General features: G+C 48.8%; 4 protein-coding genes across 5 annotated transcripts; 1 reads left to right on the top strand and 3 right to left on the bottom strand.

The window, feature by feature from the left end:
• Nucleotides 1-17,159: 17,159 nt before the first annotated feature.
• On the bottom strand, nucleotides 17,160-30,755 carry WNT10A (Wnt family member 10A). The gene is made up of 4 exons (XM_012740124.2): nucleotides 30,177-30,755; nucleotides 28,846-29,105; nucleotides 21,029-21,408; nucleotides 17,160-18,698 (listed from the first exon to the last, which is right to left on the bottom strand). The coding sequence occupies exons 1-4, from the start codon at nucleotides 30,287-30,289 to the stop codon at nucleotides 18,201-18,203; spliced, it is 1,251 nt and encodes a 416-aa protein (XP_012595578.1). The 5' UTR covers nucleotides 30,290-30,755; the 3' UTR covers nucleotides 17,160-18,200.
• A 5,958-nt stretch (nucleotides 30,756-36,713) lies between these two features.
• Nucleotides 36,714-49,884, bottom strand: WNT6 (Wnt family member 6). Its single transcript, XM_012740310.2, has 4 exons — nucleotides 49,568-49,884; nucleotides 39,700-39,920; nucleotides 39,123-39,457; nucleotides 36,714-37,540 (listed from the first exon to the last, which is right to left on the bottom strand). Exons 1-4 carry the CDS (start codon nucleotides 49,645-49,647, stop codon nucleotides 37,079-37,081), a joined length of 1,098 nt encoding a protein of 365 aa, XP_012595764.2. The 5' UTR covers nucleotides 49,648-49,884; the 3' UTR covers nucleotides 36,714-37,078.
• Nucleotides 49,885-67,587: 17,703 nt separating this feature from the next.
• PRKAG3 (protein kinase AMP-activated non-catalytic subunit gamma 3) lies at nucleotides 67,588-75,669 on the top strand. Of its 2 annotated transcripts, none has more exons than XM_012740284.2 (14): nucleotides 67,588-67,701; nucleotides 67,986-68,025; nucleotides 68,511-68,666; nucleotides 69,121-69,386; nucleotides 70,506-70,587; nucleotides 71,091-71,149; nucleotides 71,271-71,316; nucleotides 71,529-71,583; nucleotides 71,784-71,910; nucleotides 72,053-72,218; nucleotides 73,574-73,611; nucleotides 73,793-73,939; nucleotides 74,287-74,517; nucleotides 75,083-75,669. In XM_012740284.2, exons 1-13 carry the CDS (start codon nucleotides 67,669-67,671, stop codon nucleotides 74,401-74,403), a joined length of 1,332 nt encoding a protein of 443 aa, XP_012595738.2. In that variant the 5' UTR covers nucleotides 67,588-67,668; the 3' UTR covers nucleotides 74,404-74,517; nucleotides 75,083-75,669. The 2 variants fall into 2 exon arrangements, with proteins under 2 accessions (XP_012595738.2, XP_012595735.2); XM_012740281.2 differs by having other exon boundaries at nucleotides 68,983-69,386.
• A 6,190-nt stretch (nucleotides 75,670-81,859) lies between these two features.
• On the bottom strand, nucleotides 81,860-119,839 carry CYP27A1 (cytochrome P450 family 27 subfamily A member 1). The gene is made up of 9 exons (XM_012740285.3): nucleotides 119,039-119,839; nucleotides 88,133-88,323; nucleotides 84,389-84,588; nucleotides 84,068-84,265; nucleotides 83,723-83,895; nucleotides 82,951-83,117; nucleotides 82,685-82,766; nucleotides 82,386-82,598; nucleotides 81,860-82,239 (listed from the first exon to the last, which is right to left on the bottom strand). Exons 1-9 carry the CDS (start codon nucleotides 119,300-119,302, stop codon nucleotides 82,120-82,122), a joined length of 1,608 nt encoding a protein of 535 aa, XP_012595739.2. The 5' UTR covers nucleotides 119,303-119,839; the 3' UTR covers nucleotides 81,860-82,119.
• Nucleotides 119,840-141,858: the final 22,019 nt, after the last annotated feature.

Here is a 141,858-nt window from a genome sequence, read left to right as displayed (position 1 = left end):
GACACAGACAGGATTCTGTGTGTCTTTGGAGTGGCATGTGCCGTGGAAATCAGGTGCATGGACAATGTTTGGGGGGCAGAGGAGACAGAAGCTCAGGGGTGCTACAAAAATTTATGGCCAAATTTGGAATGAAGGCGAGAAGAGTGTGTGGAGAGTGTTGAAGCCACTGGCCTGACAGCTCATGCTGAATTCACTGGCCTAGAATTTCACAGCTGAGTGAAAGGACACCAGCCACTGTCCGTCCACCTCTGGCTCTGAACTGAGTTCCAAGGTCAGTGGAGAAGGGTAGGGCTTGGGCTGTGCTGACCCGAGGGGTGCTCTGGCCTTGGGGAGAACTGAGCAGGGCTGGGACTGGAGCCCCGCTCAGCGGTGGAGTCAGTCCACTGCTTGAGGCCCTGAAGGGCCACACTCGGGGGTGTCACCTCCCAAGGCCGGGTTAGACCCACATGCAGAAGCTCCCTGTTCTTGTCTCTCCAGAGCACTGCCGCCCCCCTGGCTCCTGCCACAGTGCGGCAGTTCCCACTGCCCTTGTGGGCTCCACCCCACCATCGAGGGCCTCTCTGTGTGTGGGTTAGGACCACAGCTCTTGCAGACACACATTTGTCGCAGGTCAGGTCGTGGGGAGACGCTGGGCCCGACCTGCAGCTGGCTTCATCACAGGCTGCTCAGAGGACGCAGGCAGAGGCACCTCGGGGGAGCCCATGGTCCTGGGCTTTCCTGGGTCCCTCTGATGGCGTGGGTGCTCTCCTGTGGCTGCGGCCTAAGGGGCTCCCTGATCCCTGGGCTGTGCATACAGGGCGGGGGACTCGGCTGCTGTCATCTCCATACAGCGGCAGTGGTGCTCAGGAGGGCTTGGGGCAAAGGGAGCAGGCAGAGGACAGGGGCCGCTGAGACGTCCACTTGGAAACAATATGCAGGAAACACTTTCTGTTCACTTTATCCCAGACTCTGTATTTCCTGTCAAAGGAGTTTGATTCTCTAGGCTGCTTTCATGGCAGAGGTTGTGTCCTTGTCCATGGTATAACACAGACTGCAAAAATAATACCAAAACTTATGCTGGAAATCAGCAACACAGCCCCAAAGTGCTTTCAATATATTATCTTAAAAAAAGAACAAAATATGCACACGTGCGGTTGTCCCTGGAGCTGCAAGAGTCACACACTTCATGGGCTCGCACCTGGATATGCAGGTCGCTGGGAGCCTGCTTCTTTCTGCAGAGGATATTTAGGAAACGTCACCAATTGAGGCAATTATGGAAATAATGTACCAGAATTTCTGGTGTGTAAAGGCACTCGGCTTTATAAAGCAAAAATATTTCTTTCATGAGCCATTTAGCAAACAGGACTGTCAGGCAATATCCTCTGGCTGGAAGTTGATAGAGAGGGGCGTGGGAGAAAGAGAGAGAGAGTGAGGGAGAGGGAGAGGGAGGGAGAGGGAGAGAGGTGTCCACATTGGGTGTGCATGAGAGGCTGTGTGCATGCGTGTGTGCATGCGTGTGTGCATGTGTGTGTGTGTGTGTGTGTGTATCTGTGTGTGGCAGCTGCCCTGGCCCTTAGGGACGAGGTGCTGAGCCGTCCAAGGGCACTGCACCCTGGCGAGCCCTCCCACCCTGCACCCCAGCCTCCTTACCTTCACCTGAACTTGCAGCCTCCTTCCTATAATACTTCTGGTTGTTCAAAGTTCACTCCCTTGTCTGTGCCTCAAAACTGAATGACATTTATTATTTTCCTGATTCTAAAGTTAGGCATGCTCATTCTAGAGAATTTCCAAACACAGAAGTATAACCCTCTGCCCTGCTGTGTCTGCTGGCAACGTTCTGTGGACGGATTGTCCCGTCCTCTCCAGACAGCAGTTGTGGATACCCAGCTGTGGGCAGGTGGAGAGAGCGTGCTCCATGTGCCGCCTGTTTTTTATAAAGTGACACATGTAACACATACTCTTGGTCCTCCCCGCCATGGTGCCCTCTGGCCTCTACCCTCTGCCTTTTCCCACTGCTAGGTCTCAGCACCCTCCTGGAAGCCTGAGTGACTTCATCCTTGCAAGCCTCAGGGCCTCGTGACCTCCTGCCATCCTGGCCCTGCCACATTGTTCAGTCTTAACTAGCCGGCAGCTCCTGCCCTGGCGCTCCCTCAAAGGCCAGGAGACTCCTCCTCTCGCTCCTGCAGGGTGTTCTCACGTCTCTGCTCTGCCACCTGGCTCCAAGGCTGTGGTCTCCGGAAGCCCTGGCTCCACTGCTATGGTCTCCCAACATCCTGGGTCCATGGCTGTGGTCTCTGGAAGCCCTGACGCCATGGCTGTGGTCGTTTGAAGTGATAGGTCCATGGCTGTGGTCTCCGGAAGTCCTGGCTCTATGGCTGTGATATGTTGAAGTCCTGCCCCAAAGCTATGCTCTCCGGAAGTCCTGCCTCCACTGCTATGGTCTCCGGAAGCCCTGGCTCAACTGCTATGGTCTCCCAAAATCCTGGCTCCACTGCTGTGGTGTCTGGAAGTCACGGCTACATGGCTAGGGCTCCAGACATTTTTGCTCCATGGCCATGGTCTGTTGAAGTCCTGGCTCCACTGCTATGGTCTATGGAAGTCCTGGCTCTATGGCTGTGGACTGTGGAATTTCTGGTTCCATGGTTGTGGTCTCCAGAAGTTCTTGCTCCATGGCTGTGGTCTGTTGAAGTCTTGCCCCCACTGCTATGCTCTCTGGACTCCTGGCTCCACTGCTATGGTCTCTGGAAGTCCTAGCTCTACTGCTCTGGTCTCCAGAAGGCCTGGCTCCATGGCTGTGGTCTGTGGAATTCTTGGCTCCATGACTGTGGTCTCCAGAAGTTCTGGCTCCACTGCTAAGGTCTTCAGAAGTCCTGGATACACTGCTATGGTCTCCAGACAGCCTGGCTGATTGGCTGTAGTCTGTTGACATCCTGGCTCCACTGCCATGGTCTCCAGACATCCTAACTCCATGGCTGTGGTCTCCGGAAGTTCTGGCTCCATAGCTAAGGTCTCTGAAAGTCCTGGATACACTGCTGTGGTCTTCAGACATCCTGGCTCAATGGCTGTGGTCTGTTGAAGTCCTGGCTCCACTGCTATAGTCTCTGGAAGACCTGGCTCTACTGCTGTGGTGTCCAGAAGTCCTGGCTCTACTGCTGTGGTCTACGGAAGTCCTGGCTCCATGGCTGTCGTCTGTTGACATCCTAGCTCCATGGCAGTGGTCTCTGAAAGTCTTGGCTCTAAGGCTGTGGACCCTGGAAGTCCTGGCTAAACTGCCATGGTCTCTGGACATCCTGGCTCCACAGGTGTTGTCTTCAGAAGTCCTGGCTCCACAGCTAAAGTCTCCGGAAGTTCTAGATACACTGCTATAGTCTCCAGACATCCTGGCTCCACAGCTGTGATCTGTTGAAATGCTGGCTCCACTACTATTTTTAGTAGAGATGGGTCTTGCTCTTGCTCAGGCTGGTCTTTTTGAACTCTTGAGCTCAAGCGATCCTCCTGCCTCAGCCTCCCAGATGCTAGGATTACAGGTGTGAGCCACCACACCCGGCCTCATGGCCTCTTTAACAACAATTTTATAACATTTTCTATGTAAAGAATAGGAAAATAATTCAGTCTTTCCTCTTTCGTGGTAGATTGAATCTTGTTCTTTATCATTGTTAGTTTGGAAAAGATTCGTTCCGTTTCTCAACTCCTTATTTTATGATGGTTGTCAAATTTGGGGAAATCTCTTATTAAGGTTCTTTCCCTATGAGCTATAAAAGATCAAGGAATTTCACATTGCCTTGTATAGTGACATATCTTTTCTATCAACTTTGCTGAAACCAGACATCCTAGGATCAAAGGACCTCTAGCACTTTCAGGTCACTACACTTGTAATTCAGTATATTGGGAGCTAAGGGTATTCCTAGAAGCCATTCCTACACTGGGAACGCTAGCAATAACTTAAGCATACACGCTAAATGTAAATATATCCCACTGAACTCAAATTCAGAGTATTCTCTATTCCAAAATGCTTAAAAATGCCCACGGCCACTTCAATGCCTCCAGATAGGGAAAGTCGCAGTGGAAAGAGTCCGTGATCTTAACAGACTTGACTTAAAACATCTTAGTTTTGTTAACTTTATTTTTAAAAACACGATCGTGTGAACACGTTGCTAAGACTTCTTCCTCAGCCATAGAAGTGGCCTGGGCAAGTGACAGCCCAGAAGATGAAGCTTCCTTAGCGTCAGGGCACGTCACATTTGTGGCCATCGAGGCCCTTTAAAAGGCGGAACAAAAGGGAGGTCGTGTTAATTCAGTTTGGAGGGAGGCTCGGGCGGAGCTCAGCCAGGTTTCTCCAGCCAGGGAGCTCTATGGAGGCCAGTCTGGCTCATGGCGTGTGGCCGGCCCACAGCAGCCCATGAATGAAGCTGTGGCTGCTCCTAGCCACACCCATGCAGAGGTCTTAGCTAACCCAACCCCGCCCTTCTGCAGCCGCAGCCCGATTCCCAGGGGGAAGGCGGCCTCCGAGGCACTCTTGCCCTTTGCAGGCATCCGTGTCAGGTTTCAAAAGGAGCGCGCTCCTCTGGGCCCGCCCCTCACTTCCGGCCTGGAAATCTTGGGTTCCCGTCAAATCTCGCGATAGCGCATGCTTTAGACCGCCGGTGCTGACCACAACTGCTTTGGGGCCGGGGTACTTCGCCTGCCCAGTCATGCAGCAGCGTGGACAGGGCTATAAAGGTCTACTGGCTCATTTAAGTGTACCCGGCCCTAAAGGTTCCTTCCGATCGGGAAGCGAGGGACGGGGAACCGCCTTCAACGCAGTGTCCATGCTTGACCGCGGCCCTGGGCGGGTTCTCATGCATACAGGTGACAAGGACTCAGAAATGATGACTGCCTGTTCTGAGCTCTCACTGGGTGCCGGACACCGGGCTCTACACACGTCGTCTCATTTAATCCCAACAATAACCCCGAGAGAAAGACGTGGTTTTTTACCCTCGTTCTACAGATGAGAAAACTGAGTTTCAGAAGAATGAAGGAATCTGAGAGTCACAGAAAATCGTGCAGTCAAAACTCTAACTCTTGCAGTCTGACTCCAGCTCTTAAGGTCTCATTACTGTGGTAGAGCAATTTGTCAACAGATCCTTCCGTCCCTAGGTTCCTAGGAGATGCTGTAGCTCAGTGAAAAGTACCCAGGGTTTGGGTCCATATAGATTCCGGTGCATTTGAAAATCCAGACACTTTGCTGTGTGACCTTGAGCAACTCGCTTAGCCTTCTTGAGACTCACATTCTTCAACTGATAGATGGAGATAATAATAAAACTTAAGATTATTGTGAGGGTTAAAATGTATGTTCAGTGCCAACTCCATAGTAAGCTCTCAATAAATGGAAACTACTGCCATTAATAATCTTTTTGTTCCCTGTGTATTGTGCAGTGTTCAATGTGTAGGAACTGCTTAGTAAACCATGAGTAAATGAATGGAGAAAGAAATGAAATAAGTCTGGCCAGACACCAGGTGGTCCTTGCCTCCAACCCACTAATCTCTTACCCACTTCTCTATGCGGTGCCACCTCTAAGGGCTTGAACTGGGTAATGACTGTTCTTCCTCCTTTTCCCAAAGCAGACGGTGTGTGTGTGTAACCTGTTATTGAAGTAACAGAGAAAAGTGCACGGATCTTAAGCACACTTGTTTCTGCCAAATGAACACAGTGTTGTAGTCATTCTCCTGAGGAATAAACAAAACATCACCAGCCTCCAGAATCCCCCCTTTGTTTCCATCACCTGAAAGGGTAACCACAGGCTGGTGCGGTGGCTCATGCCTGTAATCCTAGCACTCTGGGAGGCTGAGGCGGGAAGATTGCTCAAGGTCAGGAGTTCAAAACCAGCCTGAGCAAGAGTGAGACCCCTTCTCTACTATAAATAGAAATAAATTAATTGGCCAATTAAAAATATTAGAGAAAAAATTAGCCAGGCATGGTGGCGCATGCCTGTAGTCCTAGCTACTCAGGAGGCTGAGGCAGAAGAATTACTTGAGCCCAGGAGTTTGAGGTTGCTGTGAGCTAGGCTGATGCCAGGGCACTCTAGCCCAGGTGACAGAGTGAGACTCTGTGTCTCAAAAAAAAAAAAAGGGGGGGGGTGGTAACCACAATTCTGCCTTCTAACAGGATATATTAGTTTTGCCCTGGATGCAACTGGAATCATACAGCATATACTCTTCTGAAACTTCCAAGAACTCTGTGTGTCCTAACCCTCAATGGGAATCAGAGAAGAAGCCCCATGGAGTTGCCTCCCATGTGGTCAGCGCTACTGCCCAATGCTACCAAATCTTCTGCTGCCTCATAAAAGTTCCCACAACAGAGATGCCTGCCCCTGGTAACCCTGTCCTTGCCATATAACCCAGATCTTTCCTTCTCCACCAGGAAGGCCCTGAAAGAGTGGGGGATAGAGCAAACTGAGCCAGAAGATGGTCATACCCAGCCTCACAACATTCCAAACATAGTACTCTTCCCTCTGTTCTTTTCCATGTCCCCCTTCCCCTCCAGCAAAGCTTCTTTTTCACACAGGATGATGAACTGATGAGCTCTCTGGCCTCTGCTGCTCCTCCCTGTAGTCTGGCATCCACCAACCATGTCTGTTCATGCTGGAACCCCAATTGCAGCCATGATTTACTTCCTCTTTCAAAGGATTCCCAATGCCATGACAGTTAAAAGGACATGGCTCAAGGGTGTGGGCATTATGGGGTCAATATTGCCTAGCACCACTAGACAGCTCACCCAAGAAGCCCATGCTGTGCTCAGTGGCTTGAGCCTGTAGTCCCAGCTACTCTGAGGCTGAGATGTAAGGATTGCTTGAACCCAGGAGTTCAAGGCTGCAGTGAGCTATGATCATGCCACTGCACTCTAGCCTAGGAGACAGAGTGAGATCTCTTCTCAAAAGAAAAAAATAGCCCCATTATACACATATTGCCATCAAACCTATGTTGTATAAGAGGAAGGTAAGGCTCAGAGACATTTGAGGGATTTGTTCTAAACCATACAGTTCATAAATGATGAGAATTAGACTATGGGAGTGCCGTCTAATGCAGGTCTAGAAGGCTGGGTGTCTACTGAAGGCCACCATTCAATGAGACTAAAATGGGCCAGATGTATAGCTACTTTACATGTATTACATCTGCTCCTCAAAACAACTCCAAGAGACAGGTGTTTTTATTTCCATATAGCAGATGCAGAAACTGAGGTCCAGAGAAATTAATTAATTATTTTGCTTAAGGTCACAGGGATAGTGAGAGACTAAACTAAGATTCAGCCCCACTCCCACCCCACAGGCTGACCCCAAATCTGACTCTTACCTCTGCAGTATGCCACACTCATTGAAGGGATTTTGACAAATGCAGATGTGAGTGGACATGTGGCTAGGACAGGACAGTGGGGGAACATTCCAGGGAGAGTGAAACATGTACCACAGAGGGGCTGTTTCAGTTCCTTATTACTGAGTAACAAACCACTCCCAAATGTAGTGGCTAAAAATAACAATTTACTATTATTTTTCACAGTCCTATGGGTTGATTTCACTCAGCCAGGAAGATCACACTTGGGGTCTCTCAAGTAGTTGCAGTCAGATAGATAGTTTCTGGGGCCAGAGTCATCTGAAGGCTCAACTCGGCTGGAAGTCCAAGACGGCTTTTTAAATCTCATGTCTGGCACCTCGTCTGAATTGGCTGGAACAGATGGGGCCTGGCCAGGCACTGCTCTCTCCACACAGCCTTCCCATGTGACTTGCTCAAGTTTCCTCACAGCATGATGGTCTCAGGATAGACAGATTTCATATGGTGGCTGGCTTGCTCAGAAGTGAAAATTCCAAGAAATTGAGGCAGAAACGGCAAAGCTTCTTATGACTTCTCCTCAGCAGTCGTGCAGCATCGCTTCCCCAGCATGCTTTCAGTGAAAATGAATCACAGCACCAGCCCAGATTCAAGGGGAGGGGACAATATGTAGGTGTGAAGCATGGTTCAATGGGGACCATCTTTGGAGACCAGCTGTTACAGGCACCGAGGCAGGAAGGGGCAGCTCAGGGAACTGCATGCAGTCATGCTTCAGTGAAACATGTACGAGAGAGAAAAACTGGAGATTACAGTTTGTGGCAGATGGTGGGGGGCTTCAATGACATGCTGGGGACCTGCATGTAGTTATGCACTGGGTATTTAGTGGCCCAGCATCTGAGCCCCCTGCCTATGCTAGTGGAGCCTCCTTAGTGCAAATCTTAGTGAAAAGCCAGATACTTGTTCCCCTGACCCTTAGGAGAAAGGTCACAACCAAATCAATGCTCCCAGTTAGCAGTGGATCTTCAGTAAGTGACCCAAAGAGGCAGAGGATTATTTATAATTCATCCCAGAGGCAGCAGTAGCCAGTGCTCAAGGAGGTGGTAGCTGTGTGAGAGACAACTCTCAGAGCCCAGAGACTATAGCTCCTTAATCAGGCTGCTCTTGGGACAGGTCTTGACTGCCTAGCTTCTCTTGGCTCCTTCCTGCTTCCTGAGCCTGATTTTTGAGGCTTCCTCTCAATTCTGGGAGCTGCTTGATGTCATCCCTCTTCTACTTAAGTGAACCAGAGTCCATTTCTGTTGTATACAATTAAGAACCCTAATTGGTACAAAGACCCATTGAAAGCTGCAGTCAGAGGAAATGACATGATCAGAGCACTTTATGGGAGAGAAAAATAGAAAAATACAATGGAGATAGATTGAAGAGGGAGAAAGAGGAAAGAGAGAGGCCATTGGGAGGCTGTTGTGACGTTTGAAGTATGTGGTAAACTAGATATTGATCTAGGATATGGTCTGAATGGAGTGGAAAAATGGGCAGATTTTGGACACTGATTGAACATGGAAAAGAGAAGAGAGAGGGAGAGTCCACACTGGCAGCAGCTTTGAGACTCAGTGACTAGGAAACTGATTATGTTAAAAAGAGAAATAAGTCAGGGAAAACTCGTTTGGAGAGAAAAGTCATTCATTCATTTATTCAACAAATATCAAATAACCATTCTATGCCAGGCACCATGCTAGGCATTGAGAATATGGCAATGAACAAAACAGTCTCAGTCTTTAAATTAACAAATACATACATAAGATAATAAATCTGCATTAATAAAGCTTTAGTCTGGTTCCCACACACAGCAAAACATCTTCACCTGGCAATAGCACTTCAAAAAGATTCTAGGAAAGAAGGCTGGGCCTGAAGACAGAGACTGGTAGTCATTCCTATGGACATTCATTTATTTATTCATTCATTCACTTATATTTATTGAATGTATACTATGTACTCAATACCATTCTTCAAATTAGAAATACAGCAAAAAACAAGGCAGTCTCAGCTCTCATGGAGTTTCTAGTATAGAGTTGGGAGGCAGACAGTAAACAAATACACAAACACGTTAAATATGTGACACATACTAGGAAGAAAAATAAGGCAAGGTAAAAGCAAGAGGAAGTTTGCTATTTTATATAAGCTGTTCTGCCAAGGCCCCTCCTATAAGGAGATATTTAAGTGAAGTTCTGAATGAAGAGAGGCAACATCCATGTGGTTATCTGGAGAAACTTATTTCAGGCAGAGGGAATAAATGCAAAGGCCTTGAGGCAGAACAGTGTTTGGTTTGTTCAAAGAATTTCCAGGATGCCAATGTGGCTGAAACAAAATACAAGAGAGAGTAGTAGGAGATGAGATGAAGGAGGTAGCAGGGGGTCCATCCTGTAAGGACATATAAGACATTGTAAGTACTTTGGCTCTAGATCTGAGTGAGATAGAAGACTTTGGAGAATATCAAGCATAGGGGTCACACTACATGACAGACATTCTAAAGGGACCACTCAGGCTGCTGTGCATAGAATAGACTGGGGAGGGAGGTGAGGGCAGAAGCAGGGAGACCAGCTGGGAGGCAATTGTAGTCAATCAAGGCAAGAGGTAATGGTGGCCTGGACCAGGATGGCAATGATGGAGGAGGCGGTATGCGACCTGACTCTAGATATAAACTGATACACACCAACCAGATCTGCTGATGAATTGGACGTGAGTTATCAGAAAAATAAAGAATGACTCCAAGGTTTGGAGTGGGAATAGTTGAAAGAGCAGTTGTCATTTACTGAATAGGGAGGATTGAGAAGTATATCTAAAGCTCCAAAAGTGAGTGAAACTGTTTCCAGCCTGCCTGCCTGCTTTCTTTTTGAATAATTTCACTCAAAAGCCATGATGTGGGGGCCAAGCAAAATGAAGCATGCATGCAGGGGCAGAAGAGACACTGGGGCTGGCATTGGTTGCCAGAGCCAAGATGGAAGACGATGTCTGCAAGGGGCATGGAGAGAGTAGTAGGGGTGAGGAGAACCTGTTACTTACAAAGAGATTACTCCAATAAGAAAAGAGAAGGGGCCAGGCTCGGTGGCTCACGCCTGTAAGCCTAACACTCTGGGAGGCCAAGGCAGGTGGATTGCTCAAGGTCAGGAGTTCGAAACCAGCCTGAGCAAGAGCAAGATCCTGTCTCTACTACATATAGAAAGAAATTAATTGGCCAACTAATGCATATAGAAAAAATCAGCCGGGCATGGTGGTGTGTGCCTGTAGTCCCAGCTACTCGGGAGGCAGAAGGATTGCTTGAGCCCGGGAGTTTGAGGTTGCACTGAGCTAGGCTGACGCCACGGCACTCAATCTAGCCTGGGAAATAAAGCGAGGCTCTGTCTCAAAAAAAAAAAAAAAAAAAAGAAAAGAGAAGGAAGTTACAAAATGTAAAAAGAGAAAAATAAACCCTGTGGTATTGGATTGGAGTTGAAGATGAATTCATGTTTTCTACATAGGGAGATCAGTAGAAGATAGATAAATGATAGATAGATGTAAATATAGACATAGATATATATGTGTACATAATAATACATATATTTCTTGGCATTCTCCAGAGAGCAATGACACCCCAAGAACAATAAGCACATCTAGCACCCAGATCTTGGCTTCTACATATCATTCTTCATTAAAAGAAACGAGGGTCCCTTGGAGAAATGACTCATTCCAGGAATGGGCAGAGAAAGTACAAGATGAGCCCGGAATATCTTGCTGTGCCAGAAAGTAGAGAGGTACTCAAAGAATTATGGTGATAGAAGCCAGCTTGGCAGCTGGACCAAATCTGAGAAATTTTGAGCATCAAAATAAATGATGAGGCAATAAGGAAGACACTTAACATCTGTAATATTGCTGCCAAAGATGCATAACCCAAACCTAATCATGAGGACACAACAGATAAACCCAAATTGAGGCATTCTGCAATATAACTAGTCTGTGGTCTTCTAAATTGTCCTGGTCATGAAAGCAAAGGAAAGGCTTAGAATCATCTCAGAAGGAAGGAGACTGGAAAGACATGGCAACTAAATGCAATGAGCAATTATGGACTGCATCCTTTTGTTATAAAGAACACCATTAGGCCAACTGATGAAAGTTCAGTAAGGTCTGGGAGTTAGATAGTACTAATGTACCAATGTTAATTTCCTGATTGTGCCCACTGTATTAGGTTATGATGGAGAATGTCCTTATTTGTAGGAAATGCATACCAAAGTATTAGGGAGTAATGGGCCATCATGTAGGAAACTTATAAGTGGTTCAGGGAAGGGGGAAGTTCTTTGTACTCTCATTGTAAATTTTCTTTGCCTTTGAAATTATTTCAAAGAAAAAAGACCAGGAAAGAGTGAGTAGAATCCCTGAGGCAGTGGAGAGAGAGAAGAGGACCAAGCAATGCAACATCAGCCACTGACCATGAAGGGTTGCATATGTCTAAGGAGAGGGCAGTGAATGATTTGCAGTGTTGCAAAAAGACCGTAGAGAATGAAGAATGAGAAAAGGCTTTTGAACTATTTACAAATTTTTCGTGTCATTAATCATGGCAGCATCTTCAGTTATTTCATTCACAGACAACACTGGTTGTGCATATGAGGGAAACAACTAACAACTTCTAACAACTTCATGGCTTCCCTGAGCCCTGAGATGCAGAGGTTGGAAACCTGTTCTTACTACAAACCATTACACTTTTAAAAAGAAAATCCCAATGACATAATCATATTAGCTCTTTTCAAGAGGCCAGATTCCTAGTTTTAAAAGGGTTCTTTTTGAAATTTAATGTATTCTAGTATATAATTTGATGCTCACATTTTGAGTCAAAATATTCTGTATATGGAATTATTACTGTGCACAAGTAATACATGTTCATTACGGACAAATGAAAAATGCAGAGGACAAATTTTAAACCACCTATACTCCCACTATCCAAAAACAATTTGTTAACATTTTGATGACTATTTTAGACTTTTAAAATGCAAATCACATCTATAAATTTTCATTGCAGTAAAAAAGGAACCCTGCCCTGTGCTATTTTGTATCTTGCATATACCCTCCTCCCCCAATGTAGAGCAAACACTCAGTCTCAGTAACTAAATATACTTCAATTGCCTCATTTTTAAGGACGCGGTGAGGAATTCCATTGAGCACATGGGCGGTGACTTATGTAACCATGTTCCTATTTTAGGACTTTTACGTTGGGCGTGGTTGAGATTGTGCCGCAGAACCTGCGGACAACACTCAGACTACTAGAGAGACGGGAGGTCAGGGGACGGCTAGATCGCTGGGCACGGTTTTAAGCACACAGGGGGAGAGGAATGAGGTTCAGCAAGGCCGTGGCCAGCAGAGAACAAAGAGCCTGTGGAGTCGTATTTGGGACCCACGCCAAGCAGAGGGCGGGTAGTATCCAAGGGCAAGGGGCACCGGACGGGTAGAACCCGAGATCCACCCAGCTGGAGCGAGACCCCAGGCCTGAGGCAGCAGCGCGCAGTCCAGGCACCGGAGCTGGTGCGCCACCGCTTAGCACCAACAGAGGGCGCTGTGTCCTCAGCAGTTCGCGGTGGGCGGTTCACAGCTGCAGGCCAGATGTGGACAGCTGGACCGCGGGAGGCGCGAAGCTCTATCGAACCGCTGCAGACCGGCAGGCGGGTGGGGGAGAGGAAAAAAGGACGGCAGGGGGCAGGGTGGTGGCAAAACACTCCACCGTCGCTACTCTGCAGACTCCCGATTGCATCCCTTGTGGGGCAGAAAGGGGGAGCCTCCCACCCAGAGGGGGCGCCGTTTTCTGATTCCCAGAAAAGTGCAATATGGCCTGGCAGAGGCCCTGGGGCTGGCTCAGCAGGACAGAGAAGGGTCCACAGGGCGGGTGTGGGGCTCGGGGCCAGGAGAGACCCATTCGGCAGTCTGCGGTGGGAAAGTGAGCCGGCCTTTAGGACCTTGAACTTTTTTAGTACCCAGACCTTGACTCCAGGCGCTCCAGCACGTACGCACACACACACACACACACACACACACACACACACACACACGCACACACACACGCACGCACTCAGAGATCCTCCGGGTGCAGTGTGCGTTTAGGAGTGAGAAACTGAGGCACAGCAGGATAGAGCACTGAGTAGACTCCTTCTCCCCATATTGTCTGGAGCAGAGAAGTTGGGCTAGAAGGCCACAGTCCAAAGCTCCAATTAAGGACCCTGGGGCCAGGGACAACCTCAGGGCCCCCGCCCCCTTGACCTGCCTGCTGTCCCCCCACCCTCCAGCAGCTTCCCAGGCTCCGGCTCGGGCGTAATCAGCTGCTGCGCGCTGCTGTAATTGGCAGCCCAGACCAGGCCTGGCGGGGGACTCGCGGGCGGCGCAGGGGCGGGCGAGGGGCTTAATTGCAGGGCTTTGACCCACAGTCTGGCCTGCAGCTCCACTGGGGGGAAGGGACGGGCCTCTTAGCTCGGTAGACCCAGCTTTGGAGGAAGCCAAAAGGTCTTTGAGTTGGTAGTTGGGGATCCCTTCCCCGGAAACCAGTTTGGGGGAAGGTTGAACCCCAGCAAGAAGGCGGTGAGCGGGATGCCTCTGGAGAGCTCAGGGTGGTGGGGGGCAGATTCCAAACTCCCCACCCACACCCCAGAATCCCCGGTTCGTCTGGTCTGAGACTCCTCCCTCGTTCTGACCGCCCCCCCCTTCCCTTTTCTGCCGCCCCCGTCACTCCCCTTCTTGTATCCCCAGGTCGCTCCCACCCTGGGGAAGAATGTGCCCTCCTAGCGCACCCTTGCCATGGTAACGGCACACCCCCACCCCCGCGCACCGCAGCGGCCCGGCCGGCCCCGCGGGCGGCTAGAAAAGGGGGGCGGGCGCCTCCCAGGCCCGAGGACACACCTCGGCTGCCCTGGTTGCCACAGCAACCAGAGGCATTTCGAAGTGCGCAGCCGCGAAGTGGCAAAGGGCTCTCCTCAAGGTCCTTTACCCCTCTAACCAGCCCTGAGAGTCTCCAGGGAGAGAACCCTCCGCCCCGCCTCAACTTCAAGGACAGGTCCAGAGAGGAACCAGGGAGTGCCCCAGCTTCCGTGCACGGCGATACTAGGAAGCAATGGCAGCTGGACGGCCCCAGAGAACCCAGAGCCTGAAAAGAGATCCCCCTGTCGCCAGCCTGTCACCCTCCCCTAGCAGAGCCTGAGGAGGGCGCTGGCAGCAGGAAGCCGGGGAAGGGCCGGGAGGCGCTCAGGCCCCACAGCAGAGCGGTGATTACAGGGACCTGTCCCTCCCGCCCCCGGCTCCCACTCTCATTAAGTCATTTTTTCCCCTGTTGGAAAGTCCCCGTGCCTTGAGCGCAGGAGCTGGGGCGACCGCAGGCAGCTGCCGGCAACCACATTAGAAAGGGGGGTGCTAGGGGAGGAGGAAGCCACGACTAGGGCCTGGCCACGCTCCAACGCGGAAGGCCCCCTGCCAGGGGCTAGCTGGGGGCGCATAATTCGGGGAAAGATGGGGAGCTCCCCGATGGCCCTGACCTTGTCTCTCACCCGCCGGGACACTCTTACAACTCCAAGTCTGCCTTTGAAAGCCTCTCTCGTCCTCTCTTTCTGATCCTGGGACCTTGGGCAAGGATGCCTGTATTCTGATCCCACCTCAAACAGGCAGCTTCTCCCTGACCCTTAACCCCACCACTGCTTTCTGATCTGTCCACCACTCTCATTCTCTGTTAGTTCCCTCCCTCTTCCTACTTCTTCCTGCTGCAAGGATGTAACCTAGTGTCCATCAGATGAACGGTGTTGGAGATGGGGGAGGTCCTCCCGTCCCCTGAATGATCTCTGGCTATCTTCTGTTCCCATTTCCAAATCTCACCCTTGGTCCTTCCCAAGGTATTGGCAAGTTCTTCCTCCCATCTAAACTCCACCCCCTCCCCCCCGGCTTTATTTCAGCCCATATCCCCTATTTCCTTTTTTTTTTTCCTTTTGCAAGTCTTGCTTATATATCCCCTATTTCCAATGAGCATGATGATGCCTGCCTCACCCTTCAGCCCAGTACCTCTTTCGCCCCATTTTCCCACTCCTCATCACCTCCATGTCTCCCTAACTTAGGGCCTTCACCCAGTCCCACACACCCCTCTGCAATTATGGGGTCCAGCTTTGGTCCCATGACTCTAGTCAGCTTCTAGCCCAGAGAGAGGATGGGATGAGCAACACCCTATTTGCTCCTTGCCCAACTTTTCCTCCCCTCCTTTACAGGTCAGACTAGGATATAGCAGATCACCATGACTTGACTCACTAGAACATGTCCCCTCCCCTACAACTCAGTGTCCAGCCCCCTGCTCCTCCCTACCACCCACCCCTCCCTCTAGTGGCAACACGCTCTACAGTTGCTGCTCCTACCTTATTATCCCAACCCTGATCCTCTATCTCTCATCTTCATTCTTCCCTCCCCCAGCTCTGTCCTCCTTAAGCCTGGAAGGCAGAGGAGGGTGAGGCAAAGGCTGATGCTGCAGTGGACCCACTGCTGGGTGTGTGAGCACCCCCAACCAGGCCTCCAGTTCCCCCACTGCTCCTCTCCTTCTCCCTGAAAAGGGAGGGAGGAATGGGTGGAAAACCCAGCCCCCACAGCTCTCTCCTGGGTGAACAAGAGGAAAGGAATGAGGCAGGTGTGTCTGGCTGCTCCTGCCTACCCCTCCTCCTGGGGGACTCTCACCCGCCTGCCTGTGGGGCTGCCTTTTGGGGGATGGGGAGAGAAACCCTGTCCTCTGCAGAGGCAGCAGAGCTGAGCATTTGCAGGGGTCTGCTGTCTCAGACATGTCTGGGAGCTGTGGGATTTAAGCAACTGGAGAGGAGGGAGCTGAAGGCAAGCTAGTGGGGGCAAATCTCCCAGCTGGTGGGCTTATAGGGGTGTGTCACCATGAGAGCCTCCTTTCCTCCTCACCCCTACCCAGGGATAAGGAGACATGTGACAGGGGTATGGAAATATGAAGGGGGGGGCGATATGCAGGCCAGCATTTGGGGAAAGGAACAAGTCTTTGTCCTTGTCTGGTCATCAAGAGGGGTGTCATTTGGCCATAAACTGAGAGAGCCAGCAGGATCCCTAGGTGTGAGCTGCAGGAGGCTTAGAGGAAGCAGGTGAATTGTTCTTTCCCTGACACCCTGATCTCATGTCCCTCTCCACCACCCTTCTCCTTGAGGGTCTGTTCCAGAAAAACATCACATCTGAGAGTCAAGGAGAATACAATATTGGACCCAAACTGCCAACTCAGCAATGTCCTTATGAGGACATGAGGGTGGGGAGGGACTATTGGCCTGCCAAGGGGCACCCTGATATGGGGATCTGGGGCCACAAGAGGCCTAGGGAAGGATGTGTCTCCCCCGCCCCCAGACTGACTTACATACCCTGCCTCTCCTGCCTGTACTCAGAGAGACCAGAATCCAGACAGTGAGTCTCCGGGCCCTCCCCCGCCACCCTCTTCCCAGCCGCACCTCCTGGCCCCACCTGCTCCCTGGGGCGCTGGGCTGGGTTGAGCTGGGTCTTGCCCAGGATTACTCCTCTCAGAGTGCCTCCTGTCTCTGCCGACAGTTGCTGCTGGGCATGGCCACTCGTCCTGGCTTGTGGCAGAGGGCTCAGCCACAAGGTGGGCGGTTAGTGCTCTGGTACCAAGAGCTCCAGATCCAGCCCACTCTTGACATCCCTACTGCCTCCATCCAGTCCAGGCCCCATCTCTGGTTTGGAAGGTGGCTGTAGCCTCCTCAGTGGCCTTCCAGCTGTCACCTTGTCTCCTTCTTCAGCCAGTTCCCCATACAGCAATCCAGGTGGGAATCAGACCATGACACACCCTTGCTTACAACTCTCTTTACAAAAAAGTTCCCATTTTTTGTAAATAAAACCCCAACCCCTTACCTTGGCCTAAAAAGACATGTGGTGTGAACTTTGCCCTCCCTCTGAGCTCCTCTTCTGCTGATCTGCCCCTTGATTTCTTCACTCCAATCACAATGACCTCTTTGCTGTTCCTCCAACTGGCAGAGATCTTTCTCACTGCAGAGCTTTTGCATTCAAATGGCTTCTGCCTAGAAAGCCCTCACCCTCAATCTGCATGGCTCTCCTTCCCACAATGCAGGTCTCACCCTGAGTACAACTCAGAGGCCTTCCCTGACCAGTGGCTTTATCTGAGGGGCCCCACTCCCCACAAATCACTGTGCACCCAGCAGCCTGCTTTATTTTCTTCATAGCACATAGCATTGTCTGTGTCTGAAAGGACATTGTTTTTGCATTGACTTGTTTATTGTCCATCCCCCCTCCCCCAGCAAGAATGTAATCTCCAAGAGGGCAGGTGTTGTGTCTCTCTTATTCACATCTGTATCCCCAGTGCCTCTTCTCCCCCCAGAGTGCCACAAAGAGTGCAAAATAAATATTTGTTAAATGAATGATGAGGGACATGATAAGGGTAGAAGCCAGTAGGAGGGTGTCCAGGCCTTTATGGAATCACTTCAGCTCAATTATGTCCATTTCTTCCTTTAATCCTCCTCCTCCTCCTGCCCATCAGCTTCCATTCATTCCCCTCTCCACTCCAGGGGAAGGGAGAAAGGATGAAGGAGACAAGCTAAGGGGCTGCCTGGCTGACACTTGTCCCAAGGTGTGGGGCAATCCCCAGCCCACTGAGCCGTCTGCGCTGGGAGAAGGGAGGGGGAAGGCCACTAAGTCCTAGAGCCCACAGAGGTGAGCGGTAGAGCTCAGAAAGGCCTGGACTGTTCTGTGATTGCAGACCCTCGGAGCCAGGAGGGTCCTGTAAGATCCTGTGGTCCAACCTCCTCTCCCAGGAGCCAAGGTAATGCTACCTGGCCAAGATTTTCAGCCGCAGAGGGCCAGGCTCAAGGAGGGGAACCTTGCTCAGGGCCCAGGGGACCCCGAGCCGCTCACTTGCAGACGCTGACCCACTCGGTGATGCGGCACTCTTCGCAGACCACGAAGCAGCACCAGTGGAAGCGGCAGTGGCAGCGTTCGCTGCGCGTCTGGCGCAGGATGTTGTGGCCGCGGCCGCAGCACATGCTGCCGCAGCCATCCGGGCCCGCGCTGCTCTTGTTGCACAGGCGGCCTACGGTGCCTGCCGAGTCCAGGCGCGGCTCACGCTCGCAAAAGTCGGGCGACTTCTCGAAGTAGACCAGGTCCGCGGGGCTGGCCCGGCGGCGCGGCCCGGGAGCGCCCGGGGCGGGCGAGGGTGCCCCCGCGGGGCCGGGCTCCAGCTGGCCGCCGTTGCGGTTGTGCGGCCGGATGAGCGTGGCGCGCTGGAAGCGGCTGCGCAGCAGCGCCCCCACGGCGCGGAACTCGGGCGTCACCTGCCAGCACGTCTTGAGCTGGCAGCTCCCTGAAGTGCCATGGCACTTGCACTTCCGCCGCATGTTCTCCATCACCGCCTGCGGAGGGAGGCACCGTAAGGGGTGACGCCCGGGGCCAGCTTGCTGCCCTTCTCCCAACGCTGAGCCTGGCCTGCGAGAATGTCAGAGGCTTTTGAAACCTACTCCCATCGCGAAGCAGGGCACCCAGAGCCAGGCAGTCAGAACTCCTCCGCCTGCTCTGCTGTGGCTCCCACCCGCCTCCTACCGGGCCAGGCCCCGGGGTGGGGGGCTGGGGGGGAATTCCCTCCTTCTGGCTCCCCTCCTCCCCTGCCCCCCTTTCCAGCAGCTGCAGGGGGCCCTTGGAGCCGGAGCTCTTGCTTCCTGAGGGGGGATCCCAGATCATCAGGGAAATTCCCTCTCCTTCTATCGCTGGGGTAGGGTCCAGGAGCAGGTGGGTGCTGGCCCACCACATCCCAGCCCCAAAGTCTCTGGCCTCATTCCCGGCTGTCAGCGGGATTTGCAGAGAGTCTGAGAAAGCCCCTTTCTACGCACCCCCACCCGCCACCCAGCCCCTGGCCCTGCTGGCCTTTGTAGGGAGTCAAAGGAGAGGGGACAGGAGAGGGGACAGGAGCTGAAGGGACTGCCCCCCTCATAATGCCAGCTGGTGCTTAATTCTGCCCTGTGCTGGATGCCAGGGTTCCTCCTAGGAAGTGAGCACCACCAGGAGCCAAAGCTCTACCTGAATACAGCATGGGACCCAGAGAGAGCCAGGCTCTCTCAACCCGGTGACAGTGGACAAAATTCCCAGGCCTCCAAGGGAGGTGGTTATGGCAACACAGCTACCCACCACCCACCCAGCCTGAAACTTGCTCCTCCCAAAGAACCCCTTGGCATTATCCTCACCAGAGACCCCAGAAGAAGTTGGCCACATCCTCCTTTCCCTGACTCCACTGCAAAAACACACCCTGGGACAGGGAGAACAATGATCCAGGGCCCTTAAACCTGGGCAGTAGGACCCTAAGAGAGGGACCCTGCCCCTCCAGGTCTGCAGCTTGTATGTGCAGCCTGTGGTGTCAGCACCACGTGGGAACCAGCCCAATGCCTCCACAGGCCAACAGCTCCAGAACATCTGCTTCCCACAGGCAGCAGCCATTAATTAGCCAGTTTAACGAGGAGGAGAAGGAGGAGGAGGCACAGTTGGTACGGGCTGGGATGGCAGCAAAGCTTGGGAACAGAGCTGCATGGATACAGCAGGCTGGGTGGGAGCGGGACACCACCTGAGAGTGAGTGTGCCTCAGTTTACCCCACCTCCAAGTCAAGATCGGAATTGCTGAATCAGCGTAGAGACTTTGTGGAGGATGATGATGAAACAGGCATAGGCTCAGAGGCCAAGAAAAAGGGGAGTGAGATGGAGAAGGTGCCAGCCAGAGTGAGAGGAAGCCAGGAACAAGGCCTGAGCAGGCTGGGCAGGGTCAAGAGAAGGAATGAGGATGGATGCCCAGGAAAGGAGGGTGCTGAGCTACCATGAGGGCTAGCATCAAAGAGGAGACTGACTCAGTGGAACAAAAAAGAGCGAGCATAGGCTCAGAGCTCAAATGCCCGAGAATGAATCTTGCCTCTACCACTTTCTCACTAATTGTATCACCTTGGGCAAGCTTCTTGGTGGATCTGTGCCTCAGTTTCCGTATCTGAACATAAGGTTAATAATAGTGCCCACCTCATAGGTAGTTGTAAGGATTAAATGGACTAATATGTAGGAAACTGCTCAGGACACTGCCTAACACATAGCAAGCACTCAATAAATGCAGGCTATTATTGCTTTCCTTTCTTCTTCTCCTGTTTATTTATTTAACTTATTTTTAATGAATGACCTTTGAGGTAGTATAAGCATTTGAGGGCAGGGGAGAAAGAAGGCAAGGGTAACCATGTACACAGTGGCCCCTAGGAACCTCACTTAGCCCCCTCACTGCAGGGATCCTTCATTCTAGACTGCACTGAAGGGCTGGGAGAGATCACCCAGTCATGGAACATTAGAGTTGGGAATGCGTGATCAAGTTCAACCTTCTCGCTCTACAGAGGAGACAGGTGGCAGCACCAGGCCTAGAGTCCTGAGGTGCTGACTGCCACTTTCTTTGAGATCACCCTCTTACCAAAGGAAGTGGGAGGAGCAGGTTGCTCAGCAGGGGGTGTGCTCATCCTGGGCTGCAGGGACTGTTTCATCCCTTCCCCAGGCCTACCCCAGTACCTGGCACACAGTAGGTACTCATGAATGTTTGTTGACTAAATTAGGAGGGGCAGTAAGAAGGCTGCAGAGATGGAGGAACCGTCCCCAGAAGAGAGGTAGGCCTGGGGGAGGGCAAGCCCTAGGTACAGGGATTTTTGAGCCGCCCAGGGGGCGGGGCTCTTACCTGCCTCCCGACTCGGTTGTTGTGCAGCCTCATGCGCGCGTGGATGTCTCTGTGAGGCTCCCGGGAGTCCAGAAAGTCCTTAGAGAAGCGCTCCCCAAAGCCCACGTCGGGGCTGCAGCCGCCCCACTCCCAGGAGTCCTGCAGACCGGGGCTGGCTGGGGGCAGGGCTGGGTGTTCTGGGACCCCGTGGCTCAGGCCTTTACCACGCTGCAGCGCGTCCAGCTGCAGGCGGTGCAGCTTCCGACGGAAGGCCTCCTCGTCTCCACGCCTGGACGCATCGCAGCCGCAGGCCTGCAGTTTGCCCAGGGCGCAGGCGTTGGACACTGCGTGCACCACGCCGGCTGCCGCGATGGCGTAGGCGAAAGCGCTCTCTCGGAAACCTGCCGTCAGAAGCCCAGAAAACACGGACTCTGTAGGAGGCACCACATACCACTTCCCTGCCCACCCCGCCCAACCTTCTTTTCATACCAGGGAGAAACTGAGACCCAGTGTGGGGGAGGGTCTGGTACAAGGGTCCAGAGTCAAAGAAGGGCAGAAATCACACCGGAAGCGGCTGTTCTGCACACAGGGTCTGGGGAGGCGGGTCTCCCTGATAGCCCTCTTCCTTTTGCACTGCCCTCTCCTTTGCATTAGTGTCACCTTTAAAATTTGTGTTTTACACCTCAGAATTTGTGTTTACATCTCTCCTGTAGGGCAGAAAGTACCTGGTAAACATATTCTTTTTAAGATCTGGGACTTCATCTACTACCTCTCATGGTGATATCTGCAATTTTAAAATAAGCCTGCAGAAAGAAGGCAGAATTTAACCCAAAGAATAAATTGCCAGTGATGGAATGCTAGAACTTAGGCGATGTCGATGAGCAGAAGAGAAAGGAAGAAGAGACAGCTGGCTGCTAATGCTCCCTGCCCCAAGATTGTCTGTCTGGTGTGTGCCCACATTAGGCCCAGCACAGAACCCCAACCCCAATGGCCAGAGAAATGAATCCGCAGAGCTCCCCCTTCCTTGTCCACAGGACATCCCTGAAAGCCGCTCAAAAATGGACACCACCTGGCCACCATGCCTGTGTCTGTGTAGGCCAGCTAAAGGGGTTGTTTGAGGGATGCTAGAGGTAAGTCCAGGGTCCTACCCCGGGGCCAGCATACAGACGTGTTGGACATTGAGAGGCAAGGGCAAGCTGAGGCAGACACCTCCCACTAGATGCCCAGGAGGCACAAAGGCTGTCCCTAACCAAGCCACTCTCAGGGGCCATGGCTGAGCTGGCCTGGCCACTAACTTATCCACACTGCCTTCCTGCTTGGTGCTCCAGCTGGCCTTCTGGGAATGACCTGACTTGTCCACACTGCCTTCCTGCTTGGTGCTCCAGCTGGCCTTCTGAGAATGACCTGACTTGTCCACACTGCCTTCCTGCTTGGTGCTCCAGCTGGCCTTCTGGGAATGACCTGACTAGTCCACACTGACTTCCTGCTTGGTGCTCCAGCTGGCCTTCTGGGAATGACCTGGAACCGTGCCCGGGGGAAGCCTACTTACAGAGGAGGATCCAGTTTGGACCTTGGACCTTGCTTATTCTGTGTCTGAGAAGGGATCAGTTAGAAGCAAATTCTGGTACAAGTCTCTGACCAGCCTCTGGACACCAGAGACAGGACAGGCAGTGAAAAAAGCTGGTAGCAAGAATAGCCCCCACACAGAGAAAAGAATCCACGTGTGTTGTGGGCCCCTGTGAGAGAAGCCCAGAACCTGGCCAGGAGGCTGATGGCCTTGGAGAAATCTAGAGATTCAGAGGAAACAATAACTCTGTGTCCTTACACCATCAAAGACAGGGAAGACAAGTTCTCAGAGGCCTCACAGACCCCAGAGAGTCAACCAGGAATGGACAGAGGCCCTAGCCCTAATCCTTAACAGCCATCACCCCAGCATCATGGATCCCTGTCCTGCCCTCCCTGCCTAAGCCAAAAATAAAAGAAAAAGCTGCTTAGCAGCTAAGAATTGTATCATTGAAGCCAGATTGCCTAGGTTCAAATTTTGGCTCTTCCACTTACTAGCTGTTAATAGGTATGTGAACTTGGCCACATGACTTAAATTCCCTGTGCCTCAGTTTCCTCATCTGTAAAACAAGGTGGTTATCACCCCTGCCTCATTGTTCCAAGAATTAAATAAGTTAGTAAAAAATGTTTTTGAGACAGGGTCTCACTCTGTTGCCTGGGCTAGAGTGCAGTGGCATCATCATAGCTCACTGCAACCTCAAACTCCTGGGCTCACATGATCCTCCTTTCTCAGCCTTCCCAGTAGTTGGGACTATGGACATGTGCCACTACTCTTGGCTAATTTTTTTTTTCATAGACAGGGTCTTGCTACTTTCCCCAGGTTGGTCACTAACTCCTCACCTCAAGCAAACCTCCTTCCCCACATCCCAAAGTGCTAGGATTAGAGGCATCAGCCACTGTGCCCGACCAAGTTAGTAAATTCAAAGTGCTTAGAAGAATGCCTTACTCATAGTAAGTACTACATGAACATTAGCTATTATTACGTTCTTCCTGCTGTCTGACTTCACTCACTCCTGCTATGTTTCAGGCCATTGTTTTTTGTTTCACCCTGATCAGAGACAGAGCTCAGAAGCTTGTGACCCTAGAGTAGATCTAGAGTAGATCACCTGGGCCACCAGAAGCCCGTAACAGCAGACTCTTCCTCTCTTACTTCCCTTTCCAGCTCATGGTATCTCAGTCCCTTTTTTCCATAGGGAATCCAGCTATGAACAGACAGGAGGAGAAAGGGATTGGGCTGGAGCCTTCAGGGGGGATACTGGGAATTGGCAAGAGCTGCAGAAGAGTAGAAACTGCTCTGGGGAAGTGGGGCCTAAGGGACATGAGGGTGGACCTAAGTCCCTGGGAAGTATACCCTATAAATGTCCTTTGCCTTTTATCTGTGGAACTCTAAGCACTTCTCTTACTGCTGGGGGAATCTTCAGCCTCCTGGGACACATGGCAATACTCAGACCACCTGAGGCAGCCCAGGCCTCAGAAATCACTCCCCCCACACACACACACACCACCACCACCACTGCCACCACCACCAAACACACACACATTACGCAAAAGGGAAAAGCCCAAGGTCACAGGGATTATGAAGCTGGACCCAGACCTAACTCTCTCAGCTCCCAGGCATGGCAAGTTTTTGCTGAAGGACATTTGGCTCTAAGGCAGTTGTACTGCTGAGAAAGAAATGCAGGTAGCCCAGTCTCTAGTTCCCATGGCCTTGTCTGCACATGGCACTAGGAAGGAATGAGAGTCTGGTTCAGAGGGGTTGTGCAGGGCCAGCAACCATCCATCTCCCAGGCTCTGCCATGCTCAAGGCTAGGCCTGGAGGAATCTGGAGAAATGCAGCCCACAGCCTGCAGAGAACACTGCTACCCCATGCAGCTAAGGACATATTCCCCTACCCCGTGGCCTCTGACAGCTGTCACCGCCACGTGTAGAGGTGACCAGGCAGAGCCTGTGTGGCCAGTCTTTGCTCCAAGCATCCAGGCCTCAGACAGGTCCAGCCCACTGGGTCTGCCCCCAGTTCCCGTTCAGGGCCCCAGTTTCGGTCCTGGCCCCGACTGTCTGGGGCAGACGCAGGCACTGTGCCATCTGGCCAGCTGGAGGGGGAGAAGGGTGGGGCCATGGCCAGCTGGGCTGCCCGGAGCAGAAGGGGGGGTCGTTAAGACGCACAATTAGCCGCCCTGCCTTTGATCTAGGACAGGGACTGCCAGCATCTAAGTGGAGTCAGCTGCTGCTACAGGCCTCATCCAAACGGCCAGGAAGGGGCTAGAGGAGGAGGTTTGGAGGGCAGGGGACTGTGGAGGAGAGAGGCTATGGGAGCCAGTGGGAAGTAGGAGGGGTTAGAGAAGCTTGAGCCCTGCCCATTCAAGTCAAAGAGGGAGACAAGGGGAGAGGTCTGGTCTCCATTCCCTCCATGCAAATAATCCGTGCATGCATGCTGTGCCCCTGAATGGAGAGAGAGAGACCAGTGTGCATGTGGAAGCACTTAGGTGTGACACTGAATCAAGCCACACATTTGCAAAAACAGGGGTAGTGGTGTGTGTGTGTGTGTGTGTGTGTGTGTGTGTGCATGGCAGTATCATTTCTTGGTGCAATCCTCTATTGCAGCAGCCCACCTCTCTGGGCACACGGTGAGAGTTCGTATTGGCCTTACAGCTTGAGAAAGTATAGCAGGGGACTGGGTACAAGCTCTAAAGCAGGGGACTGGGTGCAAGCTCTAAAGCCTGCATTTGAATCCTGACTCTAGGGCTCACTTTTAAGCTGTGTGACTAATGGCTAAGTACCCAACCTCTCTTAGCTTCATTTCTAAAATAAGGATAATAATAGGACCTAGTGAATGGGTACTGTTTAAGGATCCTAAAGCATAGATGAAGTGCTATAGAACAGTAACCAACACACGGCAAGTGCTTAATACATTTTGGCTAATTTATTGGATGCCATTAAAATAATAGGACTTTATGTGATCCTGGGATATGAGTGCCTATGCCTCAATTTCCCCATCTGATCACCACTCCAATCCCCAAAGGTGAATGTAAAAGGTAGGTGGAAGAAGAATGAGTGAGGGCCTTGGAGAGCAGATCCTAGATACTCAGACTGCTGACTTCTCCAGAGCTGGGAGCCCAGCTGCAGGCTGTCGGGCCTCACACCCACTTTTTCCATCCATTCCCAATGGGTCTGGGCCTTAGGGAGGCAGTACCTAAACTATGTGGGAGCTCCTCGGGTCTGCTTTTTGCATCTACCGCACTCCCCTCCATCAAGCCTCTCCCTGACCTCTCATCCCTCTTTCACTGCTCTGAGCCCAGCCCCCAGTAGCCCCTCCTCAAATTTCCCTCCTGTCCCCACATCCTTAGAGAGATGGAGAGGTTCTCTGTTCCTCACAATGATGTTCTGCCCAGCACCTAACCGGGTACCAACCACCTGGGTCCTCAGTACAAAAAGCTGGGGATAGCAGTGCTGTTGGGACGTTGGTCATTGCTGCCCCTGGGCTAGGTGAAGCAGCTAGCATGGGCTTGGGGCCCTCCCACAGCTTCTTCTGACCCTCTGGAGGCCCCTATCCCTGCCCCCATCCCAGCACCCCTCTCCTTGGCTACATAAAGCCCCATTATCTACCTCCCATTCCCAGGCTTATTCACCCCAGGTGCTCAAGAGCTCTTCCCCTACCTCCTTTATCAGAACAGCATCCCTCCAGCCCAACCCATCTCTGGGAAGGTGGCAGGACAATTAGATGACAGTAAAAGCATTAAGGAAGACTACCTCCCCCATTCCCAGTAGTCTCTGAAATTTAAACATGGCATACATGTTTAAGAGAACTCCATTGGTAACCTGGGTCAGACATGAGGTCAGCACCCCGATATTCCACTTGAGGGAAACAGAGGCCACCTGCCCCCACAAGGGACAATCCATAGTTTGAAAAGAAGGGAGACTCCTCCTGCAAGGAACTAGACCAGGGGCTGCCTGCCACCAGGAGTAGCCTCATGGGATTCAGATTTAGCTAGGTCTCCAGGAGATAGGCCAAGATGGAGGGGTGCAGTGGTAGCCATGAAGGGGAGTGGCAATTTCTTTCCAGAAGCCCAGAGTCCCCTCTGAGGAGGATAGGTAGAAATAAGGTGTGAGGTGTTGGAGTCGGGAAGGGGGGACCGGGGCGGGGAGCAGAAGCCACAGAAGTAGGGGGGTGTTCCAAGGCCCAAGGAAGGAGCCCAGCCCGCTGCCAGAGCCCAGGAGCTGCTGTCCCAACCCTTCCAGCGCCAGGTGCCTCCCCGCCCTGGCTAGCCCCGGCAAGTCTCCCCCCTCCACCCCTAACCTCTCCCCCCACTCGTCCCCCCAGCTCACCTCCCGCTTATTAAACTGCAGGTGAACCCGAGAACGCCTGGCGCTCAGCCAACCCCGCGCGGTTGCACCGCTCCGAACTCGCCCCCAAGTTTCAAAGACCCCAGGTCCTTCAGCAAGCTGCACAGGTCTGACCTGGCCAGCCACTCGGGACGCCTGGGTTCACTCAGTCCAGAGGGAACAGGAGGACCACAGGGGACGCCCGAGGAGAGGGATAAAGCGCTTGCCTTGCCTTGCCTAACCCCAAGCGGCAAGGGTGAGAACCTCAGCGACTACCCAAGTCCCCAGTGAGCGGAAACCCAAGCAAGGGGTTGGGTCCTCTCCGGGAGTCCTCTCTGGGACCCGAGGGCCTCAGAGGGATATAGGGCTGCGGGGAGCGCGGGTGACCTAGAAACTCGAGGCTGGGAGCGGGCACGCAGCGGCGGTGAGCGCCGGCCCGGCCCGGCCGGAACATGAATGATGCAGAGGCCTGTCACTTCGTGTCAGCTCGCGCGGGCGGCGGGACGAGGAGGGGCGCGTGGTCCGAGCTGGGCCGGCGGGCGGGCGGCTAGCCCGGCCGGGCAGCAGCTCCTAGATGGCTGGAGGGGCGCGGGCTGCAGCGGGGCGAGCGGGGCGGGAGCGCGGGGCAGGGTGGGGGCGCAATCTCCGAGAGCCGCGCGGCTGGGGCCAGGAGCCGTCTGCCGCGGCCCGCGGGGATTAGTTCGCGGCTGCATGCCGCCACACGCGTCGGGCTGGGCTCGGCCGGGGTAGAAACAGCGCCCCAGGCGCGCGGGGGAGGGAGGAAGGAGCGCGCGGGGGCGGGGCGGGCGGCCTGCGGCTGGGCTGGGGGAGGCTGGGGTGGCCCCTGACTTGGGGGCCCACGGGATGCAAGCAGGGTCCTGGTGAAAAGGGAAAGGCTCTGGCTTTCTGAGTTCTTTCAGAAGTTGGGGCACATTGGAGCCTGACTCCTCCAGAAGCCTCAGGACCCAAGGCTACAAGATATGGGTACCCCTCCTTCTCAACTGTCAACTGAGAATTGGACAAGTCCCAAGAAACGAAGGCTACAAGGTCACCGTCCCACCCAAGCAGCTGAGAGGAGGATGGATAGGTACACAGCTAGGGCCATCCAAGAGGCAGGGCCCCATCTTCCCAGAAGACCTGAGTCAAGGCCTAAGATACCAACCAGGCCGGGAGGTGGATGTGAGCAGAAGTGAGTAACAAAACCTCCTGCCCTCTCCAGCCCAAGCCACTCTAGGAATTATCAAGGTGGGCCCTGGGTCACCCAGAAGTTGGGGAGGGAGGACAGGGAGTAGGCTGTGGCTTCTCTGAGCCGTGAGGGGAAGAGGGGTTACAGGGCTGTCAGGCCTGCTGGGCAGGAGCCACCGCACAACCGCACACAGGCACACACACCCAGGGCCTGTGGTTCAGAGAGCGTGTCTTCCGGGGCAGCAGAGGATGACACACAGGCTAGTGGTGTACCCCACCAGGAAGAGCTTCTGCAGAAGCACAGACATTTCACCTGCCCAGGCTTCCCCACCCGCACCATTTGGCAGAATGCCCCCAAACCCTCCTGGTGATGATTCTGGGTTCTTTCTCACAGGCTCTCCATCCTAAATGTGGTTTACTACGTAGAGAGTAAATAGAGGTAGGTGACAGATATGGTTATTTCCTGGGCCTGAGATATGTGGTGTCAGTGATGGGGCAGGGTGACTCAGGAGTCCGGTTCTCAGACATGGTATCTGCCACCCTCGGCCCACACAGCCCAGCCTGGAGCCACATCTGCCCCATTTGTATGCTCCCACGGCCTTTCTGAGATCATAAAGCGGCAGGAGAGCAGCATGGCTGCAGATGGGCACATGGGATGGGGTGCAGCCTGCTTGAGGGAGTGGGTGAGGGATGGCTGAGAATGGATTCTGGGGTGGAGGTGCTGGATGGGGCAGGCAGGGGACCAGGGCGCAGGGGTGAGGGGCAGCTACCTCTGCTGAAGATGGGACTCTCGTAGGGGATCTTATTTCGAGTCTCAAGACTAGAGCAGTTCCAGCGCTGGTCCCGGAACTGGTGTTGGCACTCATGGATGGCGATCTGGATGCCCTGGATGGCTGAGGCGGCCACGTCAGGGTGACGCACACACACCTCCATCTGCCGCCGGCTCAGGCCTGGCAATGTCAGGCACACTGTGTTGGCGTTGAGCACAGGCTCCGGGAGGCGGAGGCCCAGGATGTCGTTGGGTGCTGACCTGCAGGCATGTGGGGTGGGGTGGGTAACTGTTCTGGGGGGCCAGGAAGGTCCCACCTAACAACACACTCTGCCCCAAAGACCATAATCACTCTGTTCCTTCTTCTGCTTCTGAAGATTGGGCCCATCAGTATACTCCTAAACATTGTTCTTTCCTTGCCCTCCTTACTATTATCCCCTCCAAAACAACCTACCCAGCTGCACACCCACACAGGTAAACATGCAAATGCCCACACATCCGCTATGCCTGAGTACATAGTATTTCGTAAGTACATCCCCTGGCATAGATGCCCATGTACACAAGGTCCCCTAGCAGCCCAGTTCCAAGTGCATGTTTCGATAGTCACATTCACGCTGACACACATCTGCACACATTGTGGTGGACACGCAGGCCCAGGGTCGCTTACACACACGCACACTGCATCAGACATTGTTACAGTCACGCTCAAAGACACATTTGCACATGTTAATCTTAACATACATTGATCCATGAGATCTCACAGTCACACATGTGCACACATATAAACTGCTGTTTACTGACACAGCTTACTGGGATCATGGGCTCACTTGATTTTATACACACACACACACACACACACACACACACACATACACACACACACACACACACACACACACACGGCTCTTCCAGCTGTAGTTTCTCACTGACCCCACCTGGGCTACGCCCTTCAAGCCCTCCCCTCCCCCCCTCCTGCCAGTGGGTGATCTACAAGGTAGAGTGAGGCAGCTTGAGCTGACTCCTGGGGGGTGCATTCCCCCAACATGGCAAGGGCTCCAGGTTGGCACTTGCTCTCCCCACATACAGCTCCTCTCCTAGTTGCCATCACTCTCCTGGGCACTGCCCTGACTCCCTGGACTGCTCACACCCTGTCACCTGTCCAGCTCCCTCCTGTGAGGGTGCTCATGGTCTTTCCTTTGGCCCCAGCACTTTCCTGTGATCCTGTCCCTCCCTCTTTCTAGCGTCTTTTGCCCCAGGAGGAGCACCACAGCCCCTGCGGCGCCCCCCGGGGTCCCAGCTCTCCAGGAGGCGGAGCATGAGGTGAGGGCTCACCTGGGCACGGCAGCAGCCAGCAGCAGTAGGAAGAACAGGAGCGCCCAGAGCTCGGGCCGCGGCTGGGGCCGGGGTGGGAGCCGCAGCCAGGGGCGAGGGTGGGCGCTGCCCATGGCGCGCGGGCCGTGACGGGCTGGAAGTGGGGGGCTCACAGCCCGCTGGGACTGGCGAGCCAGGGGCGGCGGCGCATGATCGACGGGGGTCGGGGCGGCTGCGACACACGGCTCCGACTCGGGTCAGGGCTCCGGGAGTAGACGGCGCCCGCCTCCCCGCTCCATGGGGCAGCGCCCCCGGGCACCGCCCTCGGGGGGGTGGGGTGGGGGGAGGGTGAAGAGCGGGCAAACCGGGCACCTCCTGGCACAGGGGTCCGGGGAATTTCCCGAGGCCCCCCTTCGACAACTCCCGGTGCCTCTCGAGGATAAGGGGGGTCCGGAGGCGCAACAGGCTGGGGACTCGAGGCCGGGGTGCTGAGGAGCCCCCCACCGCTGCGACGGGAGCCTGCGCTTCCAAGGGCGTGAGAGGAGGGCTGGGGGACGCAGCGCTGTCTGTGCCCGGCCCCACCGCCCGGAGAGTGAGTGACTGTCCCGCTCGGGGAGCTCTGCCGCCTCCTCCCCCCCCCAACTGGTGTCTCAGGGCTCTACCCCACGTGACGTCACGACTGCGGGGTGGAGGCGTGTACTCGTCCTGAGGCCACTGCGTCTGTCCGCTTGGGACTGGGGGTGGGAGCGGCTGTGCCAAGGGCGGGGACGGAGAGGTGTTGGGGTCTGTGCGGGTGTGCTTGTGTGCGGGGCGCTGGCTTGTGTGAGGAAGGTGTGTGTTACCCTGAGGTGTGTGTGCCTGGCGGAGAGGCAGCTGCTGAGGAGCGTCCCCGCCCACCCCACCCCAACACACACACCTGCAGGGGCTGCAGGGGAGGGGCTGGCCCCTCGGTTTCGCCGTGCTCACTTGAGGAGGGACTTCCCCCCAGGCCTGCAGTGCGTGAGGCAGGTGTGGGGTCCTGTAAAGGGGTTTGGCAGCCTTTGGCCCTTTCTCTCCTTTGCTGTGTGACCTTAAACAGGTGTCTCTTGCTCACTGAAACACCTTCTGCCCTTTTGTGAAATGAGGTTAATAAAGCCCACTTAATCTAGTCAGTGAGCCAATGAAGGCGAAAGTGTCAGGTCAGGCCTCCAGCAAATGCTTATTTGGCAGAGCACCCTGGAGTGGCACACCCTGGGAGGGGGGATTAGAGAGCCTTTTAATCCTGGAAGAGGTTATCTTATTTAGCCCCCTTTTATTTCACAAGAAAATACTGAGGCTCAGAGAGGGTCATGTCTTACTTAAGGTCACACAGCAAATTAGTGGAAGAGCTGGAATTGAATTCAGTTCTCCTGCTCCCAATGCAGCCAGTGCTGCTTGCTTGTGCCTGAGGATGCTCCGAGTCTTGCCTTGGCCTTGCCCTGGCCCCATCTGCACATGGACCCCTAGGAGTGCCCCAGTACCAGCCTCCTGGCTTAGTCCTACTCCTCTCTGGGATCCCTTCCTGTCCCCTGACCCCAGCTAGATACTGGGCCCCTCCTCAACATGGAGCAAATGTGCTAGGCCCAGGCAAAGGCCTGAGAGCCAGAAGGAGAAATGTTCTGGCTTCTGTTTCTGGTTCTAACCTGGGCCTGATAGTGAATCCTGCTCTTGCTATGGCCTCAGCATCCTCCTCTGTAAAATGGGCACAAGCCGCCCACTCTATACACACACATCCCTCCCACCCCAGTGCCCCTCTCTCTGCAGAGAGCCCCTCCTGGCTTAGGGACAGAACTCTAACAGAGCCTCTGGGCTCAGAGACAAAAGGGGCCCGTTCCTGGAATTGCCTATCCCTAGGGAATTGGAGGAGAGGGGTGGGGCCTTCCCTGTCCCCAGACTGTCAGGTGGTGGGGGCAGCCTGAACAACAGCAGGCTGACGGCATACTTCCCCCTCCTTTCCCCCATCTCTGCCGGCAGCCACCGCAGCTGTCAGGAATTAAGGGCTTGAGGCTGCTGGGGGTGGGGGTGGGGCAGTTGGGGGGAGCAGTCTGGCTGGACAGCAGGAAAACAGCCGGGGGCAGGAAGCAGACTGCGTCAGCCAGAGCCTTATTTGACCCCAGCTGCCCCCTGCCCTCCCCACTCTCCCACCATGCTACAGGGACAGGGACAGCTTGGGACTAGAGTTTGGGAAGGGAATGGGGAGGGACAAGGTAGGACCAGACTCAGCACAGGAAGGAGGCAAGAACCCAGGATGGGAGAGGGCAGCAGCAGGCTGTTCTCATTGGCTGTTGAGGAAACTGAGGCCCAGAAAAGATTAGGAACAGGCCCAACATGACACAGAGAAGGGGTTCTGCGACATAATCCAGTCGCAGACCTCCTTGCTCCCTATCCAGTGCTCACATTAGCATTTCCCACGCTTGAAGCATCGTATGTATTCCCTGGGGGAGGTCATTGTGGGAAATACCGATTCGAGGCCCCACGCAGTTGAATCAGCCTTTCAAGGGAGAAGGCCTGGGGTTCTGCATTTCTAACCAGTATCCCAAGTGATTTCGGTGGGGCCCACCTTTGAGGTTAGCCTGCTTACCTAGCTGAACAGCTGATTTTTCCCTGTGGCCTCTCTCTCACGAGGGAGGGTCTCTTTGCTCCCCCACCTCCACTTTGCATAAAACAGAGGTGCAATGGAGACAGAAAAGACCTTTTCTTTGAAAAACCCAGAAGGCAAATAATGATCCCCAAGGTTTGCATTCAGGCGTAGTTCTGGCCTGACGTCACAAGGGCCTAGACGTGCCCAAGTCTGGAGCATTTCTCAGGCCAGGGAGCAGAGGGTATACATAGGTGCAGAGCCTTGGCATGTATGTAGATGTGGCCCAGAGAGTGTCTGTAGCTAGGGCCCCAACCCCAGATGACCCACGCTGTGGCCAAGCCCCTATCAGCAGCCTCTAGTCCCCACCCCAGCCCTGTCCCTGCCCTGGCTCTCAGCCCAGCCCCAGCCCCCGCAGCCGCCGCCCTAGACCACAATTACAGAGGCTACTGGGGTGGGGGAGCACCGGGGATGAAAGGCAGCTTGGAGAATGGTTCCAGCTGTGGCAGCTCTGGAGGAGGTCGCAGGGAAGGAGGGCCAGGGGGAGGCACCAGGGTGGGAACAGGTGAGACCCTCACAGCCCTAGCCTAGCCCAGTCCAGCCCTGGCTCAGTCCCAATGCTCAGCTGAAGTTTGTCTTGGTGAAGAAGAGAGGGAGGGAGCCCCAGACTAATAGGGGTCTCTGTCCCATTGTCCAGGGACCCCCTCCCCAGCAAGGTAAGGGGGAATAGCTTGCTGCTTCAGTCTCCCAAACTCCTAATATGTTTGGTCATTGAAGGGAAGGGAAGATGTCTCCTGAGCCCTTGGTCTCAGACTGATCCTAGCCTTCCACCCAGCCTCCTCACCCATCTGCCTGCATTCCTCCTGTTCCTGATGTGGTCACGCACACATCTGGGGTGCCTCTGTGCTCTTTCCCCCATCTCCCCAGTTCCACATGTTCCCCACTACCCAGCCAGCAGGGGACCTTGATGGCTCAGACTGTGCCTGGGGCTGAGTAGCTGGGTGAGCAAGGGGGGGCGGTGATGGGGCTGAGCTCTGCCTCCAACCCCTTCCCAGGCAGCAGCATGAGAGCACAGGGCCATCTCTGAGCTCAAAGAGGACCAGGCTAATGGGGCCAATGGGGCCTGCTCTCATCCTTCATAGAAGGTAGTTCCCAGACTCCTCTGGGCTTGATCACAGAAGATGGACCATGAACATGTGGCTAGCAGTTTAAAAACTGAAATGCACTGTCACAAGGTACTAGGATCAGGCATCCCTATTTCATGACAGGAAGGCTGAGGCTCAGACAGGCTCAGACTTGGCTGAAGTCAAGCTAGCAAACTAGGCCTTTTTCACAGTACCATACTACTTCCTCTGAACTCCTTTTAACCTCTTAGGGTGGTGTTAGTTCATGCCACTGCCCCAGTTTACCTCTGTGGCATCATGGAAAAAGATATCCAGCATCACCCACCCCATCTTACCCTAAAGTACCTGACAGTGGCAGAGACTGGGAGGCTGGAGTCCCAGCCCTTTGCCCGGGCCAGCCCAGAGGTCCCAGACAGTCTGGGACCCTGGCCACTTGATCCAAGTGATCCACAGGTCTCCTTGCTTCCTTCCAGTCCAGCCATCTCCTACCCACCACTCTCTGAGTTCTCCAGATGTCCTGCAGGTCCTGTCACTCCCTGTTAATAGGGAAGCTGGGCTGTGCGTGCCCCCTGGTGGTCTCTGAGAGAAATGCAGGATTTTTTTTTTCAAAGGTCAGCACAGAGCTTTGGGGAAGGCAGACCGGTGATTATAAATAAATCCTGCCCTCAAGGAACTTCATTTCTCTCTGTGTGGTCCACAATGTAGTTCCATTCTCCACTGTACACCTTGATAAGATAACAGAGTCTCCTTTGGTCAAGAGGTTCTGAGTCCAAATCCTTCATGACTTCCCCAAGGCCCAGGCATCTGATCTGAGGGAGCCAGGAGGAGGCAGGAAGGAAAGCCCAGATGCCCCATCCATCCCACTGCAGCCTGACATTGTGGGGCATTGCGGGTGGGGTGAAGGACAGATGTACTGGACAACATGGTTAAGCTCATCCAGGATGAGTTCCGCTTCCTTCTATTTGAAGAACTTTGCTTTCCTTCCTGAGCCCCACCGCCCGCCCCATTCTAGGAGGCTGCCAATCCCAAACATGGTAGTACATCTCCCTGCACGCCATTATTGGTTCAGGGTTAGGCAAATGACCAAGCAGAATGAATCAGGGTCTTCTTTGGGCCTTCTGCTGGAGATAATTGGGAAGGTCAGTCTTCTTTTTTTTTTTTTTTTTTTTTTGAGACAGAGTCTCACTTTGTTGCCCAGGCTAGAGTGAGTGCCATGGCGTCAGCCTAGCTCACAGCAACCTCAAACTCCTGGGCTCAAGCAATCCTGCTGCCTCAGCCTCCCGACTAGCTGGGACTACAGGCATGCGCCACCATGCCCGGCTAATTTTTTTCTATATATATATTAGTTGGCCAATTAATTTCTTTCTATTTATGGTAGAGACAGGGTCTTGCTCTTGCTCAGGCTGGTTTCGAACTCCTGACCTTGAGCAATCCGCCCGCCTCGGCCTCCCAGAGTGCTAGGATTACAGGCGTGAGCCACCGCGCCCGGCCCAGTCTTCTTTTTTTGAATCAACAGCTCTAAGAACATAGGCATAGAGCTGTCACATGGCAAAGTCTGCTGAGGAGAGAATGAGGACAATATGCAAGGAGAGGCAGAGATACACAGAAACAGCAGACACGAGAGCAATGAGGCAAGGAGATGAGAGAGACCTAGGACATCATTTGAGCCCCTGATTTCAGCTGTACCTGAATTCAGATTTATCCCTGGACTTCCCAGGTATGAGAGCCATTCATTAATTCCCTTTGGACTCAGCTAAAAGTTGAGTATCTTCATTTGCAATCAGGGCCTGCTCAATACCTGCAAAGCATCACCTCTCTATACTCATTCTCACAGTAACTACCACTTATTAAAGATAAATTTGACATAAATTATCATGTGTCAAGTGCTATGTTAAGTGCTTGCATATCTCAAAAAAAAAATCCTTCCAACAATCCTATAAGGATGTAGGGTGGATTATAATGGATGCAAGTTCTTTGCCGCTCCTTCCATGGAGTGCTGTTAGCTATTTCCCCTCCTGTTGAATTTTGGCTGGCTCTGTGGCTTGTGTCAACCAATAGAGAATGGCAGTGATGCTATGGAACTTCCAACACTGGGCCTTACAAAGAGGTTCTGCCTTCAAGCTTGGTACACTCTCTTTTAAAAGTCAATGTTATGTAAGAATTTCTATTATCCTAAGGCCACGATGCTGTGAGGAAGCCCAAACTAGACACATGGAGAGGACCAAGATCACTGGAGAGCTCTTAGGCCCAAGACAAACTCACTTCCTCTCCCTGTAAGAATGATTAGAATGCTGTTCTGGGCAGTCTCTGCAATGTTAATAGGGGTGAAGCTAGTTCTGACAGTGACAAAATCTGGCGTTGTTAATAACATATTTCCATCACATTATACAGTTTATAAAGTGCTTTAATCCTATGGGCTTGCATGGCCTTAAAACTCTACCCTTGAATTCCCCAGGGGTCACAGAAACAGACACAATCCCCTAAATATTAAGACAAGGGCTCGTCCCAGAGCTGAGCACATCACCAGAGGCTTCTGGTCCCCTTTCCTAGACCGTCCCTTTCACTCTGTCCCTTTAATAAAGAGGAATTGCTGTTTCTTCCCCAACTTGCAGCTCCAGGCCCCAGATGTGTGACGTGTGACGAGTGAACAAGAAGAATGCCAAGGGAGGGTTTCCAGAACTCAGCCCCGTTGGAGAGGGATGGGACAGGGACCAGTAAAATGACCCGGAGACCCTAGTTCCATCAAAACCACCTCCCTTTACACGCTGGTTCCGGAGCCTGGCCTTCTGACAGCCCACAGGAGACCAGCCTCCTCCCAGACTGTGGGTCCAGTCCTATTGGTTTAAATATGTTTATTGATACTAAATTCACCTGCCCATCCCATGGCCTGCAGTTCTGAGGAGCCTCACATCCAGAGGCCTACAGACTGGCTTTTTGGGTTCCACCTGGGGACCAAGGGCAGGAAGGCCGGTATAGTCTCCCTCAGAAACTCCCCGAGCGCCTTTGGGGGGCTGCCAGGCGCCGGTGGCCTTCGCGGGCAGCCGGGCAGCCGTACTTCTCAAGCCCCGCGCCGCTTCCAGAGGCCTGGGAGATGGCCTTCGCGAGGGAGAGGCCGGGCCGGGCAGCGCCCCCTGCTGGAGCCCTGAGGTCCCGCAGGTGCGAGAGGCGGCTCTGCGCAGTGAGTTTAGAGGCCCGGCGGCGGGTCAGAGGCAAAGGCTGAGCTCCTTGCGCACGCGGCAGCGGTGGCACTGCACCACGCAGCACCAGTGGAAGCGGCACAGGCAGTTCTCCTCGAGCTGCACGCTCTCCTGGCGGTGCCCGCGGCCGCAGCACAACAGGTCGCAGCCGCTGAGGTCCGGGGCGCTGCTATTGCAGGCGCGGCCGCGCGTGCCCGGCGAGCCAGTGCGCCGGTTGGGGGCGCAGAAGTCCGGCGAGTCCGCCGCGTAGAGGAGGTCGGCGCGGCCCGGCGGCTTGAGCGTGCGGACGGCGGGCAGCAGGGCCTTGCCGTCGTTGGTGCCCATGACGCGCGAGGCGCCGTGGAAGCGCTCCAGCAGCCGCGCGCCCACCTCGCGGAACGGGGGCAGCTTCTGCCAGCAGGTGCGCAGCGCGCACGAGCCGGACAGTCCGTGACACTTGCACTCGGTGCGCGTATGGCTCCGCACGGCCTGCAGGGAGCAGAGGGACGGGCGGATGAGGACACAGAAGGGACAGAAAATAAGATTGGGGGTGGCAGGTGAACAGAAGAAAGGAAAATGCAGACCAAAAAAAAAAAAAGAGCGCAAGGTGAGCAGCAGGAAATCAAGGAAGCGACAGTTCAGAAAGGAGGAGGAGGAAAAATAAGGATGGGGGAGGGTAAGAGAAGTGGGGAGTGGGAGGACAGTATGTAGTGCAGAGATTCCAGGATCCAAAGACAGAGGATGGGAGAGAAAGCAGAATGGACGGCAGGGGTGAGATTCTAGAGGAGGGGGAGAGGTGGCAGCTGTCGAAGCCTAGCCCTCCTGCCAGCCAGGCCCCCTCATTCCTGCCCTTCTGGGCCCCAGGCAGGGCTGAGCAGAGACGCAGAGCCAGCCGCCTGGGCGTCTGTCTCCGCCAGCCCTCCCTAACTCTCCCCAACAGGTATGTGGGCCTGTCTGGACATTCCTCTCTGGGCCCCTTTCCCCCAACCCCCCATCGAAAGCCTCAGGCCCCAAACCCTAGAGGACACAGGGTGTGTGTGGTGGTGTCCCTAGAGGACCCTAGACCTGAGATATAGGGTGCAGGAGGGCCCACTGGGAATGCACTACAGAGCATGGAACCTAGAAGCCCTCCCCGTTATTTGCTGTTGGTATCGCAAGCTGGGGTCTTAGATCACAGCCCTATTAGAGATTTATGGGTTGGATGATCCAGGAAAATCATCTCTGGAAGCTCAGAGTTGAGGGCCAACTTGACCTACAGACATGAGCCCCCTGCCCTCTACATCTCTCCTGGCTCCCTCCTTGGAACCATCTCACCCAGTCAGGCTTCTTGCCCCTAAACAAGAGCTCCTGGGGTCCTCCTCATGGCAGAGGAGAGGGGAGAGGCTGCCATGGCTCTGGGCAGGTGAGACCTGGTCTGGCGTTGCTGGGCAGCCAGTTGGCAAGTGCCCAGCATCAGTTATGGCTGTCCTGGCCTCTGCCTGACCCCAGGATTGGCTTCTTGTCCTTCACTTCTTTCCAAGCTCATTGCCCCTCAGCCTGTTCTAACCCTTTCTAGGCCTCCCTCACTCTCCTGTCTTCCCTATCTCCAGGCCCCAGACCTTTGTTCCAGCTTCTCTCCTATCTTTCATCCCCAGCCTTGCCTCCCTCTTCCCCTCTCCTGCCCCTCATCCCTCATCCCTCCCCAGCCCTGCCCTGGCACCCCAAGCTTTGCTTCACCTGTCCTGTCTCAGAGCTGTCGCCTCCCTTCCTTGGATACCTACAGGCCCTCAGCGGTATTCCCTGAGTGTCCTCTCCCCACTCTGCCCACTGTACCACCCAGCATCAAGCCTTCCCAGACCCCCAAGTTACCCCTTTTCTATGCGGGCACCTCACCCCGCCCCCTCCGCGACATGCTCATCCATGCTCCCAGCCAATCCAACGCGTGCCCCTCAGCCCATGCTCACTCCCACACACATGAACACACCCCTCCACCTACACACCCACACTCACGCCCACACTTCCACAGACACGCCCCTACACACACCACTCTCTCCCCCCCCACACACACTTCCACTTTCCTGCCCGTACGCACCAGCCGGCCCGCCTCGTTGTTGTGCAGTTGCACCAACGCGCGGATGTCTCCGCGTCCCCGCTTGTGCTGCGCGTCCATAAAGAGCCTGGACTTCTCATCTCCGAAGTCCACGTCGTCGCCACAGCCTCCCCATTCCCACGCCGCGCTGCCTTCCTGGGAGCCCGCGGGGCCGGGGGGTCCTGGGGTGCCGGGCAGGCCAGAGGGCCGGGGCGGGGCCCGCCCGCGAGGCGCCTGGCAGCCACACTGCAGCAGCTCGCCCATGGAACAGGCCTGCGTGACCGCGTGGCTGGCGCCCGCTGCGGTGATCGCAAACACGAAGGCTGTCTCCCGAATGTCTGCGGGTGCAGGGAAAAGAAGTCAGTGCGCAGGACCGCAGCTCAGGCCCAGGGCCTGCGTTGGGCGGGACAGTGTGGTGGCCTCAGGAAAGGCCTGGAAGACAAGGTCCAGCAGGGTGTCTAGACCCCAGCGGGCAACGGGGGCTCTGGCAACCTCCCCATCCCAGCTTCCATCTCTTGTGGTCCCCCAGCTAGAAGAAAGCAGCCCCACTCCCCCCCCACCCTCCCCTAAACACACTGACCCTGCTGCAGGATGCGGCCAAAGGCCTTGCTGTGGCTAGAGCAGTTCCAGCGGCGGAAGCGAAACTGGAACTGACACTCTCGAACCCCGAGCCGGGCGCCCCGGGCTAGCTCTGCCACCACTTCCGGCTCAGCCTGGCACAACTCGGCCTGCCGCCCGGCCAGCCGCCTTGCCTTCCTGCAGATGCTGGTAGGGTCCATGACCAAGGGACTGCCCACGGCCCTGGGGAGCAGAGAACATCAGGTTAGGGGTGTAACCCAATAAAAGGGCTTGGGTTGGAGGGGAGGAAGACCAGCCCCACTCAGCCCACAGCCAGGAACTGTGACATGCCTCCCCACCCTACCCCCAACTGAGCTTGAGATTCCTTCCTGCTTCTGTTACCATTCCATGTCTGTGTCCCCTCTTAGCAAGATTCTAGACTGAAAATTGCTATAGAGCAAGTAGTCAGTCTTATCCTTCTGTGTACATCTTCATTAATAAATCCTTATAAGAATTTGACTCAAGGTGAAGGCAGCTGGCCAGGTAGGCCAAGGTTAAAATTCAACAGGCCTAGCCCAAAAGGGAGACAAGGAAAAAATTAGCAGACAAAAGATCAAGAAGGCTGTGGAGGGAGAGAAAGCGTGTGTCATAAGGAGACACCAAAGAAAAGTAGGCAGTGTCCGGGAAGAATCTGGTCCTAGTGGCCCACAAACTGGACATGTGTCAGCTGAATTGATCTAATGAAAGGCAGGGCCAATTCCAGGGAGATAGAATGCCATGAGCTATTAGCATGGTTAAAGAATGGAACCTCTGAGGAAAGTCACACACACCCCTCTAGCCCAAGTTTCTCCTGTAAAACGGGAGGGCTGGGCTTTGATCTCTAAGGTGGGCTCTCCCACCCTGATGTCCTCTGCTTCCCTTAACAGGGGAGCAGGAGGAAGGAGCTGGGGCCCAAGTCTCTGAAGCATTATTGGAAAGTAGGGGACACTGACCCTTCTCCTGTTCCAGGATCTGTGGGCTTCCCAGAGCAGGATGGCAGGGAGCCAAGCCCTGCACACTGGGGTGACCTAACTGATTTGGGAAGGGGGACAATGTTTGGCTTGGTGGATGATGACCTCATGGGAAGTTCCACATACAAGACAGCTGCCGTATACCAGACCCCTGAAGGTTAAGTCAAGTAGGGATTCATACCTGGGGGAATTGCTGTAATCAGATTGCTTCTATTTGAACACTTAGCTGGGATCCCTGTCTTAGAGAATAAGTGAGCGGAGTACATGGGAACCAGGAGTAATTTAAGACCACCCAAAAACCTTTCTGCAGAGGGCAGAAAAAGGACCCTGGGTGGGGAGAGGAGGCACCAGGAGATAGAAATTGTAGAGGAGAATGGTGGTAGTAAATAGTGCCAAAGGTCAAGGTGGCCTACTTTTTGGTTTTGCTTTAGTGCATATCCGCCCCACTGTCCCCATTTGCTCCACAAGCACAGGCTGCCCAGACATGTTCTGGCCCCACAACAATGAGATGTAATGGTCTTAAATAGCAGCAAGAGGAATTTAGGTCTTAAGGTAGAACTCTCAACACTGAGGAGTGAGATGCTTAAAGAGGTGATTGTAGAAAGACGTGTAAGCTCAGTCCTTTAAGGTCTACTACTCCCCCCAACCCCGTCACACACCCCTCCACACACACACACACATGATCAGGTTGCCATCATCATCCCTACCCAAGTAGTTCAGGAACCAGACATCTCTACTCAGGGGACAGACTTACAGCTCAGACCTTCCCTTCCCTCCATATACTTAGGACCTGCTCAGCACCAGCCCCCACCCTCCCCCAACCTAGAGAAGTACCAACGGAGGGAGCAGTGGAGTGTGGGGCTGGGGTAGGTTCCCAAAGACCCAGTGACTTTGAGAGTTGATCCGTCTCTCTGGATCTATCCATCTATCTATCCCAACTAATTATAAAAAGGATTTGAGGCAGCTTCCAGCATGGTTGTCCAGCGTCAGTAGACAAGACTAGGAGCTCCTTGAGTGTAAAGTCTGTCTTATTATCCTTTGTCTCCCCTGGCAGATTTTGAGGTTCTTAATTCATACTTTCCCCTAATTCTTATTATTAAAATTTGCCTATTATGAATTCTATGTTATATATGAATAATATTAATATATATCATATATTATACTACAATGAACACCATTTAGTACACATCTTTGAATGAATGAATGAGCCATCTGGGGAGAAGGTCCTCACTTGAGCTCAAGCCTTTGTCCACATGTTATTTCATGACTTCTAATTCATTTCCTCAGACATTTATTCTCCCCCATTGGGAATTTGAGGCAGGGAATAAGTCCTCTCTGCACTTGTCCAGCTCATCCCCTGGACTTGTATGTGTAGGACTCCACCTGGGAGTCTAGGACTCTGCAAACTCATCCTCCCCACCCCTACTGCCCCTGCTGCTCTGTTCCTCAGTCCCTCTCCTCACCCCTGCCCTCTTCTAACTCCCTGCTTTCCCAAGGTTGACTGGCCTTATCTTCCCAAGGTTACTCTGCCCCATCCCTCTCCTCTCCCTCCTCCTCTTCCCCTAGGAAAGCAAGAGGGAGTGGGGACAAGCAAGAGAGAAGGTGAAAATCTCCTGACCTCGTCTGCTTCCCAGGGGCTAGAGATAGGAGAGGAATCATGAGGAGTAGGAAGAGCAGGGCCTGTCAGGAGGTGGGGCTGGGTTTGAGGGGCTGCCCAGAGCCAGTTTCTGGTCTGGGTCTGGCTCCCCAGGCTGGCTGGCTGCCTGGGAACTAGACTTGTTTACGAGCTGACCAGGAGGAGGATGGGCAGTAGTAGCAGCTAGAATCCCAAGGGACCAGCTCATTCCCTGCCCTCCTGTCCTCGCTCCCATCCTAAATACATAGGAAATGAAACTCCAGAAGGGCCATGGCAGGGGACACTGGGCAAAACACCAAGCCTTGCTTCTGAACCCTGGTTTCCATCAGCTCTGTATGACCTGAGCCACTCTGGGCAAGTCAGTTCCCTTTATGGGCTTCAGAAAAATGAGAAGTTAGCATGAGAGGCTCACATAGCCCCTTTAACATTACATTAAATCTAACTTTAACATTAGATTCCACATCAAGAAATAACTCCTCCACCTCCCCTCTCCTTTTACCTTCCTTCCCTCCTTCTTTCTGCTTCCTTAGAGAATGAACTCTGCGTTTTTGCACTTCTGGGTCTGCATTGGCCTGGGATCAGCCTGGAGAAGATGTGCCCCTTGGGAGCTTGGAGCACAGCGGTGGTAGGCAATGCACAATATATAGGACCTAAGCAAGCAGCCGTTCCTGGGCATAGAAAAGCTGAGGCCAGATCTAAAAGAAATCAGTGTGTGGACCAGAAGGGACAAGCCTAAGATTGGTCATCCTAACTGCCTTGGCCTGTGCCAAGACCCCTCCCAAGGACCACGGCTGGTAGGATCAGTGGCAACAGGGGCCAGCTAGTTCCTACTGGCAACATCTGTAGACCTAAGCCCTGGAGGTCCCAGGGCACTGGCCTAACCTTACCTTTCTGCCACTGGATTCAGAGGGCCAAAGAGAAAACCAGAGATCATCCAGTCCAGCCCCACCCACCCCACTCTTGTTATACAAATGAACGAATATGAAAGGAGAGGTGACAGAGGCTGGCCACTTGGTGGAAGGATCTCCACTGTAAGAAAATTTAGGTGAATATTTAAAACACCAAACAGGGCTGGAGGGAAAATGGCAGGCGGCCTGCTACACCATCCCCCACATAGCCCCTTACTCCTAGCAGGGATGCCTAACTGAATCTATCCCACATCACACCACAAAGTTTCTGCACTCAGATCTACCTGCTGTGCACCCCTAAGTCATCAAATCTCAGCCAGCATCTCTCCAAACTCCCCTCTGATCCCACTTGCCCTAAGGAGCCTCCCCAGGGCCCCAGCCTGTGCCAACACCCCTATGGCTCCAGGTGTCACTCATCTGGCCGGTGCTTGTTATCCTGCCAGTGGCATAATTAACTTTTCATGTTCGCTTGTCTTCTCTCTCCAATTAGGTAGAAAATTCATTAAAGTCAAAAATCTCACAAGTGGGCATGATGTCATTAGCAGAGTACACTCAGGGCTTTGGGGATCCACCAGACTTGGGCTCGGATCTGGACTCTGCCATTTGATTGTTCTGTGATGCTGAATGAGTCCCTAGCATGTGGAGTTAGCACTTAGCATTTGTTGGCTAGATTATGAGACTTAACTTCCTGAGCCTCAGTTCTCTCAACTGTAAAATGGTAATAATACCTGCCTATTTCCAGGGTACATACGTAAAAGACCTGTCCAGAGGGTGGCCTTCGACAACTATTTTTTTGTCTTCTCATTCACACTTTTACATATCTCTTAGGCCTGCACAGTGCAGGACAAACAGGTGCAGGCAGCATTGGTGGATTGCTGAGAACATCCATTGCCCCAACTTTTCCTCCTTCTCCATCCGGCCCTGCTCAGAGACCAGATGCACCCAGAGGACTCTCTACCCTTTCCCAGCAGGCACTCCTGGTGGATTATTGAGGCCGAAGGGGTCACACAGGCCCTCTTGTTACTCAGCCTTCTCTGGTATGGTCTCATAGCTGTCCTCCCTCTATTTCCCCACCCCCACTCCCAAAGTCCCTAGACTGACCCCACCTCCCAGAAGCCAGCAGAGGGAGCCCTGAGCCCTGGGGCTGTGGGTGGGAGTTGCACGGGGGTGGGGGAGGTGGGTGGTGGAGAAGGGGCAGAAAAATGTTGCCTGACGGCTGCTGAGGCGGCTGGGCCCGGGCCTGTGCCCGCCAGCCTGTCCTGTCCTGCTCTGTCTAACTCGGTAATTACTGCTCCCCCTCCCCCAGTCCCTACCCCCACCCCAACCACCACATCAAAGCCAGTGATGCCCCAGCCCCATTAACCCCTGCCTCCCCACTGCCCACCAGCTGCCCCCACACTGCCCCTCCTCACCCCTGGCCCAACTTGGTTCTGTGTGTCCTTCTTATACTTCTCATCACTCTTGGGAGAGGCAGGGGCTTCCCTTCCTGGACAGACATCACTGTGCACAGGGGCTTCCTATTGACCAGGGCGGGGGGAGCAAAAGGATGGGCTGATGGGCCTCCGCTGGATGCCGTGAGCAGAGTCTGTCCTTAGCCCTCTGCTCTCTGCTCTCCCAGGTCCGGGTGCGGGCACCCACCTGAGGGTGGGATGGGAGAGCAGGAGGGGCCTGTGGAAGGCTCCATACCCTTTTTCTGATCCCCCATCCCACTGCACTGCACACAGGGATGAGCGCAGATTCAGCCTCAGCTCTCAGCTTCCAACATTCTGGGTGGCCCTGGGCAAGTCACCTCCTGTCCCTGGCCTTTGCTGCCCTCACTAAGTAGGTGAGAATATTAGACCAGGTGATCTCTAAGTCCTTGCTAGATCTAACTTCTGAATTAAACACAGGGCTCAGAGCTGGAGGAACTAGCCAAAGAGGCCAGGATGGAGAGGGGGAGAGGCCTCCCAGAGACCTTTGGCTCAGCTCCTCCTCAGGCAGTTCTGGGGAAGCCCCAGGTGGCACCCTGCCCAGGCAGGAAGGAGGGGGCAGGCTAGGGGGCGCTCCCCACCCGTCCTCTGAGGACAGGCGCCTGTGGTCCCGAGTGCCTCCTGCTCTGGCTGGCGGCGCCCTGCTGCCAGCCTGCCCGTGGCCTGGCCGCCTGCCCTGCCCTCTTCTCATCCCCTCCACAGCTGTGTTTCTCCATCAAAGTGCACACTCTGGGCCTGGTGATCAAGCCTCCCACTGACCTCCCTCCACCAACTCCTGGCATCCGATGAGAACGAAGAAGGAGGGGGCTGCACCCCCCAGGAAATGTCACAGTGCCAGGACTCTGGTGGGCTCAGGGCATGCTCTGGCTCGGATTGGGACAGCCTCCTTTTGCCCCTGCCCTTTTCTGCTCACAGCCTCATTGTCTCTCTCCAGGGGAAGCTGCCAAGGCGGGAGGCCTGGAGGGGGGAATGGATGGCCACCCCACCCCACCCTAGAGCTTGGCAGGGGCCAGCAACAGGACTGCCCATGAAGAGTCAGGAGCCCCCAATGAAGACAGGATGGGAAAGGGTGGCCAGGCCCAGCCTGGGGTGGGAGAGGTGGCTGGAAAACCTGGGTGTCAAGAAGAAGCCTGGGACCTTTCCCTGCCTCCCTGTGGAGCCAGAGATGAGGCTGTCTTAGGCTGCTGGCTCCTGTTTCCATAAGTGAAGAGGGAGGAGGGTGAAAGGCAAGATGGGATGGGGAAAGGGAGTGAGACTGGGTGGTGTTTTCCCTAGTGGAACAAGGGGAGGGCTAGTTTCTTTCATAAAAATATAAAACAGAAAGAGGAAGAGAGAGAAGGGAGATTGATTTGGCTATTCTATGAAAGTGAGCTATTTTCTACAGCCACTGATTGAAGGTATAAATAAAGATGGATCAGACATTGTAAAGAACTTCCTGGGGGCAGCGAGCAAAAGGAGAGCAGGGAGCAGAGTGTGTGTGGCGGGGAAAGCTGGTGACCAGGAAGCCATGGTGTCTCCCTCTCTGCCTCACTCCCAAGACAGGGTTTGTCAGGGCCAGAGCATAGGCCGGATGGCTGGGAGGCAGTAGGCTAGACAACATGACCTCAAGAGCACCTGGCCAATGTCCTAGAATCTGTGATTCTGTGATTCACAAAGATATGGATACAGATGGAAAAGAGACAGACAGAGAGGCTGGAGGCAGAGTTCAGAAAGCATGCATTGCATTGCGGGAAGGCAGGGGAGTGTGAAAGAAGGTGGAAGGGAAACTTTTCAAAAACTTGAAGCCAGGTCCTGGAGCCAACTCCAGGATCCCCCTGTCCTGACCAGGAGAGTTGAGTCACTCAGAGGTCCTGGAGTCCTCTCTGCTTCCAGCCTGGCTGCTGCTAGAATGTCACAGTGGGCTACAGTAGGCTGCTGCAGGTCCAGGGGTTTTCCTGGCCACAGCTGGGGCTCTGACTGGCCAGGATTCCCTAAGAAGCAGAGAAAAGAGGGCCAGCAAGCAGGTGCTAGACATCAAGGAACAGCATGGAAGCCCCTGGCCCAAAAGGTCCCAGCTGAAGTGATACTGAGGGGTATGGGGAGAGTGGCAGGAGGCTCAAGCCACCAGGAATGCTTGGTCCAACCCATCAGCCTAAACCTGACCTTGGAGGGAAGTAGTGGGGTGGCCTGGGGACAGGAGTGTAGAGTAGAAGATTCTGGGAATGGGAGTCTGAGCTCAGACCAAAGAGATGAAATGTCAGAAATAGACAGAGGAGAGTGAGGGAGCCCAGGCAGACATGAGAGGCACGTTCTGTCTGAGACACATCTGAGTGAGGCAGCCGCCGGACACCTTATCACCGGGGCCTCTCACTCTTCACCCTGCTCTCCCTGCAGCTGTGGCCATGAAGGCCTCTGTGTTCTCCCACACCTGCCCTCCTCTCCTCCTCCCCCACTCCCTGCTTCCCAGCTTCAGGGTCAGTCTCCAAGGGACCAGGCCTCTCTCCCTTGGCTTGGCTCCCATCCAGCAGTCCCTCCTGAACAAAGGAACCCCCACAGATACAAACCCCAGAAAGGGGAGTCAACCAGTTCAATAACACTCCACAAACCTCCAGCACCTATGCTGTCCTGGGCCTGGAGGGTCCTAACGACAAAGGCTCTGCCCTCCAGGAGCAGGGAACAGACTCAACAGGAGATGGTTGTCAGGACAAAGCAGTCACTAGCACAGTTGCCCAACGTAAGAGGTACAGTGGCAGCACAGAGAAGGCAACTGGAGGCAGGACAAAGTGACAGCTTCATGGAGGAAGTGGTATTTTAATTGTAAGAATAATTATTTTTAGGCCAGGCACAGTGGCTCATGCCTGTAATCCTAGCACTCTGGGAGGCCGAGGTGGGTGGATCCTTTGAGCTCAGGAGTTCAAGACCAGCCTGAGCAAGAGCAAGACCCCATCTCCACTAAAAAGAGAAAGAAATTAGCTGGACAATTAAAACTATATAGAAACAATTAGCCTGGCATGGTGGCACATGCCTGTAGTCCCAGCTATTTGGAAGGCTGAAGCAGGAGGATTGCTTGAGCCCAGGTGTTTGAGGTTGCTGTGAGCTAGGCTGACACCACGGCACTCTAGCCCCAGCAAGAGAGTGAGACTCTGTTTCAAAAAAATAAATAAATAACGATTTGGACAGATAAGGAGGGAGGGAAGGGAACACAATGGCCATCAGGGAATGACCCTGTCCCCACACCTTGAAAAAGGGCAAAAGTAGGAAAGGTGTGGATGGTGGTGGCAGGAGAGAGATCTCTTTACAAAGTTTTGCTTGGGAGCCTGAATTTTAAATTTAAATGAATCGCCCTTTTCACTCCTGGGGACCCCTAGCGACGGGAAGCTGGGTTCTGAAGAGGCACTACATCTACTGAGTACCTCCTAACGTCAGATCCTTTTGTAGGTCTTCCCACCTAAACTTCCCAGCAAGCCTTCCAGGTAGAGAGGCTGTCATCCCTTCTTTACAGTTGAGACTGGGAGGCAGGGAGAGGATGTGACTTGCCCAGGGTCACAGACATAAGTTAGATCTCATGCCTGTCTATTTCAAAACTACCACTACTGCATGATACTAAGCCAGGATCAAGGATGTATGTTCCCTAGCTGGGACCTGGGTCCTCCTCGATTTGCCCCCTCACTGACACCGGTGAGAGACGTCTCTCCGCATCACGGAGGAGGGAGGGATCGTGGCCCGCCGCTCCCTGTGAGGGCATCCTCCCTATCTCTCCAGAACAGAGGGATCTGTCTCTTCCAAATCCCGGCAGTGGGGGAGGAGTGGAGGATAAGAATCCAGCCAATCACGTGGCTATATGCAAATTGACAAGACCCTTTCTTCTTGGGATTGGCTGATCCGTCAGCGCTATTGTCCAAGTCCCTCCTCTGTGAACACTGAGCTATTCCAGGCGAGTGTTTGCGGCTCTGGACACTAAGGAGGGAAAAAAGTCTTCAGGATCTGGATCCCCAGGCTGTCCCCGGCCGCACACCCACATACCCTGCCCTGCCCCTGCCCCACTCCCCAAGGCTGGAGCTCCCGCAACCTTCGCTGCCTAGCTAGGGCCAGGTCCAGGGGCCAGATCTGGCAAGACGCCCCCATCCCTTGGCTGGCCAGCCCTTCTCCCTTTCACCAGGACTCTCCCCGGTTCCCAGAGCTCAGCCGCTGCACACTTTTTTCATTCGTGACCCTCACGTCTGGAAGGGTCTGGCGCCTGGGTGCCTTTCCTGCCTTTCCTCCACTTCCTTGCTCCAGGAGGAGGAGGTGGAGAAGCCAGGGTCCTGACTCAGTTTCCCCTTTACCACTCAGTTTCCCTTTCTCGCCACTACCACTCACTCTGAAGAAGCCCGGAGAGAAGCCGGTGGGTCGCTAGGCAAAGCGGGGCGGGGAAGAGACAGCTGTTTGACCCTCTCTGTCTTGTGGCTCCCCAACTTGTCCTCTCTTTTCCCCAAATCCAGACCCCTACTCTAAATCCAGGGACCTCCTCACACGTTCTTTTCTTCCGCTATCTGCCTCCCCAGTAGGTCTTCCCTACCCACACGCCAATACCTTGGTAACCTGGATTGAGCACATGACCTGGGGGGGTAGGGGACAACACGGGGGGGGGGGGAGGGAGGAAACACAGCAGAATGTGCCCGGGGTTAAGAACGTCTAAGTAGCAGTTCAGAAGTGCCCCAGGCGGAGGTCGGGAGGAGAGCCGCACGCGCCTGGTCCGCGTGCCCCGCGCCACTGCCCTGCGGCTGGGCTCCATGAACAGGTAGAGCCCGGAGGCGGCGGGAGCGTGGTGCGGAACTCGCCGGCGGTCTCCAGGTCCCCACCCTGGAGCGTCCAGAGCCGCGCCGGGACAGCAGGACGCGGAACTCACCACCACAGTCCGCCGACGTGCGCCGGACACAAGAGCAGCAGCAGCAGCAGCCTGAGGCGGGAGGGCGCGGGCGGCAGCATCGTGACCGCTCTACGGCCGGCGGGAGTGGGCGGCGCGCGAGGCTGCGGGGCGAACCGGCGTGCGCGAGGGCCCGGGCTTCAGGGCAAGCGCGACGGCGGCGGCGGCGGCGGCGGCCGGGAGGCGATGGCTCCGGCGGCGGCGGGGGGGCCCATCCCCTGCGAGGAGGGCGCGGCGGAGGCGGAGAGCGGACGGGGCAGCCAGCGCCTGTGTCTCCTGCGGAGCTCGCTCGGGAGAAGAAATCAGAGCCGGGGGCGGGGGTGGGAGGGGAGCGGGGCCGGGGCGGGGGCGGGGGGCAAGGGGGTGGCAGTTGCGACAGTCAGGCGGCGGGACTCTCGGGAGCGAGCCGTGCGCCCCGGGGCTGCGGGCGCGGAGCGCAGCGGAGGGCGGGAGCCGGGTGCCGGGGCGGGGCCCGAGGGCTCGTGGCTGTGGGACCCGCCCGCCTCGCCCCTCGCCTCGCCCCCTCACCCCTTGCCTCTCCCGGACTGCGAACCCCCGCCACCCCCGGCCTCCCGGAGTCCGGTGCTAGGAAGGGCGGGGAAGAGAAGTGGAGAAGGGTAAGGGGGGGAGGAAGAGAAGCTGAGGAATGGGGGACGGGCTGGAAGGGAGACGTTTGACAGGTTTGTTGACTGTAAAGAGAGAAAACTTCCCAGGAATGAGGGAGTTGGGGGGGGGTGCGGAGGGAGATGCTGGCGCGGGGGCCGGGAGAGGAAGTTGGCCTGGGGCGCAGGGTGCTCCGGTGAGGGGTGTCAAACTCCACCGCCCAACTGGCGGACCGTGGAGTACCTAGTCAGTAACCTCTTACCGCGTCCCACCTCGGTGCCGCACGCCTTCCTCATCGAGGCTGAGGAAGGGAGGAAGCCCTAGGCCTCTGTTCTCTCTCCCCAGCCGTCCCTCCTCTTCAAGCCCACGTTCGGGGGCGGGGAGGGGGGAGATTAGACAGCAAGAGGAGCCTCTCATGAGCCTGCGCTCTAGCGCTGCTCGCACGTGCCAGTGAGCGGGACTGCGGAGGTTGCAAACTTGCAAGAGATTGAGGGGTCAGAACTCACTGCAGTTGCCTTGCGTGTCCATGAGTCCCTGCCTCGAATTCCTCCCCCAACTCGCCCCGGTAGAAGGGGTGGGAGAGCCAGCTGCAGGTGAGATGGCTTTATCTGATTTTCTAATGCCACAAAAATGTCTTTGATGCCTCTGGCCCCCTCCCCACGGGGGTGGGGGGGAGATCAAAGGCCCCGTGGGGAGGAGGGACAGCTCCATTCATCACGCCAAGCGTGATGGCAGCGGGCAGCAGCCCCTGCTCCTCCCACCGGGGCAGAGGCCTCGACGACGACGTGCCCCAGGGGTCCTGAGGGACAGGTGGTGTGGGACATGCTGAAGCTAGGGCCAGTCTCCCTACCACCACCATCTAGAGCTTACATCAACCTTTAAGGATGTCCTGGAGTGGGGAGGACAGAGCCGGAACCTGAAGTCTATGTGGCAGAAACTTCAGGCTCCTAGAAGAAAGCTCCTGGTCCTTTGAGGGTGCGGGAACACCTGAACGTGGGGACCAATGTCACTGCCAAGAGAGACAAACACCCCCGGCGAGCAGAGACAAGACTAAATCCTGACTCCTCCAGGAAGTGGGGACAAGTGGATCAAGATGAGGCTGGGGCCAGGTGCAGGCGACCCCAGGGGAAGAAGCCAATCTGGGGAAGGAAGGATGAGCCATCAGAGAACAGAGTACTAGGGAAGAGTTGGCCTGGGCGCATGAGAAAGCCCCTGGATTTTCTGGGAGCCCCAACTCAGGGCCCTGGTGTCCAGGCTGTTTCAGTTCAATCCCTTGTTCTGGGTACAGAGAGTTCCGGTGAAGGGCCTGGGGCACCCTAGGGAAGAGGAGGGGGTGCTGTGGCTGAGAGAGAGAGTGAGGGGGCCTGTTCCAAGTGCTGTCCTCTCCCACTTTAGCCTTTAACAGTGTCCAAATGCCATGCACAGCCCTGCACCTAGTAATTTTGTACACAGTTGGTATTTCTGCAGGACAGTGCCAACTTTGGACACTGCACATTCAAAGACATACCCAGGTTGGGCATGCACTCCTGCCATATGGTGCCAAATGGGCAGCAGGAGGGCTCTGGAGGTGCCTGGAGGCTGCAGGTGGCCAATGACCAGCCTCGTGGGGGCCACTGCCTGGGTTCTGGACCCCCTGCCCACCCCTGCCCCACCCCGCTACTGTTATTGCAGATTATGAAATGCTCTCCCTATCCTGCATTCTTCTCCGAGGCAAGAATTTTAATGTATTTGTCTTTGTCATCAGGGGACCTGGGCTCTGGGACAGCCCTGCCTCTGCCTGAGGAGGGAGCGCCCCAAATGTCGTCCCTGTTGCCTCTAAACCCCAACCTCTCTCTATTACCACCCCTCCCCCATGCCCTAGCCCTGCCCCTGGCCTCCCCCTCCTAAGACACTGTCTCTCTGTGGGGTGGATAAAAATGATGTTATTGAAACAACAGAATTGGGAGCAGTGGCAGGGAGCAGGGATCAGCTCAGGAAACTGGGGCGTTTGCCAAGAAGCCTTCTCCCCCGCAGGCGGCCTTTCTGCCCCCACCCCCACCTTTCCTACAAACACACACAGCTCACCCCACCCCTCCTGCAGCACTCGCTCTGGCCAGATCTTGTAGAATCTTTTGCCATCCCTGGACTCCTCAAGCCTTAATTCTTCCCCTACAGAGTCTCATTCCACAATCAGTTGGCCCAGTAGTGTCTGCAGAACACGAGGGCAGGGGAGGGTGGGCTAGAGCCTGTGGTGGGCAGACCTCCTGAAGCCCCAATTCCCAGCGCTTGGGTTCCAAGGGCAACTTGCTTCTGCCCACTCCCCTTGGTCCTCTCTGCATCCTCAACTAAGGGTTGGCTGGCTTCTCGGTAGAGCCAGAACAAGGACTCCTGTCCTTATGCCCCCTAAAATTTCCAAGAGTTGTGCTCAGATGTTCCTAAGGCTTCAACCCACTACTATCACCTTAGAAGACTTACTGAAGAGCAGGCCTGGGGACCCAGGAGATACAGACCACGGCACACAAAGAGAGATCAAGATGTGTGCAGACACATGCACACTCACACACACCAACAGCTGGACTCAGGCTTCCAGTTAACCCCACAGAAAACACGGAACACCCTGGTCTTGCCTGGACGATGCTGGGAAACTTTCACCCACAGGTATGGACAGACACACAGATGGCTGGCTCAGCCTGAGAACACATGACTGCCTCCCTGGAAATCACACACATGTGTATGCACACACACACACAACCTCTGCACTGACATGTATGCAGAGGAACATTCACTAGAGACTGGAGAGGGAAGACAGTGGCCCAGCATGAATTGGGGGTGCAAATCTGACCCCACTCTCTGCCCTCTGGGTGCAAATCTGACCCCACTCTCCACCCCTTCCTGCATCACTCCGCCTTAAGTCCTGGGAACCCGCAAACACCACTTCTAGGCCCTGGTGCAAAACAGAGACGGAGAGACATGGGTGTCTGGCCGTGGCGCTGAGGAGGAAGGAGGGGCAGAGGTGGGGACTGAGGAGGGGAGAGGCAGCTGGAGAGAGATAACATCAGAAATGCTCTGGGCGAGAGCAGAGCCCTCTGTCTTTGCCGGATTCTCTCTTGCTGTCTTTCTGTGTCTTTTCACGTCTCCCTCATGTCCATAATTCGGTCTCTATTTGTCTGTCTCTAAATCACTTTCTCTGTTTTTTTGTTTCTCAGAATGACTGAAGCTGCAGGAGCCCAGGAATTTGGGCCTGTGACCCTTCCCCTCCCAATAACCTCCCTCTCTCCTCCCTCCCTACTCTCCTTTCTCCCTCCCTCTGTCCCTAGCAATGGGACCTAACTCCTATCCCTTCAGGGAGGGGACAGGCCTTGAGAATTCCTAAGAGCCCTGGGTTTCTGGGTCCCAGGAGAACAGAGAGAGGAAAGGCCAAGCCCATAGAGGGATGGAGGGAAGGGAAAGAGAGAGAGAGAGAGGAGAGAGGAGGGAGGCTCATTTTGCTCTGCCTTCCATGCCCCAGACAGCTCTGCTCCAGCTCTCCCCAGCCCACCTGAAGTCAGGAGGATGTGCCTTTCCAGCCAGAAGGTTCCCAGCTTTAGCCAGAGTCTTATCCCTGCCTTGCAGGCTGGCGCTGAGTTCCTTAAGACGTCCTCTGGGCCTCTGTCCAAGGGAATCCCCCATTCCAAGCCCCAGTTCCCCACAGAGCCCACCTGCCTCAGGTCTTCCACATCTTTCAACCCTGCCCATGCCCCCAGTCATCCCATCAGTCCTGGGAGAAAGAAAAGGGGGGCGGGGGAGAGGGTGAACGAGGGGGCGGGGAACAAGTGCTGAGGAGGGAGGGGCTGCTGCTCGCCCACCACGACTGGGCTGGGGGAAAGCCAGGGAACATTTGTTTCCACTTAGCTCAGCCCCAGTGGGCCCGAGTGGGAGTGGTTGGCCCCAGGAGCCTCTACAGCCAGCAGGACCCAGGCTGGCTCCTGCCCTAATCACCGTGGGGTGGGCAGAGGGCCCTGGCATGCTCTCAGGTGTTCTGGGGAGGAGCCTCTGCCCTATTCGCGCCTCACTGCTCCATTCTTCTCCAGCGACACCACCAACCCCCACCGTTCAGCTCTGCCTCTGAGCGAAGCAGGGCTCCTAAATCCAGGTCTCCAGACCCAGCCTCTCTCCTGATTGTGTTGCATGTGCTGGCGCTCTCTCCCGGGCAGCAGTCAGCAAATCCATAATTGAACACCTACTGTATACCAGGCACCCAGCTGGATAGCAGGGGAGCAACGGTGAGCAGAAGCAGACGTTACCCTACCCTCATGGAGCCGGCAGTCTTTAATCACATGTCTCAAACAGAAGGAAAGCCACAACCTTGCTCATGCTGGGGAAGAGAAGGGAGGGTTCTGGGGGACGATAGGGGGGATTGACAAGGTCAGGGAGGGTGGGGAGGCATTCTCTGAGGAGGGAACACTACAACTGAGATATAAAAAATTAGTTGGGACTAACTGGGAGACACAGGGAGCACTTCAAGCAGAGGGCACAGCCTTTGTGAAAGTCCTGCAGGGAGAATGGAGGGCAGGGGTGAGGGGAGGGGGGCGCAGGAGGGAAGAATGGGGAGCAAAAGGAGGTTGGAAGGAGGTTGAAAAGACAGTGAAAAGGGAAGCCTGGTGAGAGATTAGGCGGAAGGAATTTGGCAGAATCAGACCAAGTAAGGCCTTACAGGCATGGAAGGGGATTTATTTTTCTTTTAAAAGCAATGAGAAAACTCTGTAAGACAAATCCACTGCAAGAGGGAAGGAAAAGAGATGGAAGGAGATCTCCACATTAAAGAAGATCTAACAGACATATAAATCAAAAACCAAAACAGGCAAGGCTGAGCTATAGCATTTAGGGATGCATGTTTGGATGACACCGATAAAGAAGTGGATGCTCACCAATAAAGTGGGATAGTTGCTCTGGGGGTGGGGAAGGAGGAAGTTCTATTTTGAAGGACATGTGTAGAGGGATGGCTGGCAAGGTTCCATCTCTTTTCGTGGCAGTTCATTTCAAGGTGTTCAATTGTACATTTGTTTTATGCTCTTTTCTGTTTTCGTTATTTTAACAATAAAAGGTTAAAAAAAAAAGCAATGGGAAGCCACTGTGGAAATGTCACTGAGGTAGTGGGTGACATGGTTAGTTCTATACACTGAAGAGGTGGCTCTGGCCATGGGTGACGACAGGATTGGAGAGGAAGAGGGTGGAAGCAGGAAGACCACTTAGGAGGCTCTGTGGTGGTCCTGGTGAAATGTAGTGTGGCTTTGACCTGGGTGAATGAAATGGCAGAGAAGACGGCTCTGGCCAGTGTCAAAGAAGTAGGGTCCAAGGGACTTGGTGATGGGCTGGAAGAGGGGGTGAGGATGCTGGTGTTGTCCTCCCAGCAAGGAACACCGGAAGAGGACCAGCATTAGGCAAGGTGGGGTGGCGAGTTTGGGACATGAATTAAAGATGCTTCCGAAACATTCAAGAGGATCTGTCATGTAGACAGTTGGATATATGGGTCTGGAGCTCAGAGGGGAGACCTGGGCTGAGTCATCTCCTGTAGGCTGTAATTAAGCTGAGATGGCCCAGGGCAGAGTATAGGTGGAGAGGGGCTTTGGGAAATATAGGCTTTAATGGGTGCATGAAGAGGAAGAGGCTGCAAAGGAGACAAAGAAGGGAACACAGAGGCAGGAGGGGAAGAACACTGTGGCTTCATGGAAGCCAAGGAAAGAAAGCACTTCAGGAAGAGGGAAGTGGGCAGCCATATCCACCACTAATTAGCTGAACCTCGGGCTGATTTTTCCAAAGCACAGACATGATCTGCCATTTTCTTGCTGTAAAATTTGCATTGGCACACCTTTGTTTGCAAAATAAAGTCCATACTCCCCAGCATCGAGGTCCCTCCACAGTTTGGTCCTTGCTTGTCTTCCATTTGGTCTCCAGGGGAGCTCCAGGCTCACAGTGGCTCTTGGTCGAACCCCAGAGCCTGGCCCTCGCGGCTTCCTCCCCTACACATTCTGTGCCCACTCCACTCCCCAGCCAGCCCAGCCAAGCCCCTACTTCCTATGAGATCTCAGATACCTGTAGCTAGAGGCAACCCCTCCAATTCCCAATAACTCATAGCACTTCAAACCCATTTTATAGGAAGTACAGCATCTACAGTGGATTTTGTTTGGGTTTTTTTCCCTCCGTTTGCTTGTAAGTGTTTTGGAGGACACCAACTATGTCTGGCCTGAGGTGGACACTTCATAGGCTTGATTTCTGTTAAAAGATACGTTGCAGGGCAGGGTAGGGCCTCCCCACCAAAACCAGGTCTTCTGAACTCAGGTGGGAAACTGGGGCTACAGGGGAGCCCACAGGATTTCTTGGCATCCCCTCTCCTGGTGCACACCACCCCACCACCACTAAACTAAGCCTGCTTACGGAACCTACGCACAGAGTCACAGCGCCATCTCCTGGCACCTCCTGGGACACTGTTCCTCAAGAGAAAACACTTTCTGAAAGGCCCTTTCCAAAGACAGAGAACTGCAAATTAAAAACCAGAATCAGAAAGAACATCAACCTGTTAAACTGACAACATTTTGCAAGCTGTAAAACTCAAAACTGGAGGAAGTGTGGAGAAATATGCCTGTGTATTTCAGGTGAAGCTATAAATTTGATCAGGCTTTCTGGAGAGCGTGCCAACAAAACTGATCACATATAATATTTTGCAAGATTTCACTTCTGGATGGATACCCAAAAGAAGTTATTCAAAAGAAAAAAAACACCTTGCACTATACATGAAAATAAATATAATTATAAACACATTTGTAATGTAGTAGGGACGAGCTGGAAGCATCTGCCATGCCTAGCTGGCAGTATGGTATGGTTAAACCAAGTATGACTTGACTGTAAACGGAATATTATGCAGGCATCAAAATGACAAATATGGGCCATGAGTGGTGGCGCACGCCTGTAATCCTAGCACCCTGGGAGGCCGAGGTGGGAGGATCGCTCAAGGTCAGGAGTTCGAGACCAGCCTGAGCAAGAGTGAGACCCCCATCTCTACTAAAAATAGAAAGAAATTAATTGGCCAGCTAAAAATATATAGAAAAAATTAGCTTGGCATGGTAGCACATGCCTGTAGTCCCAGCTACTCGGGAAGCTGAGGCAGAAGGATCGTTTGAGCCCAGGAGTTTGAGGTTGCTGTGAGCTAGGCTGATGCCACGGCATTCTAGCCTGGGCAACAGAGTGAGACTCTGTCTTAAAAAAAAAAAATGACAAATATGTTCATTGTATTGAAACAAGAAACAGTTTCTATAAAATAATACCAAGTGACAAAAAGAGTATCTAAAATGTCATTTTTATAATAAATACTATGAGGTAAACGCTGTGTACAATAATAAGGACAGGATTAAAAATCTGATAGTCGGGGGCGGGTATATACATACATAATGAGTGAGATGTGCACCATCTAGGGGATGGTCATGATGGAGACTCAGACTTTTGGGGGGAGGGGGGGAAATGGGCATTTATTGAAACCTTAAAATCTGTACCCCCATAATATGCCGAAATAAAAAAAAAATCTCATAGTTGATGTTATTAAATGGTGAAGAAGCACGTTGAGTTTTTTGCTTATTTATTTACACTTTGATTGATGCCTGTTTTTTTTTTGTTTTTTTTTTTGAGACAGAATCTCGCTTGTTGCCCAGGCTAGAGTGAGTGCCGTGGCGTCAGCCTAGCTCACAGCAACCTCAAACTCCTGGGCTCAAGTAATCCTGCTGCCTCAGCCTCCCGAGTAGCTGGGACTACAGGCATGTGCCACCATGCCCAGCTAATTTTTTTTTTATATATATATTAGTTGGCCAATTAATTTCTTTCTATTTATAGTAGAGACGGGGTCTCGCTCTTGCTCAGGCTGGTTTCGAACTCCTGACCTTGAGCAATCCGCCCGCCTCAGCCTCCCAGAGTGCTAGGATTACAGGCGTGAGCCACCGCGCCCGGCTGATGCCTGTTTTTATTATAGAAATATTAGTTATTCAGTGAAAAGAAATCAGATGAGGAAGGAACTGATTAGGAAAATATCCAAAGCTCATGGAGCTGGGGTCTGTCTGCTGGGGATGCTCATGGTCAGAGACCTCCCTAAGGTGTTTCCCCAAAGCACCTTCTACCTCCTAACACAAAACCTGGCCCATATGTTCTCAGTCAATGTCTATGGAGCCACTAAATGAAAACAATGCAGTGCCTGCAATATCTGCTCATTGCCATTCTGCTCTCAAAAAGCCCTCCTTTACTGCCCCTCAGTCTGTGTCTTTAAGTTATTTGCCCTGGTTCTGTGAAGGCCAGATAATGCAGGGAGGCTGTCGCTGGACCCCACAGACTGACCATCCTAGCTACCTACATGCAGTGCCTCCCCTCCACCAAAAATGAATCTAGAGCTGGCCAGAAGGTATGCAGCAAGAGAACTCTCACATTTTGGATTCATATCCAGAACTGTTTAATCAAAACTGGTTGCATGCCTCTTATGTCCTGGGCATGTAAAATGGATATGTCACAGGCTGCAGAAGCATATGTCCAGAAGCAGATGCCGAGTTGGAGTTTGGTGTGCAATAGGCTTATTTAACACCTGTTGACTGGAAGGGGAAGGAAGCAGGATTGGGCAGAGGAGCCTCTGCCAACCCAGGGGCCTTGAGCTCTGGAGGGAGTTTTGCCCGCCAGTGTCCCTTGCTGGGTTGAAATGGCCAGGCCTTTGCATCACTCAGTCCTCAGCTATGTGGGCATCCTCTGCAGAGAAGGGTGTGTTCCCTAAAGGAGCTGACAGCTGGAGAACATCTATCACTGCAGCTGGTCACTCCCCCTGCAGCTGGTCAGCACATCCTTCCTTGAAGGGGAACCTGGGAAGTACTCCAAGTTTCCTATGGGACTTTGGCAGATGAGGAAACTGAGGCCAAGATCATTATCATTGAGTGATATTACCATCCAGCTTGTGTTCTTCTTGTACCCTTCTCCTCCCCAGCCCACCCTCCCTGCCTATCCCACAGTGGCCCAGCACCAAGAAGGACTCCTGTGTAGAGGATGTTACTGCTGGCCTGTAAGTGATCAAAGAGAGGCCCAGGGTACCTAGCAGGGTCAATAGCATCAAAGGCAGGCCCCAGACTCCTCCTTCTTACCCGCTCCCCCCACATCTCCAGCACTTATGGCCCACACGGTTCCTGAACCTCCGTATGGCTGGGTACGGCACCTTGCCCATGCCTCCATCACAGCACGGGCCACCCCACTGTACTCACTTGTCCACTGTCTGCCTCCCCGCTGCACAGTGTGTCCCTCCACAGTACAGACGCTGCCTCCATCATGATTTGTTAACTATAGCTTTGCATCATTTTACTTTTAATTTCAGAAGGCCAGCAAGATCATATCAGTTGGCTTTGGAAATGGAGCATGATCAAATTCAGCTCGACCAGTCTTGGGCAAGTAACTAGCCTGGCTGTGCCTCAATTTCCCATGAGGATAAGAATGCCTACTCCATAGAGCTGCAGTGAGGATTGCAGAGTATCGTGAAGGCATAGAGCAAGGTCAGTACTGAAAGATACCAGTACGGAAAAGATACTCTTTTATGAATAATGGTTATTTTTTAAATGAAGAATTAAGAGTGAAGATCAAGTCTTTTCACACTAGATGAGAACGCTGAGGACTCAAAGACAGTTCCCAGGAACCCAGAGGCATCTATGGACCAACACCCAGGGGGAGGATGATGCATTTCCTTGGAACTTTAGGTTTAAAATGAGATAATTGGCAGGGCGAGGTGGCTCATGCCTGTAATCCTAGCATTTGGGGAGGCTGAGGCTGGCGAATCACTTGAGGTCAGGAGTTCAAGACCAGCCTGAGCAAGAGCGAGACCCTGTCTCTACTAAAAATAGAAACAAATGAGCTGGACAACTAAAAATATATATAGAAAAAACTAGCTGGGCATGGTGGTGCATGCCATAATGGTGCATCCCAGCTATTCAGGAGGCTGAGGAAGAAGGATTGCTTGAGCCCAGGAGTTTGGGGTTGCTGTGATCTAGGCTGACACCACGGCACTCTAGCCCAGGCAACAGAGTGAGACTCTGTCCCCCTCCCCCCAAAAAAGAGAGAGACAATTTAAGGAAAAATACTAAGTAAACAGTCATCCAGGTGGTCCGTGGATATGGCCAAACACACGAAGGGGCCTGACAATAGTGGCATTCAGGGACGTGTGGCCTATGTCTAGTGCATTATTAAACTCATCCATGCTCGGAGGGGAGAAATGGAGCATCCCAGAGAGGGCAGCAGGGCCTACTGCCCCTGAGTGAAGCACAGCACAAGTTCAGCTGAACATTCTCCCCTTCCAATCCAGGGGCCCCCTGCCTGACTAGGGGTTCCTGAGAGCTCCTGGAATGCACTGGAAGACATACTCCCCCAGCTGGGTGTCTGGTCTGGGGTCTTTGGTGCCTTCTCCATTCTTTCCAACAATGGTGTGCAGGAAACAGTGCTGGAAGAGGGTCATAAGGGCCAAGTTCTTGTCCCAGGAGATGATTTGCTTTGTGTTCTTGAGCAAATCACTTCCCCATTTGCTGCCTCAGTTTCCCCATATGACAGTGAGGACTGCAAATGGATGAGTAGGCCCAACTGTCCTTTAAAGATTGTAGTGAACCCCGAAGCCAGCAGACGGCGCCAGACCCTAAGGAGCAGATTTGAGTCACTCGAAATCCTGCAGAGGGGGGTGGAAAAAAGCCACAATGAGACAGGAAAAGTGGCTTTAAGCGTCAGCCTGAGATCCCCCCCCCCCAGGCTGACTGGCGGGAGGGAACTGCTCAAGAGAAGAGTTCTACTTAAGAATGGGGCGAGAGTGTGGGGTCCCAGGCCTGGTTCAGGGCAAGGCATTTTTTCTCTCTGGGCTAATTAATAGCAGTTAGAGACCAACCCCTCGGTATTCAAAAGCAACGTTCTGTTCCAGCAACCCCTTCCCTTGGGGACCTCTGTGGTGGGGGTGAAGGGGTGGGAGGTTGTTGGGTGGGATTTGAAGATGAGACTTCCTTTCTTCCACTCTGCTTACAAAAAGTTTTTAAATGCCCCATGAGAAAAAGAAATCTAGCATCATGAAAAACTTAATTCTACACAAGATGCAAATGCATAATTTTTACCTCTAAGTTCAAAATGAATTTGTAATTTCAAGATGTTTAAACAAGACTGTTTTGGGGGGCATTATTAGTAATAGCAAAACAAACAAAAAAATCCCCCCAAACTGGAAATGACCTAAATGTCCATCAATAGAGAAATAATTACACATATTATAGCAAATACCATTAACTGGTATGTATACTGATGGGGTCAAGACATCCTGTTCATAAAGAAAACAAGAACAGCACATCCAGGAAAAATCCTATAAATGGGTAAATTTCAGGGAAACAAAACACAAGAAACTTTCAGAGGTTACCTTGGGACTAAGGGAAAAGGGAGATTCACTTGTCAATTTTATACTTCTCTGCATTGCAATGGACTTTCCTAACAATGTACTATTATTTTTGAAGTGTCAACAGGGATTACTTGGTGGGCAGATTATGGGCCATTTTTTCTTTGTGCTTTGAAAAATTTATTAAACAAAAATATTTTGTTATTTTGAATAAGTAGTAGATTATCAGACTTAAAAAATTAAGTCAATATAACCAAGTGTACATTAAGAAATCTCACTCCCACCTGTCCCCATGCATTATACTCTCTTCCCACCCCCCACCCCCCACCCCCAGCCCACCTCCTGCCAGGTCCTATGAGTAACCACTGTTTTTGTTTCCTGTATCCCTTCAGCGTTTCTTTGTGCAGGATCAAGCCAATATAAATGTATATTCTAGCCCCTTTTTCTCCTACAAAAGGTAGTATTACAAGTACACCTCTCTGCACTTTGCTTTTTTCACCTATCAGTAGGTTCTGAATATCTTTCTATATTGCTAAAGAGAATTTCCTGAAGAAGGTCAAACTGGAGGAGGGAAGCAAGGAGGGTGGGCAATAGAAAGAGAAAAAGAGAGAGAATTGGAGAGGAAGAAGAAGGAGGGACCCTTGAGGCAAAGTCACCATGCATGAAAGCCCCACGTAGAAGGGGCTGTACTGGGCAGCAGAGCTGGGATGTTGGAGGATGCTGGAAATCCAGGTGGGAAGTAAGACTGTGCTGGACTCTCACTGTAACCTCGCCCTACCCCAGCCCCACCTCACCTGCGCATGTGCATGCACACACACACACACACACACACATACACACACGCACATGCACGCGCACATGCCCTGAACTCTGGGAAGGAGAGAGCTGTGATACAAGGGAATAAAGGGGATTACTAAGACCAGCAGCTCAGCCATGGGAACCCTTTTTGAAATAGTTGATCTGAAGAAGGAGATAGAAAGTGTCTGTTGGCATAAGAGGGAGACAGAAGCCAGAGGTCTGCATGATTAACGTATCAAAATCTACAGTTAATCAAAATCTTTTCCTCTTCTTAGATAACACTAGGATTTTCGAATACTTTCACTCCATTTCCCCCTGCCTCTAATTTATATGTTACAGTTGGCCATATTTTAATTCTTTAACTCCACAGGACATAATAATAATTATTATTATTATTATTATTTTGTATGTAGTATTCATTTAGATCTATCTACATTTTTACCACTTGTCTTGCTCTTTCATTCTTCTTAGGTCTTCGGATCTACTATGGAAGATCATCTTTCTTCTTTCTCAAGCATGTACTCTAGAATTTCCTTCATTGCAGTGATAGACTCCGTTTTTGTCATAAAATATATATTTTTTAATCTTCTTTGTAAATTTTCTCTTGGTTTAAAATTATAAGTTGAATGTTACTTTCAGCAACTGAAGATATTCTGTTTCCTGGCTTCCATTAGTCCAATAGCTGAGAAGTCAGCTATTGGACTGCCATTTCTTCTAAAGTAATCTGTCTTTTTTTTTCCCAGGCTGCTTTCAAATGTCTCCTCTGTCTTTGGTTTCTGCAGTTTTCACTGTGATGTTTCTATGTGTGGGTTTCTTCTCATTTATCCCCCCAGAGATTCATAGGCTTCTTGAATCTAGACATTGTTATTTTCATTTCATTGTTATTTTCAGTTTCAGAAAACCTCATAGTACTCTCTTCCGATAGGACTTCTACCCCATTCTCTCTCTACTCTTCTTCTGGGACTCTGTTTAAATATGTTTTAGGATTTTCCTATTCTAACCTCTATGCATATTATTCTCTTTCACATGTCTTATATATTTTTTAATTCTTTGTATTACACTCTAGGTAACTTCTTCTAACTTAATGTTCAGTTTTCTTTTAAGCTGTGTCTAATCTGTCATTAAATTCATCTTTCACTTCTGTATTTTCATTTCTAGAGGTTCTATTTACTTCTTTTTCTAATCTGTTATGCTGCTTTTTTGTGGTTTCCTATTCATTGGCTAAATCTGAGTCAGAGGTGTACTTCCTGGAGCCCACTGTTGAGCCCCTCTGAAAATCATGTGCTCTGAGATTGGAAGAATTATGGTTCCCTGAAGAAAACCTACAGATCTGACGAAAGAGAAGTAAATAGATACTAGGTGGATGAAAGCAACATTTGTCTACTATTATGCAATCCAAACAGCTCATAGGAAAAGGCAAATAATAGGGCCTGTAGGACAGATTAAATTGCATTAGATTAAATTGCATTAACAAGGTACAGGTTCAGTCCAGATCCTTGGGACTTTGGCACAGATACTGCTCTGTCCAGCCACACACAGACAAGATGGGAGCCATCGTATCTGGGTGACTGACACAGGGGCTACTGTTCCAGCTTCCCAACTGCTCGGGCATAGAGGATCCCGTTTGTGATTTATCAGTAATGGGTCTCATCTGGGCTACTCTCTTAGCCTCCTCAAGCTGTTTTGCTCCCTCTGATATAAAAATAACACTTCAACAGGATCCCCGACCCCACGTCCTAGACAAATCAGCTCTCCAGAGATAGCAGCCAAATTCACCCTAAGGTTAGGGTGCAGGGTCCTTATTATACACCCAGTCTGCAAGTGAGCCAAGAAGTAGGGTTTCAGGAAATAGGATACCATGGCCAGAGGCTACAATCAATCACCCAAGGAGTATTTATTACCCAACTAAAGCCAGTACCTTCTGCTGATTCACCCTGCCAAGAGCATGGGTGGGGGCTGGGCTGGCAGCAAGAGCAGAGGTGGTAGCTCTGAGAGGCAAAGGACAGGTGCAGGGCAGGTGCAGGGCAGGGCTCTCCTGTAAATCTGGAAACTCACCGTGGTTCCCGTGTTGAGCAGCATTGGTGTCTGCCCCAGCTGGAGTCCTCCTCCACTCCAGCTTTGACAGTGGCTTGCGACGGCTGCCAAGCATGGGAGCTCCCCCGTGCCTGCCTACTTGCCTGTAGAGCGCTGGGAGCAGGTGGCAAGGTAATACTAATGGTAACCAGTTACCGAGTGTGTATTACATGCCGGGCCTGTGCTTTCCATAACACTTAATGGTTAAGAACGTGGGCACTGGAGTCCAGAAACCCTGGATTTGATTCTTGGCTCCATCCCGCTAGCTTTGAGATTTTGATCAAATTACCTAATCTATTTATGCCTCTGTTTTCTCATCGGTAAAACTGTAATAATAAAAGTCTTTATGTCATAGGGTTGCTAGGGATTATGTGGACACTGCGTGTGATGTGCTGAGCACCATGTCTGGTAGATGGTAAGCACAGACTTGAAGGGCTTTTGTCTACGTGTCTACGTGTGTAATTCCCAATCCCGCCCTAATCCTGCAATGTAGATGTAGTCATCAGAGAGAAGCTTGGCTGCTATAACAAAGGTTCCATTTGTCAGTGGCTTAAACAAGACAGAAATTTATTTTTCCCTAACATAACAGTCCAGAGGTAGGCAGACCAGGACGGGGGGGGGGGGGGGGGGGAGGTTCTGTCATTTTCAAATTGCATTCCCCAGCCCGGGTGTGGTGGCTCACACCTGTAATTCTAGCACTCTGGGAGGCCAAGGTGGGCGAATTGTTTGAGCTCAGGAGTTGGAAACCAGCCTGAGCAAGAGCAAGACCTCGTCTCTACTAAAAAAAATAGAAAGAAATTAGATGGACAACTAATATATATATATATATATATATATATATTAGTCGGGCACGGTGGCACATGCCTGTAGTCCCAGCTACTCAGGAGGCTGAGGCAGGAGGATCGCTTGAGCCTAGAAGTTTGAGGTTGCTGTGAGCTAAGCTGATGCAATGGCACTCTAGCCTGGCAACAGAGTGAGACTCTGTCTCAAAAAACCAAAAAAACCAAATTGCATTTCCCACTGTTGGGATCAAATGGCTGCTGCAGCTCCCACCATCATATCATAATTCTAGTCTGTAGAAAGGGGTCCCCTTTCCTTCTAAGGGCACCCTTATAAGTTGCATATAATATTGCTGCTCAAATCTCATCAGCCAAACTTAGTCACATGGCCATACCATCTGCAAAGGAAGCTGGAAAATATAATCTTGCACTCAGTTAAAATTGTGGGGATTTATCAGTAGAAGAAGAAGGGGAGACCAGATACTGCTCTTCTAGAGCCCACCCATCTGGCCACCCCACACAAAGAACATATTTACCACCCCTCAAACAGAGGCATGTCAGAGCTCCAACTGGGCACAGCGCCCAGCTCAGTGTCCAGGATATCTGGGGCATGGGCAGTCCCTCCTTCCAGGTAGATGGGCTCCTCATGGTCTGGTGACCTGTAAACTAAAAGTCAGATCATCTGCCCCTTCCACACCCTATAGATGGCAGTGGAAGATGAACAGGATAAAGTCAATTATACATCCACTTGCAACAGAAAGGATGGAAAACACCAAGGCAGTCACTTAGCAATGACTAAGTGCAGTTGGGCAGGAGTGGCTAAGTCCTGGCAGTGGAGTAAGTTATGGTCAGCACATCTGGCCACTCCTGGTTCTACTCTCTGGGAAGATCTCCCCCTGTCCACCCTCCTATATGGCCTCTGGCTTTGCCTCCTGGGAAGTTATTCCTTCTCCAGTGTCCTCTGTGGCCACAATGGCCAGCACATGCTTCTTGCACACCTTGTAGCCTTCACAACCCTCTTCCTGTTGGCGCAGATTTGGGGGGCTGGGTATAACGGCAGTGGGGAGGGGTGTCAAACCAGGTTTTGCTAATCCCGTTTATGGCTTCTTTGCTAACATAGCATGCTCAAAGCCTTACAAGGCTTCTGATCGGTTCCTTGTGTAACCACAGTCAATGGTCTCATATAGACTTTATTTTTATGCTTGAATATTCTGAACTTGGTGTTCTTCCTATTCCCCTCTCTCAAACTGGTAGTGGCTATCTTGAGGCTAACTGAAAAAATATGCTTGGCTGTGAAGGGAATTCTCTTATTCTGCCCACTGAGCCAGCTCCCACTGTACTTGAGAAAGGCTGGGGACCACAGATGCAGCCCTTGCTGGGGCCACCCTCCCCATAGGCGGCGTAGGCACTGTGGGGGTTGATGGGAAATATGTTCAACAAATTCCTCAAGAAATCCAGCTGTCCATTACTGAGCGTCCATTCCAGGGCCAGGGGCTGGGATGAAAGAGGCTGGAAGGAGGAGAGGAAGGGAGGGTCAGGGTGAGGAGAGCTGAGTCCGCTGGGTCAGCACTCCCGATTTGGACATTGACTCACGCCCCAGGAATGCCAAGGAAGGGGGTGGGCAGCCACCAGAGCCAGGCTGGGATCCTGTTGGCACTAGGGGAGGTAGGCACAGCACACACTGAAGGATCGAGGGCTGGGATGTAGGGCTGGGATGGGGGGCTGGGGCCCCTACACACCCAGGCATGTCTCCCAAGCACAGGTAGAAACAGGTATTTCCCTCTGTGGACAAGTGCAGGCCCTGAGCACTCCCCACACCTTCCAGGTGATCCTCACAGTACCCCCCTGCCGGAACTACTCACTCCACCTCCCCCACCGAGAGAGGGACAGACTCCGAGACTCAGATGTGGACATCTGGACATACATTGGCTGCTCTCCCGGGACTGCCCGCAAACCCCTTGCCTTATTCCCAGCCTCTGAGCTGGCTGCAACCTGTCCTTTCCAACCCCAGCACCGCCTTCTGCTGAAACTGGAACAAGGAAGAAAGTTAAGCTCAAACCTCCACCCCCTCATCTTCCTTTCTTTGGTACCTGACAAAGATGAGAGAGGCCCTCGGACTAGTGAGCCTGGGACTCTCAGAGCCCAACTCCTCCTGCCTCCCATTTCCCGCAAGGCTCGAAGCCACCTTCTCCCACCACAGGACCCTTCCAGCTTGTCATCAGAACCCAGGAGGGCCAGGCGTCAAGACTCCCAGGTGCGCCCCCTACCTCCCCGGCAGCCCCCAGGCTGCTGGCCTGCGCAGCTGAGCAGGCGGCCCCTCCCTCCGCCGCCTGACACCCAATCAGAGAGAAACCGATCCGGCGGGGCAGGGCGCCAGGGGCCGGGCCCAGAATAGTGCTGCCCCGCCACAGTGTCGCACACTCGCTCTCCGTTGGGCCAGGACTGGCCACATGGAGCCCGAGCTGGAACGCGCACTGTGCAGGGTACGGGGTCCCAGGGGACTGGAGCTGGGCGGCTGAGGCCCGAGGATTGTGAGCACACCGCGTGATCATGTGTGTGTGTGTGTGTGTTTCTCTGTAAATAGGAGCATGGGGGTGTCTGGGTGTGTATGTTGTGACTGTGTGCAGCTCTACGTGTGTCTGAGGTGGGTGGATATGTGTGTTTGTGTGTGTGTCTGAGTGTGTGTGCGGCGCAGTGAGAAGGGGGACCTGTGGTGTGGGAACAGAAGGCGTTTTCCCCACCCCTTCAGACATTCTTCTCCCCACAGACGCCCTCCTGGAGCAGCCTTGGGGGGCCTGAGCATCAAGGTATGTAGACTGCCCCTCCCTGTGGCCTGGTCTCTTCTCCCACTTCATTTGTCCCCCACTTTTCTGGGACCCCCTCCTCCCCGCAAGCCCTCCCAGCCTGGCTTTGTCTTCTCTCCTTTTCCTTCTTTCTTCTTCATTGTTTCTTCTTCCTCTTTTTCTGTTGTGTTTCCTTCACCTCCTCTTTTCTCTTTTCAGAAGGAAGGGGGAGTCTGGAGTCTGAGCGTGGACCCCAGTCCTGACCTTACCACTTACTAGCTGTGTGATTTGGCACAAATTGCTTAACTTCTCTGAATTTCTGGTCTCTCCCTAGTGAAACGGGGATTATGAAAATACCTCCCTTATGAGGCTGCTATGAGTTTTGAATGAGAAATACGTTGGAGAAAAGCCCATTGGAAGCTTGAAAGATGAATTATTATTAATAACATTTTCATCGATTTTGTTGTATTACTCCCTATTAACCAAACAGGCCCCATTCCTCCTTCCAGAGATGAGCTTCCTAGAGCAAGGGGACAGCAGTTCATGGCCATCACCAGCTGTGACCACCAGCTCAGAAAGAATCCGTGGGAAACGGAGGGCCAAGGCCTCAAGATGGACAAGGCAGGAGGCCATAGAGGAAGGGGAGCCGCCGGGTCTCGGGGAAGGTGAGGCCAAGGCCAGTTTTGGGGAGGTGAAGGGCAGGGCAGTGGGAAGTCCCAGAGCCTGGGGCCAGGCTCTGCCTTGGCTTCCTCCAAATCACAGAATTGGACTCAACCTTCATCTGGTGGCCTCAGTCTCCCCACATGGGAGAGAACAGCTGTACCACTGTCTACAGCGACTCTCTGAGACTTGGCTTCCCCCTGCAAAATGGGGCCACAGCATCCTGGCTTTCCAAGGCAGCTGTGCAATCAACTGAGATAGCAGATGAAAAAGTGCTTTGGAAGATGGGGTTACTGTCCTTTCCCCTCCTCCTCCCAACAGGTTCCTGGGCCAGGCCAGCTGCTGAGTCCACTGGGCTGGAGGCCACATTCCCCAAGGCCACACCCTTGGCCCAAGCTGCTGCCTTGGTCAGAGTGGGCACCCCACCAACAGGGGACTTCCTCCCTTCTGACTGTGCAGCCTCAGCAGCGGGTTCCAGCACAGATGATGCAGAGCTGGCCTCAGAGTTCCCGGCCGCAGAGGCCTGGGGGTATGAGCTGGAAGGCCTGGTAGAAGAGAGGCCGGCCCCATGCCCGTCTCCACAGGTCCCGTTACCCAAGCTGGGCTGGGACGACGAGCTACAGAAGCCCGGGGCGCAGGTCTACATGCGCTTCATGCAGGAGCACACCTGCTACGACGCCATGGCAACCAGCTCCAAGCTGGTCATCTTTGACACCACGCTGGAGGTGAGGCCACAGTGCTGTCCCACCTAAGCTCAGTGTCCACCCGCATAGCACTGCAGCCACCACTCGCACCCTCCGAGATGCCCTGCCAGGCCATGTCCCTCTGCAAATCCCCTTCAAGGACTCCCTCTTAGCACATGGAGACCAGCGGGGGGAGGGAGGACTTCTGCTCTCTGTGGGCATCCCTCTGTCATCGCAGCTCTGCCACTTAGTATCTGTAGGACCTCAGGTCCATCACTTCACCCCTCTCATCTCGAAGAATGAGATCACCCTACATGGTTTGGGGGATTCTTGAGACAATTCAGCAGAAAGTGGGGATGCTTTACAAAGTATGAAGTGTGTGTAAGACACTGCAGGGTCACTTAGGACAAAGAGTAGGGGGCTCTTTTGGTAACAGAAAAATAGGATGAGCTCTGGTACCTGCTCTTCCATTAGGCTAAGCTACAAAATGTCTATGATTCTGCTCTTATCACCATTATGTAGAGCAGTGTTTCCCAAAGCATGGGATACGTCTATCTTCCATAGTACATATTTTGATCCTAGTGGTTCATGAACAAATAAGTTTATTTCAGTAGCTTTGTATTTATTTAATGTGTGTTAGAAAAATATAATCAGCATATATAGCTAGTACTGTTGAGGATGAGGCATGTATAGATAGCTAGTTAAGGACAAGGCTCAAAATGAGTCAATAGAAATTTTATTTAGAGAAAAATTATATAAATTATATAAACATGCAAATGGTATATAAGTAATTATACCTCTAGCACTTAGATCAGCAAAAACTCTATTGTGTCTGTGCACACATGACTCCCAAGTGGAAACACAAAGTTAGAGTTTCTCACACCCTGAAGTACTTGGTGAGGGTGTCCTCAGTGCCTTTGGCCACAAGCAGCCTGATCTATGTGGCAAATGTGCCCAAGACGGATCAAGTCTACTGCGTGCCATGACATGAGGAAGGCAAGCTTGTGAGGAGGAGGACTGGGAGAAGGTCCCACAGAAGGGCCCTGGCTGGGACAGCAGAGGGGATGGCAGGCAGGGGGGTGGGTGCCCACTGGGGGCAGTGGGAGAGCAGGGTACAGACCTCTTGGGACTCACCCTTGACAGTTCTCTGCTGCCCCTCAGATCAAGAAGGCCTTCTTTGCCTTGGTGGCCAATGGCGTGCGGGCAGCCCCTCTGTGGGACAGCAAGAAGCAGAGCTTTGTGGGTGAGGAGAGGCTGGGGAGGTGGCGGTGAGTGGAGAATGGGAAGGGGAGACCTTGTACGGTGGTTCTGGTGCTGAACTCTGACATGCCACAAGCTTGAGGGACCCTCGGGCTGAGCCGAGTCAGGGCCAGCGTGGGGGCAAGTCCACTCCTGGGTCTTGGGGTGGCTGGCTGGGGGACCTGGGCACAGTCTCCTCACCTATGAAATGGCCATGGCTGGCTGACCCCTTCCAATTCTGCTGCCTTATGGTGCCATGTAGCAAACACTGGGATGCTGGGTAGCAAAGGAGGAAGGAAGAGGAAGAAATAAAGGGAATAGGAAGAGGAGGGGGAAGAAGAGAGAAATTGAGGGGAACGTAAGAGGGAGAGCCCATCTTACGGGAGGGTCCTCATCCCATAGTCCCCACTGCCTCAGGGCACACACACTGGCAGGGCAGGGAGAGAGTCTGAGCCCTCCACCCGCCTCCCCCAAGGGCCCCAGGCTGACCCTCCTCCCGCCCCGCAGGGATGCTGACCATCACGGACTTCATCCTGGTGCTGCATCGCTACTACAGGTCCCCGCTGGTGAGGAGCGGGCTGCGAGGCCTGTGGGCGCCCAGGCGGGCTGGGGCGGAGGGGAGGCTTCATGGAGCCTGGTGCCCAAGGGGCCCACGTGTGACTCCTGGAGTGCTGTCTATGTCCCTAGGTCCAGATCCATGAGATTGAAGAACATAAGATCGAGACCTGGCGGGGTAAGCAGGGAGAGGGTACGAGAAAGGGGCTGTGTGGGTGAGGGTGGGCCAAGGGCCTGAGGCAGAGGATGGGCAGTGGTGGCTTCCTGGAGGGAGCAGGGGAGGAACAATAGGGAGCCTGAGGGTGCCCAAGGGGAGGGAAGTAGTCTGGGGTGCCGGGTGAGGCTGGGTGGCCAGCTCCCTTGGCCTGACCAACTCTGGCTTTTCTGCAGAGATCTACCTGCAAGGCTGCTTCAAGCCTCTGGTCTCCATCTCTCCCAATGACAAGTAAGCGTCCCCACCCGCCCACCGGGACCTCTTTCTCCCACTGTCCCCTTCCCTAGTCCCAGTCAGCGCCAAACTCGCCCCTCCACCCCATGCAACACACAGACAAGGCAGCCTTGGGGCCCTGTCCTCCTTTTTAGGGGACCAGGATGGAGGGTGTCTCTCCCAGGCTGCCTCCAGGCTCAGTGCTCTCACCCCCACAGCCTGTTTGAAGCTGTCTACACCCTCATCAAGAACCGGATCCATCGCCTGCCCATCCTGGACCCGGTCTCAGGCGATGTACTCCACATCCTCACACACAAGCGCCTGCTCAAGTTCCTGCACATCTTTGTGAGCCTGGGCCCCGGGGGGAGGAAGGGGGAGGTGACCAGAGGGGCTGGGAAGTCTTCAACCCTAGGAGTGGGGAGGGAGGGGCTGGGAGTCCTCTGGGGGCTGCTGGAGCCCTGATCGCCACCATCCCCACCCCAACCAGGGCGCCCTGCTGCCCCGGCCCTCCTTCCTCTACCGCACCATCCAAGATCTGGGCATCGGCTCATTCCGGGACTTGGCGGTGGTGCAGGAGACAGCGCCCGTCCTCACCGCCCTGGACATCTTTGTGGACCGGCGTGTGTCTGCGCTGCCCGTGGTCAACGAATGTGGTACCTGCACCCAGGACGAGAGGCTCTGGCCGGGCTGGGGCAGGGGAGCACTTTGCGGGGAGGACATGGGGCGGGCAGGAGTCTGTGTGGTATCTGCTGGGGGCCCAAGAAGGAGTGGGGGTTAGAGGCCTCTGCCTGCTCTGAGACTTGGGCCAGTTACTCAGCCTCTCTGTGCCTCAGTTTCCTCACTTGTGAAATGAGAATCTTAACACCCATCCTTCTGACTTCACAGGAGGATTTAAAAGATGACGCACAATAAAATGGACATAGTGAGAGGAAGCAGCAGAAGGGGACCTTGGGTCCCCAGCCAGACTTCAATTTCCTGCTCTAAAAAAGGGTTAGAGGGACTATGTGATTATTTCTTGGCCAGTGGCTGTAAAATATTTCAAACCTAAAATCACCACAATTAAGCTAGATATCAAGAAGTGTTCTTAATTTATTTTTTGATTATGAAAAACTTCAAATATGGGTTGAAATTCACCTGCTATGTTTGAAAAAAAGAGAAAATTAAATTTCTTTATTAAATATTATATATATATAAAAAAGAAAAACTTCAAATATATGAAAATGGTACAAAAATTGTATAATGAATCACATATATCCATTGCTTGGATTAACTATTTTTAACGTATTGCATAATCAGTTCATCTTTTTTCTGAAGTAATCCAAAGTAAATTATAGATATCATATCATTTTACTCCAAACACTTCAGTCTGCATCTTTTAAAATCAATTTTTTTCTATGCCAACTAACAAAGCTATGAATAATGTATAAATGTTGTCTAATATCCAATCCTTATTCTGATTTTGCCATTTCCTCAAGAATATGTATTTTTTACGTTGATTTGTCCAAAATAGGATGCAATTGAAGTAAGTCCATATTTTGCATTTGTGTCTTTTGTCCCTTAAGTCTCTTTAAATCTAGAACAGTTCTAGTCCCCCTTAATTTTCATGGTTCCGATGAGTTGAAAAGCCTGAGCGAGTTGTCCTGTAGGGTTCTCCACCTCCAGGTTTGTCTGTTTGCTCTCTAGAGCTGGCCTTTACCTCGATTCTCTACTCTTGTTTCCTGTAAACTGGAAATCAGATCTAAAGGCTTGATGAGATTCAGGCTGTACATTTTAGGCTAGAATGTTTCGTAGGTGATGCCCAGTCACTCACAATGCATCTCCACAGGAGGCATGACGTGAGGTTGTCTCACTCTCTGTGATGCTAAATTTGATCCTCGGGTTAAGGTAGTGGCAGCTTGGTGCCTCGTGTAAAGCCAGCAGCCCAGGGTCCTCTGCACAGCACCCTGGTTCTGATCCGAGCCTCTTCCCTGTCTGTCTCTCCCTGCCCCCTACCTGCCACCCTCTGCAGGTCAGGTCGTGGGCCTCTACTCCCGCTTCGATGTGATTGTAAGTGTCTGCTGGGAGCCGGGGGCGCTGCAGGGTATGGGGACTGAGGGTGAGGGTATGGGGACCGGTGGAGGGTATCTGTGGATCGGGGGACCATGGCAAGTGTGTAGGGGTGATATCTGTGGGGTTGGTGCCTAGGCGAGGGTGTGAACTAAGAGTCGTCCTTCTCTCCCTGTCCCAGCACCTGGCTGCCCAGCAAACCTACAACGACCTAGACATGAGTGTGGGAGAAGCCCTGAGGCAGAGGACGGTGTGTCTGGAGGGAGTCCTTTCCTGCCAGCCCCACGAGAGCCTGGGGGAGGTGATCGACAGGATTGCTCGGGAGCAGGTACCCGGTGCCCTCCAGGCATGACCCCAGCACACATGGCCCAGGCTTTCTGCCCGGCTCCAGCCATCTCCGTACATCAGGCACCTGGGCTGCCCTCCCATTTCATGACCAACTCCTGGCATCCACACTGGTCTGGTCTGCACCTGGTCCTGTCCATGGGTCCCTTGTGCCAATGGCCACAGCCAGTTGATCCCTAGAGCGGTCACAGCCATCCCTAACTGGTTCCTAGGAAACACTCTCCTTCTCCCCTACCATGTCAGGGTGTTTCCTGGATTCTTGGTACCAACCATCATCAGCTGCCCTAGCCCCACGGCTCTGCCCCCTCACTGAACGCTGTGGCCCCACAGGTACACCGGCTGGTGCTAGTGGACGAGACCCAGCATCTCCTGGGTGTGGTCTCCCTTTCCGACATCCTTCAGGCGATCGTGCTCAGCCCTGCTGGCATCGATGCCCTCAGTGCCTGAGGATGTCTGGGTCCTCACTCCCAAGCCACCTCCATACCCGGAAGCCAATGAAGGGAGCCGGGGGATCGGCCTTCATCTTCCCTTTCCCCGTTTGCTGGTGCCGCTCTGGTTCAGGTAGGCTCTGCCCTGGGCTAATCTAATCAGCCCCAGTCTTTCTGGGCTCCCAGATCTCAGTTTGGGACACCCTGAGAATGGGAACAGGCCCATTTTATAACTGAGCAGCCCCAAGAAAATAAGGATAAGACTTATAGGCCAGCACTTTGTCCCATTCTCAGCTGAGGTGACAAAAGCCCTCCTAGGAGGGCTGGACAGAGGCTGGCCTAAAAGCTAGGGCAGCAGTGTGACTTCAAGTTGTACGGGAAGGTTCACCTGTTCCCTCATGATTCAATTCTCACTTGCTGGGACTGCCATTAGAAGGAAGCAAGCTGTATAAACCTTTGCCATGTGGATTTCCATTCTCGGGAAGAATGAAGGCTTAAAGGGGGAGCGTCTACCTAAGTGCTCATCTCAGTAAATGTGACATGACCTCAGACTTCTTTCTGGTAGCATGTTTGCTAGGGGCTCGCAGAAGGTTGGGGCACAAAGTCCACCTGCTCGGCAGTGGGTGGTAAGACTCCCCTGCTGGAAAGGCACCGTCCCCTCCCTGTTTGGTCACTGTCTTCCCATCTCTTCGACACAGGCTTCTCCAGCCCTCCCTAACTGCCCTGCCTTGCCCGTGCTCCCGGAAGCCCTCGGGTATGCCAATGCACCGTGCGATGATGACAATAAGGAGAACAGCTGAGTCCACCCTGGAGGTCTCTGAACCAGAGGCACTGGGATTGCCCGTGTGCTCCGTACCCACGTGTACCCTTTCCCCCACCTGGGTCATGACTGGCCCCAGTGAGGCAGGGAGCTCACAGCCCACAGGCTTAATCAGCGGTTCCGGAGTCCCCCTCGAGCCACCAGCTTTCTGGGAGTCCCAGCTGTTCTCCCCAAGTTGTGAGGAACTTTACTGATTCCCCACAACTTTGCCACTGCCCTCCTACTCTCCCTGCAGTGTTATCGCTGCAGGGCTGCGGATCACCACGGAGCAGCAGTTGTTTACAGAACTGCCTGTTGGAGTGAGGCCCGCCTTCTGTTCTTGTCCAGAAAACTCCTTAGCATTCACCAGTGCCTCGTGTCCTCAGTCTCCAGCAATGGACAGCCTTGTACAAACCAAAAAGAACAATCCATGAACTTGGACTTTGTAGGTTTCACTCAAACAAAGATATGGTCATTTAACCTGAACTTGTGGCAAGATCCCTGTGCTTCCTGAATTCAAAGACACGAAGGAAATTTGACAAAGGCTGCAAATGGCATTTCTTTTGTGCATAGAGTGTTGCTCTACCAAAATATTTTTATCTTTTATTTACAACAAAACCATAAAGAAAATATTAATTACTTATGTAGTAGGTACAACTCAGTCTATAAATTCTAATCTGCAAGAAACATAACTTTATTTTGCTAACACTGATTGTAATTTCTATTAGGAACCCCATTTCGCCAGCTGATTAGAAATTAATATCAGTCACTTTGGGGGTCTCCCTTCACCTTTCCCTGGGGTTAAGCTCTGTGGAAAGGGGAGGCTTTTTTTTTTTTTATCTCTTTACCCAGAGCCACGCCCAAGAAGCCTCTAGCAAGTGGACTCTGAAAGGGGAGGTTTTAAGTAGTGTAAGACTTTGTTCCTCAGCCGTCATCATTCCTCCATGCCAGCACCTGCTAAAACATCCCCGTCCCCATCTGCTCATCAGCTGGTCTAGCTCCTTCATTACGACAAAGCCTCTCCGGGTCTGCCTGTGCTTGGGGCATGTGGGACGTTCTAGCCCCTAGCCCTGCACCCCCCTGGGCTTCAGGCAGCTCCACCAGGCTGCTCTGGGCCCATCTGCTGAGATGTACAGCCAGTGGCCTGCTCTGCTCCACGCTGGCTGTGTTCCTAGGCTCTAGCCAGGAAACGTGGGGCCCGGGGCTTTTCTATAATCTCCAAACCTATATGGAGTACTTGTCATACTCCCCTCTCTCTTCAGATGCAGCCACCTTTCTCAGGTCTCTTTTCTCAAGGACCCCAGAAATCCCTACAGTCTCTTTGCCCCTCAACCCCCACCAGCCTATAGAATCTTCAGTGGGAAAAAGAGGGGTCCTTTGTTCTCTAACCCATCATATATTCTTCCAAATCCGTTGTATCTGTCCTGAGTTCTTGCCACCCACCTTGAGGATGAGGCTTTTGAAATCCCAAAGCCAAGACTCGCTTCTGCTACGTCACTCTTTTCCGTGGCCATGGGCACCGCAGGTCCAGCTGTCCAGCGGGGGAGGGGGAGGTCAGCATCTCTAAAATGCGATCCTACCCCCTTTACTTCACAGAGCTACAGAGTGGAGACATTTGTACTTGATTGGTCAGGCAGTAAATGAAGGTATTTTCTCAGTAGGCGTTTTACCAAAACCTGAGGATCAGTGCTGGTCCTGCACTGGTCCTACTCAGGAAGGTCCAGAGGCTAGGGCCCAAGGGGGAAGATGAGATGGGAGTGGTCATGGGGTCTAGGCCAAGGGAGGATCTCTCCAGTGACAGTGCCCTTGGGGAGCCTGGGGCAGGTGACTCCAGTCTCAGCCAGCTCTGGGCAAGTGTAACAGGCCAGTCCTTTGAGGCTGTGCCTCTGGGTGGCTCCATGTGATATAGACCTTCAGTGGGAGAAGCAAAGGCTGCGGCCAGCAGCTGGAGGCAGGCACTCCTGCTCCCCTGGGATCTTCCTGAGAGCAGGTGCGTCTCTGCCTGTTTGCGTACCACCCTGGGGACCTGGTAGTTTTCCCCCTTGGGCCCTTCTGTGAGGGACCATCCCACCCTCACTGCCTCAGACCCTCCTCTGGTCACAGCTTGGCCCTCTGCCCCTAGCCCAGCCCTTCCAGCCATCCAGTGGTGGCTGGACAAGGGGCCCAGAGCTGCCACGGGGGCAGCGACTGCCTCCACTCCAGCTCTGCATTCTAGAAGCTCCCTGTGTGCACCTGCCCTGCTGTCCCCTCTGTTCCTGCCTTTGCCCCCCACCCCTCCTCAAACTTCCGTGGCCTCTCTGAGGTGCCGTGGCCCCCTTCGCCTTCTTGTCTCTCTCCTCACCGTCTCTCAGCAGTTCTCAGCTCTGGATGTGCATCAGGATCACCAGGGAAGCTTTGTAAAGTGCAAGTTCCAGGGCCCCATTCCTAGAGATGCTGATTTCCTGATTTGGGCGTGGGACCTGGGCAACTGTATTTATTTTCTATAAAAACTACAGACATGGTTAATAATACATGATGAGCATGTAACCGTGCTGAGAAATAAGGATGCCTCATTCTCATAGTTAGTAAAATCATTCATCACATTAGTGGGCCTGTCTATTACTTATTCATGACTGAGGGTTGCAACAAGCACTGGCTAAGAGTAGCCGCACAGCATGGAAGGTGTCCAGTCCATTACCATTCCCACTGCTCTTCTCCCAAACGGCCTTAAATACAAACGTACTCAGTACAATGTCATGTATGTCTCTTCCACTACAGCAATTGTTAAAGTTTCCATTTGACATGCATATTAAACCTGGAGTCATAAATAGTGACCTGGAAATAGACTCCTATTACCAAGACAAAATGCCTTCAGAGCTAAAACTTCCATAGAACATGAATGTGTTAGACAGGCAACATTGGGTACCCTGTCTATTCTTTTTTTACTCACAAGAGGGCCACCTCATTGTTTAGGAAGACAAAGTGCTTTCTTAAAGTCTTACCCCAAAATATGGATCCTAATTTGGCCAACAAATTCAAACTAGCTGTCATAGGAGTAACCAGATGTGTCATTCTTCTCAGCCGAAGGTACGTCTGCTGTGCTGAATCAATGATCCTAAATCCACTATTATTCTTCTTTCCCCTATAGAGGCAGGTCAGGGTGGGCTAACAGGACCCTCACTGTGATTCTCGGGAACCCTGAGCCCCTGAGACTTTCAGACTCTGGAAGACACTGGTGGGCTTTGTGCCAACCTCACCAGGGCTGGTGCTTTGCAGCCTCAAGAGAGAAAGCTGCAAGGGAAGGAGCCCAGGCTATGGCACGTCCCTCCCCGTGCTAGTATGTGTTTGAATGAATCACTGTCAAAGAAAGTAACTTTTTCTTTTTTAATCAAGGGCATACTAACTAGAAATTTTTTTCTTTTTGTCTTCTTTTTTTTGACTTTTTCATTTACATTAAGTAAGTTTTGCCCAGGCATTGTGGTGGAATATAAACAGAGAAAAGTCATTTTCAACTCCAAGATTAAGCAAAAGACTTTCATGTACACTTATGGCAGATGCATTTCTCTATAAGTATAGCATATAGCAATAGAAATCTTTTAAAAATAATAATAAAAAAAAAGTATAAGGAGAAGCTCTCTCTGGCCATGCTGTATTTTGTTTTTCTCTGCTCTGGGTGGGAGTCTTTGATTCTCTTCTTCCAATTCTGTATCTGTGGGCTTTCCGGCAATGGCTCCTATGAGCAAGTTAACATTTGTGTTAATGACAGTTAAGCTCTTACATCTTGTGCTCTATCACTGATGGCAAAACTTTTCTGGGGGGAGCCTCTGAAGCCGTGCCTACACCTCATCAAAGTGTGAGGAAATACAGCCTGCTCTTTCATTCACCCTAGCGAGGACTTCATTGCTTCACTAATCTGCTTAGCTCATTTCCCCTCTGCATTTATAACTTCCTATTTGAAGTTGGATTTTAGGCCCTGGAGATGCACAGCAGGGCAGCGCTGCCTCCCAGTTCTGAAGCATCAGGAACCCTCAGGAATCTTCTGGATTTCTTGATTACATTGGCAGCTATTTCTACAATAATCTTACTAAACTGATCCACATGGTTTTTTTTTTCACTTGAGATATAATTTACATACCACAAAATTTACCCTTTCAAAATGTACAGTTCAGTGATATTTGTTTGGTATATTTACAAAGTTAGGTACTATTTAATTCCAGAATGTATTCATCACCCCAAAAAGAAATCCAGGGGGGCCCATTAACAGTCACATCCCCTTTTCCCTTCCCTCACCCTCAGCAATTAGTAATTTATTTTCTGTCTGTATAGATTATTTGCCGATTCAGGACATTTTGTGTGCGTGGGATCATACAATATGTGGGTTTTTTTGTTTTTGTTTTTGTTTTTTTGAGACAGAGTCTCGATTTGTTGCCCAGGCTAGAGTGAGTGCCGTGGCGTCAGCCTAGCTCACAGCAACCTCAAACTCCTGGGCTCAAGCGATCCTCCTGCCTCAGCCTCCCGAGTAGCTGGGACTATAGACATGCGCCACCATGCCCGGCTAATTTTTTATATATATTTTTTAGTTGGCCAATTAATTTCTTTCCATTTATAGTAGAGACGGGGTCTTGCTCTTGCTCAGGCTGGTTTCGAACTCCTGAACTTGAGCATCCGCCTGCCTCGGCCTCCCAGAGTGCTAGGACTACAGGTGTGAGCCACTGCACCCGGACGGTTTTTTGTTTTTTGTTTTTTTGGCTTCTTCACCTCAGCATAATGTTTTCAAGGTTCATCCATAAGGCAGCGTGAATCAGTACTTCATTCCTTTTTTAGGGATGAATAATATCACACAGCGTGGATAGACAAGATCTTCAAAGATTTTGATGTGAGATTAGCCTGTAAGTTCGTTAACTGAGCTGCAGACCATGAACGCCGACACGCTCTTGCTACGCAACCCCAGTCCAAGTCACATCATACACACCTCCCCACACCCAAGTGCCAGCACTCCGGGCTTCACGTGGCTTCGGCAGCTCATCCCAGCCAGTTTGAAGGGGCAGAACACAGGGGAAGACAGAAGTCCACGCTGGTTGACTTTGTGACAGAGATCTTGGCACTCTCTGAGCCCAGCCCCCATCCTCTGTATTTCATAGGCAGCTCTCACTGGTGAACCCACTGCCAGGTGGGGCTGAGAGCCTGCCCTGCTGATCAGGAGTTCCTCCCAGTCCCCTCCAGGTTCCCCTTCTCAACGCAAAAAGCTCTGTGTCCTCCCCTCTTCTCTCCCTCCTATTCCAGTCTCGTTTGGCAGACATTTATTAAGCACCTCCTAGGGACTAGACACAGTTAGACACTGGGATCCAAAATTAGAGGAGCTTGATTTGTGCCCTCCAGGGGGGTCACAGCAGGTCAGGGAGACAGTGGGTCAGCAACAAGGTGGACGTGCTGAGCGCTCGGTTCTCTAATGGGGGAGGGGTAAGGAGGACACAAGGATTGCTCAGAGAGGTCAGGGAGGGCTTTGCAGAGGCGGCGACATTTGAGCTGAATCCTAAGGAAGAGCAAGCTCTCTGGATGACATGACAGTTGGGGGAAGAGGGTGTTCCAAGAGTGGGGACAGTGAGTACCAAGTATTGAGGCTGGAAAGGGCATAATGTGCTCAGGGAGATGCAAGGAACTCAGGTTCAGCTGTGGAAACGTGTCCACAGTCAGGGAGGGTGCCAGAGCACAGTGAATCCTACAAGCCGCAGTAAGGACTTTGGACTTGGCCTGAGGGCTAAGGGCAGCCTCTGAAGGATTTTAAACAGGGCATTGACACTATTTTTAAAATGGGTTAAAACTCTGATTCCCATAGGCGTAAGAATGTGAACCTTATTTTTTTTTTCTATGACTCAGCTGAAATGTACACCTGGGACGGGGACTCACTGGGTTTCCACTCGTTTGGTACGGTGCACTGGATCTCAGTGCAACCCACTTTCCTTCTAGTGGGCTCCCTGTCCTAAAGAGACCAGAAAGCTAACAACGGCAATGCCCAGACTCCCTTGCAGCTAGTGTTCCAGGTGGGACTTAGGTTCCACCTCCCAGATGTACATGAGAGATTTGGAAGGTGGAAGTGAGGCAGAGGCTTCTGCTTTCCCGGCTGTCAGGGCGGTCGGGGGCATTAGCAGAAGTCCCAGCCCAGTTACTACTGGCCACATGGGTATTGAGGGCAGGATGGGGGTCATCATTTTTTTTGCCAGCACAGACATAGTTGATATGAAGTCCCTCCAGAGCCAGTAGTTACGGTGATAATGTCTTGATTCTCATCCTCCTGATTGTAGTCACGGTGGTGCTCCCCAAGGTGGTTGATGCCTGCTAGAGGTCAACTCTAGCCTGGTCTAGCTAGAGCTCTTCCAACAGTTTTGTAGCACCCTATGTAGCATGCCCATGTTCTGTTCAAATAGGGTGCTTTCTATTATCTACAACTGCGACTTGACTGACACAGGGCCACTCTCAGGTGCTCAGGAGTCACTCTGCAGCTCCTCCTCTGGCATGGCCTCAGCCGGTGCCACGTGAAGGTAAGGCCTCTCTGTGAGGTCTGGGGAAGCCCAGGGTGTTCTCAGCTCTGAGAAGGGAGGCAGCTGTGTCTCCTGCCATGGTTCAGTGGAGAAAAAGCATTCCCCAAACCCAGAAAGGAGTTCGAAGGCTGGGTAGTCAAAAAGAATAAGTTCTCCAATAATTAATAAAAGTTCCTTTATTTTATACTGTGCCCAAGGACAAGCAATGTGATAAGAGGGTGGCCTTTTGTGTGAGAGGGAGTTGCTCGAAAAAATAAATGTGGCAAAAGCTCAGGGTTCTGGGCAAGTACACTGAGTTCATCCAGCCTCTTGAATCTGGCAACCTCTTTCTCTCCCTCTTTGAGACATGGCAGTGGCCAGGAACTACTGTGCCAGGGCTGGAGCCTCTGGGACAAGCCCCACAATGCAGGGGCCCAGCTCAGCACTGTCTCTTCAGGAAACGCAGGCCCACCTTCTTATTGGGAACCAAGACGATGCGGGCCACACTCTTCACCTCCCCTGTCTCCGGGGCCAGGACCACCTCGTAGTGCTGGATGAGCTGGGAAGTCAAGAGCATGCGGGGCAGTTAGAGTCCCCCATCCACTGCCCCTGTGCACACTCCTACTCTGCGCCTCCCTTTCTCGCCTCCCCAGGTCTCCTTCACCCCTCCCCGGCCCACACACCCCTCCAGCCCCTCCGGCTCACCCTTGCCAGCAGTAGCTGCATCTCCAGCTCTGCAATCCTGCGGCCCAGGCAAGCCCGGACCCCATAGCCGAAGGGCACAGAGCCAAAGGGGTGCTGGGCCTTGGAGCTATCATGCTGGCTGTTCCTCAGCCAGCGGTGGGGCTGGAAGCTCTCAGGCTCAGAGAAGGTGCTGGGGTCCCGGCACACCACGTAGTGGCAGAACACAAACTGGGTCTATAAAGGAAGAATGGGCAGCATGAATCCATCAGCTCGGGGCTGCAGGGCACCCCTGGGCACTCGGGTTCTCTAGCCCCACTCACGTTCTTGGGGAATAGGAAGCCACCAACTTCAACTTCCTTCTCCATGATGACCCGGGAGTTTGTGGGGACCACAGGGTAGAGGCTGCAGGAGAAAAAAAGTCTAGGGCCTGCCTGTGGATGCAAGGAGGGCAGCATGCCCAAGCCTTCCCCACCTCTCCCAGCGCACCCTGTCCCTGTCCCTCGCCCCAGCCTGCCGGGTCCCCTCCCATTCCCACCTCTGACTCCTCCCACACATAGACACCATGCTCCTGCGAACAGCATCCTACCGCAGAGTCTCCTTAAGCACAGCTTTGAGCAAGGGCATGTGGGCAAAGTCCTTGTGCTGGGGCACCTGCCCAGCTGGCACCACGCCCACCACTTCCTCATGCAAGGCCGCCTGGATCTCTGGGTTCTTTGAGAGGTGGTACAGGGCCCATGTCAGCGTGTTGGATGTCTAGGAGGTAGAGCGGGAGATGAAGTGAGCAGGGATTTCTAGGAAACAGGCCAGTAGTGGGAGGGTGTATGAGTGGATGTGTGCAAAATGTGGGAGAGAATCAATTTGCCACAAGTATGGCAAGAAAAGGCATGAAGGTTCGTGGGGACCTCCGTGCCAAACAGGAATCCACAGTGGGATGAGGACCAACATGACGGAGGATAGCGTCTTAGCAACAGCAGGGGACTGCAGCAAAGAGAAACCCAAGGGAACAAAAGCACTAGAAATAGGTCCCATAGAGAAAGAAGGTGCTTGTGGACAAGCTTCCAACTCTCCACTTAAATTCCAGCAAGAGAGAGTCAGATTAGATTAGATGTGGGATGAGACTTCCCAGCTGTCAGAGACAGTGAGGAGGCTCCAGGTGACCAAATCCCCCTTACAAGGGGACCATTCCCCGCCCACCTCAGCGGGGCTGGATGAGCCCTCTCTCTTCCTGCTAGTGCTGCATCCTCGAAAAAGATGCAAGTATTTCGAGGGATTAAGGTCAGCACCAGGTGGGGGATGATGGGAATTGGTTCAGGATGGGAGGTGGGAGCCCTGGTCTCCTCACTGGCCCCCTCACACACCGTGTCCACTCCAGCAAGGAGCAGCTCAGGCAGGCTGCCCAAGGCATCACGAGAACTGAGCTTCCCGCTGGTCAGCAGGGAGTGCAGGTAGCCAGACACCTGGACCCCATCTGGCCCCGCTGTCTGTAGCTGGGCCTCCAGCTCCTTGAGTTTCTGATCAATCAGCTTCTTCCCTGTGAGGGCAATGGAGAACAGGAAAGGACAAAGTCAAAAGTCATGATCTTCAGGAACCAACAGCCACTCCAACAGCTGGTAGCATGAGGGAGAAGGTCCTGGGAGAGACTGCTAACGCACAGACCTGGGAGCCACCTCCATCCTTCTTCCCTGGCCCCCAGTCCTCCTCACCAAAGGAGAAGATGGTGTTCCAACCATCCAGGTACCACTTCCAGAAGGGCAGCAGGGGACGGGTCCACTTGGGAAGGAAGGTGGCATAGACCGAGTTCTGGAACATGAGCCCAACAGATCTGACGAAGGTGGCGGTGTCCTCAGGGATCGACTGCTCCAGGCAGCCCACACGTTTCTCAAACAGGATGTAGCAAATAGCTGGGTAGTGCACAGAGGCCGTCACAGGAGGCAGAGACAGGGCACACAGAACCCAGGGGGACTTGCGGAGGGGGACGACCTCTGACCCATTCCCACATCCAGCCCCTCTCCCAGCAAGGGTACCTTCCAAGGCAAAGTAGTAGAAGGAGTGAGCCATGTCGGGCACATGGTCTCCCGAAGCGCTCTGTGCTCGAGTCTGGTCCAGTCGAATCATAAAGTCATCAATCACCTCATTGAGAGCATCCGTATAGAGCATAGCCTCAGTTGGCTTCAGCAACCGCTGGTTCAGAGCCTGGCGCAGCTTGTACCAATCATGTCCCTCCCTGCAGGGACACAGAGGAGCGGCACACACGCAAACCTCTGATGGGGGTTCAGCTAAATGAGGCCTTTCCACCCTGAGACCCCCACAGAGCCAAAGGAATACTCTTAGCATTCAGAATTACAGAATTACCAAAATCTCAAACAACAGTGGAAGCAGGTAAAATGGACATCTAGAACCAGACTGCCTAGGGTCAAATCACAGGGCTGACCATTACTGGCTGATGACTTAATTCCTATATGCCTCAGTTTCCCCATCTATAAAATGAAGATAATAAGAGTTCCCTTTTTTTTTTTTTTTTTTTTTTTTTTTTTTTTCTTTTTTTTTTATTTTTTATTTTTCCTGGATCTTAATGCACAGAAAGAGTTCCCTTATTAATAAGCCCTATCTTAGTAGGAACTGTTCAGGTCATTAAAGTGCTTAGCTCAGTGCCTGGCACATGGTGAATGCTTAATGAATGCTGACTGTGATGGTCTTAAAATTATATAATATGACTCTGGAATCGTCCATGTGTGAAATAATGGGGAGCCGCAGTGGTCCCAGTTCCTCTGTGTGGAGGCTGAGGAATAAAGGAGGAGCAAGTTAAGGCTCCTGGGGTGCTCAGGGTCTGGGCCTTTGTGCTCTGCTGGGTTCAGTGGGTCAAGGGCACTCGAGGCCCACCAGGCAGATGCCCCAGACCCTCTTCCCACAGCCATGGGGTAGATGGTCAGGCGCCCACCCTGGGTAGGCAGAGATGCTCGCCTGGGTGTGAACATGCTTCCCATAGAGGGGCTGAATGTTCAGGGCTGCCACCCTCAGCTGTCCCTCAAACCTATTACCATTCCTAAGCAAGCTGAGTGCTAGTCCATTTTTTTTAAAGCTAGTTGCAGAGCAATAAGTACAATGTGGTCCAATATTAAGAGGAGGAGTGGCCGGGAGTGGTGGGTCACGCCTGTAATCCTAGCACTCTGGGAGGCCAAGGCAGGCGGATTGCTCGAGGTCAGGAGTTCGAAACCAGCCTGAGTGAGACCCCGTCTCTACTAAAAAATAGAAAGAAATTAATTGACCAACTAAAATATATATATACAAAAAATTAGCCTGGCATGGTGGCGCATGCCTGTAGTCCCAGCTACTCGGGAGGCTGAGGCAGTAGGATCGCTTGAGCCCAGGAGTTTGAGGTTGCTGTTAGCAAGGCTGATGCCACTGCACTCACTCTAGCCTGGGCAACAAAGCGAGACTCTGTCTCAAAAAAAAAAAAAAAAAAAAGAGAGAAGGAGAGAAAATCCTACATACCCAAATTATACTTGCATGCTTCTAGATAAAGCAGGGGTGGGAGTAAGGGGGACGGGAGATAATATTTTATTATTGGAATTGTTACAATAAGTATTAAGATAGAATTTTAAAAACCAATAAAGTTTTAAAAAGAAAAATTGTATTTTTATTATTAAAAAGTATTTATTTAAATGAACTTCAGCACTCCCGGGAATTCTCTTTATTATGTTGGGGAAAAGCTGCAAAAAGATAAACTAGGTTGGGCGCCATGGCTCACGCTTATAATCCTAGCACTCTGGGAGGCCAAGGTGGATTGCTTGAGGTCAAGAGTTTGAGACCAGCTTGAGCAAGAGTGAGATCTCATGTTTACTAAAAATGAAAAATTAGCTGGGTGTCAAAGCAGCAGCCTATAGTTCCAGCTATTTGGGAGGCTGAGGCAGGAGGATCACTTGAGCCCAGGAGTTTGAGGTTGCTGTGAGTTATGATGAGGCCACTGCACTCTACCCGGGCGGACAGAGTGAGACCCTGTCTCGCACACACAAAAAATATAAACTAAAAGCATTGCTGAAAAAGAAAGAAAACTAAAATAGACCCATTTATTGGAACATCAGGTTGTAGGTGTTGCTCCAAGAGTAAAACTCTCCCAACAGGAGAAATCAGATTTGCAGAACTTAAATGAGAGCATTTCTGTGGATGCTATCTTAGGGAAACAATGCCTCAAAAATGAGATTTTAAAATATATGTTAAAACAAAACAAAAAACCCACCAAACTTATCATGGGTTAGCAAAATAGCTTTTAAACACACACATATGATATATTCAGGAAATTGGCTTTAGAGTAAAAAAAAAAAAACTTATTAGATCACAAAGAGGTCTACATAATGTTCCGCTCCAATTATCAATCTGAGCTGTCAAGTCAGAGGTGTCCTGGCCCAGTGAAATTCTAGCACCTAAACTTTGCCCTCGGGACCAGATGTCAAGTTAAAATTGTCTTGAAGAACAGATATTCTGTACCCTGTTCTCAGAACTTTGAATAAAAGAATTATTATTTTAGTTCTGAAACTGTCTACCTGGAAAGGAACCAGGAAAAAGAAAGAAAAACATGCAATGGGAGAATGAATGTACGGGCAGCAAAGACAGGTAAAATGAACCCTCCAAACAGTTCACTTTCTTTCCAAAAGTATCAAGTATGAAACCCTATCTCAAACAAAAATAAAAATAAAAAAATAATACCAATGTGTCAAGGTCATAAGTTTTTAAGTTCCGAATGAGAGAGATCTATTCCACCATTTGCTGGTTGTGTCATTCTTGACACTGATGAAAAACCTCTCTGGCCCTCGATTTCTTCATCTATAAAACAGGGATAACAATACTGTCGAGTTCACGGGCTTGTAGTGAGGATGGGATGAAATAGTAAATATGAAGAGAGTAGCCTGACGCCTGGCATGTCATACACGCGTAGTGATGATCATTGTGGTGGCCGCCACCGCCACCAGCACCAGAATCAATTTTATTCCCTTAAGAAGTGACTAAACCATAGATGTCGAGCAACTGGGAAGCCTGGGGAGCCATTTACTGTTTTTACAGTTCTGTTAACATCCTAGAGCAAAAATAAGGCTGTGACACACCCAGTTTACACCCTATGGCATTGGGAGTAGTGGTTTATTGCCAATGATTCCCAATTATCTACTGCTATTAGCACATGAGTAAATAATATACTCAGTTCGTCTTTCAATTTGCTGCTGCCAATATAGTCTTAACTTTTCTAGGCATAACTTCAAGGCTGACACCTCCATCTGTCTCTGTGTGCGGACAGCCTACATGAAAGTCACCACCAACACAAGTGTACAGTACATAACTTGGGACACTTTTTAAAAAATTAAATTGAGCCTTCCCAACTAATATAGTCATGATGTTTTTTCAACTATAAGCAGGTATGTTCCATTATGATTGGAGTTAACATATTTTCAACCATAATGCAGAAAAATGGAGCTAGAAAGGCCCTAGGGACACTTTGGAAATACCCTAGTTCAAACCTCCTGTTGTACAGATGAGTAACTTAAGGCCGAGGAAGGGGAAATCATTCATTTGTCTAAAGTCACACAATAGATGAGGGGAAAAGCCGATGAATGCTCCCCGGGCTTCAGCTCATCCCAGTGACTGCTCTCTAGACTGTCAGGCTCAGAGGATGCCAGGAGATCCCACTGTGCCCATTACCCAGATGCCTGCCCTGTGCCCACTGTCTTTTGACCTGGCCCTCTGGGGCCCTGTTCCAGTCCCTTCCGGCCCCAGCTCACGTGGTAAAGGGTCCGTAGGCCAGACCGTGCAGGTCCCGGTGCTCCTTCCATAGCTCCATGTCGTTCCGTATTGGGTACTTGCCCTCTTGCCGCATCACTTGCTCCATGAGTGGGGCACTGGCCAGGTTCACAAACGTCCGAGGCCCTATGCTGGACATCCAAATGGGACCATACTTGGCCTTGTTCAGCATCTGCAGGGTTCAACCAAAGCTGAATAACTGGGCCCAGCCGGGCAGACACTTCTGGGCGAGGAAAGAGGATGGGGCGGGGTGGTCTGATAGCTGTACTAGAACGAGTGGGCCAGGTAATGTACATTGTGTAACAGGTAGGCACTGGGATGGCCTGTGGTTCCAGGGGAAGAGCACTAAAAAAATGGGCACACAAGGAGCTAGAATATTGGGAGCAATGAGTTATCTGGTGGAACTGGGGGAATTGAGGTCCTTGGAGGAAGGAGTGTTTGGGAAAATGGCATATGTGGCACGCTGAGGTATGTTGAGGTTTGGGGTCCAGCATTTTAGGGAAACTGAGCCCTTTAGTGAAGTGTGGTATAAAGACTATGGCTTCTTCTTCATGCTATTTAAATCTATGGCAGCTTGCTGTCAATGAGAAGAAGGTAAATGTCTGTGTAACCGATAAGAAAAAATAAATACAAGTAGAAACTACAGAAAAAACAAAAAGCTAGAAGACAAAGTCAGGGTACAAATATGAAGTAAGCAATGTGGTATGAAGTTTTTTTTTTTTTTTGAAAAATAAAAAAACTTATTGGTTGTGTTAAGTAATGTAATTCTCAAATATTTTATTTAGACTAAAGCATTTGACAATTCATAGCATCTATGAAATTGATATTGCTACAATGTTTTTGAAGCTGCTGAAAATGAGGGAGAAAAGAAATACATGTTGATTTTGGTGGGGTAAAATGTAAAAAGAAGCCGCAAATCCTGAGACTAAATATACTGTCTAAATTTACACCTACAAACAGAAAGAAAATAGAACATAGTGGTTTCCCAGGTACTTCATCTTTCATGATTTGTTAGTGAAGAGATTTTAAGAGGATCAGAATTTGCCCTAGCATAGAAATTAGGCCAAAGAGCTTCTGTAAAAGAGACATGAAAATTATTACACAGAAGAGGGCAATCATTCAAATTATAGAAAGAAACCTCACCCAACCCATAGTCCAGAAAATGCCAACCTTACTGGATGTTACTATTGGCATTACAAATTGGATTCTCCTAGGACCAATGCACCCTAACTGCCCCCCATATATCACCCAGTTGCCCAGACGCCACCCTGAACTAATGGCTATCTAAATAAGAATATGTAATATTTGTATTTCTAGAGAAATATTGCATGGGCAGATATGGAACTAATTACAGTGATTACTATGGGAGGGTCGGGGCACAGCAATGGGAAACTGCTTAACGTATATCATATGTTATATTGTTTTGAGTTTTAACTATGATAATGTATTACCTGTTCAAAAGGTTTAAAATACCTGTTTAAAAAGTATTACCTGTACCTTCTAAGATCTAAAGGGAAAAAAAGAAATAATATTTTCTGAAAGAGTAAGTCACCTGCCACTGATCAGATAATTCCAGAAGGCAGGAAAACTTCACTGAACCTCTGAATTCATACAAACGCTCTTTAGATTTATAAGTGGGCCCTACACATATTCGTTTTCCTTTGAATGAGTTTTGCTGGTTTTTCTTAAAGTTTCCTTTTAAAAAAATATTTACATACAGGTCTATTTTTCTTTATTAAATTCCTTAGGAGATGTATCCTGAAAGTAGGCTTAATTTGTGCTTCTAGTTTAGTTTAAGACATTAATAATAATAATGCACATATTTAACAGGTGCATAAAAAATAAAATTGCACATATTCCCACAGGGCTGATCATAAACCAGACACTGTTCTAAGCACTTTACTTACATTAGTTCATTCGATGTTTGGAGTAGGTTTAACATTACCATGATTTTGCAGATGAGGAAACTGAGGCCCAAAGAAAGTGCTCAAGGTCACTTTACCAGTAAGTGGCAGAGGCAGAATTCAAACTCAGACCACCTGGCTGGAGGCCATGCTTTTGACCACTTACCCCACGCATCCCTGAGAAAATGACTATGCCCTTGTAACTGGGCACAAACTTAAGGCCCTTTAAAAATATGTGCTGTTTTAAAACCACAATAACTATGCAATAACCCAGGGCTCCTCGACTGTGGCACTGTTAACATTCGGGGCTGGCTAATTCTATGTTGTGCAGACTGTCATGTGCATGCAGGATGTCCAGCAGCATTCCGGGCCTCTATCTACCAGTACTCTGCCCCCTCTGAACTGTGACAACCAAAAATGTTTCCAGACTGTGCCAAAATGTCCTCTGGGGCGGGGGGGTGGGGTGGGTGGGGGGGGTGGCAGGCAAAATCACCCCAGGTTGAGAACCACTGCAATAAATCCACCCTCTTAATATGTCTCTTAATTCTTTAATTTTAGAGGACTCTTCTTAAGAAATAATATATCATTTTGAAGAAATATTTATCTAAAGTTTGGTTTCTTTTCATTCCATTAAGTTCAAGTAAAATTACATTTAATATATTAATAAAAATGTGAACAGTGGTTACCTCAGTGGTGGTAAACAACACTTTACAGAAAAACTTATTCTTCTTTTTACTGTGATTTGCTTTTCAAATTTTCCACCATGATCTTGGAATCAGAAAAAAAAAACCAGACTAGATAAATAACCATGTGCTCGGGGACCAGCTTCTTCCCTGGAACGCAGAGCGTCTGCGACCATTTCCGGGCTGTCAGTGCGGAGGTTTCTGGGGCATTTCTCTCTTCGCCTAGGCCAGCCTTCCTCCTTCATACTCCTCTTCTCTGTTAGTTTACTTGGTGGAACTTAACAAGGATCTACTTATGTAAGAGGTTATTTTAGAAAGACACCAGGCCACTTGCTGAGAGACGTGTGCTGTGTCTGTGAGCCTACCATTAGGTCGTAACCCGAGCCAGTTGGAGAGTTCCAGCATTCTCAGATGGGTCTTGTCTAAGAGCCACTTCGCAGAACAGAGATCATCTTTCAGGATAAATGGGAGGGCTAGCCCCCAGTTTGCAAAACTCCAAAGCCGGAGAGTGTTGAATCCAGTCGACATTCATTTATTAAGCTCATAACCTGTTCTTCTTATACTGTTCTAGGGGCTATGGCTAGCAGTAAGCACAGCATAAAAGACCTACCCTTAGAGAATTTACTTCTTAGTGCATGAGCCAGACAGATGAGAATGTGATTACATATGCTCCTAAATTATCCTCTAATTAGTTTGTGGATGTCTTGTCCCTTTAACTAGATTGAAAATCCTTGAGAGCAGAAACCATGTCATACTTCTTTATGATCTCCCATATTGCTTGACACACTGCTAAGCACATTACAGACACACAATAAATATTGAACAGTTGTCAATGAATCAAGCAGAAAAAAATAAGTTGCAGACAATGAAAAGAATATGAGAAAGACAGAGACAGACACAGAAAAGAGGGAGGGAAGAGGACATACAGGAAACTGGCAACAATGGCTCCTCTAGGGGTGGGCATTATTTTTAAGAACCAGGAAGAACAAGCTGAAATGGAAATTAAGAAAGTAAGTCCATTTACAATAATCTCTGTTATGGACTGAATGTTTATGTCCCCTCCAAATACATATGTTGAATCCATAACCCCAAGTGTGGTTGTATTTGAAGATGGGGCCTCTAAGGAAGAAATTAAGGTTAAATAAGATCATAAGGATAGAGCCCCGATCTGCTAGGATTAGTGTCCTTATAATAGGAGACACTAGAGAGCTTGTTCTCTCTCTACGGGCAAGCACCGAGGCAAGTCCATGTGAGGACAGAGGGAGAAGGCAGGCGTCTACAAGCCAGGAAGAGAGCCCTCACCAGAAACCAACCATGCTGGCACCCTGATCTCTGACTTCTAGCTTCCAGATCTGTGAGAAAATAAATTTCTTCAATAAATTGTTATTTAAACAATCTAATCTGTGGTATATGGCTACCCAAGCAAACTAATACATACCATCCAAAAGAATAAAATACCTAGGAATTAATTTAACTAAGGAAGTGAAATAATTGCATACTGAAAACTGTAAAACAATGTGAAAGGAAAAAAAAAATTTTTTTGAGACAGAGTCTTACTGTGTTCCCCAGGCTACAGTGTCATGGCAACAGTGTAGCTCACAGCAACCTCAAACTCCTGGGCTCAAGTGATCCTCCTGCCTCAGACTCCCCAGTAGCTGGGATCACAGGCAGGCACCACCAAGCCTGCCTAATATTTTCTATTTTTAGTAGAGATGGGTCTTGCTCTTGCTCAGGCTGGTCTCAAACTCCTGAACCTCAAGTGATCCTCCCACCTTAGCCTCCCAGAGTGCTAGGATTACAGGCCTGAGCCACCACACCCAGCCTGCTAAAGGAAATTAAAGACCTAAGCAAGTAGAAAGACATCCATGTTAATGTATTGGGAGACTTAATATTATTAAGATGGCAGTACTCCCAAAACAATCTACAAATGCAATGTAATTTCCATAAAAATTCTAATGGGCTTTCTGCAGAAATGGAAATGCTAATCTTCAAATTCATATGGAACTACAAGGTATCCTGAATAGCCAAAACAATATTGAAAAAGAAAAAAAAGTTAGAATATTCTCATTTTCTGATTTCCAAATTCACTACAAAGCTACAGCAATCAAAGCAGTATGATACTGGCATAAAGACAGACATATAGGCCGGGCATGGTGGCTCACGCCTGTAATCCCAGCACTCTGGGAGGCCGAGGTGGGCGGATTGCTCTAAGTCAGGAGTTCGAAACCAGCCTGGGCAAGACCCCATCTCTACTAAAAATAGAAAGAAATTAATTGACCAACTAAAAATATATATATACAAAAAATTAGCCGGGCATGGTTAATGCCTGTAGTCCCAGCTACTTGGGAGGCTGAGGCAGGAGGATCACTTGAGCCAGGAGATTGAGGTTGCTGTGAGCTAGGCTGATGCCACGGCACTCACTCTAGCCTGGGCAACAAAGTGAGACTCTGTCTCAAAAAAAAAAAAAAAAAAAAAAAGACAGACATATAGACTAATGGAATGCAACTGGGAGTCCAGAAGTAAAACTGAACATCTACGTCAATTGATTTTTGACAAGGGTGCCCAGACCATTCAGTGGGGAAGGAAAAGTCTCTTCAAAAGATGATGCTGGGACAATTGAATAACCAAATGCAAAAGAATGAAGTTGGACCCCTCCCTCACTCCATATATAAAAGTTAACTCAAAATGGATCAACAACCTAAATATAAGAGCTAAAACTGTAAAACTTTTGAATAAAACATAGGGGCAAATATTCATTACCTTGGACTTGGCAATGAATTCTTAGATTCGATACCAAAGGCAGGAGCAATAAAAAAAAATAGATAAATAGGACTTCATAAAAATTAAAAACTTTTGTGTATCAATGGACATTAGTAAGAATGTGAAAAGACGGCTGGGCGTGGTGGCTCACGTCTGTAATCCTAGCACTCTAGGAGGCTGAGGTGGGTGGATTGCTCAAGGTCAGGAGTTCAAAACCAACCTGAGCAAGAGCGAGACCCCGTCTCTACTATAAATAGAAAGAAATTAATTGGCCAACTGATATATATATAAAAAATTAGCCGGGCATGGTGGCGCATGCCTGTAGTCCCAGCTACCCGGGAGGCTGAGGCAGAAGGATTGCTCGAGCCCAGGAGTTTGAGGTTGCTGTGAGCTAGGCTGACGCCACGGCACTCACTCTAGCCTGGACAACAAAGCGAGACTCTGTCTCAAAAAAAAAAAAAAAAGAAAAAGAAAAACAGAAAATAAAAAGTGTTGGTGAGGATGTGGAAATTGGAACCCTGGTCATTGCTGGCAGGAATATAAAGAGGATGCAGCTGCTGTGGAAATGTGTGGCAGTTTCTGGAAGAGCTGAGCATAGATGGAATTACCACATGATGCAGCAATTCCACTCCTACGTATATAACCAAGAGAAGTGAAAACACGTTCAAACAGAGACTTGTATGTGAATGTTTATAGCAGCCTTACTTATACCAGCCAGAAGGTAGAAACAACTCAAATGACCATCAGTGAATGAAACAATAAATTGTGTATATACATACAATGGAATATTATTCAGCTATAAAAAGGAACAAACTACTGATTTATGCTACAACTTGGATGAACCTTGAAAACATTTGCTAGGTGAAAGAAGCCAGACACAAAAGATCACAGATTGTGTAGTTGTTTTTATATGATTTTTCTTAATAGGCAAATCTATTGAGACAAAAAGTAGATGAAAGTTTACCAGCAGGTGGTGGGAGAGGGCAATGAGGAGTGATTAAGTAATGGGCATGGGGTGTTTTTCTGGAGTAGTGAAAAATTATTGCTTTTTTTTTGTTGTTATTTCAAAGTATTATGGGTGTACAAATGATTTTGGTTACAAGGATTGTTTTGCAATGCTTGAGTCAGGGTTATAAGTATGCTCGTCACTCAGATAGTGTTCATTGTACCTGTTAGGTAGATTTTCGCACATCCCCTCCTCCCCCATCCCTCCTGAATGATTTCCATTGAGTTATACTTTTCTTTATGCACATGTGTGATCACTGGTTAGTTCCAATTTATAGTGAGTACACGTGGTGTTTGTTTTTCCATTCTTTAGATACTTCACTTAGGAGAATTGTCTCCAGTTCCATTCAAATTGTTGCAGAAGGCATTAAGTCATCCTTCTTCATGGCTGGGTAGTATTCCATGGTATATATACACTACATTTTGTTAATCCACTCATGAATTGATGGGCATTTGGGTTGATTCCACATCTTTGCAATTATGAATTGTGCTGCAATAAACATTCAAGTGCAGATGTCTTTTTGATAAAATCACTTCTTTTCCTTTGGGTAAATACCCAGTGGTGGGATTGCTGGATTGAATGGTAGGTCTACTTTTAGTTCTTTGAGAAATCTCCATACTGTTTCCCATAGAGGTTGTACTAATTTGCAGTCCCATCAACACAGCAGAGTTCCTGTCTCTCTGCATCGACTCCAGCATCTGTTGTTTTTGGACTTTTTAATAAAAGCCATTCTAACTGGGGTAAGGTGATATCTCATTGTGGTTTTAATTTGCATTTCCCTGACGATTAGTGACGCTGAACATTTTTCATATGTTTATTAGCCATTTGTCTGTCTTCTTTTGAAAAGCTTCTGTTCATGTCTTTTGCCCACTTTTTTATGGGTTGTTTGATTTTTTTCTTGCTGATTTGCTTGAGTTCTGCGTAGATTCTGGTTATTAGCCCTTTATCAGATGTATAGCTTGTGAATATTTTCTCTCATTCTGTAGGCTGGTTATCTATTTGCTCTGTTGATTGTTTCTTTGGCTGTGCAGAAGTTTTTTAATTTGATCAGGCCCCATTTATTTATCTTTGTTGTTGCTGTGATTGCCATTGGGGTCTTCTTCATAAATTCTTTTGTCTAGGCTGATATCTAGAAGAGTTCTTCCAACATTTTCTTCTAGAATTCTTCTGGCTTCATGTGTTACATTTAGGTATTTTATTCATCTTGAATTAATTTTTGTGAGTGGTGAGAGATATGGATCCTGTTTGATTGTTCTGCATGTGGCTATCCAGTCGTCTCAGCACCATTTATTGAACAGGGATTCTTTCCCCCAGTGTATATTTTCTGCTTTGTCAAAGATCAATTGGCTTTATGTGAAAAGTTTTGAAACTCCAGAGAGGTGGTGGTTGCACAACATTGAGAATACACTAAATGCTGTTGAATCATATACTTTAACATGGTTAATTGTATGTGATGTGAGTTTCACCTCAAAAAAATTTCCTGTTTAAGCTTAGAAGAAATTTGTGGTATTTTAAAACCTCCAGAGCCTCAGCAAGAACTCTGCCATGGGCAAAAGATTGTCCCCAGAAAAGAGAGAACAGAAAGGGACTGAGGAACCATCCTTGGTTCCAAGGTTTCTTCTCACGAAGATCAAGGAGAAAAGATGACCAAACTGGCCTTGCCTGTCCCGCATCAGGTCCCAGGCCTAGATTGAAAAGCAGGCTTGGAGGGGTCTTGGTTCACTTGTTTATCTGCTCTATGAAGAACGCACTGGCAGAGTGTCTCTTTTCTATAGGAACTGGAGTAGTATTTTCTCCCAGCAACAAGCTGGTAGTGGGCAGCCTTCTGGAAGAGTGAACAGAAACATGAAGGCTTCCTCGCCTTTGACAAGCTGCCAGGAGGTGGTTGCAAAAAGCAGCAGGAATCTGTGTATCCTGAGAATCAGTTCAAGCATCTACGAATGAGCAAGAAAAAGCTTCACAAAAAGTAAATGATGAATAATCGGCAGATAGAGGGAGCAAGGGTCACAGAACGAAAGTAGTTTCTTGACATCTTAGACTAGTTTTAAATAAAAGGGAACAGACAGGCCGGGTGCAGTGGCTCACGCCTGTAATCCTAGCTGTCTGGGGGGCCAAGGTGAGAGGATCGTTCAAGGTCAGGAGTTCGAAACCAGCCTGAGCAAGAGCCAGACCCTGTTTCTACCAAAAATAGAAAGAAATTTACTAGACAACTAAAAATATATATACAAAAAATTAGCCGGGCATGGTGGCACATGCCTATAGTCCCAACTACTCAAGAGGCTGAGGCAGGAGGGTTGCTTGAGCTCAGGAGTTTGAGGTTATTGTGAGCTAGGCTGATACCACAGCACTCTAGCCCAGTCAACAGAGTGAGACTCTGTCTCAAAAGAAAAAAAAAAAAAGAGGGAACACACACAAATCAACAAATGTCATTAAAGCAGCTAGTTGATTATTTGGGGGAGAATATATAATAGTGACAACTCACATGCATGTTCATTGCTGGCCTAAAGAGTGCTGTAAGTAGGAATTAGAAAGAAGTGCTCACTCTGGGTGTGTGCAGCTGCAGCCCAGCCCCGGGCAAGCCCAGTGCTCCGTTCCTGCTCCTCACATGACCCCTTCGTTGGGCCCCTGTGCATGGGCCTCCCATCATGCACAGAAATTAATCCCAGATGGAATAAATATTTTAAAAGAAACTACAAAAAGACAAGAAGAAAGTATGGATGAATACCCTATTTAAAACCCATTAGAATAATAGACACAAGGACAAAAATAGGGAATTTATGAAAGAAGAAATAAAAATAGTAAATCTATGTGAAAAATACATTCAATCTCACAAATAAGGACAAGCAGAATATATGTCACAAAGACATACCATTTTCAACTGTGGTATTTGCAGAGTGTTTTGTTTGTTTGTTTGTTTGTTTTTTAACGGGAATGCCCTTTGTCATGCAAAACTACTGCCTTTGCAACTTTTCTGGAGGAGGACAATTCAGCAGTCAATGCACATCAAAGCCCTGATCAAAAATACTTTATCACAACAATTCCAGTTTAGGATTTTTATTCTAAGGAAATAATTGAGGATATACACAAGTATTTAGTGGTAGATATATTTATCAAAGCTTTATATAATACATTAAAAAATCTAAGTGTATAACAATAGGGTCTAGTTCCAGCTCAACACTACCAGGCTGCGTGACTTGGCCATAGCACCCTTAACCCGTATCCATATACACAAGGGCTTGGGACCAGCCTTCCCTGAGCCCTGACCATGGATTGCCTTGAGATCTTCCCAGAACATGGAAGAATGAGAGGCCTATGAGGAGCTGCTATGAGGCCATCTCCCACTTCCTACTCTCCAGCCTGTCCCCATGGGGCTGGGAGGTGTCATGAGACTTCTCATCACCTCCCAGGTTCTGGGCTTTCTGCCCTGCCCCCCTCAGGAAAGGGCTGCAGAACATAAAACCCCTTAGCTACAGTCCCAGCAAGGGGGGTACCCTGCAATTTGCATTGCAGTCATCTGTCCCCTTGTGTTTTGCTGCTGTCCTTTTGGGTGTGTGGGACAAAGATCTTGGAGAACTGGCACTTTTGGCTGCTTCTTTTCACTGTGGAAGTGATAAACTGTCTAAATCTAAAAGTGACTCCTTGTATCTTTAGTAGACAAATCTGCCAGGCCTAGGCCTTGCCTTGTCTACTATGTGTGAATTTGACATATTTGGTTCCCTACGTGACACTGGTAAAGTTACAATGCCCTTTCTGAGGACATGGGGCCACAAGAGACAGGTTAGGAGATAACATAGATTCCAGGGAGCTGGCAGCATGTGTTCTGGCTTAAGTGGGTGGGCAGTGGGGTGGGCGGGCCCTCCCACTAGGGGATTGTGCAAGCCAGGGTAGGCGGCTTAAGGCTCCTAAAGTCTCAAGAGGCAGAAGAATAGGAGTTTTCCCACGGTCCTATCTACTCTATTTATATTAATAAACCTTTGAAGATCAAGCAGCTACAGGCATCACGGAAAGCAGCCTCTTGACTGCGTTAAGTTGCTAAACAGGTGTTTGCTGAAGGCGAGTGAACGTATGTGCAGAGCTGTGCTTGCTGGTGGAGCTGCTCCCACCCCTCTGCCCCGCATTCCCTGAGCTTTCAGTTACTGTATAACTCCTGGAATGCCTGTGTTAAAACCTTACGGTCTTTGTTTCTGTAAAATGCCATTACTAGTTGGAGGAAAGAATTTGCAGTGAAGTGGGAACAAATGCAAAACTGAGAGGCCCATGAGCCAATCCCTCCTGTGCACTGTTGCGAAATGCGCTGATCAGTATCGAAATACGTTCAGAAGTGTTAGGAAAATGCCTCTGATGTGTAGCTTTCATTGTGTGCTGATATCTTGTTGCTTGGCAAGTTCAAAGTCTCAGCAGGAGTGATTAGTAAAGCCGCAAAGCAAAGGACTGGGGCTGGGGTGCTGCTTGATGAGTAAACTAGCCCCAAACAATGTAGGTGGAGTCATAATACTGAACCCCTTTGACAAAGAGAAACCGCTGTGGTTCACCAGACAAAAACACAAAAGTTGTACCTGCAAAACAGGCCACACCACGGGGGTTTTTGCCACACCTGCTCCTGACAGATTGACTACGTGGGGTTTTTAACCCCTTCCTCCCCGTGGCTGATAAGGTCACAACACCCTTTTGGAAAAAAGACAGCGAGACCCGTGAGGCTGACTAGCAAGGTATGGGACAGGATCCCCACGGGCAGGGACAGACCCGGCTGCTGGTGTGTTTAGTGACAAGAGGGACGGGGGTTCTTTGACCATTGATGAGTTGTGCTGGTGTCTAGAGTTGAAGGGGGAGCAATTCTCCTACCACAGCCTCCCAAAGTTCTAGGATTACAGGCATGAGCCGCCATTCTCAGCGTTGTATGTTGAAGTCGTAAGCCCCAGTACATCAGAATATGACCTTTTTTGAAGATAGGGTCTTTATAGACATAATCGAGATAAATTTGGTCATTAGGGTGGGTCCTAATCTGATATGACTGGTGGCCTCATGAAAGGGGGAAATTCAGAGGCAGACACACATTCATGCAGAGACAATGCCATGTGAACGTGAAGACAGCCACCCACATCCAAGAAGAGAGGCCTGAAATAGATCCTCCCCTCACAGCCCTCAGGAAAAACCCACCCAGCCAACACTTTGACTTTGAACTTTCAGGCTCCAGAACTGTGAGACACTAAATTTCTGCTGTTTAAGCCACTCTGTTTGTGGTACGGCAGTCACGGTTCTCTTCAGTCAACCTTGGTCCTAAGATATTAAGTGGAAAATTCCAGAAACAAAAAGTGCGTAAGTTTTAAAGTGAGTGCTGTTCTGAGCAATGTCAATTCTAAATTAAGACTGCTGAGGGGGTCGGGGGGAGGAATGGCAGGGGCAATATATGTAACCCTAACAATATTTCCACCCCCGTAATATGATAAAATGAAAGTTAAAAAAAAAAAAAAAAAGACTGCTGAGGCAGAAATAATTTGATAAACGTTCATTGGAAGCCAAATGTGAGGATCAACCTAGGAAGACGCACCAACAAAGTTGGGAGTATTCTGGAGCCTGTTACAAGTTGGAAGCTTTTACAGGAAGGTTTAGAAGGAAGGGGGACTCCTAATACCGAGTGTGCCCTTCTTCAGTGGTGGGTACAATGCAGCGCTTACAATCACTGGACACAGATCTCAACACACAGGCGCTAAAATGTCTACACACAAGACAATCAGGCCAGGCGTGGTGGCTCACGCTGTAATCTTAGCACTCTGGGAAGCCCAGGCAGGAGGATGCTTGGGGTCAGGAGTTCCAGACCAGCCTGAGCAAGAGCAAGACCCTGTCTCTACTAAAAATAGAAAACTTAGCTGGGCATTGTGCCTCAGGAACTGAGGCAGGAGGATCTCTTGAGCCCAGGAGTTGTAGGTTGCAGTGAGCTATGATGACTGAAACTCTGTCTCCCCCTCCCCCAAAAAAGACAATCAGTAAAACTTCATAATTCAGAAATATATCAGCATTCTTTTCAACGTCAGTGGGTCATATATTAATCAGTATATCAACAATTTGAGGAATTCACAGTAAGATTCTTTATTAGGGAGAGGGCAGGATGTCACCATGAATCACAAGACTTCCTTAAGACTGGTTAATTTGGAAGCGTGTACTTTTCAAGTAAACAGCCAAATGTAACCTGTAGGTTATCAGTAAATGTGATAAAATCTCACACCATCTTGCCCCATCTTGCCCAGAATGTGAGTCCCCTGTGTTTCCCGGGACAAAGGTCATCTTTTCAATGTTTCCATGCTGTAAAATCTACTCTCCTGTCACTTAGTGACCATCTCAGTTATCAGATTCACTGTCACAGTACCACAGTGACAGTCTCTTGCCTTCTAGTAACCTTTATTTTACTTAATAATATCCCCAAAGCGCAAGAGCAGTGATTCTGGCAATGCTGATATCCCGTAGACATCTCAATGAGATATCTAAAAAGAGATGTCATAAAGTGCTCCTTTAAGTGAAAAGGTAGAAGTTCTCAACTTAACAAGGAAAGAAAGGCTGGGCACGGTGACTCACACCTGTAATCCCAGCTTTGGGAGGCTGAGGCAAGTGCATCATTTGAACACAAGAGGTCGAGGCTGTAGTGAGCTATGATTGTGCCACTGCACTGCTGCCGGGGTGACAAATGGAAAAGGCATTTAATTTGTGGGTGGAACACATGACCAGAAATGTCTTCAGATTGATGGCAACATGTTGCACCAGAAAGCATTGAGCTACAAAAACTTCAGCAAGGAATCCCGTTAAATAGTGACACCAAGCCATTTATAGAAAGTAAAGGATGGTGACACAGATTCAGGAATGCAGGTCAATAATAGCCTAATAAGTCAGAATGCCCACTTCATTCACCCCACTTCATCACAAGAAAAAGGGCAAGCACAGTAAAGTAAGATTTTTTTTTTTTTTAAAGAGACAGAGTCTTGCTCTGTCACCCATGCTGGAGAGTAGAGGCATGATCATAGCTCACTGCTGCCTCGAACTCCTCTGCTCCAGTGCTCTCCTGCCTCAGCCTCCCAAGTAGCTGGGACTACAGGTGTCACCACCACACATAGCTACAAGAAATTATTTTGAAAGAAGGAGAGAGGGAGAGAGAGAGAGAAGGGGACACCATGTTCACATAACTCTTATTACAGTATATTGTTATAAATGCTCTATTTTATTATTAGTTGTTAATCTCTTATTGTGCCTAATTTACAAATTAAACTTTATCATAGGTATGTATGTATAGGAAAAAACAGCGTATATAGGGTTCGGTACTATCTGTGGTTTAAGGCACCCGCTGGGGGTCTTGGAATGTCTGACCTGTGGATAAGGGGGGACTTCTGTACTTTGTTATGGCAGCCTGAGCAAATTAATATACAGAGAATAGGAGACCAACTGATGGTCCAGACTTGTCTCAGTCTGTTTGAGCTGCTATAACAAAATACCATAGACTGGGTGGCTTATAAATAACAAATATTTATTTCTCACAGTTCTGGAGACTGGGAAGTCCAAGATCAAGGTGCCAGCAGATTCAGTGTATAATATGGGCCCACTTCCTGGTTCATAGATGGTGACTTCTGGCTGTGTCTTCACATGGCAGAAGGGGCAAGGGAGCTCTCGTGGGGCCTCTTTAATAAGGGCATTGATCCCATTCATAAGGGCTCAGCTCTCATAAACTAATTACCTCCCAAAGGCTCCACTTCATTATACCATCATATTGAGGATTAAATTTCACCATATGGGCCCAGGCGTGGTGGCTCACGCCTGTAATCCTAGCACTTGGGGAGGCCCAGGCTGGAGGATCGCTCAAGGTCAGAAATTCGAAACCAGCCTGAGCAAGAGTGAGACCCCGTCTCTACTAAAAATCGAAAGAAATTAATTGGCCAACTAAAAAATACATAGAAAAAAATCAGCCAGGCATGGTGGCACATGCCTATAGTCCCAGCTACTCAGGAGGCTGAGGCAGGAGGATTGCTCGAGCCCAGGAGTTTGAGGTTGCTGTGAGCTAGGCTGACTCCACCACACTCTAGCCCGGGCAACAAAGTGAGACTCTGTCTCAAAAATAAATAAATAAATAAATAAATATATTTCTTTGGTTGTGGTGGCAAAAAGAAAAAAAAATAAATAAATTTCAACATATGAATTGGGGAGGGGGACATAAACATTCAGTATATAGTAAGACTATAGGACCATATGGACCTGGCGATTATAGCCAGGGGGCCCCAAAAGAGGAGATTGATGGTTTGTCCAGGAGGGAAATTCTCTTTTGCTATCAAGCCATGACAGGGACAAAAAATTTAAAGCTCCAATTTGTAGCAACGTCAATCCCCAGTGAGGTCTGGCATTTACTGTGGACAGCAGGGAGAGGACCAAGAGGACCTGGACCCCATGCTGAGATCTGTGCTATTGGGACGGGTGTTGATCAGCGCCTCCCACCAACTCTCTACCCAGATCTTACCCCCTTCAAGATGACCAGGACTAAGAAAGAGGCCCAGAGGCCTTATGCACTGGCTAAGGAGTGATGGGGACTCAATGGCAACCAAGGTTGTCAAATCTTTGCAGCCTTTTTGGACACTGGGCCACAAGTCACTGAGGTACCAATAAATTACCCATGGGGATGGTCAAAAAATTACTTTAAAAGTCACTCTCAGATTGGGCAATGGACTGATGTGGTTTTGTAGGGCATTCATCAGTCTTCTCCAGAGAAACAGAAACTAGAGGATGTATGTATAAATAGAGATTTAGTTTACATAATTGGCTCATGTGATTGTGGGGGCCAGCAAGTCTAAGATCTGCCAGAAAAGCCAGCAGGCTGGAAGCTCCAGCAGAAGTCAGTGTTGCAATCTTGAGTCTGAAGGCAGTCGGGAGGCAGAATTCCTTCCTCTTCTGGGGACTTCAGTCTTTTCCCTTAAGACCTTCAACTGGTTGGATAAGGCCCACCCACATTATGGAGGATAAACTACTTTACTCAAAATCTACTCATTTAAATGTTAATCACATCTAAAAATTATCTTCACAGCAACATCTAGACTGGTGTTTGACCAAACAAGTGGGTGCCATCGCCTAGCTAAGTTGACATAAAATAAATGATCACAGCAGATGACCCTTCTCGGTCAATACAATGTATTGTGGAAATAGATGTGTTAAGTCCATGTAATACTTCTCTTGATTGTAAGGGGTGTTCCTAATGGGGAAGTGCCACAATTAGAACAGTGGTAGGGGGTCAAGTGGGCCACCAGGAGCCCACCCAGTTCTCTCAGCTCAGGCCTGCAATATCAGTAAAGCAGTACAGGATGCCAAGGAAAGAGGTGGGTGGGAGAAAAGATCACTGCCTTGATCCAAGAACTGCTAGAGACACACGCTTAAGGAAACTAGCCAGCAAGCTGTACAGACTGCCCTTCCACAAGGGCCAGTAAGCCCTAACGAGCATCTTGCGCTACACGTGTCAGTAACTAGCAATTATGCAGAATGGGGCCTGTGGCAAAAGATGTCACCACTAGGCAACTGCCATCTAGGGTGCTGAACATGGAGCTTGCCTGACATCACCACCCAGAATACCCCTCTGGGAGACAATTAACGGCTTGTTATTGAGCACTGGTGGACACTGAGAGGCTGACAAAGCAAAGTGTTGTTATGCCCTGACGTCCTTATCATGGGATGGGCAGAGATGAGAACACCAGCAAAATGGGTATTGCTTAACAAGCACCCCTCACTAAGTGCAAGTGGTATGTCCAGGAAAGAAGTAAAATAGTCCCCTCCAAATGTGCTGACTCAGATTCAGGGGCTATGCCTGCACCTTGGGTTTCGGGGGACTTCGGTGCACTGAGGTTCTCGACGACGCCTGGGCTTGGTTCATGGCTGGATCAGCTAAGCTAAAGACCTATGGGGGGATACTGGGCTGCTGCTGTGCGTCCCCAGCAAAAACTACCGGAAACTTGTGTGGGAACTGTTCAATGGACAGAGTTGGGAGTTGCAGCACCAGCCCTAGAAAAGACCGCCCCAAAATGCCCTTTGTTACATTTTCACTGATTGATGGTGGTGTGGGCTGGTGCCTGGCAGTGGGACAACTGAATGAGCAAGTCTCAGCATCTTCAGGGACAAACATCACAGAAGATCACACAAGATCCACGCCCCTGTTTGTGATCCAAGGGGATGCCTGCGGAAAAAGTCTCCTTAAGATAAACAGCGATGAAATCAATAAGCTGGTCAGACGATAGCCACATAGATACACCATTGCACAGGGCATGGTAATCCATGTGCAATTAAAGACTGGGCCCCAAAACAAGGCCTAGTGATTCCAGTGCATGAGGCAAACAAAGCCTGTCAAACATGCCCAGACTACCAGCTACATAGGCCAGTGTAAGGGAAACACTGGGGCACACAGTGAAGGATCCTGGATCTGATATAACCTGCCAAATAGCTTACATAGGTCCTCTACCATCCTCTCAAGGGTATCGCTGGGCATTGCCTGCAGTAGATACCTTTTAAAGGTATGGCACTGCCATCTCCATCCACAGAGCAGCTTGGGGACACACTATTCAAGAACCCTTAGATGACTATGCTACACACTAAGATTCCCTAAAACCATCCAGTCAGACAATGGTGCCACCTTTATAGCAAAAAGTACCCAGCAATTGGCAGCTACCCATGTTGGCTGGATTTTTCATGCCCCATACCATCCCCAAGCCGCAGGTACCAGGGACAGATGGAACAGAGGAATTGAAGAAGGTAACTGGACAATCAAGGCTTAGCTCCCATTGGTCACGTGCTTAAGAAAGTCAGTTTGGACTGTAAATATGGCAATTCAGCCGGGTGCGGTGGCTCACGCCTGTAATCCTAGCACTCTGGGAGGCCAAGGTGGGCGGATTGCTTGAGGTCAGGAGTTCGAAACCAGCCTGAGCAAGAGTGAGACCCCCATCTCTACTATAAATAGAAAGAAATTAATTGGCCAACTAATATATATAGAAAAAATGAGCTAGGCATGGTGGCGCATGCCTGTAGTCCCAGCTACTCAGGAAGCTGAGGCAGCAAAATTGCTTGAGCCCAGGAGACTGAGGTTGCTGTGAGCTAGGCTGATGCCACGGCACTCACTCTAGCCTGGGCAACAAAGCGAGACTTTGTCTCAAAAAAAAAAAAAAAATGGCAATTCACCAGAAGGGTAGCTCTCTTTTTTTTGTTGTTTGTTTTTAGATATTGTCTCATTCTGTTGTCTAGGCTAGAGTGCCAAGGCATCAGCCTTGCTCACAGCAACCTCAAACTCCTATGCTCAAGCAATCCTGTTGCCTCAGCCTCCTGAGTAGCTGGGACTACAGACGCCACCATGCCCGGCTAATTTTTTCTATATACTTTTAGCTGTCCAGCTAATTTCTTTCTATTTTTTTAAAAATAGAGATGGAGTCTTGCTCTTGCTCAGGCTGGTCTCAAACCCCTGAGCTCAAACCATCTGCCCGCCTCGGCCTCCCAGAGTGCTAGGATTACAGGTGTGAGCCACCACGCTGGCCTGGCAAGCTCCCTTTAAACTCAGTTTTTAATTATGACATTGAGGAGGTGAGAAGAGGCCCTGATTGGCTGTAAGAGACCCAACCACATAATGAATTCTTCTTCTACTATTTTTCTTTTCATGCCTACTTCTTGGGAAACCAGGCTACTGGAATTTCCAAGTAGCAAGAGTCAGGAAGTGAATGACCCTAACTTGGTGCTTCTTTTGCCACCAGCTATGCTTGCTGATCTTGGGCAATCATGGATCGTGATGATAATAATTATATATATATATATATATATACACATATACACATAGTTACAACATCTAAGATGGTCTCCATGTGGCCCATACATCTGGGGGTGGGAGATGTTCTAGGATGGTACAAGGTATACAAGGAAGAAACTACTGAGCCACCTGGGGACAAAGCAGAGCACATGTGTGGGTAGGACATGAGGAGGACTGAGGAAAAGGGTGAAGTGACAGCTGTAGGGACCGGTCATGCTAATTACATGGCTGTGGAAGGAGAACAACACTGTGGCTTGCAGGACCCTGGGGCCAACCCCAGGGGGTCAGGGGTGGAGGAAGGGACTATTGCTCTCTCTCTCAGCTCTCATCTATAGGACATCTAACCCAGACTGCTGCCACCACCCTCAACTTGACCACTGGCCAACAAGGAATCTGAATCTAAGAGCTCTTAGAAACTTTCCAACTGCCACAGACTTTGAAAAGGATCAGCTTCCACTAAAAACAACAGAACACGATTAACTTTCTGGACATTGATTTGGTCTCTTTGGTCTCATCCTGTTATTGTCAGCCTCTTTTGTACATTTGTCACAGATTGCTCCAAACTTCAGCACAGGTGGTAGTAGACAATGGTATTGCCCTGAACTTCCCATGGGCCAACTGCGGGGGTATGTGCAGCTGCCAACAGCTCTAGTTACCCTCCAGATGGGAAGCCTGGCAGCGGTCTGTCTTCTAGGTAGGCCTTATTAACCTACAGGGGTCATAACTGTATACAGTTGTGTCTGTTATTGCCTAAGACAAAAGATTTGGTGCAAGCCTCTATCAGTAAAGTTAATTAAAGTATCTGGGGAAGAGAGGAGGGGTAAAAACCTACCTAACAGGTACAACGAACACTATTTGGGTGATGGGCACACTTACAGCCCTGACTAAAGCATTATAAAAGCTATCCATGTAACAAAAATGTTTGTGGCCAGACATGGTAGCTTGTACCTGTAATCCTAGCACTCTGGGAGGCTGAGGCAAGAGAATCACTTGAGCTCAGGAGTTCGAGACCAGCCTGAGCAAAAGCAAGACCCCATCTATACTGAAAAAAAATTATCCAGGACTGGTGGCGTGCACCTGTAGTCCAGCTACTTGGGAGGCTGAGGCAGAAGGATTGCTTGAGCTCAGAAAGTTTGACATTGCAGTAAGCTATGATGATGCCACTGCACTCTACCCTGGGCAACAGAGTGAGCCCCTGTCTCCAAATAAATAAATAAATAAAACCCAAAAAATTTGTACCCCCTAATATTTCAAACTAAAAAAAATTAGAGTATCTGATAGGGGTAGCCTATGCTCCTGAGAATTGGTGGAGCTGTAATGGAATGGCCCCAATCTGGCAACCTTGCACGTGGCCATGCATACAAAGACTTGAACCACAGCCAATAAGTTCTGGCAGAACACTATGATCCTCCTGGAACAGGAATGGATGGCTGTTATGAAGCCACTTCCCACTCACCTTTCTAAGTCACCTGGGAGGCAGTCATGAGATAATGTTTCATTGGGCTCCCTCCTGGGTTCTGATGAAAGACAAGCTTTCTGCCCCACCCCCCTCAGAAGAGCTGCAGAATATATAACCCCTCAGCAGCATCTTTCATTGCAATCATCTGTCCCCTTGTATTTTGATGTTGTCCTTTTTGTCATATGGGACAAGGATCTTGGGAAGCTGGCACCTTTCGCTTGTTCTTCTTTTCACTGTCTATGTAATTAATAAACTGTCTAGGCCGGGCACGGTGGCTCAAGCCTGTTATCCTAGCACTCTGGGAGGCCGAGGCGGGCGGATTGCTCGAGGTCCGGAGTTCGAAACCAGCCTGATCGAGACCCCGTCTCTACTAAAAATAGAAAGAAATTAATTGACTAACTAAAATATATATATATATATATATATATATATATACAAAAAATTTGCCGGGCATGGTGGTGCATGCCTGTAGTCCCAGCTACTTGGGAGGCTGAGGCAGGAGGATCGCTTGAGCCCAGGAGATTGAGGTTGCTGTGAGCTAGACTGATGCCACGGCACTCACTCTAGCCAGGGCAACAAAAGTGAGACTCTGTCTCAAAACAAAACAAAACAAAACAAAACAAAACAAGGCCAGGCGCAGTGGCTCACGCCTGTAATCCTAGCTCCTGGGAGGCCGAAGTGGGCGGATTGCTCAAGGTCAGGAGTTCAAAACCAGCCTGAGCAAGAGCGAGACCCCGTCTCTACTATAAATAGAAAGAAATTAATTGGCCAACTGATATATATATATATAAAAAATTAGCCGGGCATGGTGGCGCATGCCTGTAGTCCCAGCTACTCGGGAGGCTGAGGCAGAAGGATCGCTCGAGCCCAGGAGTTTGAGGTTGCTGTGAGCTAGGCTGACGCCACGGCACTCACTCTAGCCTGGGCAACAAAGCGAGACTCTGTCTCAAAAAAAAAAAACAAACAAACAAACAAACAAAAAAAAAACTGTCTAAATCTAAAAGTGGCTATTTTACCTTTACTAGTTGAATCTGTCAGGCCTTGGCTTTATCTTGCATGTGTGAGTTTACATTTACTTCCTCTACAATCAGGTGTCCTCAAACTATGGCCCGCAGGCAACATGCGGCCCGAGGACATTTACCCCGCCTGCGAGGTGTTTTTGCAGCTGCTGCCTGTCCTGTTTGGCAGCCAACTCACCCCGGCCCACAGTGCGCATGTGTGGAACGTGCGCTGTGCTCTCCAATAGCCCTCCAACGGTCTGAGGGACAGTGAACTGGCCCCCTGTTTAAAAAGTTTGAGGACCCCTGCGAGTCTACATCAAAAGTCCTGACATTTTAAATTAAAAAAATTTATTTCCTCATTGGTTAAGAAATGAATTATATTACTATTAATATTTCATCACAAAGGTGCACAGTGGCTAGCCCAAATGTTAAGGGTGGATAACCCAAGGTAGCTCCAGCAGCCATTAAGTGGATTATAGGTATGGTGCCTGGAAGGCGCTAATCCACATCAAGGCAAGGAGTCATGAACTGGGGTGTGCACAGGCTGGAAGTCAGGGAGGGGAGCTGAAATCCTATGCAATAGGATAGGATTGGGACATAAACTCAATTTTTGCTGCAGAGAAGTGCCACAGCCTTCAGATTTTCAGAGTTGGGAACTCAAACAAATTTAGGAAAGTCAGCTCCTAGTCGAGGACACCTTGAAAACTCAAAAAATTACACCAAGCCAAAAAGTGGAAACAAGCCAAATACCATCCATCAATGGATGAATGAATACAGAGATTGTAGTATATCTCTACAGCAGACTATCATTCAGCCATAAAAGGGAATGAGATACCAATACATGCTACAACATTAAGGCTGAGCACAGAGGCTCACGCCTGTAATCCTAGCACTCTGGGGGGCTGAGGCAGGAGGATCGCTTAAGCTCAGGAGTTCGAGACCAGCCTGAGCAAGAGTGAGACCTGTCTCTACAAAAAATAGAGAAATTAGCCGAGCGTGGTGGCACACACCTGTAGTCCCAGCTATTCAGGAGGCCGAGGCAAGAGGATTGCTTGAGCCCAGAAGTTGGAGATTCCAGTGAGCTATGACAATGCCACTGCACTCTTGCCTGGGTGACAGAGAGATGATGTCCAAAAAACAAAACAAAACATGCTACGGCATTGAGGAACCTTACAAACATTATGCTAAGTGAAAGAAGCCTGTCACAAAGACCACATATTGAATGATTCCATTCGTATGCAATGTCCATAATAGGCAAATCCACAGAGATAGAAAGTAGATTAATGATCACCAGAGGCCAGGGGAGATGAGGGAATGAAGGTGACTGCTAAAGGATACCAGGTTTCTTTCTAGAGTGATGGTTGTGTAACTCTACAAATATACCAAAAGCCATTTAATTGTTAAATGGGAGAATTGTATAGTATACGACTAGATCTCCATAAAGTTGTTACTAAAAAAAGCAACAACAGGCCGGGCGCTGTGGCTCACGCCTGTAATCCTAGCTCTTGGGAGGCCGAGGCGGGCGGATTGCTCAAGGTCAGGAGTTCAAAACCAGCCTGAGCAAAGAGCGAGACCCCGTCTCTACTATAAATAGAAAGAAATTAATTGGCCAACTGATATATATATAAAAAATTAGCCGGGCATGGTGGCGCATGCCTGTAGTCCCAGCTACTCTGGAGGCTGAGGCAGGAGGATCACTCGAGCCCAGGAGTTTGAGGTTGCTGTGAGCTAGGCTGACGCCACGGCACTCACTCTAGCCTGGACAACAAAGTGAGACTCTGTCTCAAAAAAAAAAAAAAAAAAAAAAAAAAAAAGCAACAACAAAAAAAAACAGAACATTAAAATCACCTGACATCCACCCCCGCCCCATATGATACTGCATTTTGATATTCTATTCTCCTATTTAGAGGCCTATTAAGTTTACCAACCAGTAGTGCAAAAACAGCAAGCTAATCGCCCTGAGGACAAAAGTGAATTCACAAACACCAAGCACTGTTTTTGCCAGCCCTAAAAGCAGACAGCCTTCAGCTGGATAAACAGCAGAGACTAACTTCAGGCACAAGCCATTCTTTTATCTGTGCTGACAGATCTCAGATAGAAGGGTCAAAGGTGGAGAGAAACCCAGCTATAGCCCTGTGCAGCCAAAGTGTCATCTGGAGTCAACCCAACCCCCTCACACAAGTGACAGGAAGTACTAAATAATTAGCAGCATTCCCAGGTTCTCCTTGTTTGGCACCTTGTCTTTAATGATCTCCTCAAGATCTTACCAAGCCAGGGGCACCATTTGGCCTCAGGTGAGCAGAAGTACTTTTATTTTTTATGATAAGTACTTTTATTTTTTATGATGAATATTTTGATGTTGAAAATTCAAAAAAATAACATCACAAACATCCATGTACCCCACTCTTCAGAATTAAGAAATGTTCATATGTCATATTTGCTTCAAAGATTTTTTAAATGAAAAATGTCAGATACAAACTCCCATTCTTAACCTTCCCCAGTCCCTCGCCCTCCCTCTGCTAAGCAACCACTACCCTGAAATTGAAGCAAAGCCTTCTTTAATGTTCTTTTTTTTTTTTTTTTTTTGTTGGAAAGTGGACTTCTTTAATGTTATACATAATTTTAATACACACATACAAATGTAGGCATGTATCCCATGGTAACCTATAGTATTTTTGTGTGGTTTCTAATTTATAAAAATGACATCATATGAATCATATCATACATATCATTCTATGCTCAACTCTGCTTTTGAGTTATCCATATTGATCCACCATAAACGGCTTGCGCGTTCATGATGACTGTTGTAAGTATTTCATTACATGAATATATCATGATTTCTTTACCCTGTGATGGACATTTAACATGCTTCTGAATTTTTGATTTTACAAACAAAGCTGCAAAGGACATTTTTGTGAATGTGTGCAGCCATTACTTTAATAATCAGAAAGATGTCTGTTTTAATGCAACCTAGAGAAACAATAGGATGAGGGTAGAGGAAGATCCTAGAGTGATCCCACAGAAAACTTTCCCTGGGATGCCCTCAGGAAACCACAAGCACCCTCATCCCTCACTCCCAACTCCCGTAACATCCAGAGGCAAACCTCAGGGAGCTGAGCGTACCTTTGTCTACAAGTCAGTAGCGGGTTATCAGCTAGGGACCCAGTGCTGAGAGAGGAAGTAGAGGCGGATATCAAAAGTGAGGACCCGGCCGGGCGCGGTGGCTCACGCCTGTAATCCTAGCACTCTGGGAGGCCGAGGCGGGCGGATTGCTCAAGGTCAGGAGTTCAAAACCAACCTGAGCGAGACCCCGTCTCTACCATAAAAACAGAAAGAAATTAATTGGCCAACTAATATATATATATATAAAAATCAGCCGGGCATGGTGGCTTGTGCCTGTAGTCCCAGCTACTCGGGAGGCTGAGGCAGCAGGATCACTTGAGCCCAGGAGTTTGAGGTTGCTGTGAGCTAGGCTGACGCCACGGCACTCACTCTAGCCTAGGCAAGAAAGCGAGACTGTCTCAAAAAAAAAAAAAAAAAAAAAAAAAAAGTGAGGACCCAAGGCCGGGCGCGGTGGCTCACGCCTGTAATCCTAGCACTCTGGGAGGCCGAGGCGGGCGGATTGCTCAAGGTCAGGAGTTCAAAACCAGCCTGAGCGAGACCTCGTCTCTACCATAAAAATAGAAATTAATTGGCCAACTAATATATATAATATAAAAATCAGCTGGGCATGGTGGCTCGTGCCTGTAGTCCCAGCTACTCGGGAGGCTGAGGCAGCAGGATCACTTGAGCCCAGGAGTTTGAGGTTGCTGTGAGCTAGGCTGACGCCACGGCACTCACTCTAGCCTAGGCAAGAAAGCGAGACTCTGTCTCAAAAAAAAAAAAAAAAAAGTGAGGACCCAGAGCCAAAGAGGGGTACAAAATAGGAAGGGGTATTAAAAGACCCCAAAATATTATGTTGGACAGGATGCATTTGGCAAGCCATCCTTTTATCTTCTGCTCGTGATTCTCTTGCTGTTGTTGTTTTTTAAAATTGTAAAATGTAATAAATACATGCACACTGTTAAAATTCAGAGTTCCAAAGGGTATGCAATGAAAAGTAAGTCTTCCTCCTAACTCTCACCTCCAGAGCCCAAAACCCCTTCAGAAGCAGCTATTGTCGCCAATTTTTTGTGTGTCCTCCCAGATATTTTATGAATATACCAACATATATATAGATGCATACATACCCTACACTCTTTCTTTTAAAAAAATTTTTAATCTTTTTCTTTTTTTTGAGATGGAATCTTGTTGTGTCACTCAGACTAGAGTGCAGTGGTGGCATCATAGCTCATTGCAACCTCAAACTCCTGGGCTGGAGCAATCTTCCTGCCTTAGCTTCCCAAGTAGCTAGGACTACAGGCATGAGCTAATTTTTTCTATTTTTTGTAGTGATGGGGTTCTTGCTTTTGCTCTTGCTAGTCTGGAACTCCTGGGCTCAAGCGATCTTGACCTCACAAAGTGCTTAGGATTACAGGCATGAGCCACTGTGCCCGGCCCCATAGTCTTTCTTTATCCATAAAATGATGGCATATTACATAGTTTTACATCTTACTTTCTTCCCATCTCTTAGCAAGCAATTCATATTAATACAATATATCTATCCCTAATATTTTTAATGGTTGCATAAAAATACATCATATGAATGTACCATTATTTAATTAGTCCACTACTAGGTGATATTTAAGTCATTCTAATCTTCCCCAACCACAAATGATGCTATCTTCAATATTTCTGAAAATTTCTTTGACCACAGGAATTTATCTGTAAGATAAAACTCAGGCAGTGAAATTGCTAAATTGGTATCACATACATTTTTGGCCTTAATACATAGTTCCAAATTTTCTACCCCTGAGGATTCAGGGCAATGCACCCAGTTCTGCCACAGCCTCAATGACATCCTACAGATGTCTGCTAGATGACACCAGAAAACACTCAAGCCCAGTCACAGTAACTAAAAGATTATCTCTGGAAGGCTTGATGACAACATGAGTGCTGGGGAAGAAATCTATCTAATCAAAGGTGTTAGCCAAACTGAAGAAAGAATGTGTTAACAGAATGAGATGGTCTCACACGTAGAAGACTGAAACAGGATCCACACCTTTCACCTCTCACAAAAATCAACTCATGTTGGATAACAGATTTAAACCTAAGGCATGAAACTACAAGAATTCTAGAGTAAAACACTGGAAATACTGTTCTAGACAGTGGCCTAGGCAAAGAATTTATGAAAAACACCCCAAAGGCAATCACAGCAGCAACAAAAATAAATAAATAGGACAAGATCAAATTAAAAAGCTTCTGCACAGCCAAAGAAACTATCACAAGAGCAAACAGACAACCTACAGAATGGAAGAAAATATTTGCATGGTACACATCCGATAAAGGGCTGATAACTAGAATCTATTTAGAACTCAGGAAAATCAGCAAGAAAAAATCAAACAACCTTATCAAAAAATGGGCAAAGGACATGAACAGAAACTTCTCAAAAGAAGACAGAATAATGGCCAACAAACATATGAAAAAATGTTCAACATTTCTAATCATCAGGGAAATGCACATCAAAACCACAATGAGATATCACTTATCTCCAGTGAGAATGGCCTTTATGAAAAAGTCCCAAAACAATAAATGCTGGTATAGATGCGGAGAGATAGGAACACTCATACACTGCTGGTGGGACTGCCAACTAGTACAACCTCTGTGGAAAGCAATATGGAGATACCTTAAAGAGATACAAGTAGAGCTACCATTTGATCCAGCAATCCCATTACTGGGCATCTACCCAAAAGAACAAAAGACATTCTTTAAAAAAAGACATCTGCACTAGAATGTTCATAGCAGCACAAAACTACCCAAGTGCCCATCAATACATGAGTGGATTAATAAAATGTGGTGTATGTATACCATGGAGTACTATTCAGCTATAAGAAACAATGGTGATATAGCACTTCTTGTATTTTCCTGGATAGAGCTGGAACCCATTCTATTAAGTGAAGTGTCCCATGACACTTCACTTAAGCACCACATGTACTCACCAGAAAATCTGTTTTACTGATCAACACCTAAGTGGACATACAGGAATAACATTTATTGGGCCTCGGGCAGATGGGAGGGAGGAGGAGGAGGAGGCAGGTACACACATACATAACGAGTGTGATGTGCACCGTCTGGGGATGGACACGCTTGAAGCTCTGACTCGGGTTGGGGGTATGGGGGGGCAAGAGCAATATATGTAACCTAAACATTTGTACTCCAATAATATGCTGAAATAAAAAAAAAAAAAGAATGATGTGGTCTCTACAAAATCTATAAGAGGGGAGACAAACAGCAAGAAACTACCCAAAGGAGAGAGATACTTAACCTAATGGAGAGGCACCAGAGAAGCACATTCAATCAGGTTTCTCCAAGGCCTAGACAGAATTTCCTTCCATAAAATTCTACTCCTCGGTTCTGGGTCCTGGCACACCAAGCAGTCCAATAATGTAATTACTAATTTCTCTCCCTAAACACCTGAATCCCAGGAAACGGGTTTAGTGGATTAAAGATGGCCACAGATTCTTTGACATGCCTCCCATTAAGAGGTGAGGTCTATGTCTTCTGTAGAATCTCTGTGGCTCTCTAACTGCTTTGATGAGTGGAATACAGTGGACATGATGCTGGGCCAGTTTCCAGGCCCAGGCCTTAAAAAAAAGGCAACTTTCACTTTCTGTTTCTAAGAACATTCAATCTGGGGGAAGCCAGCACCAGGTAAGAAGTTGGACTTATCCTACAACTATCGTGCTGTAAGGAAGCCCAAGCAGCCACATAAAGAGAGAAGAGAATATCAGCTGTTCTGGCCAAACCCAGCCCAGGCACCAAATATGCCATCGAAGAAGCTATCTTGGCCATTCCAGCCCCAGCAGATGTGACAAGCCAGCCAAAACCAGATTTGAGGCCCAGGCATATGGTCCCACGTGAGCAATCCTAGCCATCTTCAGCCATTCAAGCTGAAGCCCTATGCCATTGTGGGGCAGAAATAAGCCATTTCCACTGTGTCCTGCCCAAATTCCTGACTGTCAAAATTATGAATAGAACAAAATGTTCGTTGTTTTAATCCACCATGATTTGGGTTAGTTTGTTATGCAGCAACAGATAACTAACTGTGTGATGGAGTATTATGATCCTTGGGAGGTTTGATCTCTGGTCTTAGTTTGTTTTATGCTGCTATAACAGAATACCTAAGGCTGGGCAATGTATAAAGGACAGAGACTTATTTCTTATAGTTCTGGAAGTCCAAGGTCAAGAAATTCGTATCTGGAGAGAGCCTTTTTGCTGCATCCTCCCATGGTGGAAGGCAGAAAGGCAAGAAAACATGTGGTGGGTGGGTGTGGGGCTGAACCCATCCTTTTATCAGGAACCTACATCCTCAATAACTAACCCACTCCAGCTATACCACGCGCAGCTCCTCCCCTGTGGCTAAGACTGTGCCTGACATGGGGTGGGGGTGCAGCGGGGGACAGAGGTGGGAAAAACATAGGCAGCCCTCAGAGCTTCACAGCACAATCTCCAAGCCTTATAAACAGATGATGACAAGAAACATGACACATGAAATGACAAATATGTGCACAGGGCATTGGGGGGCACAGGAAGGCCCACCAATTCAGGTAGTCCACAATAAGAGCTACACAGTAGATATCACATCATTCTCAGGATCACCATCCTTGAAAGATGCAAAGTTAATATAAATTTATGTATCAATTTAACATGTTCATATTTCATTTTTCTAGTACTCTTGACATTATTTTCATTAGGAAGGAGAAAGTCACTGCATTTATGGAGTAGTACAACTTTTACATGTTTCTGTTTCTACCCCATTAACCTAAGCTGATTTTATTGCTTTTATGTGTGCTAATGTAGTTTTTGACAAGTGAGAGTAGAGGGGACATTGTAGTTGGCTGCCTCTACACCCATTCCTCCTCCCCTTTGTGTGGTAGCCACCTGATTTGGGTGGGAGGGACCCCCAACCCCAACTTTAGGAGTGAGCCTGCATGTAGCTAAGCTGATTAGGGTATGTCCATCTCCTGCTGGCCACTATGATGGGTTCAGGGATAGGCAGTTTACCCAGGCCAAGCCAGGCAACCAACTTCTACAAGAAGGAGGGCCCAGAGAGCTGCAGAAAAACAAAGATGTTGCTTTGATAACTTCATAAATCTCTAAAGCAAATTACATCTAAAGGATACTCAACTATGGGAGTTTTCCTTTCTATAAGATAATAAAGCTGGCTGCTTTATAGTTTCAGCCAGTCTAAGTGGCCACCAAACAAATTCTAACTGATACAAAGTGAGTGGGTCACTGAAACACACTCTTACCCTCAATAAGGCTATTAACTGTGTTTTATAGATGTACAACACTCACTCTTTATTAACTCATATCGGCCACATGTAGTGGGGAGGACTAATAATGTTTTTTCCATGGGACAATCCAAGTTCATGTGATCTAAGATGTTTGGGATACAAGGACTGAAACCTATCTTAAATCTCAGCCCTAGGCTCTCCTTTCAAAGGCCATACATTCCTAGTTTTCTCCTGCTTCCTCTTCCTCCTCTAAGGCCATCTAGAATTTCTCTGATAATTGCTACTATAGAGATAATCCTGAGCAAATCTCCCCCCTGAAAAATTCTGGTCCTCACCCTTGGGGCAGTCACTGGGCCCCTTACATTTGTAAAGGTTAAATCAAGCATGGAAAGTTAACAAGATTCTGGTTTCTTGGCTAGAGTAGCTAGGGCCACAGGGAGTGATTTTTAAACCATCTCTCAAGATGTACCTGCCCCTCCAGAATCATGAACCCAACAGGCAAGGTCCCAGGAGACCCTGTCCCACCTGGGCAGGTACAGAGGATGCAGCCCTGCTTGTGGTCAGTTTTGCCCTTCACACCCTCATAGTCATTTTCCCCTCATCCTCAGCTTCCAGTCTGGCTTTCTGTGGAACATGGCTCCAATCTTCTCCATCCTACATGCTGCCACGCCGAGCACCCATCACCTGAGACCCTCTGCGCCTCTCCTACCACTTATGCCACAACCTGGACAGTGGTTCTCACAGGCATCTTCATTACCCCCTGACTGCTCAAGAGCCCACCTCTGCCCCTCTGAGGAACCTGGGCCCTTAGCCTGGTCTTGAAGGCTTTTCTCAAGGGCCTGCCCTGTCCCCAGTCCCCACAGTTCCTCTACAGCACAGACATGAGCCCTAAAGACAGTTGGCCAATCCAACCCAAGACCTGCCTCCTCCTCCTATCAGTCACTGAGAGGACAGCCAAATGTCCCTGCAGAGAGCACCAATGGATCAAAAGCCCCATCCTTTCCCCAACCTTAGAGCAGCTTCTTTCCCCAGAGTCCTCTGTCCAAAGTTAACTGTTTATTGATCTATTCACTTCTTTGCTCTCCATCTTCCTCAAAGGAGCATATAAGCCCCATGAGGGCAGGGGTAGGAGCCTCATCTCATGGAATCCCAGCACTTGGAACCATGCCCAGGACATAGTAGGTGCATTCATATTTGTTGAGCATCATTAGAAAGACAGAGGCCACATGAATCCCTTTGGTTCATTTCCTAAAACCTCTCCAACTTAACAAACATTGGTCAACATTGGGTTTCTTCCAGCCTCTGTCAGCTGGCAGTGGGCTATCCCTGGCCCATCTCTGTGTTCCACTGGGTAAATCCTTCCGATTGGACATTGATGCCTTCATAACAGAAATGCACCCTCTCCTTACTACCTATGATTTTGCTTTCACTCCCTGAGAAGCAATACTGGGGTTCCCCCTCACTGCTCCCAGGGGAAAACCTTGCAAATTTTTAAGAGGCCTCTGTACTCCTCCCAAAGTTATTTCCTCCAGAAGTAGTTTGTGGTCGCTAATACCGCCACACAATTAAAGAGCGATTCTGTAACGTCTGCCATTCTCTTCCCAAGACAGCGCCCTCCTCTCCCAACGTCTCTCCACTTTTAAGTCCAGCCTCCAAGTCACCTTGTTGCCGGTGTCCTCCTGATTCATACCGCTCACTGGCCTGCTCATTTGGGCCCAAGGGTTCTGTCTGCACTTTGCACATTGTCCCTACAGATATCCAATTTGTAGCCATAGACTCAGTGAGTCCCCAGTTCAGTTCCCGTATCCTTCACTTTTTGTCCAACACCCCCTCCACCTCCAGCCTCTCCGTCCCCGTGCCCAGCCCCATCTCCAGGTCGCAAGGCTCACGCTGGGTTACCTGGAGCCGGTGCAGGCGCAGAGCGTAGCCTTGCACAAACAGCTGAAACAAGAAGCGCAGCTGCCCAACACTTGGAAGCTCCTCTGGGCTTCGGAGTCGCCGCCTGCCGCCAGGCCTGGCTACGGGAGCCTCGGCTGCCTGATCTGCGGGCAGGGCGGCAGGGATAGCGGCCTTGGTTCTGGCCCTGCGCGGGCAGAGGCCACGGCCGGCCGCCCGCATCCCCAGCAGCGCCCACCTCAGCCTGGCGCAGGCCAGCGCAGCCATGGGTCGCACTCGCCTCTGGTCGGAGCGCGGAGCTCCTGGACCAGCGCGGGAGCTCAGCAGGGCAGGGGCGGGTTTAAAGGCCGGGGTGGCTCGGGGCGGGTCCAGAGGAGCCTCTTCCTGGTCACTTTTCTACGCGGCCCTCACCCTCTCCAAAGCAGGGTCTAAAGAACACACAGGAGCCACCTGCTCCAGCTGGAAGCCCCCGGCGCGGGGGAGGGCCGGAGATGGACAGGGTGACTTCGGGAGACCCACAGCGCTCCGACCATGGCCGCCGCCGACGCCCCAGCCCGCGCTCCCGCGGACTAGCAAGAACTTTTTTTGTCTGAACTCTGGGGGGCGGGAATGCAGCGAAGTTCTTGGAAGCCCAGACGGTTTCCAAGACGCGGAGGCCTCACCCAGGGAGCCGCCGGCCGGCCTGCCGGATCGCCACCCGAGAGAGAGCGCCACAGCCCCCGCCCGGTGGCTCTCGCGTCCCTGCGGCGGAGGCCGAACTGCCCGCTGGCTTTTCCTGATAGCCTCCGGGCTGATCCCGGCGTCCGAGGGCTGAGCGAGGCCACAGGCATCTGATTCCTGGAAAGGTGAAGCTGAACAAACAGACTTAAGGATTAGTGGTTTGGGGGTTTTGCTTTGTTTTTTTTCCGGCATATTATGGGGGTACAGATTTTAAGGTTTCAATAAATGCCCATTTCCCCCCCTCCCCCCTGCTTTGTTTTTCTAAATGCAATTCTCCCCCACACGCCCTTTCCTGCCCAGTCTGCTAAGGCAGGGTGTTTAAACTGCAGGTGGAGACCAGATTTAGTGGGTTGTGACCAGAGTTATTTTTAATAAAATGAAAATAATAAAATAGTACAGAAAACTTATTGCAAGAAGAAATGGCATTGTCTCATGAATCCTCTGTTTCACGTATATACAAAGTATAGTTTTCAAAAAGTTAAATACATGACTCATGCAAATATAAAATAAACACAGCTTCAGAGATTATCCAATGCATGAATGAAGGACCCAGCTGGATGGTAAATCTGGTTTTAAGAGCATTGGAAGAATGGGTTATCTGTAGGCAGCCAGAGGGGAAAAGAGCACCTTAAATTCAAACTTGACTGACTCCTAAGCGGCTGGGTGTGGATTTCTTTTTATTTATCCTAGGGTTGCTAATTTCTTGAATCTGTGGCTGAATGTCTTTCATCAGTTTGGAGAGTTTTTTTTGCCATTATCTGTTCAAACATTACTTCTCCCCATTCTTTCTCTTATCCTAGGACTTCTAGGATTTGGGTCCCTTTCAAATAGCTAGTTTACAGGTAGCTTAATACCTTGAACAGTGTTTCACTATGTTGCTTGGGCTGGTCTTGAACTCCTGGCCTCCAGGGATCCTCCCACCTTGGCCTTCCAAGGTGCTGGGATTACAGGTATGAGGCACCAAAGGCCTGATTTTATCTCTGACAGTTGCCTGAAGACACTAGCAATCCAGGAGCACCTTAGTGCAATTTCAGGAGTGAGATGTGAGATGCTTTGAAGCTGAGCTGCAATTCATTGGAGGGCTAGTGTATTTCCCATCCTTAATCCTTTTAGGTTCCAACCCCAAGTTCAGACATGAGAGATCATGGACTCCAGCTTTTCTTCTCCCAGCCACGTGAGGGTCTATCAGCTTTTCAGCTTCCTCTTCTGAAAATGGGAAATGGAAATGTCATTAATAAGAAAGTGTTCCCAAATGATTAATTTACCTCTAGATTTCTGCCTTCCAGTTTTTGCGAGGTATAACTCAAAACAACACACTCTAATCTTGCAATGACGAAGCCCCGAGGTATGTTGAAAGTTGTTGTATATCAACATGTATAGAGCTGTATCATTCTTTTTGAAAGCCACAAATGGGCTGGGCATGGTGGCTCATGCCTGTAATCCTAGCACTCTGGGAGGCTGAAGAGGGAGAATCATTTAAGCTCAAGAGTTCAAGACCAGCCTGAGCAAGAGCGAGACCCCATCTCTACTAAAAATAAAAAGAAATTATCCAGACAAGAAAAAATTAGCCGGGCATGGTGATGCACACCCCAATTACCCAGGAGGCTGAGGCAGAAGGATCGCTTGAGCCCAGGAGTTTGAGGTTGCTGTGAACTAGGCTGACACCATGTCTGTCACTCTAGCCCGGGCAACAGAGCGAAACTCTGTCTCAAAAAACAAACAAACAAAAAGCTAAACACACATTATTCCAGTGCATGGATTAACCATAATTTATTTCATCAGTATCCTACTGATTTACATTTATGTTGTTTCCAACATTTTCTTTATCTATATAAATGATGCTGCAATAAATATCTTTCTATATTTGTAATTTTGCACATGTGCAAATATGTGTGTGCGATAAATCTCTAATAGTAGAATTGCTGGTTCAAAAGACAGGTACATCTAAAAGTACCTGCCCTTGAACCATGTTTGAGAGTTTGTTTCCCTATACTCTCCACTACATAATGGTATCAAACTTTTGATCTTTGTCAATCTTATAGGTAAGAATTTTTTTTTTTTATTTTATTTTTATTTTATTTTATTTTTTTAATTTTTTTAATTTTTTTAAGACTAGTCAAGTGCAGTAGTGAGGAGGGGGGAAAGTAGTAGAACAAGGAGTTCAATCTGTAACTGACTGTGAACAATCACGTGAGATAACTCACTACCTTCGGACCAGCCAGAATTTTTTTTTTAATTAATTAATTTTTTTTGACACAGAGTCTCGCTTTGTTGCCCAGGCTAGAGTGAGTGCCATGGCGTCAGCCTCACTCACAGCAACCTCAAACTCCTGGGCTCAAGCGATCCTCCTGCTTCAGCCTCCCAAGTAGCTGGGACTACAGGCATGCGCCACCATGCCCGGCTAGTTTTTTCTATATATATTAGTTGGCTAATTAATTTCTTTCTATTTATAGTAGAGACGGGGTCTTGCTCTTGCTCAGGCTGGTCAGAAATTTTTTTTAATGTAGTTTTGATTTGCCTTCATCTTATATGTAAATTTGAACATTTTTGTATATGTTTAAGAGCCATTTTAATTTCTCTTCTATGAATTCCATCATGTTTTCATTTTATTTTATTCACTTATTTTTAAAGTTTTCTTCAAATTATAAAAACAATTTTTGCTTCTTGTTGGGTAAAATAAAAAACCAGCTACATGGTATTCTGAGAGACACTTTGAAGTCAAAATATCTTAGAATGACTGAAAATACGGGAATGACTAAAGATATACCAAACAAATGCAATAAAAATAAAATAGGAGGCATGCACAGTAGCTTGCACCTATAATCCCAGTTCTTTGGGAGGCTGAGGCCAGGAGTTCAAGATCACCCTAAGCAACATAGTGAGACCCCCATCTCCACAAAAAAATTAAAAATTAGCCGGGTGTGGTGGGGTGTGCCTAATGTACTCTTAGCTACTGGGGAGGCTGAGGCAGGAGGATTGCCTGAGCCTAGAAGTTTGAGGTTGCAGTGAGCTGTGATGACGCCACTGCACTCTAACCTGGGCAACAGAGCGAGACCCTATTTCCAAAATAAATAAATTAATTAATAAGATAAAATAGAAGTGAAATATTAAAATCAAACTAAATCCAAGGCAATTAAATATTTCAAATTTACAAAAGGTACCATCCATCAAGAATATATAATAGTCATGAATCTTTATGTACCTAACAACAGATCCTCAAAATATAAAACAGAAGTTGTTAGAAATACAAGAAAATTTGAAAAATCCATGAATCTATAATACTTTTGGGATACTTGAATGTGCTTGTCTCAGAATTTAACAAATCAAGTAGATAAAAATAATTAAGGCTATAGAGAATTTTAAAACAAAATTAATAAATTAATAAACAGAGACTAAATATTTTTCAAAAATACACATGGAACATTCAGAAAAATAAACAAGTATTAGATCATCAAAAATATTTCAATAATTCTAAAAGGTAGAATATACACACTCTCACCACAATGTAATAACGTTATAATTATATAATTATAATTTAACAACAAAAGAATGACTCCTTTCAAAACACAAAAATACCCAACTTTTTTTTTTTTGAGACAAAGTCTTGTTCTGTTGCCCAGGCTAGAGTGCTGTGGCATCAGTCTAGCTCACAGCAACCTCAAACTCCTGGGTTCAAGTGGTCCTCCTGCCTCAACCTCCCAAGTAGCTGCAACTACAGGTGCAGGACACCATGCCCGCTAATTTTTTGTTTCTATTTTAAGTTGGCCAGCTAATTTTTTCTATTTTTAGTAGAGATGGGGTCTCACTCTTGCTCAGGCTGATGTCAAACTCCTGACCAAACTTCAAGTGATCCTCCCTCCTGAGCCTCCCAGAGTGCTAGGATTACAGTCATGAGCCACTGACCCTGGCCCCAACTATTTACATGTAAATAAAAACACCTTTCTATATGACTTTTAGGTCAAAAAGGAAATCAAAATGGAAATTATAAACAGTTTGGAAATGAACAACAACAACAGAAACAATGTATTGAATCTTGTTGGGAATGGGCAAAATATTATCAGGTAAAAATGTGTAGATTGAGTGTATTTATTAGGAAACAAGAAAGCTTCGTTAAGCAGCCAGTTTTTTAAAAAAGGTTAAAAAATATACAATACCAAGAAAATGAACCCAGAGAGGGGGGAAAAAGCATTTCCTTTTCTCACAAAAGGATTCCAAAGGAAAGCAAGCTGCTGGCATTTGTCCCTTAGGCCAGTCTCCTTACAATTCCACAAACACGTGAGAAAGAAATAGCCCTCAAACAGTGAAAACTGTCCTGTCATTATCAGTTTATCAGTTAGGCCTTAGTGTCACCAGGAGCTGGTCTGGCACTCCCAGCTTGGCTTTGGTGTTCTCCTGTTCAACATAACTCATTTCACAGTACACCAACATCAGACAGGAACACTGTGCTAGTCAGCTTGAGCTGCTATAACAAAACACCATAAACTAAGGTGGCTTAAGTGAAATGTGATAAACAAAATGGTGTCACTCTGGTTCAGAGCACTAAAATGGAGTCGGGAAGCCATTCTAAGGACTGCCTGCACGACCTGCAACCTTGCACAACAGGGACTTGCCTGGAATTTTTAAGCTGGCCCAAACCTCCATGACTACAACATCTTGGAAAACAGTTGAATTTGGCCAGCAACGCAACTCTTTTTTTTTTTTTTTTTTTTTGAGACAGAGTCTCGCTTTGTTGCCCAGGCTAGAGTGAGTGCCGTGGTGTCAGCCTAGCTCACAGCAACCTCAAACTCCTGGGCTGGAGTGATCCTTCTGCCTCAGCCTCCCAGGTAGCTGGGACTACAGGCATGCGCCACCATGCCCGGCTAATTTTTTTATATATATATCAGTTGGCCAATTAATCTCTTTCTATTTATAGTAGAGACGGGGTCTCGCTCTTGCTCAGGCTGGTTTTGAACTCCTGACCTTGAGCAATCCGCCCGCCTCGGCCTCCCAAGAGCTAGGATTACAGGCGTGAGCCACAGCGCCCGGCCTAGCAACGCAACTCTTAAACTGCGAAAAGCAGTGAACCATGGACTCATATTAGGCCAGTTTTCTCCACCAGTGATAATTCTTTCAAAAACACTTATGTAATCACCCTCAGTGTCCTTTTAAAAATCCCTATTTCCCTTTCCTTTCTCAAAACACAATTTGGCTTCTAGCCAAATCTGTGTCTCCCAAATTGCAATTCCTAAGACTCCAATAATCACTTTTTCTTACAAAAAAAAAGAAAAAGAAAATCATCCATGATCTTGCAAAATGTATATAAAGCAACAAAGTGAAATACTCCATTGTATCTTTTCCACTTACATCCCTCAAAATGAAGTACTGTTCATAGTTCAGGGCATATTCTTCCACTTCCATATTATTCCATGTTTATATAAACCTTTTTCCACCTACAGTTAAAAAAAATCATGTTGATACTCTAATGTGAATCCTTTTAAATACAAAGGCTGATGGTTTTTAAAAATATGCTTATTGACCATTTCTATTTCTTCTATGAATTCTTTAGTCATACCCTTTGATTTATTTTTCAGTTGGATCATTTGTCTTTTCTAATTGTTTTGCTGGTATTCTTTTTCTATTTAAAGATTCACCTTTGTTTGTTATATGTATTACAAATATTTTCTCCTGGTAGTTTGTCCCCTATCTCCCCACTATATTTAGGGTGACTTTTGTTAATTTTTCTGTGCTCCAATCTGGCATTTTTTTTTTATGGTTTCTGGGTTTCATATCTTGCTTAGGACTATCCCAAGATTATTATGGGGAAAATCTCCTATATTTCACTTTATCTTTGAAAGTTTCATTTTTCATATGCTACATTTTTTTCACAGTTAGCAATTCAATCCATCTGGACTTTATTTTTGTTTTTGGTGTGACCTAGAGTCTTCTCTTAGCCAAATCACATCTAATTATTACACCACCATTTATTAAATAATGGCTCAGGAGTTCGCTGGATTGGTGTCCCCAACTCCTATCTTAGGAGGAGCATTCTTTAAATTACGGGACTTAGCAGGAGATCCATTTCACTCCAGAACATTCTTTTGGTGCCATGTTGCTCTCAGCATCTGGCTCTGGGTCATCCTCTGATGCTGAATGACTGCCTGGAGCTCCTGGAGCTCAGGTTCTCAAGTCCTCCCGAGGTCACCCTCCATCTTCACTGGAGGCCAGGAGGAAATGGGAAGGAACAGACCCTTCTGCCCCCTTGCCACTCCACCTCTTTAGTGTTCCCAAGACCCACACACCAGACAGCACACGTCCCTTTACCAAAAGGTTAGGACACTATCAGAAGCAATCACTGGGAGGAGCAAACATGTTAACTCTCACTCTCCCTTCAGGTTGCACAAGGGTAGCAGCTGGTGGCCTTGACCTTCAGGACCCTGTGCTTCAGATGCTTCCCTGGAAGCTTTTCTAGCCAGGTTCTCTAGCACTTTGGTTTGCTCTGTGTCCCCCTTGCATCCTCCTCAAGTGTCTAGATGGAGAAACTCCACCTCCCTTGTTCAGGAAAACTCTGCTTCTTCCCCACCAAAGGAGCCTTCAAATGAGGTTCTGAGTCAGTGCGACAGCTTCGCTGGACCGTGAGTTTCAAGCCAACAGTCCCATGGCACCGAAGGCATCTGACTCCTGGGAGATGCAGATGAGGAACCTCAGGTTCTTGTTTAATTTCTAATATCCCCGCCTGAAAGCCTGGCTGCACGGCTGCTGCGAAGGCTCTCTACTGACTGACATGTAAAGTAAGTGTCTCACACTAGATAAATTACTTTTCTTCCTCTTAAAGCCTGTGCAGTCTAAACCCACATCAAAGGAAAAATATTTCCTCCCAAAATTAACAGAATCACTGAGTATCAATTAGTTTGCTAAAGAGCAAACAAAGCAGCTGCCTTCTTTCCTGCTTTTCTTGGGGCATGTGGGAGACCTGCTGGCATAACATTAGGTCTAGACTAGCTCTTAACAGATGCACTCTGATGCCAGGGAAAGGTCCCTGTCTCTGCTCAACAATTGTCCTCTGATGGGGGGTGGGATGGCAAGGCCAGTTCTTCCACACAATGTTTCGTAATGTCTAAAACTTTTCTGCAATTCTAATATGTATTTGGATCTATTTCTGTAATCTTCATCCCAAGGATCAAAAATCCAATAGCTTTTTTTATTATTATTATTTTCTTAAAGTCTCCCTTGGTTGCCTAGGCTGGAGTACTGTGGCATCATCATAGCTCACTGCAACCTCAAACTCCTGGGCTAGAGCGATCCTCTTGCCTCAGCTTCCCAAGTAGTTGGGACTACAGATGTGCACAGCCACACCCAGCTAATTTTTCCATTTTGGGGGTCTCGTTCTTACTCAGGCTGGTCTGAAACTCCTGGCCTCAAGTGATCCTCCTGCCACCTCCCAGTGGTAGGTTTACAGGCATGAACCACTGTGCCCACCTGGTCAAAAAACCCAAATAGCTTTAAGTGCAGCAGATGTTCCACAGTGGGCAGATCTATGTAAACCTACCCCCAAAGTCTGAGGAAGCTGAGAGGCCAAAGAAAGAGGCTGAAGTATCCAGTTTCTCAGAAAGAAATATTTAACAGAACACAAGCCATGTCCCAACGGCCATAACAAGGTTGGACCATACTGCCCTGCCCCCAGCCTCCCAGGCTTATATGACACAGGGAAGGAGTGTGTAAGACAATTGAAGTCGACCCCTCAGGGAGAGGCAAGAATGCTGTGTGAATCTGCCTAAGGGCAGGATTTATAATAACAGTAAAGTAGAAATCTAGAGGCATTCTGAGAACCGGGATTATTAATCAGAAGTCAAATGGTGGATCCAAGATGGAGTTGCTTTAGCCTCCACAGCTGACCTGGCCAGAGACCAGAATAGGAGAGTGGAGAGGGAAAGCCCTAGGGTGGCTGGCAGCCAGCTCTAGCCGACTGTGCCTTATGGGAATGCAGGTCTGGTGGCACCGGAGCTCCAGATTTTCAAAGAGAAGCCAGACATCAGAATTTTTATGAGAAAATATCTGATAATCTTCTAAAAAATTTTAATCAGCTCAAACACAACCTGTGTGTGCACCAGTTTTTACCCTCTGTTTTATGATGTTCCACTTTTCTCTCTGCCTATTCTTGTGCCAGGGCAATACTTGTTTGAAATACTGCCCCGTTATAAAAAGACTTCTTTTTCACATTAATCTGAATTTATCCGAATATTGCAGTCTCTCTGAATAGGTCATTACTCTCCTCCAGATAAGGAAAATGAAGTTCAGAGAAGTAAATGGCAGAGCCAGATTTTGAACCCAGATCTCCAGGTACGGGTTGCAATGTTCTTGCTACTAGATTTGAAGTGAGAGGGGAAGAAGGAGACAATAGGAACATTTCTACTGCAGAAATGGGAAGTTGAGAGAAGCCCACTATTACCCTGATAACCAGGGGCTGGGTCACAGCCGGTAAGAAGGTAGAACCCATTGCCTGAGACTGTATCACGGTGTGTGCCTGGAGCCAAACAGTGTTCTCCAACCTGTGACCTCAGCATCTCTGGAGGTGGCAGCTCATTGTTATCCCAACCAGGGCTACCGTGCCTTCTCCCTAGAAATGACCTCAACAGTATGTGCTGTCGACTGGAATCTGGCAGATTCTTATTTGGAATTCCATTTTATATCAGAAAGTTATTCTTGGTAAAGTTAGGGATACTCTCTATGTAGCTATATAATAGAGATTTGTCTGTTCTTTGTTCTGGATTCCTGAAATGGAGCTTCTAGACCCTTGGAATTTCCTCACTGATAGGAGTGTCTTTGTTACTCATGGTGGGCCCCAAGAGAGTTTCAGAACATAAGGGCTGGCCCTGCTAGAAAGACAAGTCACATGATTAGAGGATTGGGGCTTCAAGCTGGGTGATACCGGCTCAACCCCTGGGAAGGGAGGGGGTTGGAGACTGGGTTCAAATGCATAGCCAATTATTCTACCAATCATGCCTACATAATGAAATTCCAATAAAAACTGGGGACACCAAAGCTCAGTTGAGCTTCCAGGTTGGTGAACACGTGGGTGTGGATTTTGCATGTGAGAAAGCTCCCGTGGAAGGAATTCCTGTCCTGCCCCAGAGCAAGTTCTGTTACCAAAAGTTCGGCACTTGTCCCTGAGGCTGCACCAGAAGAATGGGAACAAGTGGTTTGAGGAGAAGGAAAGAGAAGTTTTATTAATTTGCCAGCAAATGAGGAGGATTGCAGACTCTCACCTTAGAAAAAAAACATCGTCCTAACCATGAGCAGAAATACAGAGCTTTTAAGGGGTGGGGGAGTTCAGCTTCAGGGCATTGTTGTTTAACTATAGTTGATAGTCCTAATGGACCCCATGTCCAACGAAGACAATCTTGTGACCTCTGCTGCCTCTGCTCGGACAATTCCCTTGAGCCATGTCCTGTGGACACTCCCCTGGCCCACTGATTACTGGCGTAGGGCAGGGATGTAACTTATAATTCCCAAAGAGTGTGTCAGAGGGCCAGCATTTAAAGAGACAGATTGTAAAACATTTTACCCTCTTTTCAGGCTGTTCCCTCTATTACAGCACCCTTGTAAATAACCTCTCATAAACTCATCTAACACATCAAGCTGGACTTGTGTGAATCTTTGGTCTCTCAGTTCCCTCCCAGTTTGGGGCAGTTTTTCTATGCTGTCCTGGGACTTTGCTGAAACACTGGGCGAGAGGGAACCTCTGGGGCTTCTCTTCCGGGGAGCAGGTAGAGGGCCTTTCTGTTCTCAGAGTCTCAAAGTCATCAGGGGAGTAGACGCGCAGGACACAGGCCCCTGTCTCAAGGACACACATCAGCCTAGAAGGAGGAGGAAGAATAGAGGAAGAAGGGAAAGGGAGGAGAAGGGAGAACTAACATTTGAGGGCTTACTGTGTGCCAGCCATGTTCTGAGCACGTTCCTAACATTAATTCATTTGCTTCCTGCAATACCTCTAAAAGTTAATAACATTATTATCTTAACATTTTAGAATAAAAAGCGGAAGGGCAGAGATTAAAAGTAATTTGTTCCCTTTCCCAAAAATAATTTGCCCAAGTCTTATAGGTAGGAAGGTCAGAGCCAGCCAGAAACTAGGAGTCCCAGTGATTATGAATGTTCTATGCTGACTTTCTTTTAGTAGACCGCTGCTCTATTGCCTCCCCTTTCACTACCTAGGGGACTTTTTACTCTTAAAAGCAGGGAAAGCTGGCTCTTGGTAATCAAATATTTTTTTTTCTAAATATTTCAACACACATCTGAACACCAACTTTTACAATGCAAATATTTGACTGTCTTTGAACCCTGCTAGGTCATCCTTTCCCTAAAGCGAATGAGACGAAACATTCCAACCACTGCTTCCTTAATGGGGGTGGGCCACTTGATTAAAGGGGAATACTTGGAGGTGTTGCTATACTCTGAATACTTGAGTGGGGCACCCTATCTTGAAACAAAAGAATTCACTGAAACAAGAGGCAGCATGATATCCTGAAAAAGAGTATGTGTTTTATTAAAATGCTCACAATGTTTTATTAAGAAGAAACAAAAACAAGTTACAAAACCATTTCAACAGTTGATCTCTTTCTCTCTCTCTCTCTCTCTCTCTCTCTCTCTCTCTCTCTCTCTCACACACACACACACACACACTCACTCACACACACAATTGGAAAGATACATACCAGAATTAATAATGATGATACATTACAGGTAACTTTTATTTTCTTCTCTATATTTTTTGGCATGTTGTCCTAATTTGTTAGAATAAAATCCACAAATTTCTTTATAATAAGAAAAAAATGTTCACAACAGAAAAGAACGTAGGCTTTATGGACATGGAGCCATATGACATAGGTTCTAATCCTGGCTTTGCTACTTACTTGCTGTGAAACTTTGGGCAATAAGAATAATACACACTGGTTGGTCTGAGTGCCGTGGTGTTTATAATTAATTGATCACAACCAGTTACAGATTCCTTTGTTCCTTCTCCACCCCCACTGCTTCACTTGACCAGCCTTAAAATAATAATAATAATAATAATAATACATACCAACTTTACAGGGCTGTGGTGAGAATGAAAGATAATATAAGTAAAGTTCTTCACTTAATAAGGTTATTTCTATAATGCACCGGGTGTCTTGTTTAATCTATAACCAGTACTTTGGTTTTACTGCTTTTAAGAAATGTATATAAAGTATTGATTCAGGAGGGTATGGCCTGAAATTCTGCATTTCTAACAAGCTCCTAGGTAAACGACAAGACATCTGGCCCACAGATCACATTTTGATGAGCAAGAGTCTGGAAGATCCAAGACAATGGCAAGAAAGAACTTACAGCTGACTGCTATAGGTATTTTCATGGTGGGAGCATTAGGAAATTCTGAGAATAGGCAAGAGGTGGAAAGTCTAGGCTTTACTGTCAAGGAGAGCTACTCAAGAGGACAGAAGAATGATAAAAGATTTTCACAGAAATATGAGGGAACTCCAGCTATAAGGCAGTTTTCCTCTCAGGACATTTGTCAAATTCTGGTGTTGCACAGAATGAAAAACTGACAATCTCAGAAGAAAAGCCTCCAAAAAGCAGAGTGAAGCTTTCTGCAGTCTTGTTATATATATAGAATGAAAATGTAAGGTCCAGTGTGGTGCTCATGCCTGTAATCCTAGCACTGTGGGAGGTCAAGGCAGGAAGATCACTTGAGGTCAGGAGTTCGAAACCAGCCTGAGCAAGAGCAAGAATCCATCTCTACTGAAAACAGAATGAAAAAAAAATTAGCTAGTCAACTAAAAATAGAAACAAAAATCAGCCAGGCATTGTGGCTCGCACCTATAGTCCCAGCTACTCGGGAGGCTGAGGCAGGAGGATCACTTGAGCCCAGGAGTTGGAGGTTGCTGTGAGCTAAGCTGATTCCATGGCACTCACTTTAGCCCAGGCAACAAAGCAAGACTGTCTCAAAACAAATCAAAAACAACAACAACAACAAAAAAAGCAACTACAAAAATTCCTGAAAATAAAGGATGTTGGCAAGGATGTGAAGAACTTGCAACCCTCATACATTGCTGGTAGGAGTAAATGCAAAATGGTACAGCCACTATAGAAAGTTTGACAGCTCCTCAAAAAGTTAAAGAATTACTGTGTGCTATGTGCTGTGGTTTGAATTTTCGTCCTTTCCAAAACTCCTGTTGACATTTAGTTACCTTTAAGAGAAAGGACTAATGCTATAACTAGGAGTGTGTTTACTCTCTCTGGCCCTCTCTTGGCCCTTCTGCCATGTGATCCCTTCTGCCAAGTTATGACACAGCAAGAAGTCCCTTGTCAGATGCCAGCACCTTGATATTGGATTTCCCAGCTTCTAGGACTGTGAGGCAATACATTTCTGTTTATTATAAATTATCCATGCTGGCGTGGATGCGGAGAGAGAGGAATACTCCTACACTGCTGGTGGGACTGCAAACTAGTTCAACCTCTGTGGAAAGCAATATGGAGATACCTTAAAGCGATACAAGTGGATCTACCATTTGATCCAGCAATCCCATTATTGGGCATCTATCCAAAAGATCCAATGACACTCTACAAAAAAGACACCTGCACTCGAATGTTTATAGCAGCACAATTCATAATTGCAAGGCTGTGGAAACAGCCCAAGTGCCCATCAATCCAAGAATGGATTAATAAAATGTGGTATATGTATACCATGGAGTACTATTCAGCTCTAAGAAACAACGGTGATATAGCACATCTTATATTTTCTTGGTTAGAGCTGGAACCCATACTACTAAGTGAAGTATCATAAGAATGGAAAAACAAGCACCACATATACTCACCAGCAAACTGGTATTAACTGAGCAGCACCTAAGTGGACACATAGGTACTACAGTAATAGGGTATTGAGCAGGGGGGAGGGGGCAGGGGGAGGGTATATACATACATAATGAGTGAGATGTGCACCATCTGGGGGATGGTCATGCTGGAGACTCAGACTTGTGGGGGGAGGGGGGGAAGGACATTTATTGAAACCTTAAAATCTGTACCCCCATAATATGCCGAAATAAAAATAAAATAAAATAAAATAAAAATAAATTATCCAGTTCCAGGTATTCTGGTGTAGCAGCACAAAACAGACTAAGACACAATGTGACCCAACACTTCCAATCCTAGATATATAATGAGATCTGTCTGGAAAGTATTGTAACAGAGTAGTTGCCCCTCCTCCCATAGATATGGAAGTGTAAAATTGAGAGTGGGGTATATGCAACAGAGAGAATGGCCTGGAAAAAAACGGAAAAAATATTTAATGTCTCTGTAAAACTTCCCCCACTCTTTTTGGGAACTGAGGCCTGACCTGCATCCCTGCCTTGGGCAGGGAGAAGGTCTTTTGTTCTTTGTTACAGGAGCTAGCTCAGCCATCCCAGGCCAGCACCAGCCTCCCAGGTGAGCCCAGGTGGTCCCAGGTGGGCAGAGGTCACAGGCTTTGTCTTTGCCAGAAATGGGACAATTAGAATCATTAACACAGTAGCCTATAACTGGGGTCCTCCCTTTGAAGCTCCGTATTTCTGCTTATGTGCAGGAAATTTGGATTTCGAGATGATAGAGTCTATCATTTTTCCTCCTTTGTCGGCAAAGTCATAAACTTCTCTTTCCTTCTCATCAAAGCATTTGTCCTCATTCTTCTGATGCAACCTCATAGATAAGTGCTGAGCTTTCAGTAATAGTGTCCAGTCATGGAATATGTAAAATAAAGACATTTATCAAAGAAGATATAAGATACAAGAAACGTTGTACATAGGACAATGACACCTCAGTCCCCTTCAAAGTAGGCACTTTGGGACCTCACATAGGACCTCCCACAGTTCTCCCAGTGTCTCTTAACGTAACCTGTACATGTACAACATCCTCAGGTGTTCTGCTTGTCACAGGCCTTCCAGAACTCGGATCACTTTCAACAGCCTCTCAATTATTTGTGAAGTGATCGTGCCACACTTTCATTTCTGCTGCTCATCCCTGAAAGCCTTCTGAATCAATCAAATAGTTTCCACAGAGGAATGTTCAAGCTCAATACAAAGTGTGATGCAGATTCATTGCTCTACTTGCTCAGTCATTATAAATGGGATGGCCACATAATACAGATGCTCACTCAATAGCATCTAGTACCCCACTGTGAGGGCGTCATTGTTCATGCATGTGCATTCTAATCCACTCTCCTTGGCTGCCAGGTTACACTGATGTCATGCAAACTGTTCTTGTTATATTAACAATGGCTGGTTCCTTCCAGCGGGACCTCACCATATACCCAAAAGTATATGCAATTCAGAAGAGGGGCTCAAACAGATACTTGAGTGCCAATGTTCATAGCAGTATTATTCATAATAGCCCAAAGGTGGAAACTACCTAAGTGTCTGTCAATAAAGAATGGATAAACGAGACAGGTAAACAATAATACAATGAACCTGTAATCCTAGCACTCTGGGAGGCTGAGGCAGGAAGATCGCTCAGGGTTAGGAGTTCGAGACCAGCCTGAGCAAGAGCAAGACCCCATCTCTACTAAAAATAGAAAGAAATCATCTGGACAACTAAAAAAATATATATAGAAAAAATTAGCCGGGCATGGTGACACATGCCTGTAGTCCCAGCTACTCAGGAGGCTGAGGCAGAAGGATCGTTTGAGCCCAGGAGTTTGAGGTTGCTGTGAGCTAGGCAGATGCCACGGCACTCTAGCCAGGGGAACAGAGCAAGACTCTGTCTCAAAATAATAATAATAATACAATGAAATACTATTTGGCCATTAAAAGGAATGATGTTTTGGCTTGGCACGGTGGCTCCGGCCTGTAATCCTAGCACTCTGGGAAGCCGAGGCGGGTGGATTGCTTGAGGTCAGGAGTTCAAAACCAGCCTGAGCAAGAGCGAGACCTCGTCTCTACTTTAAATAGAAAGAAATTAATTGGCCAACTAGTATATATATATATAAAATTAGCCGGGCATGGTGGCACATGCCTGTAGTTCCAGCTACTCAGGAGGCTGAGGCAGAAGGATTGCTTGAGCCCAGGAGTTTGAGGTTGCTGTGAGCTAGGCTGACGCCACGGCACTCACTCTAGCCTGGGCAACAAAGCGAGACTCAGCCTCAAAAAAAAAAGGAATGATGTTTTGATACATGCTACAACATGGATGAACCTTGAAATAAGCTTGTTAAGTGAAATAAGCCAGACATAAAAGGACAAATATTGTATGATTTCATTTATATGAAATATCTAGAATAGGCAGTTAGAGAGAAAGAAAGTAGATTAGAGGTTACCAAGTGCTGGCAGCCGCTCGATAAGGAGTTACTGCTTAATGGGTAGAGTTTCTGTGTGGAGTGATGAAAAATTTGAAAGTAGATAGTGGTGATGGTTGTGTAACATTGTCAATGTACTTAATGTCACTGAATTGTACATTTAAAATGGTCAAAATGGCAAATATTACATCATTATACATATTTTACTATAATAAAATATATAGCAAAAGAAAGAAAGAGAGAGAAAAAGACCAAGACTGGCCCAGGGCTGAAGTAGATAGGAGTTAGTGGGAAATGGAGTTAGATGTCAGGCGTGGCATGTCATCGAACAAAGCTGCATTCTGTGTCCGTGCTCCTAACTTTGCATACAGTTTGTACCCCCAAGATTCCTCACTCTAGAAGTTTGTTGCATGGTAGAGGGTTGGCTGGAACCCATGGTGAACTGTACTCACTAGAGCAAATGACAGGCTAATAATAAAAATTCATCATTCCCAGTGAAGGAAAATGTATAAGAAATACATTTTATGGGAAAAACATTTATAAATTATTTATTACTTTATAATCACAAGTTATGAAGTTGAACTGTTATGAACTGTCAGGGTGCCCTTGACCACTTGGTTAATTCATTGTTACATTATTCAATCTCTTAGTATTCTTGCCTCTTTTCTTAAGGCTTCACATCTCATCCTTCCTTTAGCCGAGGCTTTACCACTGATTTCTGAAGCCAGCAACTTCTAGAGTGTACTAGGAAATAGGGTGGTATATGTATCTGTTAATTTCTTAAGTAATCTTGGACAAGTCATTTAACCCCTTTGAACCTCATTTTTTATCTGAAAATAGGGATGATAATAATAATACCAATATCGAAAGAATTTTTTAAAATAATGTGTGAGAATGGTGCCTGAATCATAATAGAAACTCCATTATTTGTTTTGCTCCATCATCCACTATAGAGAATTGCACTTATATTAATAAAATGTACATAATAGCTCTTCTAGAGAATACAATTTCTCTTCTGAAATATATCATAATGAGATTCTTTTTTTTTTTTAAGAGACAGAGTCTTGCTCTATTGCCCTAAGGGTGGAATGCAGTGGCACTGCAGCCTCAAACTTCTGGGATCCAGCGATCCTCCTGTCTCACCTCCCAAGTAGCTGGGACTACAGGCATGCTGTACCATGCCCGGCTAATTTTCCTTATTTTTTTGTAGAGATGGGTTTTCACTATGTTGCCGAGGCTGGTCTTGAACTCCTGGCCTTAAACGACATGATGAGATTATTAATGCCAAAGATCCTGATCTGTTACTATCACAGCTCATTAGAAAAGTTATTTGTCTAGAGTAGAGACAGGCTATAGAAAAAAGTTCTTTTATCTCCAGGGATGTGGGCCTTTTCTCTTCTGGTAGAGGCAAGATGGAGAGGGAAGATATGGGCAAGAGGAACTTGCAAGGTTTATCTCAGGTATGACTGTGAGATATCCGGCACTTACCAAGCCCATGGATCCTGATTTTGAGTCGGTTTCTCTACAAGAATAATGTATCTTAAAATTTATTTCCCTCTGCCAAAGAGCATCCAGATTTGGGATGTCAAACAGATTTTCAAATTCTAAATACATCATGTATGTGGATGGCTATCAGATTATTCCAGAGAGCAGCACGCCAAGACTGATAATGGCATTGCCACAGAATTATTAGTAGCTGATCTGACTTGCAAACTCCACTCCAAGATATATGTCTGTGGTGGGTTGTGTTGCGTGTCTACACCCCATCTCCCACAAATTCATATGTTGAAGAGCTGACCTCCAGTACCTCAGAATTTGACTTTACATGGGAATAAAGTCACTGCAGATGTAATTAGGTAAGATGAAGTCATACTAGTAGAGTAGGCTCCTAATCCAATATGACTAGTACCCTTAAGAAAAACAGAAAATCTGCACAGAGACATGCACATAGGTTGAATTCTACATGAACATGAAGGCAGAGATTGGGGTGATGCTTGCACAAGCCAAGGAATGCAAAGATTGCCTGGAAACCACCTGAAGCTTGAAGAGAGCCATGGTACAGACTCTCACAGCCCGCAGAAGGAACCAACCCTGCTGACACCTTGATTTGGAACCTTGAGCTTCCAGAACTGAGACACAATAAATTTCCATTGTTCTAAGCCATTCAATTGTGGTAACTTATAATGGCAGCCTCAGTAAACTAATACAATACCCAAAAGAATCAACCACATGTACTTAAATACATGTATACACATGTTCACAATAGCATTATTCACAATAGCCAGAAAGCGGAAACTGCCCAAATGCCCATCAATGGAGGAATAAACAAATTGTGCTATATACATGCAATGGAATATTATTCCATTGTAATATATGTTACAAAGTGAATGAACCTCAAAGGTTCATTCACATGCTCACATTCACATGCTCAAAGGCCAGACACAAATGGTCATGTATCATTCCATTTATATGAAATATCCAGAATAGGTAAATCTGCAGAAACAGAAAGCAGATTCGTAGTTGCTAGGGATGGGAGAGAGGGAGTAGGGAGCAACTGCTTAATGGGCACAGGTTTCCTTTTAGGTTGATGAAAATGTTTTGGAACTAGATAGAGCTGGCAGTTGCACAACATGGTGAGTTTAATAAATACCACTGAATTGTTCACTTTAAACTATTAATAATTTTATGTCAACTTCACTTCAATTTTTTAAATGCTATCCTTAAATTGCACAGGTCTTAAATGTACAATTTGAGTATTAACAAGTGCATCACCCATGTAACACCCAAACCAAGAATTAGAGCGCTGTCATCACCTCAGAAAGTTTGTGAGTCTTTTCTTACTATAGTATTAACCCCTACAGGTTACATTTAATTATACGGTATGCACTCTGCCTTCTTTCACTCAACGCTTTTGAGATTCATCCATCCATGTTGTTGATAAACCAGTAGCTTGTTTCTTTTAATTACTGAGCAGTATTCCATGATTCCATGCCACAGTTTATCTATCTCTGTTGAGAGGCATTTGGGTTGTTCCCAATTTTTTGTTATTATGAAGAAAGCTACAATAAACATTCTGGTGGACATGTGATTTTGTGTTTTTTTTCTTTTCCTTTTCTTTGGAGAATACCATGGAATAGAATTGCTGAGTCATAGGTAGATATATGTTACCTTTTTAAGAAACTGTTAGCGTTCTATAGTGGTTGCACTAGTCATGTATGAAAGCCCCAATTGCTGTACATTCTCTCCAACATTTAGATGTGGCTGCCTTTTAAAGTTTAAGTATTCTAGTGTTATCTCATTGTGGTTTTAATTTGCATATGACTCATGAAATGGTATCTCCCTGTGCTTTAAAAAAATCAGTTTTATTTACTTACACACACTACTACTCTCCCATTTAAGTGTACAATTTGATGAGTTTCAACAATTATATACACTCATGTAACCAGCACCACAATCAAGATACAGAATCTTAAGCCTATGCCCCCTTGTAGTCAACCCCCTCATTATGGTTGTCCTTAGCACCCATAATCTGCTTTCTGTGACCATAGTTTGCCTTTTCTAGAATATTATGGAATCATAAAGTATGTAGTTTTTTGTTTCTCATTTTCACTTAGTATTATGCTAAGATTCATCCACGTTGTTGCATAAATCAGTTTGTTCCTTAATATCCAAGTTGTATTCCATCACATATATCACAATTTGTTTATTCATTGTTGGATAAATGGTTGTTTCCAAGTTTTTGGAACTATGAACCAAGCTGCTATGAACATTTGCCTATAGGAGCGGAACTGCTAGGTCATGTGTTAAGGGTATGTTTCACTTTATGAGGAACTACCAAGCTAGTTTCCAATGTGCCATTTTGCATTCCCACCAGTAACATGTGGATTCCAGTTGCTCCAGTCTCACTGATTCTTGATCTTTTATCTTTTAAACTTGAGCAATTTCAGCAAGTTGTATATCACTGTAGTTTAAATTATTCTTCTCTAATAGGGCCTCTAACATATCTAAGCTAATTATCTCAAATCCTGTTTTAAACTTCTGTGAATAGAATGAAAGCATATTTTTACCATAGTTTTATAATATTAACATGCTATTGTAATAGTATTGTAGTATCATTGTGTACTATAGTGTATCATTGTGTATCTATGTAGTATCATTGTGTACTATATCATTATTTTAAGGAAGAATTATTTTTGGTGGTAGTTTTTGATCTGTTTTAGAATCTACTATATTAAATCTGTACCATATATATATATATGTATCAGGCACTTTGCTAGGTACTTGACTTTTTCTTTATTTAATCCTCATAACTATTCTATAAGGTAGGCTTTGGTATCTCCAGTTTACTAATTGAAACTTAGATTAAGTATCTTTTCAAAATTCTGTTAGCTTTTCCTATGGCAGTCCCTGCCATTCCAAGCGTCTCAGTCTATTATAATAAAGGCACAAATAGGTTTTAGAAACTATCCTGCTATTGATCCTTCTTGTGTTCTTTCACCTATGTGAAAAATCTTAAGAGCAACGTAAGACTGCTTGCAGCTTCACTGGTCCAAAGCTGGTTAAGAGGCAAGTCAAATGAGCCTGTGTGACCCCTGGATATTAATGAGTGTGCAAACTCAGCCACCAGGGAAATCTAAAAGGCAAAGGATTGTCTGAGAAGCTCAATCAGAATCTCAAAGGGCATAAAATGGAGCTCTCTTAGCCACACATCTCTGAAAATCATCCATGTTTCCAAGTCTCAAAGCAGGGGATTTGAGTAGTAGTGAGAGGTGAACCTTAGAGAACAAATCAAGAAGCCAGGAGGGGAGATCCCCTGGCTGTCTTCGGTGATCACCTTGTCTTCGGTAACTCAACTGAGGAGGTGGAAAGGTCTTTGTGTCCAGATGACCTACCTCTTCCATTGGCCCTTACCAGTGTTTTGGGTTGTCCCACAGGCCATCAGGTATCCTTTGGCTCAGGTGACAGGAGGAATAGTCACCCTTAGGCAAATAGCCTGACGCTTATGAGAATGTGCCTGTAACCTGTTCTTTGGCTCCTGCTCCAACCAAGGTCTCTATTTTCTGTACCATGCATCTCTCCTTTCTAGCTACCTGACCCCCACTGCTCCCTTGCTTTCCCTTTCTTATCAAAGCCTCTCTTGAAGTAACTTACTAATCTCATTCAATTCACATACTCTTGATACCTAATGTGCTTTCTTCCCCAGGGAATTTGCATTCTGACTGTGGAATATTTAACCAAAGAAATAAATCGCCAAACCAGTGATAACGTAACAAGAGAATAAATCATCATGATGATGTTTCTGTATGCACTGGGGTGAAAGGTGAGAGTGCTGAAATATCTAGACCCTGTTCTGGCCCATTCACTTCTAAAATATCTTTATAGTTGCTCCACTTCCCTTGAAGAAAGGGTTTTACATTTCTTGCCTGCCTATCCCTACCCAAGGCACAGAGTTTGGACAGCAAGTGGAGAAAGGAGTGACCGTGCATAAGTGTCCTCAGCACTTACTTTTACTATGCTTGGCTTAAATTTCCACAACCCTGGAATGTAGGTATTATATTCATATTATAAACAAATGGAGACTTAAAAAGTTAAATGACATACCCAAGGTCACACGGTAAATGGCAGACCTGGGGCTTTAAACCCAAGGTCAGCCTCTGAAGTTCTCAATCTTTTCCTGACACAATGCCACCTCTGTGTTAGTATTTATTCCAAGAAACTGAGTTTCCCATCAATCCTGAGTGGATTTGAAATAAGCAGGAATAGTGACCACCCTGTCCACCCCACATCCTTATTGTACTACTCTAGAAATAGCCTGAACTTCACTCCTTGTCTCAGGAACACTTGTTTCTCTTCCTCCAAACAGACTGGGTAAGTTATCGACTTAGAAAAACAACTGACATAGTCTGAAAAATATTTATTTCACTATCCTCCCAAACTTAAACTTTTACAAAAAAAATCCCATTACTTCTCAAAAATCCCTATTCAGCTGAATACCTTATATTGTGGTATTTGGTGCTGAAGTACATATGCTGAATCCTTAATACACAATTTAATTTTCTCTCAAGAGTGAAAGGTAAATGTGATACATAAGTCTCATACCTTTCTCCCACCCAGAGAAACATCCACACCTATCAGATGCTCAAATGTGATGAAAACTTAAAATAGTGTATGTATAAACATGTTTTAAACTACTAAGACCACTATATTCTCATCGCTCATTTCTTTTCCTAAGTCCTTCCCCTCTCACCCACTACCCTCCACTCAACCCTCACCGAGCTGCAATGCTGGTCCTTCTCCACCTGTGGCATGTAAACGGGGGAATCTCAGACCAAAGAACTGAAATTGGTTTTCAAGGAGTAAACCAACTCACACACGTCTCCACGCCTAAGTCCGTGCAGGGATGACCAACCACAACAAAGCTGCTAAGCAGGTATCTGGCTTTCTCTAAGGCAGGCCGCATACTCCCCTCATCTGCACTAGAATACTGTACCCAGGAGCATGAGAGGGAGTTTGCCTCAATTATATGGGAAAAGATTTAACAGGACTGTCAAGGACCTTTCCCACTATGGCTCAACTTTAAAGTCCTTATTATTGAGCAGTAGGTGCTGCCCTGGACTTTGTCACCAAGCTTTCTTTACAACTGTCAACATGGCCTTGGGATTGGCAGACAGCTACCTGCTCTGTGGCCTTGAACCCAGTCAGGCCTCTCAGCAATCTTTCCAGGGCTCCGCCCCATCTTGCCACAGAACTCCAGGAGCCATGAAGCAGGGGAGTCTCTTTCCAAAGCTCGAGGGAATGAGGGCAACCAGAGGGAAGCTGAGTAGCGGAGCTT

Source organism: Microcebus murinus, chromosome 8, assembly GCF_040939455.1.
Source record: "Microcebus murinus isolate Inina chromosome 8, M.murinus_Inina_mat1.0, whole genome shotgun sequence".
Classification (NCBI taxonomy): domain Eukaryota; kingdom Metazoa; phylum Chordata; class Mammalia; order Primates; family Cheirogaleidae; genus Microcebus; species Microcebus murinus.
Note: the sequence above shows the minus strand (reverse complement) of the source record. Positions and strands in the feature narration are given on the sequence as shown.

Bases quoted from the DNA above. Each gene is read 5' to 3' on its own strand.
- WNT10A (XM_012740124.2), bottom strand. From the start codon at position 30,289: ATGGGCAGCGCCCACCCTCGCCCCTGGCTGCGGCTCCCACCCCGGCCC. The intron at 29,106-30,176 runs GTGAGCCCTCAC...ACATGCCTGCAG, and splicing joins CTGGCTGCTGCCGTGCCCAG to GTCAGCACCCAACGACATCC. The intron at 18,699-21,028 runs GTAAGAGCCCCG...CTCCCTCCGCAG, and splicing joins ACAACCGAGTCGGGAGGCAG to GCGGTGATGGAGAACATGCG.
- CYP27A1 (XM_012740285.3), bottom strand. From the start codon at position 119,302: ATGGCTGCGCTGGCCTGCGCCAGGCTGAGGTGGGCGCTGCTGGGGATG. The intron at 84,266-84,388 runs GTACCCTTGCTG...TGCACTACCCAG, and splicing joins CTACTACTTTGCCTTGGAAG to CTATTTGCTACATCCTGTTT. The intron at 82,767-82,950 runs GTAGGATGCTGT...TTTCTCCTGCAG, and splicing joins GTGCTTAAGGAGACTCTGCG to CCTCTACCCTGTGGTCCCCA.
- WNT6 (XM_012740310.2), bottom strand. From the start codon at position 49,647: ATGCTGCCGCCCGCGCCCTCCCGCCTCAGGCTGCTGCTGCTGCTGCTC. The intron at 39,458-39,699 runs GTCAGTGTGTTT...CTGCACCCGCAG, and splicing joins TGGCCGCATCCTGCAGCAGG to ACATTCGGGAGACAGCCTTC. The intron at 37,541-39,122 runs GTGCGTACGGGC...TGCTCCCTGCAG, and splicing joins ACAACGAGGCGGGCCGGCTG to GCCGTGCGGAGCCATACGCG.
- PRKAG3 (XM_012740281.2), top strand. From the start codon at position 67,669: ATGGAGCCCGAGCTGGAACGCGCACTGTGCAGG. The intron at 68,667-68,982 runs GTGAGGCCAAGG...TCCTCCCAACAG, and splicing joins GCCGCCGGGTCTCGGGGAAG to GTTCCTGGGCCAGGCCAGCT. The intron at 73,612-73,792 runs GTAAGTGTCTGC...TCCCTGTCCCAG, and splicing joins ACTCCCGCTTCGATGTGATT to CACCTGGCTGCCCAGCAAAC.